General features: G+C 40.1%; 2 protein-coding genes, 1 long non-coding RNA gene and 1 other non-coding gene across 4 annotated transcripts; 1 reads left to right on the plus strand and 3 right to left on the minus strand.

Moving 5' to 3' along the window:
• Positions 1-1,414: 1,414 nt before the first annotated feature.
• Positions 1,415-80,317, plus strand: NAA25 (N-alpha-acetyltransferase 25, NatB auxiliary subunit). Its single transcript, XM_030292219.2, has 24 exons — positions 1,415-1,486; positions 14,718-14,803; positions 15,763-15,901; positions 19,188-19,306; positions 23,951-24,025; positions 25,268-25,375; positions 25,668-25,746; positions 29,563-29,674; positions 30,264-30,353; positions 31,560-31,729; positions 35,295-35,407; positions 42,914-43,121; positions 43,915-44,004; positions 49,363-49,543; positions 51,047-51,146; positions 56,356-56,507; positions 57,069-57,194; positions 60,717-60,960; positions 61,342-61,465; positions 62,158-62,223; positions 70,051-70,148; positions 71,227-71,337; positions 75,710-75,856; positions 79,268-80,317. Exons 1-24 carry the CDS (start codon positions 1,429-1,431, stop codon positions 79,388-79,390), a joined length of 2,919 nt encoding a protein of 972 aa, XP_030148079.1. The 5' UTR covers positions 1,415-1,428; the 3' UTR covers positions 79,391-80,317.
• On the minus strand, positions 41,727-60,232 carry LOC115498639. The gene is made up of 4 exons (XR_003963890.1): positions 59,907-60,232; positions 56,678-56,793; positions 45,602-45,686; positions 41,727-41,762 (listed from the first exon to the last, which is right to left on the minus strand). It is a non-coding gene; the product is annotated as an uncharacterized LOC115498639 (long non-coding RNA).
• LOC115498909 lies at positions 58,265-58,371 on the minus strand. Its single transcript, XR_003964016.1, has one exon. It is a non-coding gene; the product is annotated as a U6 spliceosomal RNA (small nuclear RNA).
• A 6,646-nt stretch (positions 80,318-86,963) lies between the features above and the next one.
• On the minus strand, positions 86,964-94,807 carry ERP29 (endoplasmic reticulum protein 29). Its single transcript, XM_030292228.1, has 3 exons — positions 94,536-94,807; positions 89,872-90,010; positions 86,964-87,794 (listed from the first exon to the last, which is right to left on the minus strand). The coding sequence occupies exons 1-3, from the start codon at positions 94,677-94,679 to the stop codon at positions 87,292-87,294; spliced, it is 786 nt and encodes a 261-aa protein (XP_030148088.1). The 5' UTR covers positions 94,680-94,807; the 3' UTR covers positions 86,964-87,291.
• Between the last annotated feature and the right edge of the window lie 16,489 nt (positions 94,808-111,296).

Here is a 111,296-nt window from a genome sequence, read left to right on the forward strand (position 1 = left end):
TATTTTTGAGAGAGAGAGAGAGAGAGAGAGAGAGAGAGAGAGAATGGGGAAGGGCCAGAAAGAAAGGGAGAAAATCCCAAGCAGGCTCTGCTCTGTCAATGCAGAGTTGGATGTGGGGCTCGAACCCATGGACCATGGGATCATGACCCCAGCTGAAATCAAGAGTTGGTTGCTCAAGGGGTGCCTGGGTCACTCAGTCAGTTAAGCGTCTGACTCTTGATTTCAGCTTGGGTCATGATCTCACAGACTGTGGGTTCCAGGCAGCATCAGGTTCTGTGCTGACAGTGTGGAACCTGCTTGAGTCTCTATGTCTCTCTGCCCCTCTCCTCTCTATCTCAAAATAAATAAATAAACTTAAAAAAAAAATTGGTCGCTCAACCAACTGAGCCACCGAGGAGACCCTCCCGCTCCCAGTCTTTGACAATTGTCACTTTTTCAGCTAGGCTTTCCCTGACCACATTATACACATAAAAAAAATTGTCTCCCACTTCCACTCCCCAGTCCCTGTTTTTTCTCAGACTCATTCATCACCACCTAATATACTATTTTATTTGTGACTCTTCCACTACAAGTAAAGCTCCATGAAATCTTTGTCTATTTACTGATGTAGCTTCCGTGCCTAAAACAGAAGGTGGCACATAATAGGCAGTCAGTAACTATGTATTGTATGATTTGAATTACTGTTTCCCTCCAGTTTTATTAAGGTGCAATTGACAAACCGATTGGTTTAGTATTAATCTAGGACGCTTCTTAGCTGGCTGAGCCCCAGGCGAGGGATGAAGGGATCTCGAACTTCTCAGGCAGATTTTTACTGTTGATAAGCCCCCTCCCTTTTTTTTTTTTTTTTTTTTTTTTAAATCAGCTCGGTGCCCTACGTGGGTCTTGAACTCCCAATCCCACCCCCTCGCCCCAGATCAAGAGTCGCATGCTCTACCGGACTGAGCCAGCCAGGCGCCCCTGATCACCCCCTTCCCCTACTGTCCCCTGGGTCACTCACCCAGAGGAGTTCCGGGTTCCCCAACAATTACTCAGACAAGTCTAACTGTTCCTCCTTCGGGTACAGAGGATAAATACGACAAGCAGGAGCGGTCGAGCCCCAACTTTGATCAACAGTTTTCCTCTCCTTTCCTCGCTACTCAGTACTTGACTCGGAAGGGATTTCAATACCAATAGCTGCTTCTTCCAGCCAGGTTGATTCCATCAGCACAATTGAGAGAAGTTTCCTATAAAAGACAGCACTGCGGTACCCACAGGGATCCGCGGGTGGGGGATAGGGGGTGGGGGTGGGGCTTCCCTTTCGGCGCAGGCGCCTTTTGTCGCAGCTCCGCGACTATCGCGATAGAAGAGCGAGATCGGCGCTGGCCCTTTAACAGCCCCTTCCCGGGGGCCTGCCCCACGCGTGCGCACTGCGGTTCTGCGCTTGTCATCATGGCGACGCGGGGCCATGTGCAGGACCCTAACGACAGGCGCCTCCGGCCCATTTACGGTGAGTGCCTGGGGCCAGCCCGGTAGTTGGCCGGACGCATCGAGGGCTGTTGAGGCCGGGGCAAAGGTCCAGGAGGGGCGCGGAGGGGGCGGGCGCGGAGCTGTAGGGCGCTGGGGACGGACCGCGCGGGCCTCTAGGCCGCAGCCACGGGCCTCGCGTAGGCGCCGGCCGGGCCTTCCTAAGCCGTACGGTGGCAGCGGCGTGGTCCAGACGGCGGCAGGTCAGCGGAGATGGCCCGGCATGCAGGCTCTGTGAGGGACTTACTCTCACAGAGACCTGCGCTGCCCGTAGGCTGCGTTGTGCCAAGGAAGACCCAAGATCTCAGGTGGATCCCGAGCCAGGTGGAAGCTGGCTCCGGCGTGAGGGTGCGACGTTCTGCTTGAGGGAAAATTCCTCACTAAAGACTTTTTACTTACGGGAAGCGGGCTTAGGGGGTTGTGACTAGCGGTGCTCGATGCACATGGAGAAACAGGTCCAACGAGGGGAAGGGGCTGGCGCAAGGTCACCCCGATCGAGCCTGGAGCAGGCCCGGCTTCGATGTTCCCTATCCAGAGCTCCTTGGTGGAGAAACAGCTGCTCTGGGCGCACGTGGGAGGCAGCGGCGGGGCTTAGGGAGGGGTCTTGGGCCCAAAATAACGGTGAGAAGACTGTGATAACTCATGTCAGAGGGGCATGCAGGGCTGCTGCAGGGCTTTTCCTTTCTGCAGCTTCTCTGGTTTTCTCTGCAGCTTGCCTTCTGCTTGCTAAGTGGTTCCCCCTCCATTAACGCTTACCTCAGCCCCGCAGGCTTGCAGACCTTGAAGTCATTCTGATACCCCGGTTGGGAAAAATCGACAGATTTGAGTCAGGGGAAATGCCTTTTCAGTAACCGAGTTGTTCTGTAATTGGACAGTGGCCCTTTTTGCAGCTCTTCTCATAGATGGCTGGTCTCAGTTAATGGTGAGGAAGGCTTCAAGGTCAGTGGTATTGCCAAACTAGACCTCGCGTCTATAGTGTAGATGTTAACTAAATGGAGGTTTCTCCCCATGGCTGAGATCATTCAAGGTTTTTCGGGGAGGGGGCAACTTTATTTCTGGCACAGTTGGTCCTGCTTTTATAATTTGTATGCTGCTTTACTCTCACATCTCATTTGCTTCTAGCAACAATCCTGTGAGATGGGAAATAATAGCTGATGTGTATAGACGGGTAATTATGTCATTCTCTGTCATTGGCCCTTCATATGGGTTATCTCATTTAATTTGTACACATTCTTATGAGGTGGGTAGTTTTTTCCAGTCCCACAATGCCCCTCCCCCCTTTTCCCCACAGATGAGGAAGATGGGGCATTGTTGATGTGTAATTATTTGCCTAAGGTTATTCAGGTCACATTTGATGGAGCTAGGATCTGAACTCCTGTGGGCTGTCCTAGGCTCACTCTCTTAACCACTGCTAGAAGGTACCTCACTTTGAGCTGAAGACACTGACTTGCCAAAAGTCACACAGGTGGCGAGTGGCAGAGATAGGACTCTGTTTGCAACAATTTCCCGTTGGTGCATGTTATCATACCCTCTGGTATATGTATATTCATTTAGAGGGCAGGGTTGAAATGAGGTGATTGAAGATAGGAACTGAGTCCAGGCAGGGCTCACAATTTCTGGCTTATTAAAACTCTATGCAGCAGCAGCTGCCTGTGGACTTTTTTTTTTTTTTTTAAGTTTATTTATTTATTTTTGAGAGAGGAGAGAGAGAATCCCAAGCAGGCTCTGGACCATTAGCACAGAGCCCGAAACGTAGGGCTCAGACTCAAATCATGAGATCATGACCTGAGCCGAAGTCAAGAGTTGGATGCTCAACCTGACTGAGCCACCCAGGCGCCCCAGACTTTTTTTTTTTTTTTTAAAGTTTTGTTTATTTATTTAAATAATCTCTACACCCATCATGGGGCTCAAATTCACAACCCCAAGATCAAGAATCACATGCTCTTCCTACTTAACTGTCAGCACCCTCCCCCCTCCCCACCTCCCACCTTTAAACTAAAAAAGATTCAGTACTTTTAAAAATAATTGGATTTCAAAAATTGTTGTTGAGGCCCAAAGAAAATGCTTTTGGTGTCCCATAAGTTATTTAGAAATAACAGTGTTTTGAACTACCCAGTAAGATAAACCATGTCCATTTCGCGTTGCTAACCATTAGGATATGTTAACCAGAAGTGACAGGTCATATTTTCCAAACTGAAGCTGGAATTATGTAGCTTTTGTTATAGTTACATGGGAGAGGATTAGAAGAAGCTTTCTTTAAGAATTCCAGAGCAGTTGGGGCGCCTGGGTGGCTCAATCGGTTGAGCGTCTGACTTTGGCTCAGGTCACGATCTCACTGTTTGTGAGTTCGAGCCCCACCATCGGGCTCTGTGCTGACAGCTCAGCCTGGAACCTGATTCTGTGTCTTCCCCTTTCTCTGCCCTTCCCCTGCTCGCATGCTCTCTCTCTCTCTCAAAAATAAACATTAAACAAAATTAAAAAAAAAAAAAAAGAATTCCAAAGCAATTAATATAAACTGGCAGGAATAGGAAAAGAGAGGTTACCAACTGTCCCTTGTCTTCAGCACTTTTGACTTTTGACTTCCAGACTTTGGACAGCCCCTGCTTTTGTGTTTAAATATATTAGTCCCTAACCACTCTTGTTCCTTGAATTCAGAGGTTTATTAGATGGTAAATGAAAAGCTTATGCTTGATAGGTAGTGTTTGTCCATCAGTCAGAAATTCAACAACTGTCAGGATTAATTGAGTGCTTATTTGTATGCTAACTGTCCTATTAGGTAGTAAGATTATTGTAATTATAGTGGTAAACTAAAGGTCAGAGATTAACTTGCTCAGAGTCGCAGTTATTAAGTTGCAGATCTGGGATTTGAACATAGGCATTGTCACTGAGAGCCCAGTTCTTCACTGAGTTCAGAATTAGCAGCATCACTATCTTTGTATAGCACTATTTATACTGCCAATGTTTTAGCATTTTACAACTGTTGGAAACTTGCCTGTGACCTCAGCTCTTGCTGAATACGGTTTAGGGTAAAAGTGGACAGGGCTGTATGGGTGATTAACTGTGAAATTGTGGTCAGTTGAGATGTGGGTTAAAATTATATTTTCAGTGTCTAGGTTTGGAATAAGTTTTCAGAAATTTCATTAGTTGAAACATCTTCAGAGTGCATCTCATTACTCATAAATTGGTAAGTTTAGGTATTGTATTTTTGGTGTTTGAAAACCACCCCTGACCTTACTAGAGCACCTATTTCATTCGTTTTTCTTTTGCTAAAATTACTCTCCTGTGCTGTGTGGTTTTTCACAGATTTTGTATTCTCATGTGACTTAGTGAGCCCCAGTGCTTTCTTGTACCATTATTATTAATTTTAAACTGTTTTTAGTGGTTAGGGGAACAAGTGGGGTGGAAGTGATGGTCATGTATGGCACGTCATAAATTTGTGTAGAAATCAGGAATTAAACTAGGTCAGCAATTGCAAAACAGGGAAGTTTCAAAGAAAAAAAGTTTCCCATATCCTTTGAATGCACATACACATTTATATTTACTTTCCGGGTGCAGTATCTTTTGTTCTAATCTGTCCTACTGGCTTCCAGTCTTGCTGTAGTCTGGATCAGGTATAATATACTTCCTAGCTGTGTTTCCTGAATGATAATCACTTCTTTGGTGAGTTACCATGTTTCCCTTTGGTGCCTGGCCAACTCCAGGTAATTATTCTGCTGTAGTTCATTAGTAAATGCTCCTGAGTCCTCAGTCGAATGTGGTATTTATTCTGAATCTTCTGTTGGGCATTGTTAGCTCGCGAGTTGTGTCCTGTTTTCCCCCAGGAATGGCAAGGCATCTTGGGGACTGAAGACCATCTTGCCTTTTTGTAGAAGAGTCACTTGGCACAACCTCTTTTCTTCTGTTTGGAAATTATTATGACCATTTAAAAAGCTCTGACTTAGATCTCTACATTCTAAAAGGATTTAATTTCATTTAATTTAATTAATTCATGGGGCGCCTGGGTGGCTCAGTCGGTTGGGCGTCTGATTTCGGCTCAGGTCATGATCTCGCGGTGTGTGAGTTCAAGCCCTGCGTCGGGCTCTGTGCTGACAGGTCAGAGCCTGGAGCCTGCTTTGGATTCTGTCTCCCATTCTCTCTGCCCCTCCCCCACTCATGCTCTGTCTCTCTCACTCTCAAAAATGAATAAATGTTAAAAAAAATTAAATATTAAAAAAATTTTAATTAATTCATTTTCTTAAATATTTATTTTTGAGAGAGAGAGAGTGAGAGTATGCGTGCAGGCAAGTGGGGGAGGGGCAGAGAGAGGGGGGAACAGAGGATCTGAAGTGGGCTCTGTGCTGACATGGGGCTCCAACTTGGGAATCTCGAGATTATGACCTGAGCTGAAGTCAGATGCTCAACTGACTGAGCCAGCCAGATGCCCCTCTAAAAGCATTTTAGACCTAAAGATTTTAATGCACAGGGGCTCTCAGGTGGCTCGGTTGGTTAAACAACTGATTCTTGATTTTGGCTATCAGCACAGAGCCCACTTGGGATTCTCTCTGCACCCCTCTCCTTTTCATGTGCTCTCTCTCTCTCAAAATAAACAAACATGAAAAAATTTTAATGCGCAGAAAATTCTTTTTTTTTTTTTTTTTTTTTTAGCATTTATGTATTTTTGAGAAGAGGTGGGAGAGGGGCAGAGAGAGAGACAGAGAGACACAGAATTGGAAGCAGGCTCCAGGCTCTGAGCTGTCCGCACAGAGACTGACATGGGGGCTCGAACCTGCGAACCATGAGATCATGACCTGAGCTGAAGTCAGACACTTAACTGATGAGCCACCCAGGCTCCCCTGCACAGAAAATTCTTAAAAGAATACATAGAGTAGAACATAGAGCATAGGGCAAGATTTATAGACTAATGCTTTTCATGTTATGCTCTTATGAACTATTTGGATTTTTTTTTTTTTTTTTTTTTTTACCATCACTTGCACAATTTTTGTTATTTAAAAAATTAGTTGAGGGGCGCCTGGGTGGCGCAGTCGGTTAAGCGTCCGACTTCAGCCAGGTCACGATCTCGCGGTCCGTGAGTTCGAGCCCCGCGTCAGGCTATGGGCTGATGGCTCGGAGCCTGGAGCCTGTTTCCGATTCTGTGTCTCCCTCTCTCTGTCCCTCCCCCGTTCATGCTCTGTCTCTCTCTGTCCCAAAAATAAATAAACGTTAAAAAAAAAAAAAAATTAAAAAAAAAAATTAGTTGAGGGGTGCCTGGGTGACTCAGTCGGTTAAGCATCTGACTCTGGATTTTGGTTCAGGTCTCATGGTTCATAGGTTTGAGCGCCACATCAGGCTCCATGTTAGTGGTGTGCAGCAAGATTTTGCAAAAACTTTGAATAGAATGAAGCCATCGCTAATACTTGGTTCTTTGAACTTCCTGTTGTGGTCACTTTGCATGCATATATCTCTCATTTCCCTGATACATTACCTCAATTTCTAGAAGATTGTCTTTTTCTCCGTGTCCCCCCCCCCCCCCCGCCCCATGCAGTTTGTTAATTTATGTATTCCTTTCTTCATTCAGCTTATTTATTGAGAGCCCAGTATGTGCTAGGCACAATGTAGATTCGGGGAGTGAGTGAGTACCAAATAGCACAGCATAGACATGGTTTCAGCTTTCAAGAAGCTTGTGGTTTCAACAGTTTTGTTTTTTTTTTCAACAGAGTTTTAAAAGATAATGTTACACATAATCAATACATTTGTGTTAAGGGCTTTGAAGGAACAATATAGGTTCCCATGAGTGCATACAAATGTGCATCTCAGCCGTTGGGGACAAGACAAGAACAGGTTCTCTGTGGAAGTGACATTTTAAGAAGAGTAGAGGTTAGTCAGGCAGTGAGTGTGTAAAAAGGAGCTTGTTCCACTTGAGGACCTAAGAAAAGGCTTGCATGGTCGCAGTGTAGAGATTGGTGAGATGAGGCTACATGGGTAGACAAACTCAGCATTGTAAGCTATTTTAAGAATTTTGAAGTTTGTGGTTCTCCTGGGTGGCTCAGTCGGTTAAGCATCTGACTTCAGGTCGTGATCTTGCGGTTTGGGAGTTTGAGCCCCGTGTTGAGCTCTGTGCTGACAGCTCAGAGCCTGAAGTCTGCTTCGGAATCTATGACTGCCCCTCTCTCTGCCCCTCTCCTGCTCATGCTCTGTCTCTCTGTCTCTCAAAAAATAAATAAGTGTTAAAAAATAAAAAAAAAGAATTTTGAAATTTGTTTTAAAGACAGAAGCACCAAAGAGATTAACCAGGAGAGTGGGGTGATCAGGCTTGCATTTTAAAAGGATAGTCCCCCCACCTTTTTTTAATTAGGTAGGGTCCACACCCAGCCTGAGACTTGAACTCATGACCCTGGGATCAAGAATCACATGCTCTACCAACTGAGCCAGGCAGATGCCCCTAAAAAGATTGGGAGAAATAGGCTAAAAGTGGGGGGGGGGGGGCAAATGTAGACTGTGAGGTAATCAGGAGCTATTATTCATTTTTATTTATTTTTTAAAATTTAAGTTTATTTTGAGAGAGAGAGAAAGCACGAGTCAGGGAGGGGCAGAGAGAGAGGGAGAGAGAATCCCAAGCAGGCCCCATGTTGTTAGTGCAGAGCCCGATGTGGGGCTCTAACTTCTGAGCTGTGAGATCATGACCTGAGCTGAAGTCAGACGCTTAACTGACTGAGCCACCCAGGCACCTGCATCGTTCATTTTTAAATTTAACCTTTCCTGCAGTCTTGCACTTAGTACATATTTAACAAAAGTTTGTTGACTCAAAGAATGTTTCACCTACAATTTGTACTCTTGGTAAAAGCAAGTCTTCTATCCTAAAACATTTAGGATTTTAAGCAAAGGACATTGTAATTAATTAATTATTTTATTAATGTTTATTTCTGAGAGAGAGAGAGAGAGAGAGAGAGACAGAGCATGAGTGGGGGAGGGGCAGAGAGAGAGGGAGAGAATCTGAAGCAGGCTCCAGGCTGTGAACCGTCAGCACAGAGCCTGATTCGGGGCTCAAACCCATGGACTGCGAGATCATGATCTGAGCTGAAGTTAGGCGCTTAACCAACTGAGCCACCCAGGTGCCCCCAAGGACATTGTAATTTAAAGGTGGGGCTATGTTTAGGTGCCTTGAGTGACTCAGTTGGTTATCCGACTCTTGGTTCTGGTTCAGGTCATGATCTGGTTCATGGGATCGAGGCCCACATTGGGCTCACGCTGACAGTGTGGAGCTTACTTGGGATTCTGTCTTACCTCTCTTACCTCTCCCCACTCGTGCTTGCACTTTCTCTCTCAAAATAAATAAACTGAAGAAAAAACGATGGAGTTATGTCGTATTCAGTCTTTTTTTCTAAATTGGAGCAATATCTTTGATAGTCTTTTTGATAGTCTCTTGCCAATGATTTGACTCATTGTTTCCCAAATTTGTTCCATTTTTCTACCCCATTTGATGATTCCAGCTCTATTATAGTATTATCTATACTATTACGTATTTAATAGTTTTTTCTAAGTTGATTTTTAACTTAAAGTTATTAAAAAAATTTTTTTAACATTTATTTATTTTTGAGAGACAGAGCAAGACAGAGCACAAGCAGAAGGACAGAGAGAGTGGGAGACAGAATGTGAAGCAGGCTCCAGGCTCTGAGCTGTCAGCACAGAGCCCGAGGCGGAGCTCAAACTCACAGACCTCTATCTAGATCATGACCTGAGCTGAAGTCAGAGGCTTAACTGACTGAGCCACCCAGGCGCCCCTAACTTAAAGTTATTTAAAAATAATGTATATCGTTATCCTTAATGGAGGACCTGTTGCTTGTGCTGAGAAAAAAAAGCCACAAAATAAGTAAGGTGAAAACAGTACAATGGTGTTGGAGTCTTTACTAGATTCTGATACTTTTGTGAAACTCTGAGTTTGAGGTCTTTCCTTCGTCATTAAAAAACATTAGAAAGTATTAAAGAAGTGGGGTTCTTGGCGGCCTCAGTTGGTGGAGATGTGACTCTTGATCTTAGGGTTGTGAGTTCAAGCCCCATATTAGGTGTAGAGGTTACTTGAAAATCTTAAAAAAAAATACTAAAGAAGTGACAGGCTAACACTGAACTGAGACGGTCTCCTTAATATAAGGGAAACATTGGAACAGGTCTGGTTTCTCACTGCGTCATCTAGTGCTGACTGCAAGGGCAGCTTAAAAAACGTGTCACTGAGGATGGCACCCATTCTTTGAAAACTTTGCTTTCATTTATGCATCATTATCTTATTGTTTCCTAGGCCTGATTTGTAAATGGCTGATTTTGGCTTAACTCTTATTATTTTTTAAAATTTTTATTATTTTTTAGTGCTTATTTACTTTTGAGAGAGACAGAGACAGAATGCGAGTGAGTTAGGGGCAGAGAGAGGGAGATACAGATCTGAAGCAGGATCCAGGCTCCGAGCTGTCAGCCCAGAGCCCGATGTGGGGCTCAAACCCATGAAATGTGAGATAACCTGAGCTGAAGTCGGCTGCTCAACCGACTGAGCCACCCAGGCGCCCCGGCTTAACTCCTATTATTATAGGAACAACACCAGTCCTCGAGGTCAAAAACCACAGTTACCCTTGAGTAAATTTTAAAACAACTTACTAAAAAGACAGACTTAGGATATCATATTTATTGGCGTGTTAGCTCCAAGGGCTAAATAATTTATATTCCAGAGTTAGTAATGTAGAATGAAAATAGACTTTTCCCACCTCACCATCCAGGAAGGGGGAGTCTGACAGCAGACTGGCTGAATGTAGAGGAGTGTCTTAGTTAAAACTTTTGGGTGCAAAGAGCAGAAGAAACTCATTGACACAAGCTCAAGGAAGAGGTTGCTATAAGTCCTGGTGGGATCTTAGAGTAGGAATGTAGTGTTCAGGGGCTGATGGAAACTGGAGAGCTGTCAGGATCTAAGGCTTTTTTTCCAGATATTCATCTTTATTTTTATCTGTGTATGTTTATTTTCAGCTTGGTTCTTCAGACTAGTTTTTTCCTCCTTACTCATCAGTTTACCCAGGGCCCAACATGTTGGCTTGGCCCACACCAAGATGTGACCTCTTCCTGCAAGCTTAAGTTAATCAGCACTGCCCTGCTCCCAATCTTTTGATAAAGTGACATTTTAAATTCTTTTATAAAAGTTATGTAAATGAAGAGGCAAGAGATAACTCCTTTTCTTCACTCTCCATCAACCACTTTGCATCCCCTAAGGCTCCTTCAAAATGGAAATTGTGACTGGTAATGTCAGACTCAGAATATTTATTGCCTTCCAAATGAGGTTTCTCTATAGCTTTCTGACTCTGGCTTTGTGACTCAGTGGTGCAGTTATAGATTACCAGGGAGAAACCTGAGTTACCCTTTGGTTAAATATCCACCTCATTTGGTGTAGTTATGAGCTCTAGATATGGTCATCTAATCATCGCCCTGCAGCAGAGGTAGTGGAAATCATTTCCAGAGAAGCGGGCATGGGCAGGTAGGGACTGAGGGAAAAGTTGAATACCCTTCTAGTCCCGAATTCTGGTCTCATCCATTTATGGGCCGATCCTCAGACCTGGGGTCTCATCAAGGATTTTTTATTTTTTAATATTTATTTATTTTTTGGACAGTGCAAGCAGGGGAGGGGCAGAGAGAGGGGGACAGAGGATCCGAAGTGGGCTCTGCCCTGACAGGCTGACAGCAGCGAGCCTGATACGGGGCTCGAAAACCTCTAGATCCTGACCTGAGCTGACGTTGGATGCTCAACCTACTGAGCACCCAGGTGCCCCTCATCAAGGACATTTAATTACTGTTGGAGAAGGCTTCAGGGCATGCCCTATGAACCTAGAGTCTTGCAGGAACGAGTCAGAAGTGATTTGGAACTGACTCAGAAAGAGATCAGCATCAAGTTTTTAGGAAGAGAAAGTGTCCTTTACTGAGCTGAAATGTCTCTTGTCAGGTATTCTGTGAGGACAAATGGTGGCATATTGGCTGAGCTATTTAAGAAAACTGGTGTTAGATATTTGGGTATTCAGGCCAAGATTGTATGCATTTATTTATTTATTTAGTTAGTTAGTTCTTTAGTCTCTCCATCTGAGTGTTTGATCAGAGGCCTGAAAGTTTTTGATCTTCCTTTCTAGATTCCCTGCAGAGTAAAGCTGCTTCTTCTTTTTTTAAGTGTATTTATTTTGAGAGGGAGAGAGCACACGATCAGGGGAGGGGCAGAGAGGAGGAGAGAGAGAATCCCAAGCAGCTATCAGCGTGGAGCCCATTGCGGGGTTCGAACTCACGAACTGTGAGATCATAACCTGAGCCGAAACCAAGAGTTGGACGCCCAACCAACTGAGCCACCCATGTGCCCCCAGAGTATAAAGCTTCTTAATTTTTTCACCTAAGCATTCTTTTTTTTTTTAAATTTTTTTTTTTCAACGTTTATTTATTTTTGGGACAGAGAGATACAGAGCATGAAGGGGGGAGGGGCAGAGAGAGAGGGAGACACAGCATTGGAAACAGGCTCCAGGCTCCGAGCCATCAGCCCAGAGCCTGATGCGGGGCTCGAACTCCCGGACCGCGAGATCGTGACCTGGCTGAAGTCGGACGCTTAACCGACTGCGCCACCCAGGCGCCCCATCACCTAAGCATTCTTGGTGCTCATCAGTGTTACATGGATTGAAGAAGGTCTGAAGAGAAGAAACTCGTGTTCATGTGACTGTTTTCAGTTTTAGTAAAGTATTCATTGGAGAAAAATTGAATTTATTAGGTAAAATGATAGTCTATTTCTGTTACTTGGGAAACTCTGGGCCACCAGGGCCATAGATTATTTTGAGTTGTTTATGCTTTCTTTGTCCCTATGCTGATTTGGGACCTTGATGGACAGAGAGGTACTATTAGAGGTAGTAGATTGCGAACTGGCCTCTGTTCAGTCATCTTTCTATATTTAGAATTGACAGCTACCACCCTGTTTCCCACTTGTAACACTTCTCACTTTCCTTTTATATACATATATACACACACACACGCGCACACATTTTATTAATATGCTATATTTGTTAGAGCAGTTTTAGGGTTGTAGAAAAATGAGTGAAAAAGTAGAGTTCCTATATATCCCCACACTCCCACCTCTACCCCCAGTTTCCCCTGTTGTTAATGTCTTGATTCAGTGTGGTACTTTGTTTCAGTTGCTGAGCCAATATGATAGTTTATTATTCTTTTTTAAAGTTTATTTATTCTGAGAGAGAAAGAGTGCAAGCAGGGAGGAGCAGAGAGACGGAGAGACAGAATTGCAAGCAGGCTCTGCCCTGTCAGTGCAGAGCCCAATGCAGGGCTCAAACTTAGGAACTGTGAGATCATGACCTGAGCTGAGATGAAGTGTCAGACGCTTAACTGACTGAACTATCCAGGTGCCCCAATATATTGGATAGTTTATTTTTAACTAATGTTTATGGTTTTCTAATTTACATTAGGGTTCATTCTTTGTGTCGTACCTTCTGTGGGTTTTGACGAAAGTATGATGACCTATATCCATCATTATGGTATCATATAGAATGGTTTCCCTGCCTTAAAAATCCCCTGTGCTCCACCCATTCATCTCTCCCCCAGCCTCTGGCAACCATTGATTGTTTCACTGTCTCTATAATTTTTGCCTTCTTTAGAATGCCTTATAGTTGGAATCATATAGTATGTAGCCTTGTCAGATTGGCTTCTTTTTTTTTTTAATTTTTTTTCAAGTTTTATTTATTTTTGAGAGAGAGAGGGAGACACAGAATCTGAAGCAGGCTCCAGGCTGTGAGCTGTCAGCACAGAGCCCGATGCAGGGCTTGAACTCACAGACTGTGAGACCATGACCTGAGCTGAAGTCAGACGCTTAACCAATGAAGCCACCCAGGCGCCCCTCAGATTGGCTTCTTTCACTTAGCAATATGCATTTTGAAGATCCTTCTTGTTTTTTTGTGCCTTGATAGCTCATTTCTTTTTTTTTTTTTTTTTCCAACGTTTATTTATTTTGGGGACAGAGAGAGACAGAGCATGAACGGGGGAGGGGCAGAGAGAGAGGGAGACACAGAATCGGAAACAGGCTCCAGGCTCTGAGCCATCAGCCCAGAGCCCGACGCGGGGCTCGAACTCACGGACCGCGAGATCGTGACCTGACTGAAGTCGGACGCTTAACTGACTGCGCCACCCAGGCGCCCCTATAGCTCATTTCTTTTTATTGCTGGATAATATTCCATTGTATGGATGTACCACATTTTGATTATCCGTTGGCCCATTGAAGGACATCTTGGCTGCTTCCAAGGCTTGGTAGTTATGAATAAAGCTGCCATAAACATTTGTGTGCAGGCTTTTGTGTGGAGGTAAGTTTTCAGCTTATTTGGGTAGAGACCAAGGAGCACGATTGCTGGATCTTAAGGCAGAGTGGTATGTTTAGTGTGTGAAGAACCTGGCAAACTGTTTTCAAGGTGTGTGTACCATTTACATTCCCAGTAGTACTGGGTGAGGGGCACTGATGCTCCATGTACTCACCAGCATTTGATCCATAATTTATTTTGAGTTATCTGTGCCTCATCTGCTCCTACCCTGATTTGGGACCTTGATGAGCAAAGAGGGACTTGGTGTAGTAGTAGTAGTAGGTTGTGAACTGGCTTGTGTTTAAGTCATCTTTCTGTATTTAGAATTGACAGCTACCTCCATTTCCCATTTATGACACTTCTTTTCTTTTCATTTTGTTTTATTTTTTTATATGTTTTTAAATGTTTATTTATTTTTGAGAGAGACAGAGAGAGACAGACAGACAGACACTCACATACCCACACAGATCTGAAGCAGGCTCCAGGCTCTGAGCTGTCAGCACAGAGCCAGACATGGGGCTTGAACTCCTGAGACGTGAGATAATGACCTGAGCCAAAGTCACATGCTAAACCAATTGAGCCATTCAGGCACCTCTCATTTTCTTTTAGATCTTAATCTTGAAATTAATCTTTGCTTTTGTTAGACTTTTGCATAATAATTGATTCCTATTTTTACTTAACTCAATTTTTATAACAGGTCTGAGAGATGACTATAGGAATATAAGATTGTATTCTGGATCATCCTAACCATTTAGAGTTAAAATTAGCACCATGATGTTTTTGATACTGAATTAAAATACCTTATGAAACATCTGATGACAGCCTATGCATTTTTCCTATCTTTTGAAGGAATATAATAACTATCGTAATTTGTTTTCGTAGATTATCTTGATAATGGTAATAATAAAATGGCAATTCAGCAAGCAGATAAATTGTTGAAGAAACATAAGGATCTTCATTGTGCTAAGGTAAATTCATTTGCCCTTGACTTACATATTTGGTAGATTATATATTGTAATCTTAAAAAGAAAAAGGTGTTTAATCCCTTTAGTGACTCTGTTCAGGGTTTGTCCCCACCCCCCACCCCCCAGGGTATTTTTTTTTTAAAGATTTTATTTTATTATTATTTTTTGTTTGTTTTTGAGAGACTGTGAGCAGGGGAGGGGCAGAGAGAGAGGCAGACAGAATCTAAAGCAGACTCTGTGCTGTCAGTGCAAAGCCCGATGTGGGGCTTGACCCCATGAATGGGGAGATCGTGACCTGAGCTGATGTTAATTAATTAATTTTTAAAAAAATGTTTCTTCAGTTTTGAGGGAGACAGAGGGAGGGAGGGAGAGAGGATGAGTGGGGGAAGGGCAGAGAGAAAGGGGGACAGAGGATCAGAAGCAAGCCAGCAAGTAGGCTCTGAGCTGACAGCAGTGAACCTGACGTGGGACTTGAACTCATGAACTGTGAGATCATGACCTGAGTGGAAGTTGGATGCTCAGCCGACTGAGCCACCCGCTGCCCCTCAAGATTTAATTTTTAAGTAATGTCTATACCTAACATGGGGCTTGAACTCACAGCCCTGAGGTCAAGAGTCATATGCTCTACTGACTAAGCCAGCTGGGCTCCCCTTGAAGACATTTGTTTTTCTGATTACTTACATGCCATAAATAGTATTTAATTACAAGCTAGCTGTTTATTTCTTTGGATATAGCTAACTTAATTGTACTATTTTGACAGACTTTTTTTTAAACAGTGTCGTTACATCTTAATATGAAACTAGGAAAGAATCTTGATTTGTTGATATTTTTGGTAAAATATGGTTTACTTGATTAGACCTAGGCATGCCTTACAACTTATGTTGTGTTTTTGAATTCACCTTGTTTTGTTCATATTTTCTTTTCTGTCCTTTTAAAATTAATTTGTCTTTCTTTTGTATCAGGTTTTAAAGGCAATTGGTTTACAGAGAACTGGAAAGCAAGAGGAAGCCTTCACCTTGGCACAGGAGGTGGCGGCCCTTGAACCCACAGATGACAACTCGCTGCAGGCACTGACTATTCTCTATCGGGAGATGCATCGACGTATGTTTCTCGTTTTCATTGTTTTATTACTTTCATTATTTTTTTAATGTCTTATTTATTTTGAGAGAGAGAGCAAGCTGGGGAGGGGCAGAGAAAGAAGGGGACAGAGGATCCAAAGTAGGCTCTGTGTTGACAGCAGCGAGCCCAATGTGGGGCTTAAACTCACGAACTGTGAGATCACAACCTGAGCCGAAGTTGGATGCTCAGCTGACTGAGCCACCCGAGTTCCCCTTCTTTTTCATTGTTTTTAAACCTGAGCTTAAGGTTTTGGTTACTTCTTAAATTTTTTTTAATGTTTATTTATTTTTGAGACCGAGAGAGAGAGAGAGAGAAAATGCACATGCGAGAGCTGGGGAGAGGCAGAGAGAGGGAGACACAGAATCTAAAGCAGTCTCTAGGCTCTGAGCTGTCAGCACAGATCCTGACTCGGGGTTCAAATCCAAGAGCTGTGAGATCATGACTTGAGCTGAAGTTAGATGGTTAACCGACTGAGCCATGAGGCACCCTGAGTTTTTGGTTATTTCTGATTGAGTTCTTTATTTTTCTGTTTTACTGATCACTCACGAGTTGAGTGGATGGCAATAGGTAAAATAATGCATTAACCATGATTTACAAAGACTGTAGGCAAAAAGGATATTTAATTTTATTTTTTTAAACATTTATTTATTTTTGAGAGAGAGCAAGGGGGGAGTGGGGCAGAGGATCCAAAGTGGGCTCCAAGCTGACAGCAGCAAGCCTGATGTGGGCTTGAACTCCTGAACCGTGAGATCATGACCTGAGCTGAAGTCTGATGCTCAACCAACTGGCCCACCCAGATGCCCTGGCAGAAAAGATATTTTGCATGTATTAGGATCCTTGAATCGGAATGAGGACTTGAGGTCAGTTTGTGGCATTTTGACTTATTAAATGGAAGAGTTACCCTTTTTTACTATTTGATATGGAAAATTTCAAACATAAATAAAACCAGAATAGCATAATAAGTCCCATTGTACTCCTTACCCACATTTAGCAGTCATTGTCACATGGCCAATTTTATCTATATCCCATCCCCCTCCCAGATTATTTGTAAGCCTATTCTAGATAGTCTACCATTTCACCTGTAAAGTTTCTCATTGTTGATTTCTCAGATCTTTTACTATGTAATAATACATATCTTCCATAATACATATTATAGAAGTACGTATTTTTGATGTGGAATAATGAACATTCATGGACCTACCAACCAGCTTAATAGTAAGATGCTTCCTGTGTGTTCTTCATCAGTCTTACTTCTTTTTTACCTTCCAAGATGTATTGGCTTTCCTGAATATATTTTATTGTCTTGCTTTTAAAAACATCTTTATCACATTTGTCTAAGTAATATTTTGTCAATTTCTTACTTTATTATTATTTATTATAACTTAGTTAATAAGTTACTTATTAATAGAAGTTATTATATTGATATAATTGTTAACGTAGTAATACCATATTAATTAGAACTTAATATAAATGTATTCATACTATGTATGTTCTGTGAGTTGCATGTTTCATCTAATATATACGTATTTTTACTTCATTCATTTTTACTATCACAAAACATTTTTCTCGGGGACTGCAGTCTAGAAGTAGAGATACTAAGTCCTAGGGTGTGTGTATGTTCAGCTTAAAGATGAAGAAAAATAACGTCACCTTGTTTTCCAAATTTACTCTCCTAATACCAGTGTATAAGAGTTCCAAGTTGTTCCACATCCTTGTTAACACTTGCTATTGTTAGACTTTAAAAGTTTTGCCATCAGGGGCACCTGGGCGGCTCAGTTGGTTGACCGTCCGACTTTGGCTCAGATCATGATCTCAAAGTTCACGAATTCAAGCCCCGCATCTCACTGTGTGCTGACAGCTTAGAGCCTGGAGCCTGCTTTGGATTCTGTGTCTGCCTCTCTCCCTCTCTGCCCCCATTGCCTTGTTAATGCTGTCTCTGTCTCTCTCTCTCTCAAAAGTAAACGTTAAAAAAAAAATTAAAAGTTTTGCCATCAAATCATCATGTTGTAGACCTTAAAATATAGTTTTTATTCATCAGTTACTCCTCAGTAAAGCTGGAAAAAATGAAATTTTTGCCAACCTAGTGGGCAGAAAATGTGACGTTTTAGTTTTGTTTTTCATTTTTATAAAAGATAAAACTTAAGAGTTGAGGTATTGTATTTGATTATAGGGATTATGTTGATTTAGAGATATGGATTCTCTCCCAGTGTTTTTAAAAAATCATTTATCTCACAAATATTGTTGAATTTTTTTTAATGTTTATTTGAGAGAGAGAGAGAGAGAGAGAGAGAGAGAGAGAGAGAGAATGAGCGGAGGAGGGGCAGAGAGAGAGGGAGACAAAATCTGAAGTAGGCTCCAGGCTCTGAGCTGTTAGCACAGAGCCTGATGCAGGGCTTGAACTCACAGACTGCGAGATCATGACCTGAGCCGAAGTCGGACGCTCAACCGACTGAGCCACCCAGGCATCCCTGGTTGAATGTTTTTCTATGAGAAGTATTATATCAGAAGCAAAGATTAAAGATGCTCTCTCTGCCCTTGTGTTACTCACAGTCTATAAGGGGAAATTCATGGGTGCCTGGCTGGCTCAGTTGGTACAGCATATGGCTCTTGATCTCAGGGTCATGAGTTCAAGCCCCATGTTGGGCATAGAGCTCAGTTAAAATAAAGGGAAATTGGTCAATAAACTGTATACTACATTGTATGTTAATAAATGTTATAAGAGACTTACTACAAAGATTTAAAGATGGCAGAGGGGAGCAGTAATCAAACTGAGTAGAGGAGCACGGATGGTGCTCAGGGAAGGATTACATTTGAACTTGCACAATTCCTTGTAGAGAGGATTACATTTGAGTTGGGTTTTGGATGATGTTCATTGAATAGAAAAGAGAGGAAAGGTGAATTCAGGCACAGGGAGCAGAGTAAAGGCATGGAGGTATGATAGAGCACAGGGAGTCTAGTGGAACTACAAATAGTTTGGTGTGGCTAGAACATAAAGTGCTGGGGGAAAGAATTAGGAAGGAGAGAGAGGCTAGATTGTGGAGGGTCTTGTATATTGTAAGTGTGTTAGGGGAGGCCTGAGCTATTCCGTGCTTCATTGAATAATGCCTAACCAAGAGAAGAGTAATGATCGGATGAGGCAAAACAAGTACTTTCTTCTTCCTTAATGGTAGGAGACATCGTATCCTCCAAAGGGGGGAGAAGTTAAATGCTGTTAAGATTTAAGATATTCTTCAATAATTAAAGACTATCTTATTTCTCTTTATTCTAGCGGAGTTAGTTACAAAACTTTATGAGGCAGCTGTGAAGAAAGTTCCCAATAGTGAGGAGTATCACTCTCACCTCTTCATGGCTTATGCCAGAGTGGGCGAATACAAGAAAATGCAACAGGTAACTTTATCCTGGGTTGTGGGATTTGCTATTAGAGACTAAAATTTCTTTAAATGTGATTTAGTTGTAGGAGTGTGTGGGTGCATGTGTGTGTTTGCATATGTGTGTAATACTGAATCTATGTATTTGTGTGTGGAGATCAGGCATGTGTTTTCTTTGTATGTTTTAAGGATGAACTGTTATTCAAGTTCTTTAAGCATTTTCTTAGGGGAAATCTGATTGTTCTTTTGTGGCCTGATAGCATTTTTTATTCTGGTACGTTGGCTTCAGATTGTCCCACTGCATGAAATTGCTGTTATATTTTCAGAAAATGGGCAGAAATCCCGGAATAAAAAATGAACAGACTATAGAAAGGCAAACTTTAATGTTTACATTTAGGGGCATCTGGCTGGCTCAGTCGGTAGAGCCTGTGACTCTTGATCTTTGGGTTGTGATTTTGAGCCCCATGTTCCTTATAGAGATTACTTAAAAATAAAATCTTAAAGAAAAAGAAAGTTTACATCTAATTTATAAATTTAATTTTCTTTGTAGCCTGCTGAAATTTTTAAATTCACCTGGGAAAAATCCCCACTGTTTGTAATAGTTGTCTTTTCTACAAAAGGCAGCTTATTTGCCACTTGATACATTTTAGATGTTCCTTGTAGACATATGAAGAAGCCTCATGTGGATACATTTGGACTAGTGGGTGGGTAAAGTCAGCATCCCAGAGGAATGAAACTGTTAAGCCCATAGACGGTTATGATGTCAAGCTAGTATTTATTTTAGAAATGTTTTGTTTGTGGGTACAATTTCTTCTGAAAACAAAGCTTTCTTACCTGGGTCTTTGTCTTACTCTTTACTTGAAGTATCAGACTATAACAATGGATGAGTTAGGGAGGGTGGAAGATCCTATATTAAAATAAATCCTTTCTCCATAAAATTAATCTTCGTATTTGCTTATATGCAAGTTTTTAAATTGGAAAAATTTTATTCCCCAGATACAATTCTTTGAAGAAGTTTTATTTACTGATGGAGTTTATTCTCAGGAAAAATATTCAGATATTGTAATTTTTCTTTTAATGTAAAGTGGGCATATATTTTAAAATTGGCAACTGACATACATATATATATACACACACACATGTACACATACGTATATATATGTATACACATATGTGTATATATGTATATGTACATAATATATATGTTTAGTATTTTTATTTCTAGGATTATGTTTAAAGTATATTAAATATTAATGGTAAAATGCAACATCCCACTCCTGTCAAATAGTACTGTATGTCTTTATTTGTTGACATAGAAAGATGTTCCTAATATATGTTAATGGGTAAAAAGTTGTAAAATGGCCTTCCCCTCTACTCCCTTCACATCTATGGTTCCTTAAAGGATATATCTGTAAGGTTATGTAACCAAAATGTTACCAGGCAGGATACAGGCCTATGGATACTTTTCTCTCTGTTAATTTCTTTCTTTTTTTTTTTTTAAGTTTTTATTATTCTGAGAGAGCGTGTGAGCAGGGGAGGGGCAGAGAGAGAGGGAGAGAGGGACTCCCAAGCAGGCTCTGCGCCATCCACACAGAGCCTGATGTGGGGCTCGAACTCAAGAACCGTGGGATCATGGCTTGAGCTGAAACCAAGAGCCAGACTCTCAACTGAGCCACTCAGGCGCCCCGCCCCCCCCCCCCCTTTAAAGTACATGTTAATTTTATGATACCACAATATGTTTTTGAAATACATATACACATACAAAAAAATAATAAAAGGCTAAGTTCATGCAACAACAATATTAAGGTAAATAATCTGCCACTTGAATGGATTTTGTTTTTTATAGTTTGACTTTACATGTGGCCAAAGATAGACATACTTCTGCATCTTGCTCTTTGGAGCCACTGCTTTGATGTGGCTTAACAGTTTTAGATCTTTAATATATTGTAGCTATAGCTTGTTTTTACATTATTCTAATATATTGGAAGAATGGAGCATTCTAGTGTTAAATGTTTTAAAATGAAATGTCTAATTTTACCTTTTTTGCTGCTTAAGGTAGTTATAATTTCTTAGTATACATGTAGGATTATATTGAAAATGGTATGTCAGTCTGGGATAATAAGTAGTTTACAAATTAAATGTCAAGTTTCATGAGGGTGAGAGTTTTTATTTTGTTCACTGCTGAATCCTCAGTGCCTAGAATAGCATCTGCACAATAAATTTTTTGTCAAAAAAAAACCAAATGATTAACCTGGTGGAGGTAGAAGGGAGGGAAGCTAAGGAATCAGAAAACTTAAGGACTTGTACTGACCCAAATGACATCCCTGGCAGGCAGTATTTAAAATCATCTTGGGGGGGCGCCTGGGTGGCGCAGTCGGTTGAGCGTCCGACTTCAGCCAGGTCACGATCTCGCGGTCCGTGAGTTCGAGCCCCGCGTCGGGCTCTGTGCTGACAGCCCGGAGCCTGGAGCCTGTTTCAGATTCTGTGTCTCCCTCTCTCTCTGCCCCTCCCCCGTTCATGCTCTCTCTCTCTCTCTCTCTCTGTCTCAAAAATAAATAAACGTTAAAAAAAAAATAAATAAAAAAATAAAATCATCTTGGGGGAGCCTGGGTGGTTCAGTTGATTAAGCATCTAACTCTGGATTTCAGCTCAGGTCACGATCTCTTGGTTCGTGAGTTCGAGCCCCGTATCGGGCTCTGTGCTGGTGGTATGGAGCCTTCTTGGGATTCTCTCTCTGCCCTTCTTGCTCACTCTCTCAAAATAAATAAACTTAAAAAAAAAATCATCTTGAATGAAGAGTTGCTAGATATTCATATGGTGATTGGACTTTCTTTTTCTGTAAATGACATTCCTATCCTTTTGTCTTTACTCTTTTTTCTCTTTTCTTTCACATTTCCATATTCTGAGTCACCAATTCATAGCCATGTTTTTTAAACTTGTCTATCGTCAAAAGTTTCCTGTATCAGCAGAATATAAGTGTCGGCAAGATAGTAGGTTATGGGCATGAAATTTTTTTCTTCTGTTTTGTGTTAAAAATTCATATTTTATATTCTACTTTTTATTTCTGCATGTCATTATAAAAATGTTTTCCTTCCCCAAATGATCAGGTAAAATAGATTTTCTAGCACTTTTCATTCAGTTCCTCCAGAGTTTGGTGTTAGTAGCTGAAACCTTAAGCTATCTTAGATTCTTCTAAACCTGTATGTCATATTGTTTCTACATCATCTTGACTCTTCCTCCACATTGTCTTTGAGGTCTCTTTTCTATTTGATGTACCTCATCCTGGTGTAGTTCCTCATTACCTCATCTCTTTCTATTTTCTTTCTTCATGGTCCAGTTAAAATATGTTCTTAGAAGAGTGTAGATGTGTACCTATTACTCTTTTACTCTGTAACAGCCTGATTTTTGAGTGCTTCACAATAAGGGTATCTCAGTTACTTTTCAGCCCCATTTCCCTACTAGTCCTCTTAATCCTTATTTTTAGCCAAATGTCCTATTTCTTCTTGTCAATATGTCTTTTTTTTCTTTAATATTTTTGTTCAGATTCATTTTACTCCTACTTAGAATTGATTCACTTACTTACCCACTCACCCCAAATGTTTGTATTTGTATATTTGTATCCTCACCTCCATCTTTGACTGTAGACATACTGTTTGACCTTCAAGGTTCATTTGGAAGAATGCTACTTTGAAGAAGGCTTTATCGATAAAGTTCCCTTCCCTACTTTCCCTTAAAGAAAGGAATAAACAACTTGCCTTTTTTTTTTGGAAATAAAAGATATGATGTTTTTGTTGTATAGGACATTTTTTTTTGCCAAGTGTATATTTTAGTCATTTAAATATTTGTCTTATCTCTGTCTCTAGCTTCTAAATGCATTTGGGACCAAGTCTCAATCTTTCTATCATTGGCAGGAATAGACATTTCCTTCCACTTAATAGAGTCTCCGTGTACTTTTTCAAGTGGGTTGAAGATAGGCAAAACATTAAAAAAACATAAAATAGTAACTGTAATAACTAGCTGACTGATTTATTGGCATTGATTACTAATTGGCTAATTATGGGAGGATTCTCAGTTATGCATGAGTAGATCTACTTTATTCCTTCTTGCCATGTCCCTGCTTTAAGTATTTCATATTATACATTTCACAATGAAAGAGTTCAGTTCTAGTTAATGGTATCTTGGGAGAACCTGATTATTTTCCTAACCTAAGAATTACTGTTTTTTGAATAATGTCAGAGAAAACTTTTCTAATTTTAAAATTTAAATATACTGTCTGGATTTTTAAATTTGTTTTACTATAACTGGTTAGTGCAGTGCCTTTAGTAAAGTTTATTGGTGTACATTCATAAGCCAAATTTTGTGTTTGTCAGTAGTCTACCGGAACCATATTGGATTGCTATATTTTCCAAAAATACTGGGCTTTAATTTGAAGAAATCTGGTTCAAAAGGTGAAATATTTCTGATGTTGTAAAATTTCACCTTTGTGATTACTTATATTGCTATCTACTAGAGAATATTCATCAAGTCACTAGGCATTTATAGTAACTGGGATATGTAGATGTGTTGCTATTCTCCTAGGAACTTCTTGCCACATATCTAGATCATTAATTGCCCTCTGTGTGACGTTTTCTAAATTAAGTATTTATGGCTCTCTGTCTTTCAGGCTGGCATGGCTCTATATAAGATTGTCCCCAAAAACCCTTACTACTTTTGGTCTGTGATGAGCTTAATTATGCAAGTGAGTATGGTATCCAGAATGGAATTGAGATTTGTTTTTATTTTTGTATATAGTTGTTGTCCTAATTTGTCTTCTGAACATCTTGGGTAATGTGTTATAGCATGTGTCAAATAGGGACTTTCCATATTCTCAGTTGACTTTTTGAGTTGGGGAGTTTCGGCATTTATTCCTCATGAGTTGGTATATTGGTTTATTTGTGTGGAGCACAGACTGTATTTCCCCTGAATCTTAGATCTATTACTGGGTTATTTGATCAAATATGAGACTCGAAATGTTTGATATTTTGACTTGAGGTTTGTCTTTAAAACAGTATTGTTTGTTAGTGTACAAGTTATTGAACTGGATGGCCTCGTTCTATCAATTCTGGTTTTTGAGTCTCAGTTTCCTCTTTTGCAGAAGGGAGATGCTCATCTCCCAGAGCTACTGTAAGGACTAAAAGGAGATAGGGTATAAGAGAAGATGGGGAGGAAGGAGTTAAAATGTAGCAGTTCAGAACAGAAAGGCTCTGGGTTCAGACAGGTCTGCATTCATATACTGGCTTCAGCATATGTCTTAGAGAGCCGTTGGGGAATCTCTTAGTTTATCTGTGAGATAAGCATAATAGCTACTTTGAGTACTGAGGTTTGAGCAGAATCTCAGGCAATGTTAAAATTGTTAATATGCATTGATTTTAATTGTCAATCTAAGATCATCTTCATTATCCAAGCTACTAAACTGTGTAAAATAGAAGGAATTGGAGTTTTCCCTTTAATATGTGAACATTTCAAAAAGACATCTGATAGGGGCACCTGGCCGGCTCAGTTGGTGGAGCATGCAATTCTTGTTGGGTGTAGAGATTACATAAATAAAATCTTTAAAAAAAAAAAAAAAAAAAAAAGACACTTGAAAGGCTTTTCCCTTCAAACAACTGATGATACCCCTTACATGTAATAAACAGTGTAGGCATACCTACTGCTTCTTAATATAGTTCTAGAAAAATGTATGAATAACCTATTTAAAAGTTAGGCCATATTGTGGAAACTCAGTATGTCAAAAATATATAGGATAATAAATCTTTATTAAAAGAAATCTCTTCTAAGGCAAACCACTCTGTAATGTATCTTCGTGGCAAGTTCAAATTAGGTCTGATATTGGACATAGTGGAGTGATAAATATGTGCTGGGGTCCCAGTAATGGTCTGCCTCGTAATATAAATAGTGCAAGCAGGAGAGAAATTAGAACATTTATTTTTTTCTCCTACAGTCTATATCGGCACAAGATGAAAACCTCTCAAAAACGATGTTTCTGCCCCTCGCTGAGAGAATGGTAGAAAAAATGGTGAAAGAGGACAAGATAGAAGCTGAAGCTGAAGTGAGTAGTGGAAGCCCTCCTTTTGTATTCCCAGGATTTGATATTGCTACTATGTGATGCTACAGTATTGTAAACTGCTGTCTTATTCCAGTTAGAGAGCTGGGCCTCACTCTTGCCTCTTGTGTAAAAGGAAGCTTTGGAAGCACCTAGCTTAGGTATCCGAACATTGTTACTGCTAATGTCATCTCATTTGAAGATAGTGTTCTTTTCTGTTAGGTAACTTTTGAAAGCATGCAAATGATTATATTGAGAAGTTTCAATGGCTGCATTTCTTGTTTGTTTTTTCTGTAAGGTTGAACTTTATTATATGATCCTGGAACGTTTGGGAAAGTACCAGGAAGCCTTAGATGTTATCAGAGGAAAATTAGGAGGTAATTTTTAAAGTTTTCTTTTTTTTCTTATTTAAACATGCAAAATACTTAATTGTGGAAAAATTTCTCCTTATACAGAAAAGTAAAGATATCAAGACATTAAAAAAAAAATCACGTGTGGTCATTTTATGTTCATATAGATTTTTCTGTATGTTGTACATTTGCTTTTTAAAAATATTTTTGAATTCGAAATAATTTAGGAATTAAGAAAATTGAAGATGTCAAAAAGAGTATGACCTCTAACCCTTTGCCCTCAAAGTTCTTTGCCAGTCATTTGTTCTGTATGTCCTTCTTTTTTTTTAATTAAAAAAATTTTTTAAATGTTTGGGGTGCCTGGGTGGCTCGGTCACTTAAGCCTCCGACTTCGGCTCAGGTCATGACCTCACAGTTCGTGGGTTCGAGCCCCGTGTCGGTCTCTGTGCTGATAGCTCGGAGCCTGGAGCCTGCTTTGGATTCTGTGTCTCCCTCTGTCTCTCTCTGCCCCTCCCCCACTCATGCTCGCTCACTCTCTCTGTCTCAAAAATAAATAAAAACATTAAAAATTTTAATTAAATTTTAAATTTTAATTGAAATATTAAATTTTAATTTTTTTAATGTTTTTATTTATTTTTGAGACAGAGACAGAGCATGAGTGGGGGAGGGGCAGAGAGAGAGAGGGAGACACAGAATCTGAAGCAGGCTCCAGGCTCCGAGCTGTCAGCACAGAGCCTGACGCGGAGCTCGAACCCACGAACTGTGAGGTCATGACCTGAGCTGAGGTCGGAGGCTTAAGTGACTGAGCCACCCAGGTGCCCCCTGTATATCTTTCTAAAGATGTACTTTCCCCTCCCCCCGACTCGCCCCAGTTTGTTCAAGTCACAAACGAGAACATACTGTACCTAAGCTAATAGAGTACTCTTACTGAGCTGGCACAATGTTTTTATTCAAAAACTTTTTTCTTTTCTTTTCTTTCCTTTTCTTTTTTAATATTTATTTATTTTGGGAGTGAGAGCATGAGTGGGGAAGGGGCAGAGAGAGAGGGAGAGAGAGAATCCCAAGCAGGCTGCACACTGTCAGCACAGAGCCCGGAGTCCAGAGTCTGACGTAGGGCTCAATTTCATGAACTGCGCCATCATGAACTGAGCTGAAATTGAGAGTCAGATGCTTAACTAACCAGGCCACCCAGGCACCCCTCTTTAATATTTTTAAATGTTAATACCTGTAGTCAGGATTTGTAACCGGGGTGCAAATTTTTTTTCTTTGTTTACCTGCCTGTCCTATCAAGGATTTGATTTTGTGACTTCTCTGTGTACTGTTATACCTATTTTAAAAAAACCTTTTTTTTAATGTTTATTTATTTTCAAGAGAGAGAGGGAAAGAGAGAGAGAGATAGAGACAGAGTGTGAGCAGGGGTGGGGCAGAGAGAGAGGGAGACACAGAATCCGAAGCAGGCTCCAGGCTCTGAGCTGTCAGCACAGAGCCCAGTGCAGGGCTCGAACTCACTAATGGTGAGATCATGACCTGAGCCGAAGTCGGAGGCTTAAGGAACTGAGCCACCCAATGCCCCACTGTACCATTTTTTTTTTTTTTAACTTAAGTGTGTCTTAGAGCTATACCTCACTACCTCACTCCCTTTAGTGACTGTCCAGTGTTCCATACTATAAATGTAGACAATTTACATAACCAGCCTTTGATGACTATTTGCAAAGAACACCTTGTTACAAACCAAATTACCCTACAAGAGGCTATGGTGTGCATTCCCACCTGCTGTATTTACTTTCATCATGTGGGAGGGTATGTTTCTTTGTATACTTAATAACCTGTATTTTTAAGCTGTTACTTCAAACGTTTTTTTTTTTTTTAAAGAAAGCTCTACGCCCAACATGCGGCTCGAACTCACGACCCTGATATCAAGAGTTGCATGCTCTACAGACTGAGCCAGCCATGCGCCCCTATTTCAGACTTGTTAATGTTTTTCATTGTGATAGATAAAACATATCATTTTTATTTAATTCTGAGGAAGGATAATTACTTTTTAATTTGTTTAAAAGCCATTGATATTTTCTTTGAACTGCTTTTCCTTATCGTTTTCCTATTTCTAAAAATGTTGTTAATCTTAATGATTTGCAAGAGCCCTTTGTGCGTTAAAGAAGTTAGCTTTCTTCCATTATTGTGAAAATACTTCTTCCCTTTTTGTTGGGAAACTGATTTGTATGAACCCCATAGATTGATCTAACCATTCCTCTTTTTGGGATGTTTGTGAAAGAGATTTAGGTTCCCAAACATTTAAATTCCTGGAAGTGCAGTGTTTTGACAAACCTGGTTTTTAGTTGTGCCTTTACAGTGATTGGGAGAAGCTAATTGTAAATGAGTAGCCTCAGGTCTCTTATTAGGAATAGTCATTAAAAAACCTTATTTTATACAGGTGTGTATATCCTTTACTAGCCTGTGTGGCCATAAAACTGTAACACTAACTGATAGTTAACTACCTGAATTATATAAAATGGAAGTTTTGTTGGTTTAAAAATTTTTTAATTTTTTTAATTTTTTTTAATGTGTATTTTTGAGAGAGAGAGAGAATGGGGGAGGGGCAGTGAGAGAGGGAGACACAGAATCCGAAGCAGGCTCAAGGCTCTGAGTCGTCAGCACAGAGCCCGACACAGGGCTCGAACTCACGAACCGTGAGATCATGACCTGAGCCAAAGTTGGACGCTTAACCAACTGAACCACCCAGATGCCCTACCAAAAAAATTTTTTTTCAATGAGAGAGTGGGAGAGGGGCAGAGAGAGAGAGGGTGGGGGGGAGGGACAAAGCATCTGAAGTGGGGTCTGGGCTGTCAGCAGGGCTTGAACTCACGAACCATGAGATAATGGCCTAAGCTGAAGTCGGGTGCTTATAACCGACTGAGCCATTCAGGTGCCCCTGTTGTTGTCTTAATGTTACTTATTCTCTAACTTCAGCCTCCTTGCAGATGGGTGTAAGTCAGCCTTTCTGGTTTTACCCAGCTGGATTATAATCATATGGTTGTTTTTTTTTGTTTGTTTGTTTGTTTTTTTTTTAAATTTTTTTTTCAACGTTTATTTATTTTTTGGGACAGAAAGAGACAGAGCATGAACGGGGGAGGGGCAGAGAGAGAGGGAGACACAGAATCGGAAACAGGCTCCAGGCTCTGAGCCATCAGCCCAGAGCCCGACGCGGGGCTCGAACTCACGGACCGCGAGATCGTGACCTGGCTGAAGTCGGACGCTTAACCGACTGCGCCACCCAGGCGCCCCAATCATATGGTTGTTAAAATGAAGATTCCCTGTAGGAAACTCATAATGTAATTATTGGTATATGTAATCTGCTGAGCTGCTCTAAAAGGTCAAGGCAAATTTAATTTGGTCAGAAATAATAGTTGTAGTTTTTCTGTTCCTAGCTCTATTTATTTTTGTATTTCTAATATCTTACCTTGCACATTCCATTCCAGTTCAAGCTCATTCGATGTTTGGGAACTATATGTATAGATGGGAAGCCTGTCTGTGGATCAGATATACTAGTCCCTAGATGCTTTTTCTGTTTTACAAGTTTATCCCATATATGAGGTCCTCACTTCAATACATTCGTGATCCTTGTATTTTATAGAAAAAGTGATAATAAAATGTTTAGTATCAGAAATGTACTTTTTTTCAGCAAAATAATCTTTAATAAGATAATAGTTTATATCTAACAGTGGTCCCATTTTCTCATAGAATGAATAAGAAAATGCAACATTTTTCTTCTTGTGTTTGGACTTTATTCTGATTTCTGAGCAGAAATGAACCCAGCTTACCAATTTTTATAACTTTTAATTGTAGAGAAGTTGACAAGTGAGATTCAGAGTCGGGAAAATAAATGCATGGCTATGTACAAGAAGCTGAGCAGGTGGCCAGAGTGTAATGCCCTTTCCAGGCGCCTCTTACTGAAAAAGTGAGTAGAGGCTTCTCTTTGGACTATGAGACTGTAGCAGGGCTCTCAGTTTGCACTACTGCTTTTCTTTCTTTCTTTCTTTTTTTTTTTTGGTTGTCTTTTATGTTGTCTGGGCATAAAGTGAAATCTTGTAGTAGTGTGTTTTAGGTATTTTTAAAAGTTTTTGATGAGCCTTCATCTTTCAGTAAAGAGGTATAATCGTACTTACACCACCAGGGTGCTGAGTATTAGGTCTTGAGAATGAATGCTGAAAATCATTAATTTGTTAAATTCAGTATTGGTCTAAAAGACACACCTTCCCCTCCCCACCACCCCATCCCACGGCCCTGTTTTGGGGAAGTGCTAATGTGGGTGTTTTAGGAGCATTTGTTTTCTGGATCTGGTCATTTCATTGAAGGAAATAACAGTTCCTTAAAAGTTTTTTACTTGGAAAAATGCCTCTGGGGTTGCCCTTTTAGGGAAACTTGGAAGGGTGGGCTTCTCCTTGTAAAGACTAAAATATAGAAAGTAAGTTGAGTATTATGGTTCTTAGGGCAGACTTGTCACAACTTGGGTTTAATCCTGTGTGCACCATTCAATCTGATTTTAGCTCAGATGACTGGCAGTTCTATCTGACTTATTTCGATTCTGTGTTTCGACTGATTGAAGAGGCCTGGACTCCTCCTGCTGAAGGTGAACAGTAAGTTGATTCCTGAATTCCAGTGGCACTTTTTAGCACATTGTAGCAAAAGGATTTCATTGGAAGCCTAATCGAATTCTCTTTTTCAGTCTCAATAGTGTATCCCTTTCAAAATAAGAGTTTTCATTTTTTTTATTGTAAAATAAATATGTTCATTGTAAAAATGTTAAACTAGTGCAGAAATATATGGTGTAGAAAGTGTTAGTTCCTGATTATCCTACCATCCCAGAAATAACATTTTTTTTTACCTTTTTCCACTTTTATTGAGTTATAATTGATCCAGAGAGCGATCTCTCTCTCTCTTTCTTTCTCTCTCTCTCTCTTCCTTTTTTTTTTTTTTGAAGTGAGCTCTCTGTTCAGTGTGGGGCTTGAACTCATGACCCCGACCCCAAGATCAAGAGTCGCATGCTCTGCTAATTGAGCCAGCCAGGTGCCCCCAGAGATAACTCTTGATGGCAGTTTAGGGTTTTTTCTTCTAGATTTATTTCTGTCCATATACTAACATAATTATTCCCCTTATTTAACATAAAAATGCAATCATATTAGTGGTTTGCAACTTGGTATTTTCTCCCTTAAAATATATCTTGGGCATTTTTCCATTTTTGGTACATAGAGATCTGTTTCATTCTTTTTTAGTGACTTAAGAGAACTCCCGTTTTAGAGATGTACTGTAGTTCATTTAACGTGTCTCCTGTGGATGGACTGATGGACACTTGGATTGTTGCTGATTTCCTTTTTTTTTTTTTTTTTGATATTACAGATAATACCATAATAAACATGAATGGAATCTTTTTGAAAAGTGAATACATAAGCAGGATTTAAGATGCTGATGAGCTTGTGCTTACTTTGTAATATTAACTAAATCATCTAAATTTTCTTAGCCTTCATTCAAGCAGTAAAGTAAAATTTACTTAGACTTTTTATTAGGTGATATTTGATATGTATAAAGTGATCCCTTCTCTTTTTAAGAAAGAGGTATAGGTAGTTAGTCACTGTGTAGTAATCAGATGACAAAATTGGGAGTAATCATATCCTATGTTACCTGTCAGAATGTGCGCCTAGTTCTCTTTTGCCCCCATGTTATTTTATAATTATCAGAATGCTTTTTATTTTTTAATTTGTTTTTTGAAATCAATTTGGCTTCACTTTAAGTTTTGGGACAGACAGTAGAGGCACAAAATACCTTTTTCATGTGTTTATACCTAGCTCTTTAGAAGGAGAAGTCCATTATTCTGCAGAAGAAGCTGTGAAATTTATAGAAGATCGGATAACAGAAGAATCTAAAAGTTCCCGCCATCTCCGAGGACCACATCTTGCTAAACTGGAACTGATTAGACGTTTAAGACGTCAAGGTTTTAATGATGAGTACAAACTAGGTAAGAAACCCTAATATTATTTGGGAACCCTGGAGACGATGCAGGGATGCCTTCCATACCCAAGTGCAGTATTCATTATGTGAGGTCTACAATGATGCCGTCATGTTTGGGAAGCAGACATCTTCATAACATGAAAATATTTACTAACAAATGGATTACTGATAAAATTAGCCCTCGATCACATCTTCAACTTGACTTAACATTAGCATCTCTCCCTATTCCACCAGAGTCTTTTTCAGGCATTCTTTTTGACCTGACATTAATGTCAAAATCAGTTTCAAGGGGCACCTGGGTGGCGCAGTCGGTTAAGCGTCCGACTTCAGCCAGGTCACGATCTCGCGGTCCATGAGTTCGAGCCCCGCGTCGGGCTCTGGGCTGATGGCTCAGAGCCTGGAGCCTGTTTCCGATTCTGTGTCTCCCTCTCTCTCTGTCCCTCCCCCGTTCATGCTCTGTCTCTCTCTGTCCCAAAAATAAATAAACGTTGAAAAAAAAATTTAAAAAAAAAAAAAAATCAGTTTCAAAGTAAAATAACCACTTTTGTAAAAGTTTCAAGATTTCATGAAGAGGATGGAAATTTTCTTGAAAATGTGCTCCAAGCGCTCAGAAAACCATTGACAAAACAACATCTGGTGGAGTTAGAGCAATTAACAGTTAAAGAGAAAATTTACAAGGACAATGACAAGATAGGAGAAAAAACATGATTTGGATAGTAAAGCATGAAGAAATGCCTTCAGGAAATTTGATGAAGTGCTTAGATGTTTATTTGAAAATGCCTTTTTTTAAAATGATTATTTATTTATTTTGAGAGAGAGCGCATTTGTGTGAGCATGAGGAGGGGCAAAGAGAGACAGGGAGAGAGAATCCCAAGCAGGCTCCGTGCTGTCACCGCAGAGCACATTGTGGGGCTCCATCTCATGAAACGTGAGATTGTGACCCAAGCCGAACCTGAGTTAGACACTTAACCAACTGAGTCACCTAGGCACCTGAAAATTTTCTTTTTTTTTTTTTTTTATTGAGAGAATGCACAAGTGGGGAAGGGACGGAGAGAGGGGGACAGAGGATCTGAAGCTGACAGCAGAGAGCTTGATGCAGGCCTCCAACTGATAAACTGTGAGGTCGTGACCTGCACCGAAGTTGGATGCTTAACCAACTGAGCCACCCAGGCACCCTTAAAATGGTTTTTTTTTTTTTAAGTGCTTATTTATTTTTGAGAGAGAGAGAGAGGGAACGCGTGTGCACGTGAGAGGGGGTGGGGCAGAGAGAGGGGGACACAGAATCCAAAGAAGGCTCCAGACTGTTAGCTGTCAGCACAGAACCCGATGTGGGGCTTGAACCCACGAACTGCGAGATCATGACCTGAACCAAAGTTGGACGCTTAACTGAGCCACCCAGGATCCCCGAGAAAGAGAATCTTAAGCAGGCTCCACATTCAGAGTGGAGCCTGACATAGGGCTTGATTCTGTGACCTTGGGATCATGACCTGAGCTGTAGTCTAGAATCAGACGCTCAACCGACTGAGCTACCCAGGTGCACCTCTCACAACCAGTTTTGAATTCCATGTTGACTTCTTTAGGTCTACTTAAGGAACCTTAGTCTCTGTTATTTCCAGAAATGCAAACGAAAATTTTCATGTGTCCCTCTGCAAAATGTTGAGATAGATTCCAAAGAATTGCTTTTTTTCCAAAGCTGGATAGAAAAGTTTGGATCTGCATTGACACTTGGCTGTATCTATCTCTTGTCTTTCTCTTCCCTCTCACCAGCCTTCATGTTAGAAATTTGTGACTTTTTAAAATTTACTTATTTATTTTTTGTGACAGAGAGAGAGTGAGAGTGAGAGTATGCACGTGCATGCGAGCCAGGGAGGAGCAGAGAGAGAGGGAGAGAGAATCCCAAGCAGGCTCCGTGTTGTCATTACAGAGTCTAATGTGGGGCTTGATTCCACAAACCATGAAATCATCATGACCTGAGCTGAAATCAGTTGGACACTCAACCAACTGAGCCACCCAGGTGCCCCAGAAATTTGTGACTTTGTCTAGTGTACCCAAAATTCTTTTTGAAGTAAACTCTACCTGCAACAGGGGACTTGAACTCATGACCCTGAGATCAGGAGTTGCATGCTGTACCGACTGAGCCAGCCAGGGGCTTCTGCACAAAATGTTTTTTACCCAGACAAGTGAGTGATTCTTAGTGACTTGGATTATAGTCCTATGAGAATCTGATGAAAGCCATGGACTTCTGTTCCCAGAATTGTGAATAGGAACCAAGACCTAAAATCTTACCGAAATTCCAGGTTAAAATTTTATGTTTCTTATTTTAATTTTTTAAAAAAATGTTTATTTTGAGAGAGAGAGAGAGAGAACGCTAGCAGGGAAGGGGCAGAGAAGGGGAGAGAGAGAATCCCAAGCAGGCTCTGCACTGTCAGCTCAGAGCCTGAATTGGGGCTTGATCTTACAACCCTGGGATCATGACCTGAACTGATATCAAGAGTCTGAAATCAAGAGTCAGATGGTTGGGGCACCTTGGCGGCTCAGTCCATTGAGTGACTTCGGCTCAGGTCATGAGATTGCAGTTTGTGAGTTCAAGCCCCACATCAGGCTTGCTGCTGTCAGCCTGTCAGCACAGAGCCTGCTTTGGATCCTCTGTCACCCTCTCTCTGCCCCTCCCCTGCTGGTGCTCTCCCAAAAATAAGTAAATATTAAAAAAAGAAAAAAAGTTGGATGCTGACTTAACCAACAGAGCCACCCAGGTGCCCGCAAAATCTCTGCTTCTTAAATCTAGTTCAGTTTGAGAGTATCTTACTATTATTATTATTATTATTATTATTATTATTATTTTAATGTTTATGTAGTTTTGAAACAGAGTGCCAGCAGGTAGGGAAAGAGAGGGGGGGAAGGAAGATCTGAAGCGGGCTCTGTACTGACAGCAGTGAGCCTGATGTGGGGCTTGAACTCAGAAACTGTGAGATCATGACTTGAGCTGAAGTCGGATGCTCAACTGATGGAGCCACCCAGGTGCCCCTATTATTTTGTTTTTAATGTGAGGAAAAATAAAAGGAACTGGTAGCTTTCTGCAGATCCAGGTTTAAATTTTCCATAGTGAATGATATTGTTGGAGTTACTGGCTTGTGACTCTCCCCATTTATTTTCTCTCCGTTGGTGTGCCTGTTAAACATTCCCTTCCACTTAGTTAACATTTATTTAATACTTGGTAAGTATTTCAGGAACTGTGGAAAGAAACGTGCTTGTTTAATGTTTGTTTATAAACTTGTCTTTATTTAAACTTTAATGAAAACTTTTTAGCTATTTAAACTTTAATTCAATGGAAAGCGTCATGTTTCCTACATGTAATAACATGTAAGCTGAGTTTGTAAGATTCAACTTCTTTTTAAAGTGTTTGTTGAGTTTTAAATGGGCAAGCCATCCTCCGGCCCTCACTGCCATTCTCATTCAAGCACTCAAGCAGAATTTTTATTTAATTGAAATAAATATTTTTCAAATCATACCTCTTAATATAAAAATTATTTCAGTCCTTGAGTTAATTTATTGATTTTTGTTTTCTCTCTTAGGTGATCCAGAAGAATTAATGTTCCAGTATTTTAAAAAGTTTGGGGATAAGCCTTGCTGTTTTACAGACCTCAAGGTGTTTGTTGACCTCTTGCCTGCTACGCAGTGTACAAAAGTAAGTATACTTCAGAATCCTGTTGGGTGCTTGTATTGAGGGTAACAAGGGTAACTGTATGTAAGTTGGTGGATGCTAGATATCAAGATAACTGCTCTAGCAAGCAGGGACTCTAGGTGCTATCAGATGAAGACATGATTTCTTGTTAAGCCACAAGGAAGATAATTGGATTGTCTTTTTTGTTTTGTAGTGTGTGTGTGTGTGTGTGTGTGTGTATGTGTGTTTTGAGATAATTGTAGATTTATACATAGTTGTAAGAAATAATACAGAGATCTCTTTATACTCCTTCCCATTTTGCCCCAGTGGTAACATCTTGCATAACTATAGTATAATAACTTAATTAGGAAATTGACATCGATACAATCCACTGACCTTTTTCAGATTTCACTGTTTGACATTTGTGTGTGTACGTGTGGTACCTTACATGTGTGTTTAGTGTGGTATGTAGTGCAGTGGATTCGGTGACCTCCACTAGAGTCAGGATACAGAACAGCTTCACCACCAGATTCAGTGGCTGCCTTTTTTACCTGCAAACTTTTTCCTGCAGCTCTCTCTCCTGCTTTCACCCCCTCCCCTAGCAAGCACAATAATGTCTTCTATTTCTGTAATTTTGTTATTTTGAGAATGTTATATAGCTGAATCTGAATCATATTATATGTAACATTTTCAGATTGGCCCTTTTTCCTCTCAGCATAATTCTCTGGAGATTCATCCATGTTACATGTATTACTAGTTCAGTCTTTTGTATTGCTGAATAGTGTTCTGTGTTATGGATGTGCCACCATTTCTTTAACCTGTTGAAGGACATACAGTTTCCTGTTTTTGGCTGTTACAAATAGAACTTCTGTGAACATTTGTGTGCAGGTTTTTTGTGTGAACTTAAGCCTTCATTTTTCTGAGGAAAATGACCAGTAGAGCAAGATAGCTGCATGTTTAGTCTTTTTTTTTTTTTTAAGATATGACCAAACTTTTTCATGGTGACTGTACCATTTTAAATTCCTGTTAGCAGTGTATGAGTGATTCAGTTTCTCTGCGTCCTCATCAGCACTTAGTGTTGTCATTATTTTTTTATTTTAGCCATTCTCATAGGTGTGTAGTGATATTTTATAATGGTTTTAATGTGTATTTTCCTAATGGTTAGTGATGTTTAACATCTTTTCATGTGCTTATTTGCCATCTTTATATTCTCATTGAGATGTGTTTTTCTATCTTTTGCTTGTTTTCTAGTTGGTTTTTGTGTTTTTACTGTTGAGTTTTGAGAGTTTAGCTATTCTAGATACAAGTCCTTTGTCAGATATGTGGTTTCACGTTTTCTCCCAGTCTGTAGCTTGTCTTTTCGTCCTTTAACAGGATCCTTTGAAGAGCAAAATTTTACATTTCGATGCATTTATTTTGGAATACTTTTCGATTTACAGAAAACTCATTTGGATAGTGCAGAAAATTACACTACACCCTTCACCTACCTTGTTAACATCTTAAATTACCATGGTACACTTGTCAACAACTAAGAAACTGACATTGGTACATTACTATAACCTCTAGATTTTATCTAGATTTCTGCAGTTTTCCCATTAATATCCTTTTTCTGTTCTGCGATCTAATCTAGAGTACCACACTGTGGTTAGTTGTCATATATTGGGAGTTTTTGATGTGAATGAACCAATGTAAGATTGTTACATAATGAGAGGGAGAACCTTGTCTTTAGACTCCTCATCCATGGCAACATTTATCCAGAGTATCCCTGGTAATGGGCAGCTGGAGCATTCTGTCAATTGGAAGAACAATGTATGTAGAGTAGGAGAGAGCACCACGTAAAGAAATACTGGCATGTATAAAGAAAGTCTGTGACTCTGGTCAGCTTTACTCATTAGTGCCTCTGTAATTAGTGAAGGTTGGAAGCCTTCCTATTGCAGGGGTGCCACCACCTGTTCTCTCAGAAAGCCTTCTGTCACCTCCCATAGTGGAGGTGACTAGACTATGTTTGGTGAGTCATGTCTTCAGTCCATCAGGTTTGATACTTGGCAGTCTTGAGGTGACACATCTAGGGCAGATGGAGCAGTGTTTTCCCAAACTGATAAGTAGCCAGTGGTCTGTATTTAGTTATGAAATGAGGCTCACCATTCTCTTTGATTTAGTAAAGCTATTCTTGGAGCACCATGTTACAGGGCTCAGGCCAAGCTTTAGAAGTTTCTGGATTAATTACAATTAATTACATTTACAATTGTAATTAATCCAGAAACTGGATCCTGGGTTGTAGGAGGACGTGAAAACGTATGAGAGAGAAATAGTTGAGTGGAAGAGAGAGGTTTGGTCTGATGAGGACAGAGTCCTTTTCTCATATTTGAAAAGCTCCCTTATAAAAAGCGGATGAGAATTGAAACCAGCAGGAAATTGTTACAGGGAACTTGGAATTTGGCCAGTGAAAAATAGATTTTTTTTTAATAGAATTCTCTAAAAATGTAGTGTGTGAGTTTCATGGTACTGCTGGGATTTAAGCAGAATCTAGAACCACATGGGAGAACCACATGGGACAGGCCTTCAGTTAATGTTTGTTGCATGTATTATATATAAGTGCTAAGATTTGGAACAATTGATCTTAGTGTCCTTCCCATCTTGTAAGTTGAAGCACCAAATGATGGGACTGCATTAGAGGTAACCTTAAATGGCTTTCAGCTGAGATTCATAAAGTTTTGCTAACATAAATCTAGTACAAGATCTACTCTGTTGGTTATGTTTGAAAATCTTAGGTCACCTCACGTGACCTCATATATTAATAATCTGTGGAGAGGAACCCTCTAGAAGTGCTGGGATACTGTCAGTGATAGGTAGTCTTTGTTCTGTGAGACAAAGGATGTGAAGCTGTTGCAATGAATTTGTAATCCCACTTAAATTTTTCATTGAGGGGTAATTTTGCTGCCAAAACTTTTTAAATGTAGGATGACTTCAATAGCTAAAAATCCTGCTACTCAGCAGTGTATTTGTCAGAGGATTGAACTGTTTGAGTAAAGTTCAGGCTGAGAACTGTAGTCCCAATTAATTAGGAGCCAAATGCTTTTAAAGTAGGCCATTGAATCCAGTTATCTTGAAGTGGCTCAACCAGGGTGATGTTTTTATCTTTTGTTTTCTTTGCCTTGGAATTTTAAGCTAAACATATGATTCCAGTTTTTAAAGAAGCTTTTTGTACAGTAGTAAAACTATACAGACTGAAATAAAGAATGAATGTATTCTTTTATGACAAAACCTATTTGGAAGATTCTTTAAGCATTCCCTAAAGAAGGCATTAATAGTAAACATCACTAATATATAAAATGGTTTACAACAGTGGAACAGCTGGCAGTAGAAGCTATACAGGCATTTAATCAAAAGCATGGAGACCAGTGCTTTAGTTTCTTTGTTGCAAATGATTACCTGATCATAATAATTAAATTTCATACAATTGGAGATAAATTGAAGCAAAATTGTTAAAGATGTGAAACTGCACAGCGTGGGGAGGGGGGTGGTTTATTTTACTTTAATTTTTATTTGTGTAAAAAATATTACATGTATAAAGTTAAAAAGCCAGGTAGTACTAGAAGGCTTTTGTTGAAAAACAGCAGTAGCTCTTTGCCACCTTCACCCTGGTTCTGGCGCTCTACAGGCAAATCACTCAACTCCTGTTTCTTCTGTTATTTACCTCCGTATTTCTAAGTTACAGACTTGTCCAGGTATTCGTTTATTTTTATAGTTATAGTCTTCATCTGTTGGAGCCCCACCACTGAAGATGATCATCTCATTTACAACATCTCCCTTCTCTTCTTACATACTTTCTCCCCAGTTTAGTTCAGTCATTATTCAGAATTTATATTTTTATGACCGAAGGCTGAGCCACTTTGTATACGGAGATTACCTTTCTCAAACAACTTTCTTTCTCGGAGTTAAGATTGTTTTGTTTGATTCACCCCAGTCAATTGGACAGAACCATACAAGTATAAAACTCTGTTAGTTTAATACATGAGGTGGTAATATGTTCTGTTCTCCCCCAAACCTCCTCCATCCCCTGCCCCTCACCTCAGAAATACTTTATTTTTTTATTTTACTATTTTTTTTAACATTTATTTATTTATTTATTTATTTATTTATTTTTTTCAACGTTTATTTATTTTTTGGGACAGAGAGAGACAGAGCATGAACGGGGGAGGGGCAGAGAGAGAGGGAGACACAGAATCGGAAACAGGCTCCAGGCTCTGAGCCATCAGCCCAGAGCCCGACGCGGGGCTCGAACTCACGGACCGCGAGATCGTGACCTGGCTGAAGTCGGACGTTTAACCGACTGCGCCACCCAGGCGCCCCTACATTTATTTATTTTTGAGAGACAGAGAGAGACGGAGTATGAGCAAGGGAGGGGCATAAAAAGAAGGAGACACAGAATCCGAAGCAGGCTCCAGGCTCTGAGCAAGCTGTCAGCACAGAGCCCGACACGGGGCTCAAACCCATGAACCATGAGATCATGACCTGAGCCAAAGTCAGACGCTTAATTGACTAAGCCACCCAGGCGCCCCTTGAAATTCTTAAAAAAAAATTTTTTTTCCTGTTTATTTATCTTTGTTTATTTTTTCATGTTTGTTTATTTTGAGAGAGAGAGAGAGAGAGACAGACAGACAGAGCACCAGCAGGGGAGGGACAGAGAGGGAGGGAGGGAGAGAATCCTAGGCATACTCCGTGCTGTCAGTGCAGAGCCTGACTCGGAGCTCGATCTCATGAACCATGAGATTGTGACCTGAGCTGAAATCAGCCAACTGAGACACCCAGGTGCCCCTAGAAATACTTTTCACGGAGCCTGTTTGCCATCATCTGTGTTTGGTGTCTCAAACATTTGGCAGGTGGCATTCTGGGATCTGGTTGGGAGCTGGGGGGTGGGGGCCGGGGTGCGTATCACCGAATAATGGAGTTTCACTTTGTCCTTGTTTCGTTTTTTTTCTTTTCCCTTTCCTTTCCTTTCCTAATATAGAGATTTTATCTTTTTATTTATTTAATTTTAATTCCAGTATAGTTTATATACAGTGTTAAATTAGTTTCAGGTGTACAATATAATGATTCATAAATTCTTTACATTAATCAGTGTTTATCATAAGTGTACTTGTTATCCCCTTCACCTGTTTCACTCATTCCCCCTACCCGCCTTCCCTCTGGGAACCATCAGTTCTCTATAGTTAAGACTGTTTTTTGGTTTGTCTCTTTTTTCTTCCCCTTTGTTCGTTTGTTTTGTTTCTTAAATTCCACATGAGTGAAATCAGGCAGTATTAGTCTTTCTCTGACTGACTTATTTCTCTTAGCATTGTACTCTCTGGCTCTATCCATGTAGTTGGAAATGGCAAGATTTCATTCTTTTTTGTGGCTCAGTAATCCATTGTGTGTCAATGGACACTTGGGGTGCTTCCATAATTTAGCTATTGTAAGTAATGCTGTAATAAACATAGTAGTGCATATATCCTTTTGAATTGGTGTTTTTGTATTTGGGTAGATACCCAGTAGTGCGACTCCTGGATCACATGATAGGTGAGGAGGTGGAGAATAAAGAACCCTTGTGCACTGTTGGTGGGAATGCAAGCTGGTGTAGCCACTGTGGAAAACTGTGTGGAGTTTCCTCAGACAATTAAAAATAGCACTTTATCCCCATTTCTAGCTATACCTGTTGTCTGTGAATCTATAGTGCCTCTGGTTCAGCTTCTCCTTGGGAGTATACCTACAGGCATCTGCTGGGTTTAGGAAGTCAGTCTGTGAGCTAGGGAGCAGTCAGACTTCTTAGATGGAATTTAATTGTTCTTCCATTTCAGTCCCACCAACACTTGGGCTTTCTGGGGCCCTGAATTTCTGCCTTGTAAGGTTCTGTGTCAGGAATAGACTTGCTGCCCCTTGTGTGTGTTAGATTTCTGCCCTGTGCGTCGGTTAGCACTTGACACCTGCCCTTCTGCTGCTTTTTATCTTTGAAATCCTGTTAGTGTTTGTTTGCTGTCTGCTTTTCACATGTTCGTGATCCTTGTGGTTTGATGTTTTGTTGTCACCTTAATAGGATTTTGGCAGTGAGTAGTAAGCCCATGTTTAATAACGTGTAATGGGAACGATACATGTTTTTTTAATTCCAAATTTAAAGATTCAAACACATTAAAATTTTTTTTTAACGTTTATTTTTTGAGAGGCAGAGAGACAGAGTGTGAGCAGGGGAGAGGCAGAGAGAGAGGGAGTCACAGAATGTGAAGCAGGCTCCAGGCTCTGAACTGGTAGCACAGAGTCCAACATGGGGCTCGAACTCACGAACCGTGAGATCATGACTTGAGCTGAAGTCCGATGCTTAACCAACTGAGCCACCCAGGTGTCCCTAGAATTAAAAACATTTTAATACAAGGTGTTACCATTGGGAGAAACTGGATGAGAAAGGTACATGGGATCTCTCTGTATTATTTCTTACAACTGCATGCGAATCCATAATTATGTCAAAATACAACAATTAAAAAGCAAGTTAAGGCCACTGATATGACATAACTATTCCTCTCAGTGTGTAACGTTTTCTTTAAGAATTTACTCGTATATCAATTTTGTTTTTGGTACTGTGCTCTTTACAGTTTCCTAATTAAACTTTTCATTGCCACACTATATAGTATGTTGATATGCTGTAATTTATGAAACCTTTTCGCAATTCTTTTTTTTAATGTTTATTTTTTATTTTTGAGAGAGCAAGAGAGAGTGAGCAGGGGAGGGGCAGAGAGAGAGGGGGACAGAGGATCTGAAGTGGACTCTGTGCTGACAACAGAGAGCCCGACGTGGGACTCGAACTGATGAACCATGAGATCACGACCTGAGCTGAGGTTGGACGCTCAACCGACTGAGCCAGCTGGGTGCCTCATTTTTGCAATTCTTTTAATCTTTTAGTTAGTATAGTACCTGGTATTGACCAATACTTGTGGCCAGCAGTGAACGAGTGTGCCATTTTTATTGGCATTTTACCAGCATTATGTGCTGTTAGAAATTTTTTTTTGTTTTAGGGGCACCTGGGTGGCTCAGTTGGTTAAGTGTCCGACTTTGGCTTGGGTCATGATCTCATGGTTTGTGGGTTTAAGCCCCGCATTGGGCTCTGTGCTGATAGCTTGGAGCCTGGAGCCTGCTTCAGATTCTGTGTCTCCTCTCTCTCTCTCACTCTCTCTCTCTCTCCCTCTCCCTCTCTCTCCCTCTCTCTCTCTCTCTCTCTCTCTCTCTCTCTCTCTCTGCCCCTCCCCACTAGAACTCTGTCTCTCTCTCTCTCTCTCTCTCTCTCTCTCTCTCAAAAATAAATAAACATTAAAAGAAAAAAAGAAATTTTTTTTGTTTAATTTTGGTAGATAGAAAATGATCTACTAAAGGGGTTTTAATTTGTACTTTTTCCTTGATGTCTTTTTCTAGACCATTTCAACATTTGTTAATGTTTAATTTGTTAATGCCTACCAGAGACTAGTTCTGTTTTGAGATCTGTGCTCCTTTTTTTCTACTTTGCAGTTTATTAATCAATTACTTGGAGTTGTTCCTTTGTCGACACCAACAGAGGATAAGTTGGCACTGCCTGCCGACATCAGAGCTCTGCAGCAACATTTATGTGTGGTGCAGCTGACGAGGTTACTTGGCTTGTACCACACTCTGGATAAAAATCAGAAACAGAGTGTGGTCAGAGAATTGATGTTAAGGTACCAGCATGGACTGGAATTTGGTGAGCAGCCTTTCAAAGTGTGCAGTTGTTCCCTGATTTGCTAAGTTTTAGAAGACCTTTTTTTTAATCACCTGGAGCACCTTGTTGTAATGAGTTTGGCAAGGAGGATATTTTGTCAGGTGGGAAGACTGTCCTAATGTAAAGCCTTTCTTAAGTTTGGAGTTTTAAGTGATTATAGTTGTCCATATTCTTCCTGATTGAGCTATCACATTGGGGCTCCTATGAATTACATGGAGTTTATGATAACTGTCACTTTTTCTGCTTTTATAGGCCTTAGTATTTTTAATACATAGACTGAAATTGCACTAAAGGAATGTTGTTAATTGTGAAGTAAAAATGTAGTTTAGAAATAGATGATCTTTAGATTGCTAGATACATGTGATAAAATATAAGTTATCTGACCAGATGACATCAGTATTTCTCTAACTGTATTCTAAATCATTAAGTGAAGTAATGAGCATACTATTACTTTAGTTTTACTGGCCCCTGGCTTCTGGTCTTTTCTTAACCTGAACCCTCCTTCCAAATCTTGCTTCTCTCCCTTTGGGGTCGTTTCAGATACCACCTTTGTTCTGGAACGCTTTCTTCTGGTCCAGCTGAGTGTGGCCTTACCTTATTTTGAATCTTTTGATTCATGGCTTATATTTTCTTCTGTTATTTATGCTAATCTTATTACTTTCATTTCCTCTCTTTATCTTACCTCTCCTGTCACTTTCCTGCTTTAAAAAACTCCTTTGGGGCAGTGATAGTTGCACAAATGTTAAAATACAAATATGGGATTTTTTCCCTACAGGGAAATCCTGTTTGAAAACCGAATTGCAGTTTTCAGACTATTACTGTCTCCTTGCTGTCCATGTGCTTATTGATATATGGAGAGAAACAGGTAAGGAACAGTGATTTCAATTTAACTTTATGCTTTGTTTTTATTGATTATAAATCCTGAGACTAATTATGTAATCCAAGAATTTGATTTATGCTTTTAGGTTTTTCTTCTTTGACGTTGTCCAGGGTGCTTCTAAAAGAACCCATCCCCAGATATCCCTCTCTCTCTAATCAGGATAATCTTTTAAATCAATGCATATATGTTCTTATTTTTATTATTTTATTTATTAAAATGTTTATTTTGAGAGAGACACAGCACGAGTGGGGGAGGGGCAGAGAGAGGGAAACCAGCAGAGAATCCCAAGCAGGCTCCATGCTGGTCCACGCAGGCTCCTGATGTGGGGCTCGAACTTAGGAAACGGTGAGATCATGTCCTGAGCCAAAATCAAGAGTCAGATGCTTAACCGACTGAACCTCCCAGTTGCCCGTTTTTATTTTAAAAATGTTTTAAATTGAAATATAATTGACACATTAATTTCAAGTGTACAACATAGTGATTCAATAATTTTGTATATCATGCTATAAATGTAGTTACTGTGTGTCCCCATACAGCACTATTACAGTACCATTGCCTGTATTTTCTATGCTGTGCCTTTCACCCCGTCCCTATTCATTCCAGGACAGGAAGCCTGTACCTCCCACTCCCTCTTTTTGCCATTCCCCCCGACAACCACCAGTTCTGTGTATTTATAGGTCTGTTTCTGCTTGGTTTGTTTTATGTTTTAGATTCCACATATAAGTGAAATCATATGGGATTTGTCTTCTCTGACTTATTTAGCATGATACACTCTAGGTCCATCCATGTTGTTGTGAAATGGCAAGATCTCATTCCTTTCTATGGCTGAATAATATTCGTGTGTGTGTGTGTGTGTGTGTGTGTACACACCACATCTTCTTTATCCATTCATCTATTGACGGACACTTGGTTTGCTTCCATACCTTGGCTGTTGTAAATAATGCTGCAGTAAACATGGGGGTGCATATATCCTTTTGAATTGGTGTTTTCATTTTCTTTTGGTAATACCCAGTAGTGGAATTACTGAATTGTGTGATATTTCTGATTATTTAAGGAACCTCCACACTGCTTTCCACAGTGGCTGCACCAACTTATATTCCCACCAACAGGGCACGAGGGGTCCTTTTTCTCCACATCCTTGCCAACACTTGTTATTTCTTGTCTGTCTTTTCTGTTTTTAAACATTTCTAAATATAGTGAATAATGACTGAAGTGCGTATTACAAAGTTACAGTAATTAAAATACAGAGAAACTGTTTCAGAGATAGATGTATAGGCCCATGGAATGGAATAGCCCTTCTTATTCACTTAAAAAATACATATGTAGGAGAATGCACCTTTTTTGGAATAGTTCTAATTAGCCTATTTAAGACAAAAATACAGTCCATGCTGAAGGAGGCGTCATGTATCATTGAGCATGAAAAAGATGATTCATTTTTTTTTAGGGCTCACTCCTGACATTTTCTTTTATGAGCAGTTTTTTTGGGGAAAAACTTAGGTACTTGTTGCATATTCACGAGAATAAACTGCACAAGAAACAAAAGGCCCAGGAGACAGGACTGTGCAATATAGGTAAAACTTACCCTGCCCTCGGGGGTCGTTTCATGGAGCACTTGATTTTGATTCCATCATCCTCCTGCTTAAAATCCTTCAGAGGTACCTGTTTTCCTGGGGATAAAGATCAACCTTTTTAGGGTAGTTTACAGTGCTCTTCACGATCTGGCCTCTGCCTTTATCTCCAAATTCTTAGGTTACTTACAGCCTGTATCTACTGTGTTTTGTTTGTTGGTTGGTTGGTTTGCTACTATTAGTGAACACTGTGGTGCCTCTCTTTGAAATAACTTTCTTACTCTCTTCATCTCACTTTTACTCAAACAGTGCCTCTGACAAGCCTGTCTTGATTTTACCCCCATACCCATTGCGGATTTTATGCCCCTTCTGAACTTTGTAGGACGTTGTGTGTGCCTCTGTGCTAGCACTTCTTGCACTTCTTGCACTTCTTGCACTGTATTGCAGCATTTTTATCAGACTTGTCATCCGAGGCTCAGAATTGTGAGTGTGCATAGGGATGTAATAAAACATCATTAATGAACTGACCACTCAGTAATTTGGTCCCTACTCAGATAAGATACCTTTCCCCACTTACCCCTAGCATCCATTCTTGCTCGTAAGAGACTGTGGCTTTGCTAATCTCTTGTTTCTTTGAGCAGCGTGTCTGCCCATATAATAATAGCTAACGTTTGTTGATCATCAGGTACTTGAAAGTGTCTTATATGAATTAGCTCATTTAAACCTCATAATAATACTGTTAAGATTGTTGCAGTTTTATAGATGAGGGAAAGACAGGGCAGAGAGAAAGAAGTTAGGCAAATTTTCCATAATCATACAGTGTAAATACATTGGAAAATTGCCAGTATAATAAAGATGCAAGGATTGTTGAAGGTGAAAATGATACTGAAGTGTTCCAATCAGAGGCATAGTCATTGTCTAACGTGGATCTGGCAGAGATTAGAAATCTATGGAAATTTGGTGAGGATGTTGAAAGAGACTGATTTGAATGTGAAAGATTAAGAAGAACACTTGAATACATTGACGCTGTCAAATATTTTGCAGAAAAGCATTTCTTTATGATTCAGCAAAAGTAAAATGTGGAGTTAAGCATGTCATTTTTTTCCCCTCCAGTTTTATTGATATGTGATTGGCATACTACTTTGTACTAGCTTAAGATATGTAATGTAATGATTTGATATGTCTACCATGAAATGATTATCACCGTAAATTTAGTGAACGTGGATCACCTCACAGTCACAGATTGTTTTTCTTTGGAATGAGAACTAATATCTTCTCACTTAGCAGCTTTCGAGTATACAGTACAGAATTGTTAACTATAGTCACCATGCTGTACGTTATTATATCCCAGAACGTAATATCATTTTGTTATGTTACAACATTTAGTTAGAAAAATTTTGTCCTGGAGTACCTGGCTGGCTCAGTCGGAAGAGCATGTGACTCTTGATCTCGGGGTCATGACTTCAAGCCCCACAATGGGTGAAAAGATTACTTTAAAAAAAAAAAAAAAGAAGGAAAAATTTTGCCTTAAAACTCATCAATCCTTGATGCTCTTTTGATTTGGTGAAGAATTTGCATAAAGCTATAATTACAGCCTAAATTTGGCAAATAAAGTAAAAAACGTCTTTATGACATTTGATTTAATAGATGAGAATTAAGCCTTTTTTCCCCTATTTAAAATTTTGTTTCCATCTTAAGGAGATCTTTTTTTAAATGTTTTGTTTTTGGTTTTGGTTTTTGAGAGAGTGCAAGTGGGGAAGGGGTAGCAAGAGAGGGGGACAGGGGATCCGAAGCGGGCTCCACATTGACCGGCTGACAGCAGTGAGCCTGAACATAGGAACGGCAAGATCATGACCTGGGTGGCTCAGTAGGTTAACCATCTGGTTCCGGCTCCGGTCATGATCTTGCGGTTCTTCAGTTCAAGCCCTGCATCGGGCTCTGTGATGACATCTCAGAACCTGGAGCCTACTTAAGATTCTGTGTCTCCCTCACACTCTGCCCCTTCTCTACTTGCGCACGCGCTCGCTCTCTCTCTCTCTCTCTCTCTCTCTCTCAAAAATAAATATTTAAAAATTTTTGAAAAAAAAAATGATCATGACCTGAGCCTAAGTTGGATGCTCAACCTACTGAGCTACCCAGGTACCCCAAGGAGATCTTTTTTTAAGTACTAGTTATCTTTGAATAACTGGAACTTCTTAAAATTATTTATTCCATTATAATTGTCCAGCCATCTCTTCTACTCACTTCTGAGCTTCTTGAGGGCAAGAACTATCTGTGACCCTTAAATTTAGTGTTGCTCCAGAGTTTAGGTCAGTGAGTGTTAAATTCAATAAAATTATGATTGTGAAGATCATGTAGGAACATCAGAAAACACTTTAAAAGCAAAGAGCAGAACAGAAAATTGGGTGCAGGTTGTGATTACTACCATGTAAAGTAATTCCAGCCCAGAGGCAGTACACTAAGATCATAATGGTAGTTTGCATAGATTATAGGTGTGTATAGTTTGGTTAGGATTATGCATGATATTTGTCTAAAGCTCCAATTGTCGATTATATCTTGTTTCTTCTCTCCTAAAAAAAAAGCCTATAGGATATAATTTTAAAAGCTCAATTCATGGAGCTTTTACTTTAAATTTTTTTTAAGTTTTATTTTTTTATTTTTATTTTAGAAAGAGCACGAGTGGGAGAGAGGGGCAACGGGGGGAGAGAGAGAGAGAGAGAGAGAGAAAGAAAGAGAGAGAACAAAAATCTTAAGTAGGCTTCACGCTCAGCGTAGAGCTGGATGCAGGGCTCAATCCCACAACGGAGCGTCAAGAGTCTGACGCTCAACCGACTGAGCCACCCAGGCACCCCAAGTTTTAGTTTCAGTTTAGGTTTTTGCTGACTATAAAAATAGCTTATACAAATTTTGGAGAACAGTTTATTTTAATCTTCCATTTCCAGCTTCCAAAAGGCACTCTGATATTTTGGCATATATCCTTCTCTCTCTGTGCATGTTTTACAGACTGAAGATCATTTCTTCACACTAATTTTAACTGTATGTGTTTTACTGAACGTTAATAAGTATTTATCCTTAATACTAAAAACTCTTCATTAATGTCACATGGCTGCATGGTGTTTTCCATGTGTGGGTTTTACTATAACTTATTTCCTCGTCCCCCCATTATTAGTACAGTGAATATTTTTGTATATAAATCTTTATTTCATATTTTCTTTGGTACACAAAACAGAAGTTACTTGGTCTTTAAGACTCTTGATGCTTGGAGCCTTTTGAAGGCCAAACCAAAAAAAAATGTGTCGTATTAGTCTGATTATTAGTGAACAGTTTTATTCAAGTATCACTTGACATTCAAATAGTAGAGTTACATATGGAAGAAAAATGATGTGTATTGAGAGCATCTGTCTGGAATCTTATAGAGAAAATCTTGTACCGAGAAGGTTGGTGGACTCTAGTTCTCCTTCAGAGTCTATCTCTTCTCAGCATCTAGGATTCTCTGAGATTCCGTAACTTTCTTCATAAGACCTTGCAGCTTAATGTTGGCATCACTTTTGTAGATGCATGATTAAGAACTGTGAGATAACTGTTGAGAGACTCTATTCAGGGAAATTCCTGATTTTGCTTATAGGTATGTATCTAAAATTTGTTCTCAGACACCTAAACTCATTCTTTAAATAGCTAGGGGAGGTGATACATCAGTAAGTTTTGTCTTTTGTTTGTGAGAAACCTCCCTTTGTTGTCAAGCACTGTGGATAATGCTGTTACATTTTGATTCTAGGTGATGAGACTGCTGTGTGGCAGGCCCTGACTTTGCTGGAAGAGGGATTAATCCACAGCCCTTCCAACGCTCAATTCAAATTGCTGCTTGTTCGAATCTACTGTGTACTGGGTGCATTTGAACCAGTGGTGGATCTGTACTCCAGCCTTGATGCTAAGCATATCCAGCATGACACCATTGGGTTGGTAGTATATACTCTGAATACCGAGCAGCCAGCTACACTACAGTGGGGTCCTTCTACATGGAACTTGGACTTTTAGAGTTTAGCAGCAGAGTTGTTTCTGTTATTAAGCTTTTTAGATTAAGTAATCCCCCATTATATGGCCTATTGCAAAGCAGAAAGATTTTTATATCTTCCAGCATTTTGTGGTAATTTTAAAATTTGCACAATTTAGAAAAGGCAAGAAAGTTTTCCCCAGAGATAGCAAACAACTATATACTTTGAACACTTTTTCTTAGCACACGTTGTCTTGAAGTCTTGACTTCTGCTTTGCATTTGAGATTTACACATGTACTTCATTTGTTGACCTCAGAGATTCTTTTTCTTTAATGAAGGGGTTTTTTTGTAAAAAAAAAAATTTTTTTTTTACATTTATTCATTTTTGAGAGACAGGCAGAGTGCAAGCGAGGGTGGGGCAGAGAAAGAGAGACACAGAATCTGAAGCAGGCTCCAGGCTCTGAGCTGTCAGTATGGAGCCTGACGCGGGGCTTGAACTCACAAACCGTGAGAGCACAACCTGAGCCGAAGTCGGACGCCCAACCTACTGAGCCACCCAGGCGCCTTGTTTTTTTGTTTGTTTGTTTGTTTTAATGTTTGTTTATTTTTTTTTTTATTTTTTTTTTTATGAAATTTATTGACAAATTGGTTTCATACAACACCCAGTGCTCATCCCAAAAGGTGCCCTCCTCAATACCCATCACCCACCCTCCCCTCCCTCCCACCCCCAATGTTTGTTTATTTTTGAGAGAAAGGGTAGACAGAGTGTAAATGGGGGAGAGGCAGAGAGAGGGAAACACAGAATCTGAAGCAGGCTCCAGGTTCTGAGCTATCAGCACAGAGCCTGATGCGGGGCTTGAACCCACGAACCATGATATCATGACCTGAGCCGTAGTCGGACCCTTAACCAACCGAGCCACCCAGGTGTCCCTCGGTATTTTTTTTTTAATGTTTATTTTTGAGAGACAGAAACAGAGCATGAGTTGGGGAGCGGCAGAGAGCAAGGGAGACCCAGAATCCAAAGCAGTCTCTAGGCTCTGAGCTGTCTGCATAGAACACAACATGGGGCTCAAACTCATGGACTGTGAGATGTGACCTGAGCCGAAGTCAGACACTTAACCAATAGAGCCACCCAGGTGCCCCTACCTTAGAGCTTCTTTGAATGTGTATTTTGATTATTCTTTGTGATGAATCAAGGGTATATTTTCTTTATCCCTTGTGTCCCATTAATCATCTGAGTATAAGAAAGCATGGCATAGAACTTTAGGTCTCCCACAAAACTGAATTGACTTTGCTCTTTAAAAAAAATGTTTTTTGATTCCATGAATTAGATAATCTGTGTGGCAGGATGTTTTAACTTTTCTGTGTGCCTAGCTATGTCTCTGCTATAGTAATTTGAAATACAGTGTTTGATACTAGAAGTGGGTAAGTATAACATGGTTTTTTTTTTCTTTCCTTCTGACCTAGCTATCTTTTGACCCGATATGCCGAGTCCCTAGGTCAGTATGCTGCTGCATCCCAATCCTGTAACTTCGCGCTCAGGTTTTTCCACTCCAACCAGAAAGATGTAAGTGAAAAATACTTTTTAAAAATATGACCTTGCCCGCTGAATGCACACGATTCAGAGAACATCTTCCCTCGTGTGGTGGGTACACATGTTGAAGTGTGCCATGCATACTTGCCAGTGCCCTTAGGCCATAGCATACTCGCCATGGCTGTTAGGTAGAGGTAAAGAGTTCTTTGTGGTTGCTAGAATGGGTGTGTTTAATAGAATCCATGCAAAGGTGCAGTTAAAACTAGGTGTTAACAGACTACAAAGTGGTATTCTTCCTAGATTTGTCTTTTAATTTCTCTCTTTTTTTTAACATTTATTTATTTATTTTGAGAGGGAGAGAGAGAGAATCCCAAGCAGACTCCGTGCTATCAGTGCAGCGCCCAACGTGGGGCCCGAACCCACGGACCTGTGAGATCGTGACCTGAGCTGAAATCAAGAGTCAGACACTCAGCCGACTGCACCACCCAGGGCGCCTGTCTTTTAATTCCTTTTAAAAAAAAAAAATTATTTCATGTATTTATTTTATTTTACTTTTTATTTTTTTAAAAGACTGCATCCTTTTTTTAAAAAGATTTTTTAAAATATTTACTTGAGAGAGAAAGAAAAAGAGCACGAGTGGGGGAGGGGCAGAGAGAGAGGGGGACAGAGGATCTGAAGCAGACTCTGTGCTGACAGCAGAGAGCCTGATGCAGGGCTCTAACTCGTGAACCATGAGATCATGACCTGAGCCAATGTTGGATGCTTAACCTACTGAGCCACCCAGACGCCCCTTATTATTTTATTTTTTGAAGTTTATTTATTTATTTTGAGAGACAGAGCGAGCAGGGGAGGGACTGAGAGAGAGAATCCCAAGCAGGCTCTATGCTCAGCGTGGAGCCTGATGCGGGGCTTGATCTTTCAACCGGGAGATCATGACTTGAACTGAAATCAAGAGTTGTATGCTTAACTGACTGAGTCACCCAAGCACCCTGTCTATGAAATTTTTTCTAAGGGTGTAAGACCTAGCCCATAAAGAGTTCATAGCCTGGGATGCCATAGAAGATTCTGCAGTAGCAGCTGCTCTCTGTTACCTTTATTTGTTTCTAAAGTTTATAACCACTGTGCCCTTTGCCAGTAGCCAGTGCACTTGTATTTTCTTAGAATTATGAAATTGACCAATTGAAGGACATTTCAAGAAACTTTTGTCAATAGTATGTTTTTAAAAGTAGCAATAAATAAGGTAGAGCTATGTGCCATAATGAAAGGATGGGATTTGCGCCATATTTTTCACTGCAAGCAGACTTGATCTCCACTTGTCAGTTAAGCAGAAGTTTTATATGGTTTCTAGTCAGTCAACCAGCTGCGCAAAACCACCCAGAACATAGGAGAAAGAAGGCACATCTTGAGGATGGTCATTGCCTGCTTTGTTCTCATGTGCTTCTAAGACTCATCATCTGGAATTTGGCCATGCCAGATATCTACCCATAGCTTTCTGTGTTCACGGTCTAAGAGCAACTAAGGAACTTGACCAGGAAGCCGTTTTTGGGGGTGGTTCTTGGCAAACAGTCATGAGGATTTTTTTAAGTAAAAAACCCTTTCATAACTGTAACAGCTTTGGCTAATCTATCTTCCATTGAATTCTTTAGCTTTATATTAAATAGAAGGCAGGGCAGAAGCATTTCTGAACAATGGAATATAGGTTTATTGTTGTCAGCTTGCAATAATTATGTCCTGACAAGCCTCAGGGCAAGGCCTAGAAGGCTGGTGTAGCAAGGGATGGTGAGCTGTGCATCATTTGGCTTTTAAGCTCTGTTCCCCTCCCCCAAATGGCATTTTTCCACCACAGTGATTGGTGGTATCTTTGTTCAGACTTCATTTTGTGTCACAGCTCCTAATCAGGAAGAGAGGGAAGTGTAGGCATCAGCATCTGAACGTGCTGCTTAGAAGGTGCTGGCCTGGCTTAGAGATCCGAGGGCATCTCTAGGACCTTGGGTTTCTAAAGTATCCTAGCACAAGTAGGCAGTTGAGTTATAAATCTCTGTTTGCACTGTGTATTGAAGTATCTGTGATTGCCCTTTCCCAGTTTTTAAGAAGTTGCATTAACTCAAAAAAAAAAAAAAAAAATCAAAAGGGTTTCTTAAATCTCATTAATCTGGCTGTCATTCCTTATTTCTAAGGAAGATTGACTGATGATGCCTTTTCAAAGTTTTGTTCTCAAATAGCTCTGAGGTGGCAATTGGGGGTAAAAAAGGGATTATTCCAAGCCTGGAGGCTGGTTTTACTCCAGTTTAATCATCCAGCATTCAAGAAGCACTATATGATTCATGATTTGGTCAATAATGTATGTTATTTTATACTAATGAAAATTAAGCTTTAGTTTCCCCCCCACAAATACTGTATCTAAAGAGTTGTTTTGAAAAGAAAACACCCACTCCAAAACAACAACTCAAGTTATTGTTATAGGAAGGGAGATATCCTTAGGAGTGATTGGAGAAGGGTATGTTGTTCTTAGTGACTTTTTTTTATCTTTGATGTTTTGCTGATGGTTGTGTGTGGCAGGAGTGACTAATTCATCTGAATATATGTGATGCTGAACCTGATCATTTTATTGATCTGGGACTAAGACTCTCTACTTGGAATTTATTTTTATTACTACTAAGAAGAAAGAACTTACTTAATCATACTAAAGTAGATAATCTTTGGGGGGTCCTAGAGGCGAAAGCAAAAACCAATACAGCAAGTAAAATGCACCTCAACCTTAATGCCTAGCCTGAGTCCCAAAATAGGGAAATGGAGACTGTGGTGTGGACTGTTTCCTATAGGACTTGGAGGGTAAGAAAGAGCATGATTGTAGTGTTGTGTTAAACCTAATAGTATTAGAAATATCTCTGGAAAGCTAAAGCTCTGTGTTCTGATTTTTATTCTTGGGAGTTTTTGAGATCCCCAGATGGTTTTTTCTTGGGTGACTGATGTGTTTCAATTCCCAGCTTGCTCTTGAAAGAACACATTTAATCCTTCAATGGAAAATCCAGCGTTCTGCTTTGTAAGGCTTTGTGCTATGAGGTTGAAAGTTAAATTGGGAAGGTCTACACAGGGATTTTCTTTCTGGAAAGGTCATCATTGTTGCTGTCATCTTACTTTGGAGTAGATTTTTACAATATGAGAATTAGAGTCAGATTTTCTTATCTCCAAAAGTTACTTACTTGTGTGTATTTAAAAATAATTTCCCTTGAAAAGTCTAACATAAGTATTCAAGAAGATGATTATTTAGGGTTTGATGTCCATCTATTTTGCTAATTTTTACAGTGACCAGGGTTCATTTCAGGAATCCATATGGGATATAACTAGCCTCATTGGTGCATAAATGAGTAGAAATAGGTACGGACAACATTCTCTGATAGTCAGAAGTTTTTCAAGTGCCTGTGGCTTCCGGTTTTGCCTGCAGTTCCAGTAGGGGTTGTTTTTTCCAATCATAGAACTTCCCCAGGCTCGGTCTTATTGGAAGATGCCCAGGTCCTTTGCTAGCTCTGCAGCGATACTTTGCTGCAGCATTAAAGGAGGACTGTCTTAAAAACAGAAGCCAGAGAACTACAGTTACTTTCTCAGTTTGTTAAAAGGACTACGTTTCCTTTTTGTTGCCCCTTATTTTTCTTTTTTAAAAGCTATTATCTTTTTTTCAGTAGTGGTAGTCCATGGACCACTCAAATTAAAACACCTCTGTACTTCGTAAACTTGGGTTCTTTTCTTTAATCAGCATATTTTGGAACTGTAATTGATAAATTTGATTGGAGTCCCCAGAGTCATATTTTTATCCCCATTAACTGCCGGATCATATGTTCCCAAGCAGCTGGTTTTTTCAAGCTGTAAATTCCTATTGCAAGGGCTTCTGGTAAACCTTGCTTTCTCCTAGCCATGAGGCCTTTGGATAGGCATTTGTGTTTAGAGCATCCTGGCCTCTTCTTGATGGGGCATATCACTGTCCTTTAATCAAGCTAGAAGGTACACTTGAGCTTTTTTGGATAGTCCTTCTTTAAACCTGCAGGATCACAAGTAATCTTTTTAATTTTCTTGTGTCCGTCCGTCTTTAATTTCTCCAGATACTGCAGGCAAACAGCTCGCCGAGGTGTCCCATGGGGTTTAAAAGCCGCATCGAATGCAGTTGAATTAGCGCCCGTGGCGCAATCCCGCGGCCTGAAATGAACCCTGCGAGGCTGTGTATCAGAGGGTATGTTGTTGAACTATTGGCCTATTTTCCTACTGGGCAAATTATTCAGTCATAATGGAGATGGGGGCAGAGCTGACTAAGGCTGTGTTTAAAAAGACTGGCTTTTCTAGAAAGGATCTTTGGGGCAGATATCTGCTTTGAGTGTAACATTTTCCATGGCCCAAAAGGGTGCCCTCCTGACTTGTCATCCTGATGGCATAGGCCCACACCCATGAAATGTTCTTTCCTGAGATTTTCTTCTGTTGTGCCAGAATTTCTGTTGAGAGTTCTTTTTCTTGCCTCTGTTCACAACATTTCATCTGTACATATGTATTAATTGAAAATTAAAGTGCACGTGGTGAGTGTTCCCTTCACTTACTTGTTCATGGAATTTTTCAGCATTGGTCTTACGTAGTTTGGATGGATAAGAAACCTGGTTCTTGCAGTCTTTCTGTCCTCATAATGGATTCTGATGAATTTTTATGGGTCCTTTTTTTGTTGTCTTCTATCCTGTTGTAATGCATATATGCCCTATGTTTGTGACATATAGTATTTAGAAATAAACAAAACCAGGGAGCAGCCTGTCTTTTCTGAAGGAGGGTGATTTTTATTTGGGTTGATTGTGGGTGGTTATATTATTCCCGGTGTTTTTGGAACTTTTGTATAAAACACAGTTTATCTTAGATGCAGAAAAACATGGAGTAATATCCCTTCCACAATGGCACTAACCAAATTTTTGACTGACGTGGCAACCTCCAGTCCTATTGAATTGAAAGACATAACTGCTAAGAGAAAGTCTCTGGTGGTAGCAGCAGCTGGGTATTATTACAAGTAGTAGTAGTAAAGAACACATATGATTCTGGTATAGGAAAGAAGAAAAATAATGTTTTTAATAGCTGATATTCTACTTGGTGACCTTTAGAGATTAGATTTCATATCTTAATTTTAGTCTGAGTGTTTTGTTTTGCATGACAAGGTTTGCCTTCCTTTGCCTGATATGTGAGATATTTATACTGAGGTGATATCTTTCCTTCCCAGACCTCAGAATATATTATTCAAGCTTACAAATATGGTGCATTTGAGAAGATCCCAGAGTTTATCGCTTTTAGGAACAGGCTGAATAATTCTCTTCATTTTGCACAAGTCCGTACTGAACGGATGTTGTTAGACCTTCTACTTGAAGCAAATATGTAAGTATTGCATAAGAGCTAAAAAGGAACTAAGGGATTAGATCAGATCCTAAGAACCATTGGCTAATGGGTGATATTGGTAGACCTAAGATAAGGAAAAATGGAAAGAAAAAAAGAGAGAGTGAGAGAGAAATTTGGTAGGGACAGAGAAGAAAGGGGAAATAACTCACTGCGTGGCATGGGTAATGATCGGGTGCTGCCGGCACCATTTCATGTTCTGTACAGAAGCCAGCCAGGTGGTGGTCCTCACCCTAGTCCATATAATTTTGAAAAAGTTCCCCTTCCCCTGTGAACATGAGATTTCAGGAATTAATGCTGATCCACTTTATTTTATTTGAGCTTCCAGACCCTTTCTCTTGCTGTGTAGCAGGCCAACATGGTATAGGTGGGCTTGGTTCTATGTCACCTTCTGTGAGCTTTTACCTCTTAATAGTAAATCCTTCTACCTCCCTCCCTTCCTGTTTCTTTTCCTTTCTTTCTAGTAAAACAAAGTTGTGGCTAATATGTTTTCATGGCTGGTTTACTATTGAAATAATACATAAATAAATTTCTATATCACAGATCAACCAGTTTAGCAGAAAGTATAAAATCAATGAATCTTCGGCCAGAAGAAGATGACATTCCATGGGAAGCCTTGCGAGACAACAGAGACTTAAATGTTTTCTTCAGCTGGGATCCAAAAGATAGGTAACTGGAATTTAACCCCAAGCATTTATTTTTGCAGAATTAGGATGAATCTAACAGTTAAAAAAAAAAAAAATCTTTTTTACACAAATATAATAACATGGTTATTATATGGATACGAAGATATAAGTAAGCCAAAGGAGGAAAATGAATCTCATTCCTATGTTGGATTATTGACTAATATAAAAATTAGATTTTCCTTCATAGCATACATAAAAACAGATTCCAGATGGATCAAAGGTCATGTGCTAAAACTCCTTAGAGAATCTATAAGAAAATATAAAAATATTTTTAAGTGGTTAGGGAAAGCCTTTCTTAGCATTACATCAAACCTGGAAACATAAAGGATTTGATCTCTGTAAATATTAGCCTTCTATATAGAAGTAAATTTGTTAACAAGTTCTAAAGGTATGTGGTAAATCGGTAAATTTCTTCATATATATTAATATCTTTCACATACAAGGAGAAATCTTTTTAAAGTTTGTTTTTTTTTTTTAATTTTTTTTGAGAGTGAAAGCCAGGGAGAGGGAGAGAGGGAGTGAATCTTAAGCAGGCTCCATATTGAGTGTGGAGCCTGACCTGGGGCTTGACCCCATGACTCTGGGATCATGACCTGAGCTGAAATCAAGAGTCAGGTGCTCAGGTGCCCCTGTCCAATAGTTAAAGATTTTTTTTTTTTTTTAATTTTTTTTTTTTTTTTCAACGTTTATTTATTTTTGGGACAGAGAGAGACAGAGCATGAACAGGGGAGGGGCAGAGAGAGAGGGAGACACAGAATCGGAAACAGGCTCCAGGCTCTGAGCCATCAGCCCAGAGCCCGACGCGGGGCTCGAACTCACAGACCGCGAGATCGTGACCTGGCTGAAGTCGGACGCTTAACCGACTGCGCCACCCAGGCGCCCCAAGATTTTTTTTTTTTAAATCACCGTACAGTGCATTTCATTGAACTTGTTAAGTCCAATTTGGGTTTTTTTAAAAATTAAATTAAATTTTATTATTTTTTTTAAATTTACATCCAGATTAGTTAGCATGTAGTGTAACAGTGATTTCAGGAGTAGATTCCTTAGTGCTCCTAAAGATACTGAAGCTTCATGAATTTGCGTGGCATCCTTGTGCAGGGGCCGTGCTAATCTTCTCTGCATCGTACCAATTTCAGTATATGTGCTGCCGAAGCGAGCACAAGTCCAATTTGTTTTTCAGTTATCTTCTTATTGATTTATTAAGAGTTCTCCCGGGGCACCTGGGTGACTCCGTCGGTTGAGGGTCCTACTCTTGATTTTGGCTCAGGTCATGATCCCTGGGTCATGGGGTTGAGCCCCATGTTGGGCTCCACACTGAATATGGAGCCTGCTTGGGATTCTCTCTCCTCTCCCCTTGCACGCTCTCTCTTTCTAAAATTAAAATTAAAAAAAAAAAAAACAACTATTGGACAAAGATAAAAAAGATTAATACTTGTGGTCAGCAAGGTTGTAGGGAAAATGGTTGTTGTACATTGTCATGATGGTAAAACTTTATATATAATCTTCCTATAGGGAATTTTAGTGATCTGTATTAAGATTGAAAATTCCAAATGTTCTGCAGGCTGCACAGATCCTGGGCTGAGACTTTATTAAGCAGATCTAATATTTTTTGATGCCCATGGGCCAGTGGCCCTGGGCTGATCTGTAGCTCCCAGCAGTCCTCAGCCTTCTCCTCTGGCTCTGATGCATCTAGGGACTCCGGCTGTGAGCTAGGGGAAAGATATGGGTCTTAGCATTGGGGGATGCTGCCTGCTCCTGTGCTGAAGGCAAGAATTGTGAACCAGAATCCTTGCAGGAACTATTTTTCACCCTCCCTGGTGGCCACTTTGTTCTCCCATTTCTGATTCCCTGGCTCCACTCTACCCCAAATTAGCCTTTTCTTTTGTTGTTTCCATATGACCTTTTTTATACTTGTTCAGGAAAAAAAAAAAAGATTGAAAATTCCATATCCCATTTAATTCAGATCTACTTCTAGGAAAGTACAACCTAAGGAAGTAAGTGCAAAAGCATGCAGAGTTATATATATGAGGTAGTTCTCTATACAGTTGACCCTTTAACAGTGAAGGGTTGGGGCACTGACCCCCTTACACAGTCAAAAATCCATGTTAACTTTTAACTCCCCAGAAACTTAACTACTAATAGCCTACTATTGACTGAAAGCCTTACCAATAACACAAACAATTGAGCAACACATATTTTGTATGTCATGTGTATCATATACTGTGTTTTTACAATAAAGTAAGCTAGAGAAAGAAAATATAAAGAAAATCATAAGGAGGAGAAAATACATTTACAGTAAAACGTATTTTTGCTAGGCTTCATAAGATTCCACTTTTGGTTGTCATCACAGCTAAGGTTTATTATAACAGAAGGATACATGACAGGATTAGCAAGGGAAAAAGACACAGAATCTGGAAAACTCCATGCACAGACTTCCAATGCTGTCTCTCTCCTGTGAGGAGACATATCAAGTGTGCTCCTTTCTTTAGCAGTGAAAAATGCAATGATGCATGTGCAGTGTTTCTGCTCAGAGAAGCCCATTTGAGATTTGGTGCCCAAGATTTTTACTAGCTGGTTATGTAGGCACCCTCTGTGTAGTACGTGCCAATATTCCAGACTCCCAGAAGGAAAGTAGGTGTTCACCATAGACCATATGGTTTGTACAAACAGTTTAGGCACAGTGAGCCGCTCTTACCATTTAGGGAATGGTTGGAGTGCCAAGTTCCTAGATACCAGCTACAGGTCAGCCTTGTAAGTTGGCCCTTCTAAAGACAATAACCTCAGGCTTGTTGTGTTAATTCTTTTCTGCAGAAAAGAAAGAAAAAGACACAGTTTGCAAAATAGTATAAATATTGTGAACCCATCTTATTTAAAATGTGTTAAATTATATAAATATTTTTAGTTGCAGTTGTATATGTAACATCTGTGTTGTAAGAGTCTGAAAGGATGCATACCAAGCTTTTTTTTTTTTTTAATATTTTTATTTATTTTTGAGGGAGTGCAAGCAGGGAGGGGCAGAGAGAGGGGAGGGTGGAAAGGGGGGTGAACAGAGGATCTGAAGCCTGTTCTGTGCTGACAGCACAGAGCCTGATGCAGGGCTGGAACTCACAAACCATGAGATCATGACCTGAACCAAAGTCAGATGCTTAACTGACTGAGCCACCCAGGTGACCCATACCAAGTTTGTTAATATTGCAGGTGTTTGGTTATCAGGGCACATTTCCCTTTTATTTTTCAGTTTTCTGTCATTTGAATTTCAAATATGTGATACATATTTTGTTGTTATTAGAAGTCTCCCTTAAGGGGAAAAAATGACCTGTTAGGTAGGTTACCGCTCCCATTTTATCAATACTGAAATGGAGACTTGGGTGATTTGGGTTTGTCTGAGATCATTCAGTTAGTAGACAAATGCTGGCAGCGTTCAAAGGCATTGTGATTGATGAATGTGAACTTTGAAAGATGGCAACACATTAAAATAGATGGGTTGGGGATATTTCTTTTTAAGGGATGTTTCTGAAGAACATAAGAAACTTTCCTTGGAGGAGGAGACCATGTGGTTAAGAATCCGTTCCTTAACATTGAGGCTGATCAGTGGACTTCCAAGTCTTAATCATCCTGTGGAGCCAAGGAACTCAGAAAAGACCACTGAAAATGGCGTGTCCTCCCGGATTGATATTTTTCGTTTACTCCTTCAACAGCTGGAGTTGGCTATGGAGACAGGAAAGCGATTTATTGAGAAAGAAATTCAGGTATCAACAGTATTTACCATCAAATCTACAATAATCTATGACTGTCTTTTTAATAAATAGGAATTTGGGTTGGGGGGATAGTAGAGAACAGTATTTTGTTCCAGTATTTATGACACTTGAATTGCAGAGGCTTCCTCACTGTCCAAACTGGATAATGAGGAAAAACAAAATAGCTTCATTTGTGGTGGTAAATTTGTAATAGCTATCAACAAATTAATGCAGAGCTTCTGTTTTCACTGTAATGACTTAGTGATTAGTTTGATGATAAGTGGTCTGCAACTTAATCACTGAGATAGACTTTAGTAGTTGTAGTCCCGTTTTCTTGTTTTATATAAATTTGGGTGGATTTAAAGGACATTACTTTCCCTCCCTTTTTTCCAGTATCCTTTCCTTGGTCCTGTACCCACCAGAATGGGTGGATTCTTCAGTTCTGGCTGTTCTCAGTGTCAGACCAGTTCTTTTTATCTTGTTAGTGATATTTATGAGCTGGACACCAGTGGTTTAGGTAAGTATACATTTTTGTGAGTATTTACTAGGTCTTTGCCATTGAAAACCTAGTAAATGTAACAAAATATTTATAACCTCACATATTTAGACAGATTGGGAGGAGGTAGAATCTATTCTGGAAATATCTGGTTTAATATCCAACAAGGTACATTCATAGGTAACAGAGTAATGTTTTAGAAATTTAAGTCCTTTTCCTCTTTCAAATCACTTGTTAGGTCCAAAAGTTGAAGAAATCCTTAATTTGTTGAAATATTGTTGGATTTCAGATTGAATTCTTTACTAAGCTTTGTGGAGAGAAGTTTTTTCCTTAACCCAGTGAGAATCACACATATTCCATAGATTCCCCTCTCCCCACCCCCCACCTCCCCGGCCAATTATAAATTTTGTAGATTCTGTCTCTAAGTATTTGAGAGTATTTGAAACACATAGATTTTAATTCTTCCTAGACAATTTGAGGTATTGCTCTTGATAGATAATTAATGCCTTCTATTTTTCCTTTTCTTCATCTTTTTCTTTGTCTCTCAGTAATAGAATTTGAGGCCTATGAGTCTTAAGAGAAAAGAAAATGTCCTTGCCCATGAGTTGCTTATAGGTGTTGATCTTGCTTTTTTCTTCCTAGCAAAATGAATTGAAAGTTTTTCTTTTTCTTTTTCTTTTTCTTTTTCTTTTTCTTTTTTCTTTTCTGTTTAGAGGATACAGTGGAGATCCAGGAGCGAGTAGAGAATAGTCTTAAGACTTTACTAGAACAATTAAAAGGTAAGCATTCTGATTGTGGATTTCCATGTTTTATCATGTTGTCTGACACTCATTTTTTAGTAGAAACTTGCAAGAGTTGCAGATAATAACTTGAAAATAATAATGCATATTTACGGTATTTTGAAAGACTTGTTTTTAATTTTAAAAAGTTTCGACTATAAAAGTAATAGATAACCTATTATGAAACAGTACACAAGTGGTCTTTCTCCCTTTCCCAGCCTCATTTCCCCAGAGAAGTAAGTACTATTACAAGGTAAGTAACCCTTTGGAGTTGATACTCCTAGCTAGATGCCCCCTAAACAGTCATCCATGTGTATGTGGAAATACATACTAGTGATTTTTATTTAACATATGAAAAGGTATAATACATGCTTTTCTGATTTTAATTTTCTGTTGTCTTGGACACTTAACCATGTCAGTTGCATATAATATTCCACAGTATTATATCAGTGTACTAAGTTTGAGTTATTTATAACTATTTTTTTTTAATGTTTATTTATTTTGAGAGAGAGAGCATGACCCAGGGAGGGGCAGGAAGAGAGGGAAAGAATCCCAAGCAGGCTCCACACTCAGTGTGGAGCCCAGTGCGGGGCTTGATCTCACAACCATGAGATCATGACCTGAGTCCAAATCGAGTTGGACGCTTAACTGACGGAGCCACCCAGGCGCCCCATATAACTGTATTTATAACAGTGCTGAAATGAACTTCTTGGGACATAAATGTTTGGGTACTTATTTGAGTATTTCTTTGGGATTAAATTCCTAGAAATGGAATTGTTGGTGAAAAGGATACATATATGCAACTAAAAAAATTTTTTTTATTTTTATTTTTTCAATATATGAAATTTATTGTCAAAATGGTTTCCATACAACACTGAGCGCTCATCCCAAAAGGTGCCCTCCTCAATAGCCATCACCCACCCTCCCCTCCCTCCCACCCCCCATCAACCCTCAGTTTGTTCTCAGTTTTTAAGAGTCTCTTATGCTTTGGCTCTCTCCCGCTCTAACCTCTTTTTTTTTTTTTCCTTCCCCTCCCCCATGGGTTTCTGTTAAGTTTCTCAGGATCCACATAAGAGTGAAAACATATGGTATCTGTCTTTCTCTGTATGGCTTATTTCACTTAGCATCACACTCTCCAGTTCCATCCAGGTTGCTACAAAGGGCCATATTTCATTCTTTCTCATTGCCACGTAGTACTCCATTGTGCATTTAAACCACAATTTCTTTATCCATTCACCAGTTGATGGACATTTAGGCTCTTTCCATAATTTGGCTATTGTTGAGAGTGCTGCTATAAACATTGGGGTACAAGTGCCCCTATGCATCAGTACTCCTGTATTCCTTGGGTAAATTCCTAGCAGTGCTACTGCTGGGTTCATAGGGTAGGTCTATTTTTAATTTTTTGAGGAACCTCCACACTGTTTTCCAGAGCGGCTGCACCAATTTGCATTCCCACCAACAGTGCAAGAGGGTTCCCGTTTTCTCCACATCCTCTCCAGCATCTATAGTCTCCTGATTTGTTCATTTTGGCCACTCTGACTGGCATGAGGTGATATCTGCATGTGGTTTTGATTTGCATTTCCCTGATGAGGAGCGACATTGAGCATCTTTTCATGTGCCTGTTGGCCATCTGGATGTCTTCTTTAGAGAAGTGTCTATTCATGTTTTCTGCCCATTTCTTCACTGGGTTATTTGTTTTTCGGGCGTGGAGTTTGGTGAGCTCTTTATAGATTTTTGGATACTAGCCCTTTGTCCGATATGTCATTTGCAAATATCTTTTCCCATTCCATTGGTTGCCTTTTAGTTTTGTTGATTGTTTCCTTTGCTGTGCAGAAGCTTTTTATCTTCATGAGGTCCCAGTAGTTCATTTTTGCTTTTAATTCCCTTGCCTTTGGGGATGTGTCGAGTAAGAGATTGCTACGGCTGAGGTCAGAGAGGTCTTTTCCTGCTTTCTCCTCTAGGGTTTTGATGGTTTCCTGTCTCACATTCAGGTCCTTTATCCATTTTGAGTTTATTTTTGTGAATGGTGTGAGAAAGTGTTCTAGTTTCAGCCTTCTGCATGTTGCTGTCCAGTTCTCCCACCACCATTTGTTAAAGAGACTGTCTTTTTAGCATTGGATATTCTTTCCGGCTTTGTCAAAGATTAGTTGGCCATACGTTTGTGGGTCTAGTTCTGGGGTTTCTATTCTATTCCATTGGTCTGTGTGTCTGTTTTTGTGCCAATACCATACTGTCTTGATGATTACAGTTTTGTAGTAGAGGCTAAAGTCTGGGATTGTGATGCCTCCTGCTTTGGTCTTTTTCAAAATTACTTTGGCTATTCGGGGCCTTTTGTGGTTCCATATGAATTTTAGGATTGCTTGTTCTAGCTTCGAGAAGACTGCTGGTGCAATTTTGATTGGGATTGCATTGAATGTGTAGATAGCTTTGGGTAGTATTGACATTTTAACAATATTTATTCTTCCAACCCATGAGCACGGAATGTTTTTCCATTTCTTTGTCTTCTTCAATTACCTTCATAAGCTTTCTATAGTTTTCGGCATACAGATCTTTTACATCTTTGGTTAGATTTATCCCTAGGTAGTTTATGCTTCTTGGTGCAATTGTGAATGGGATCAGTTTCTTTATTTGTCTTTCTGTTGCTTCATTATTAGTGTATAAGAATGCAACTGATTTCTGTACATTGATTTTGTATCCTGCAACTTTGCTAAATTCACGTATCAGTTCTAGCAGACTTTTGGTGGAGTCTATCTGATTTTCCATGTATAATACCATGTCATCTGCAAAAAGTGAAAGCTTAACTTCATCTTTGCCAATTTTGATGCCTTTGATTTCCTTTTGTTGTCTGATTGCTGATGCTAGCACTTCCAACACTATGTTAAACAACAGCGGTGAGAGTGGACATCCCTGTCGTGTTCCTGATCTCAGGGAAAAAGCTTTCAGTTTTTCCCCATTGAGGATGATGTTAGCTGTGGGCTTTTCATAAATGGCTTTTATGATGTTTAAGTATGTTCCTTCTATCCTGACTTTCTCGAGGGTTTTTATTAAGAAAGGATGCTGAATTTTGTCAAATGCTTTTTCTGCATCAATTGACAGGATCATATGGTTCTTATCTTTTCTTTTATTAATGTGATGTATCACGTTGATTGATTGCGAATGTTGAACCAGCCCTGCAGCCCAGGAATGAATCCCACTTGATCATGGTGAATAATTCTTTTTATATGCTGTTGAATTCGATTTGCTAGTATCTTATTGAGAATTTTTGCATCCATATTCATCAGGGATATTGGCCTGTAGTTCTCTTTTTTACTGGGTCTCTGTCTGGTTTAGGAATCAAAGTAATACTGGCTTCATAGAATGAGTCTGGAAGTTTTCCTTCCCTTTCTATTTTTTTTGGAATAGCTTGAGAAGGATAGGTATTATCTCTGTTTTAAACGTCTGGTAGAACTCCCCTGGGAAGCCATCTGGTCCTGGACTCTTATTTGTTGGGAGATTTTTGATAACCGATTCAATTTCCTTGCTGGTCTGTTCAAGCTTTCTATTTCCTCCTGATTGAGTTTTGGAAGTGTGTGGGTGTTGAGGAATTTGTCCATTTCTTCCAGGTTGTCCAGTTTGTTGGCATATAATTTTTCATAGTATTCCCTGATAATTGCTTGTATTTCTGAGGGATTGGTTGTAATAATTCCATTTTCATTCATGATTTTATCTGTTTGGGTCATCTCCCTTTTCTTTTTGAGAAGCCTGGCTAGAGGTTTATCATTTTTGTTTATTTTTTCAAAAAACCAACTCTTGGTTTCATTGATCTGCTCTACAGTTTTTTTAGATTCTATATTGTTTATTTCTGCTCTGATCTTTATTATTTCTCTTCTTCTGCTGGGTTTAGGCTGTCTTTGCTGTTCTGGTTCTATTTCCTTTAGGTGTGCTGTTAGATTTTATATTTGGGATTTTTCTTGTTTCTTGAGATAGGCCTGGATTGCAATGTATTTCCCTCTCAGGACTGCCTTCGCTGCATCCCAGAACATTTGGATCGTTGTATTTTCATTTTCGTTTGATTCCATATATTTTTAAATTTCTTCTCTAATTACCTGGTTGACCCATTCATTCTTTAGTAGGGTGTTTTTTAACCTCCATGCTTTTGGAGGTTTTCCAGACTTTTTCCTGTGGTTGATAGGAAGCTTCATAGCATTGTGGTCTGAAAGTATGCATGGTATGATCTCAATTCTTGTAAACTTATGAAGGGCTGTTTTGTGACCCTGTATGTAATCTATCTTGGAGAATGTTCCATGTGCACTCGAGAAGAAAGTATATTCTGTTGCTTTGGGATGCAGAGTTCTAAATATATCTGTCAAGTCCATCTGATCCATTGTATCATTCAGGGCCCTTGTTTCTTTATTGACCGTGTGTCTAGATGGTCTGTCCATTTCTGTAAATAGAGTGTTAAAGTCCCCTGCGATTACCACATTCTTATCAATAAGGTTGCTTATGTTTGTGAGCAATTGTCTTATATATTTGGGGGCTCCTATATTCGGCGCATAGACATTTATAATTGTTAGCTCTTCCTGATGGATAGACCCTGTAATTATTATATAATACCCTTCTCCATCTCTTATTACAGCCTTTAATTTAAAGTCTAGTTTGTCTGATATAAGTATGGCTACTCCAGCTTTCTTTTGACTTCCAGTAGCATGATAAATAGTTCTCCATCCCCTCACTTTCATCTGAAGGTGTCCTCAGGTCTAAAATGAGTCTCTTGTAGACAGCAAATAGATGGGTCTTGTTTTTTTTTATCCATTCTGATACCCTATGTCTTTTGGTTGGCACATTTAGTCCATTTACATTCAGTGTTATTATAGAAAGATATGGGTTTAGAGTCATTGTGATGTCTGTAGGTTTCATGCTTGTAGCAATGTCTCTGGTACTTTGTCTCACAGGATCCCCCTTGGGATCTCTTGTAGGGCTGGTTTAGTGGTGACGAATTCCTTCAGTTTTTGTTTGTTTGGGAACACCTTTATCTCTCCTTCTATTCTAAATGACAGACTTGCTGGCTAAAGGATTCTCAGCTGCATATTTTTTCTGTTCATCACATTGAAGATTTCCTGCCATTCCTTTCTGGCCTGCCAAGTTTCAGTAGAGAGATCCGTCACGAGTCTTATAGGTCTCCCTTTATATGTTAGAGCACGTTTATCCCTTTCAGATAGCTGCTTTCAGAATTTTCTCTTTATCCTTGTATTTTGCCAGTTTCACTATGATACGTTGTGCAGAAGATCGATTCAAGTTACCTCTGAAGGGAGTTCTCTCTGCCTCTTGGATTTCAAAGCCTTTTTCCTTCCCCAGATCAGGGAAGTTGTCAGCTATTATTTCTTCAAGTACACCTTCAGCACCTTTCCCTCTCTCTTCCTCCTCTGGAATACCAATTATGCATAGATTATTTTTCTTTTTCTTTTTTTTTTTTTAAACTTTTTTTAAACATTTATTTATTTTTGAGACAGAGAGAGAGTATGAACAGGGGAGGGGCAGAGAGAGAGGGAGACACAGAATCTGAAATGGGCTTCAGGCTCTGAGCTGTCAGCACAGAGCCCGACGTGGGGCTCGAACTCACGGACCGTGAGATCATGACCTGAGCTGAAGTCGGACGCTTAACCGACTGAGCCACCCAGGTGCCCGATTATTTTTCTTTAGTGCATCACTTAGTTCTCTAATTTTCCCCTCATACTCCTGGATTTTTTTATGTCTCTTTTTCTCAGCTTCCTCTTTTTCCATAATTTTACCTTCTAGTTCCCCTATTCTCTCCTCTGCCTCTTCAATCCGAGCCGTGGTTGTCTCCATTTTATTTTGCAGCCCATTTATAGCATTTTTTAGCTCCTCCTGGCTGTTCCTTAGTCCCTTGTTCTCTGTAGCAATAGATTCTCTGCTGTCCTCTATACTGTTTTCAAGCCCAGCGATTAATTTTATGACTATTATTCTAAATTCACTTTCTGTTACATTGTTTAAATCCTTTTTGATCAGTTCGTTAGCTGTTGTTATTTCCTGGAGATTCTTTTGAGGGGAATTCTTCCCTTTCGTCATTTTGGATAGTCCCTGGAGTGGTGGGACTGCAGGGCACTTCCCCTGTGCTGTCTTGAATAACTTGGGTTGGTGGGCGGGGCCGCAGTCAGACCTGATGTCTGCTCCCAGCCCACCGCTGGGGCCACAGTCAGACTGGTGTGTACCTTCTCTTCCCCTCTCCTAGGGGCGGGATTCACCATGGGGTGATGTGGCCCGTCTGGGCTACTTGCACACTGCCAGGCTTGTGGTGCTGGGGATCTGGCGTATTAGCTGGGGTGGATCGGCAAGGTGCACGGGGGCGGGAGGGGCAGGCTCAGCTTGCTTATCCTTTGGCGATCCGCTTCAGGAGGTGCCCTGCGGCACCGGGAGGGAGTCATACCCGCTGCCGCCGGCGGGGTGGATCCACAGGAGCACAGCATTGGGTGTTTGCGGGGTGCAAGCAAGTTCCCTGACAGGAACTGGTTCCCTTTGGGATTTTGGCTGGGGGATGGGCGAGGGAGATGGCGCTGGCAAGCGCCTTTGTTCCCCGCCAAGTTGAGCTCTGTCGTCCGGGGCTCAACAACTCTCCCTCCCGTTGTCCTCCAGCCCTCCCGCTCGCTCACTGTGAGAACACACTCCGTCCGGCCCCTCCGCTTTTGCCAGCCAGACTCGGGGCCTCTGCTTGGTTGGCGGGCTGCCCCTCCGCCCCGGCTCCCTCCCGCCAGTCCATGTAGCGCGCACTGCCTCGCCGCCCTTCCTACCCTCTTCCGTGGTCCTTTCGTCTGCGCTTGGCTCCAGAGAATCCGTTCTGCTAGTCTTCTGGCGGTTTTCTGGGTTATTTAGGCAGGTGTGGGTGGAATCTAAGTGATCAGCAGGATGCGGTGAGCCCAGCGTCCTCCTACGCCACCATCTTCTCCCCCTTTACTTTTTTTTAAAAACAAAAAGAGGAATCTCTTTTTGTTGTTAGTTTATTTTGAGAGAGAGGAGTGCATGTGCACAAGCGAGGGGAGGGGCAGAGAGAGAGGGAGAAAGAATCCCAAGCAGGTTCCCATGCTGTGAGTGTGAAGCCCGCCATGGGGCTGGAACCCATGAACTGTGAGATGATGACCTGAGCCGAAACCAGAAGTTGGAAGCTCAATGGGACTGAGCCAGCAAGGAGCCCCATGCATATATATGTATTTTAAATCTGAGGGTCTTTCTTTTCAAGAACCTAAGTGGTCTTTTATTTTATTGCCCAAATGCAGAATGATAATTAAAAGATCAAGATCCTGAGAATAAAATGTAGTATTTATTATGAAGGTGAATTTCTAACATGCACTTTGGTCTTTTGGTCCATAATGGCACACATTCTTCTATATCATTCACTTGGAGTCTTAATTTTATTGTGACAACGGTCTGTTTGTGGAAAGGCTAGCTGGTGTTTAGACTCTAGAACATATAGTTTATAAGGCCACTTTTTATATTTTGAAGACAACAGAGCAGTAGTTACATGGCTTTTTAAAGAGCTTAAAATAGGGGTGCTTTGCTGGCTCAGTTGGTAGAACATGCAACTCTTGATCTTGCGGTTGTGAGTTTGAGCCCCACCTTGGATATAGAGATTACTTAAAAATAAAATCATAAAAAAAAAAAAAAGCTTAAAATAGATATTCTTTGTTGTTTGGTTCACGTGGGGGAGAAAAGCTTCTGGATTAAGCTTTTATATTTACTATATTTGCTTATTCTTTCTTGGAGTGTATATTGTGTTTCTAAAAAATCGCACTGAAACAAAAGCTATATAAAACAATAAAATATTTTTGTTTTCAGATGTCTTCAGTAAATGTAAAGGTGACCTCTTAGAAGTTAAAGATGGTAACTTGAAAACGCATCCTGCTCTTTTAGAGAATCTAGTCTTCTTTGTTGAGGTATGTTTTGTTCCTTTCCAGAAAAACTTGATTTTCCTTAGAGTGAAGGATTAATTTTTAAAAAATGAACAGGTAAATAGGCACCTTATACCTGTAATTTAATATCTCGCCCCCACCTTTTGTTAACTGAAAAGCAGTTTAAATCATTTTTTTGAACGCGCTCCTTCCAAGCATACCAGGAAGGTTTTGTTGATAATGAATAAAACTTGTAATTTGCTTTACCAATGTTTAAAAAGTCCTCAGATTCACTCCAAATCTGTCTGTTCTCTGTTCGTTTTCTTTTTTGACTTAACTATTATGTACTTTAAGTTAATTCCACTAGCTTTTTAAATTTGTTGCTATTACCAATTACTAAGATTCTGCATTGTGAAGGGGAATCTGGGTGCTGATTTAGCAAAACTCTCGCCTCTTTTTTAACCAGAGAGAAGAGAAGGATTACAAACACGTATAATCCATTATCTTATTTTTGTCACGTTTATTTTCCTCCTCCTAGTCTGTTCTGGTAACTGGCACAGTGTAAGCGTATAAGCCTCTGAACAAATCAGTAATAACTGCATGTATATGTACATGCACACTCTGTAGCAGAGAAGAACATAGGTGTAAACACCTAAGTTACGACAAAGAAGAAATGTACTGACCAACTAGGGAGATTTCTGTTTATATTTAAGTTTAAGATTTGCAGGTGAGGTAATATCTTAATCGGGGAAGTGGGTGAGGAGAGGCATATTGTAAAGAACCTTTGGCTTCCATGCCTAGGAATTTGGACCTTTCACTTGAGTGAAAAAGATGTTAATAAATTGCTACAAATTTAAAAGGAAGCTGGATAGAGTAGAGGATGGGTTTAGAGCTGGGAGAGCTAGAAGGAAGGCTAAAGATTGAAGCAATCATAGTATTCTGAGCAGTATGCAGATGAAGGTCTTCTGGGTCTGTGTGGTGATTGTAGAAAAGAATCTGATCACTCTAATCTGTAATGAGCTAGAGGAAACCTTGAAGGGATTTGTACAGCACCGTTGGCAAGGATTATTTAATCCATAACTTTGAACTGTTATTGATGAATTTGCGGTTTTTCCTCTTTCAGACTATTTCTATTATCCTTTGGGTGTCCAGTTACTGTGAGAGTGTCTTACGACCATACAAATTAAATCTACAGAAAAAGAAAAAGAAGAAAAAAGAAACCAGCATCATCATGGTAATAACAAAAAACACAACAACTTGGCTGCGTGCAGCTTTTAATTTTCACTGTTTTCCTGCACATTGTAGGAGACCTTAGGATCCTGTGTACATTCATTTTCTCTGTCAAGCTTTTTTTTCTTTTTTTTAAATTACACACCTACAGAAAAGCTTAAAGACCAACACGATAACACTCAGATATCCTTACTTGACACTTGTTAACACCACGCCCAAAATATTTTCTGATTTTAATTATGATTTCTTTCTTGGCTTATTTATAACTTAGAAATGTCTTAATTTCCACATTTGCCACATCTCCTTTATCTTTCTCTCATTCTATCATCTGTCCCAACCTCTTGTTTGTTGAACCGTTTAAAAGAAAAGTACAGACTGTGATACAGTCTCCTACAGAATCACAGTACTGAAGAAATTTTCATACCTAAGACATTTAATACTGATGCAATCCTGTTATAATGTCTGTATTCAGATTTCCCCACTTACGCAATTGTGTTCTTTATTATAGTCCTTTTCAAAATACTGGGATCCTATTAAGTATCTGACATGGCTTTTAGTTACCATGTCTTTTTACCCTCCTTTCAACTTCCTTAGTCTTTTGTTTATCTTTATTGTTCAACAGTCTAGCTCAGTTTTTGGTAGAATGTCTTACAATCTGAATTTGGCTTATTGTTTCCTTGGGTTTAGGTTAAATATAGATGCTGTTTCCTTTTTAGCAAATTAAGTCAGGGGGCACTCATGTTGTTAAGTCCCATTATTGGTGATCTCAGATGAAATTATTTGATAAAGGAAGTGTCTATGGATTTCTTCATTGTAAAGGTGCCTTTCCCACCCTGTGATTAATAAGTCATCCGTGGGACAATACTTTGAGATCGTGAATATCCTATTACCTGCCAGCCTTTCATCTGCTGGTTTTAACATCTGTTAAGTCTAACTTGCATAATCATTTATTAAAGTTATGGTTCCACACTGGTGATTTTTAAAAATTCTGTCAATCCTTTTATCATGTATTGGTTGGCATTTTTGGTAGAGCTGTCCCACAGCCATTCATATATATATTTGTATGTATATTTTTAAGTATCACCATCTATTTGAATATCATTCTTTTTTGTTTGGTTTTTAAATATTTATTTTGAGGGAGAGAGGGGGAGAGAGAGAAAGAGAGCGAGAGAGCGTGAGCAGGCGTGGGAGCATACAGAAGCGGGGGAGGGGGAGAGAGAATCCTAGTCCAATGATGGGCTCGATCCTATGAACCATGAGATCATGATGTGAGCTGAAGTCAAGAGTCAGATGTTCAACGGACTGAGCCACCCAGGCACCCCTTGAGTATCATCCTTTAAAAAAATTTTTTTTAAATGTTTTTATTTGAGAGAGAGAGAGAGACAGAGAATGAGAATGAGTATGAGAATGAGTGGGGGAGGGGCAGAGAGAAAGGGGGACACAAAATCAGAAGCAGGCTCCAGGCTCTGAGCTGTCAGCACAGAGCCTGGGACTTGAACACACAGACCACGAGATCATGACCTGAGCCAAAGTCGAACACTCCACCAACTGAGCCACCCAGGTACCTATAAATAAATATTTTTTAAAAAAGAATATGTTCCAGTTAATATAGACAGTTGCAGTACTCTGCAGAAACACTGGAATTAAAAACTGAGATTATTAGTGTGATATAAATAAAGTTCATTTATTTCTCTTTCTATTCAGTTTTGTAGTGTCTTCCCATCTTGATTGATTTAGTTTTTGAGTGTGTAAAACATTAATATAAATTGTATCCTTTTCATAAGGAAAATTATTTAGGATTCATTCTGTGCAGGATATGCTATTTTATTAATGTTTGCATTTATCCTAGGTGGGAGATTTTTGTTCACTGTAGCAACATAGCAACCATTGTCATTTGAAAATGTTGATTTTTTTTTTTTAATGTTGATGGTTTTAGTAGTAATTTTGACTTCCTGCATAATTCAGTAACAATTCAGGAATTCTTTAGATTTGACACTGCTTTGCTGGATGTTTCAATTCATTCAGAAACAAAGGGTAGTTCTATTTGGAGCAGGATGTAATGAAGAAACCTGTCCTTTTTTTTTTCCAGTGTAATTTAACATATCATGAGTGTTAAGTTTGATGGCATAGAACAGAGTTGCTCTGTTACTTTCTCTTCTGATGAAAGCCTGTGCTCTTCAACTGTGTCAAATAGCTTTTTCGTATTTGGATTGGGATGGAGGGTGGGTTATAGTTATTGCTTTTCTAGTTTCTAAAAATGAGAATAGCTTTCGTATATTTCTGATCATCAAAGTAACCTAAAGGTGTGAATAAAATGAAGGCCACCCATATTCCCACCAACCAGTAATTGCCACTGCAAACAAACCAGAATTATGCTCTATGGGAGGTTCTGCAACTAGTCTGTTTGTGTTTGTTTTCATTTAACAGGTTATCTGAGCATCTCTTCAGGAGATATGTAGATGTATCTCATTACTTTAAATGGTTATATGATGAAACATTGGTATTCCCTGTTTTCTCATTTGCATTTAAAAAAAATTGAGTGGAGGGTTGGGGGGGTGGGGCAGTGCCTGACTGGCTCAGTTGGAGGAATGCATGACTCTTGATCTCAGGATTGTGAGTTCAAGCCCCACATTGGGTGTAGAGTTTACTTTAAAAAAAGAAAAAATGTTGAACCTGCAAGGAAAACTTCTTGAGTCAAAAGCTAGCCTTACTAATTGATTGGCCAGGTTTCTTGTGTTTGTCTGATTTTTGAATTTTGTCATATGTTTCTGGGATTTCTTTGATGTCTTTTCTGTTCATCTTTTTGCCCAGATTTCCTGTTGTGGTAGTAATATTTTTTCTCTTGATGTGTTTTGAGCTATTCAGGTCTTAATAATGTTACTCTATATCCTATATGATGCAAATTTTTCTTTTCATTTGTCTTTTGAGTAGTTTTTTTGGTCAACATAGTAATTATATATATATATATTTTTTTTTTTTTTAAATGTTTATATTTGAGAGAGAGAGAGAAGGAGAGAGAGACAGTGTGTGAGCAGGGGAGGGGCACAGAGAGAGAGAGACAGAGACAGGATCTGAAGCAGGCTCCAGGCTCTGAGGTGTTAGCACAAAGCTCCACACAGGCTGGAACTTCCAAGCTGTGAGATCATAACCTGAGCCAAAGTCAGATGCTTAACCCACTGAGCCACTCAGCACCCCTAAAAATATTTTTTTTAATAGTTCTTAGCTTGGTGTAATGTTTAGAAAGGCCTTTTCAGTTTATGATTACACAAACCATTACCTAAATTTTCTTCTGGTACTTTGGTGGATTTTTTAAAGTTAAGTTTAAATCTACCTGGAATTTATTTTGGTACTTAACTATTTATTTAATTCACTTAATTTATTTTTTAAAAGATGTTATTTTTAAGTAATCTTTATACCCAGTGTGGAGCTCAAACTTACAACCCTGAGATCAAGAGTCACATGCTCTACTAACTGAGCCAGCCAGGTACCCCTGTTTTGTTTTATTATTGATTTATTTTTATTTATTATTTATTATTATTTTATGTGGGTTTTTTTTCGTTGTTTTGAGAGTGAGAGCTCACACGTGTGTGCAAGTAGGGAAGCGGCAGAGAGAGAGAGAGAGAGAGAGATTGAGAATCCCAAGCAGGCTCCATCCTCAGCTTGGAGCCGTCATGTGGTGCTCAAACCCATGACTCTGGGATAATGACCTGGGCCAAAACCAAGAGCTGGCTGCTTAACTGACTGAGCCACCCAGGCATCCCTTAAATTCATTTAAATTCCCTTACATTCTTCAGTTTTATCTTAGGACCTGTTTCTTTTCACTTTTTTATCACCTTACTTATATATCCATACTATCTGGATTTCATGTAACTTTATGATCTACTCTAATATATATGAGAGCAAATTCTACATAACCATTCTTTTTCAGAATTTTCTTGGCTGTTGTCTCCCATTATGTTTTCTATTAGAACTTAGAAAACTCTTATTTCTGTTATATTTCTGTTGTTAACATTAGAGGAAATCTCAGTGACATATAGAGAAATGAAGTTTTGGTTTCTTTCATCTTCTTTAGTGTTCCAGAAGAGTACCAGCCTGAAATTGAGTAATAACCAACTAAGATATTTTCTGTTGGTTTTTCCATCTCTAGTTCCCCATTTAAAAAAATGCTTGTCATTGTTTCTGAATTAGCATTATTTGGTGCCAATTAAATTTACCTTGCTTTAGAGAGACTGTCTTAATATCCAAAACTGTATCCATCCCTGTTACTATTTATAGCATTAAGTAAAACTATAGCATGAAGTTAATATAGCTTATGTGATATGAGTGAAGGAAATATGTTTGATAATCTTTCATCTTTTAAAAAATCTTTTTTCCAGCCACCAATCTTTACCAGTTTCCAAGACTACGTTACTGGGCTTCAGACTTTAATTTCCAATGTTGTGGATCACATTAAAGGGCTTGAAACACATCTAATTGCACTTAAACTTGAAGAACTTATTTTAGAAGATACTTCTCTCTCGCTGGTAAGAGACTGTAGGCGATCAGCAATAATAATCTTAAAGATCACAAACTTGAAAGAATGTCACATTGCTTCATGTGGTTGGGCTTTGCTGGGTATCTTTGAGAATGTTAATAAGTAGATAAATACAGTTTTATTGAGCTCGCTGTTGTTGGGTAAATGCTCATAGAAATACAGTGATCGAAAAACCTGGCTTTAGAGAGATATATTCAAAAACTACTTTAAATTGGAGATCTGATATACGCACAGAAATGGAACGGGCCAGCAAGAGTCTCACTGGAGAGGGGACATTTAAGGATTAGTAAGTTTTCAGTAGGCAGACTGGAATGGATGAAAGGAATCTGAAACAGAAGGCACAGAGCAGAGGCAGAAAGGTAAATTGTGTGGGGCACCATGAGTCCGTTGGCAGAGCTAGAGCACATGGTATGTGGGAAGGACTGTCCGCTACAAAGATGACAGGCACAGTAGGCCACTGTTGATGGTTGTGTGGTTGTTGTTAAAGGATCTGTCTGCCCTCTGACATGAGGAATAAGATTGATCATTTTGAGTCTATTTTTTTTTAATTTTTTTTTTTTTTTTTTACTGTTTATTTATTTTTGAGACAGAGAAAGAGCATGAATGGGGGAGGGTCAGAGAGAGAGGGAGACACAGAATCTGAAACAGGCTCTGGACTCTGAGCTGTCAGCACAGAGCCCGACGTGGGGCTCGAACTCACGGACCGCGAGATCATGACCTGAGCTGAAGTCGGACGCTTAACCAACTGAGCCACCCAGGCGCCCCTCATTTTGAGTATTCTAAAGGTTATCTTTAACTTTGGGCTACTTTAGATTTGTCGAGCCTTGACTCTGTCCTCATCTTTTGACCTTGGGAAAGTCGCTTACCCTCTCTGGGCCTCAGTTTCTTTGTCTGTATAATGAAAATCATAATAGCTATTTTATAGGATTATAGTGAGCAAAATAATAATGGCCTTATATTGCCTATTTTTGTTGAAGTCATGATACATATACTGAGCAGTATCAGCCACCAAATATAGGATCCATATAGTGCTATTTATATTTTGGGTAAAAACAATTTTTTTTTTAATTCAGTTTCCACTAGGTTTACTTCTTTATTCTTTCTTTATTTTTTAATGTATTTATTTTTGAGAGAGAGAGAGACATAGAGTGTGATAAGGGGAGGGCCAGAGAGAGGGAGACAGAATCGGAAGCAGGCTCTGAGCTGTCAACACAGAGCCCACGTGGGGCTCGAACTCATGAACCGTAAGATCATGACCCGAGTCAAAGTTGGCCACTTAACAGACTGAGCCACTCAGGCTTTCCTCTTTCCTTCTTTTCTTTCTAAACTTGAAACAACTATCCATAAGGCCTCTGGACTACCATCTCCAGTCCTGGTTCTTTTCCTCTTCCGTAGGGGTATCCACTGAAACTGGTCTGTGCCTAGACCTTTTAATGTAACCTTAAAATGTATGCTAATAGCTGTTAGGTTTTTGAAAGTAAATGATACATTGTTTTATTCTGAAACTTGGCTTTTTTTTTTCCACTTAACCTTATATTCAAGAGATTTGTTAAGGCTAATGCATATACATCAGTTTTGTTCTTTTAAACAACTGTATGACATTCAAATATGAGTGGATCATAGCCATTGGATATTTTAGTTTTTTTGTTTTTTTGAGAGAGAGAGGGAGCACATGAGAGCAAGTAGGGGAGGGGCAGAGGAAGAGGGAGAATCTCAAGCAATCTCCACACCCAGCATGGGTCTTGATCTCACAACTGTGAGATCATGACCTGAGCCCAGATCAAGAGGTAGACACTTAGAACTGACTAAACCACCCAGGTGCCCCTTAGGTTGTTTATATATATTTACTTTTACTACAGTACTGAATGAAATGTATTTTATATACCTTCTCTTAGGCACATGTGTACTTCCAAGATAGATTAGGTCTCGAGTAGTAGTATTATTTCGCTATAAGGTATGCTTACCTGATTTCTTCAGGGTTTTGCAATACTGCCAATTTCATGTAAGCCTGATTAGTTCTTAGCCAGCCTCCTTTTTTCTCTGTTTGAACCTTCCATCCCTTTATTTTTTGTAAAATGTGCAGCAAGTATTTAACTCACATATTTGAGTAGGTCTCAGAAAGCTTTGTTCTTTTTTTTTTTTTTTTTTTTTTTTAAGCTGTTTGGTCTGTGGAACCAATGGACTTTGTCAATATAGAGGGAGACCTATCAATATTATCGCTAGAAAAGGTGGCAGAGGTCAATTTGATGCTTTTAAGAAGTGGGTATGATAGGGGCGCCTGGGTGGCGCAGTTGGTTAAGCGTCCGACTTCAGCCAGGTCACGATCTTGCGGTCTGTGAGTTCGAGCCCCGCGTCAGGCTCTGGGCTGATGGCTCAGAGCCTGGAGCCTGTTTCCGATTCTGTGTCTCTCTCTCTCTCTCTCTCTCTGCCCCTCCCCCGTTCATGCTCTGTTTCTCTCTGTCCCAAAAAATAAATAAACGTTGGGGGAAAAAAAAATTAAAAAAAAAAAAAAGTGGGTATGATAATGTCCAAATTAATAATAAATTTCCATTTTTGTTTTCTGATGAAATAATCAGAAATATTAATTTTTCCATTTTGTATAGCCCATAACAAAATATTAGTGATTTTATGTTCAAACTACTTAGTAATAAATTTTCTACCTTTTTTCTATATGAAAGATAATAATCAGAAATCTCAGTTTTTTCACTTTGTATAATTAAAACAGAGAATACTGATGGAAGAATTAAAAGAATAATAACGCTAGAGGCTCCTGGGTGGCTCAGTCAGTTAAGCATCTGACTTTGGCTTAGGTCATGATCTCACAGTTCATGAGTTAGAGCCCTATGTCAGGCTCTGTGCTGACACCTCAGATCCTACAGCCTGCTTCAGATTCTGCGTCTCCCTCTCTTTCTGCTCCTCCCTCACTCACACTCTGTTTCTCTCCTTCAAAAATAAACATTAAAAATTAAAAAAAAAAAGTAAAGCTAATAGCGTTAGTGAACAATCACATGGAAAAATGTACATCTCTGATGAGCTTTAGCCTTCTTTGCATTTTTTGAAACTGAAAATGATCCACTGTATTCTGATGAAGCTTGCCATGAGACCAAAGGTAATGGTAATTTTTTTTTTAATGTTTATTTATTTTTGAGAGAGAGTGCATAAGTGGCGGAGAGGCAGAGAGAGGGGCCAGAGGATCCGAAGTAGGCTCTGTGCTGATAGCAGTGAGCCCGATGCAGGGCTCAGACTTACAAACCGCGAGACCATGACCCGAGCAGAAGTCTGATGCTCTACCAGCAGAGCCATCCAGGAGCGCCATGGGTAGTTTTAACATCTGTGAGAGGAACTGTAATCTGGGAGAATGCTTTCAGAGCAAGACCACTAATTCTTGTCTCGTTTGTAGGAAGAGAGAAAATTTTCAAAGACTGTGCAAGGGAAGGTGCAGAGCAGTTATCTACACTCACTTCTGGAAATTGGTGAGCTGCTGAAGAAAAGACTGGAGACCACAAAGAAACTAAAAATTTAAGCAAGTGTGAACCACAGGCATCAATGACTCTGCAGCAGAAAATGACATCATCTTCCCAGGCAAAAGCGACATCTGGTTGACCATCATTTTAATCCAGAACTTCCTCATAAAATGCATGAAGGACTTTGATTGTGAATTAATTTTTTAGGTATTAAATGTATACAACTGATTAAATTATTGTATATAAACCGGAAGCAGGACCCTTATCTGGGTTTGACCACTTTTTATACATGTTCATATGCATATGGCAGCCACAAGAGAACCCCACTTTTCTTCTTTCCTTCCATCGCCAGAAACATCTGGTGGGGGGGGGGGTTGTCCTATAAAAGCAGCAATAGAAATTAAGCATAAAGCATTGACCTCAGAGCAGCTGAATGGCCCTACCATTATAGCAGTGGGTGTTTGGTCTGGTTCTTGAGCCTTAGGAAGCAGAAAGCAGTGGAGGGGGACCAAGGCTGGGAGCAGGCCCTCTTTCCTTTCCACATTAGTTTAGTTTTGAGGTTTCCTCAGCTGCTTTGCTCTCACAGAATCCAAAGCAGGTACCCGAAGGGCCTCAGATGAAATTTGGCATAGGCACCTGTCAGTGAAGGGTGCCCCTCAGAAGACCACAGGCACTCACTCAAGTGTTTGGCTTAATAGTCTAATAGCCAAGACATCCCCATCCTAGCTCCTGTGAGAGTTAAATCACAAATAGGCTTGTGTTAACTTACGGCTGTATGGAGGGGAAAGCAGTGCAGGCCACTTACGGGCCTGCTGAGTACTAGCTTGCTGTCTTTCATCCATCTTTGGGAAAGATGGGAATCACTGTTTCAGAGAAGAGAGGTGTACATAATTTATGCAGGCGAGTCTAATACCAGTGTCATTGGTTTTGTGAGATATATATATATGTATATGCTTTTACATATATATTTTCAAGCATATATATATATATATATACATATATGTATATATATATATGCTTGAAAATAAAGATTTAATACTTTAGTGTTTTTTAAGTGGGGAGTTTGGGGAGGAAGGAAGGAAGGAATGTATATTATGGACTTAATCTAGGTTTTAAGTTTTAGGCTGGCAAAAGAAATGTTATCCATTGGGTTTGACTTTCAGTCTGCTTTCTTCAAACTTGAGAATTGCACCAGGGTGGTGTTTACATTGTACACCTGGAGCTCCCCAAGACTGTAGCTTCAGAGGTCGGTCTGACAGAAAAGATAAACATTGCTCTTGAAAATGTTATACAGTTTATACAATTACTTTGATAAGTTTTTGTGTTTGAATCTGTGCTTCTGTTTTTGGTCTTTGTTACTCAAATACCATTAAGTTAATAATTCTGTAAGAGCAAAGACATGAGTTTGATGAGGAAATTCAAGCATCTGATGGAGGACTGATTGGTCTTGACGGCCTTACAGGTCATTTCCAATGCTTCTCCAGTGAAACGTGATACTTTTTTTCTTTTAAAAGCAACAAAAGAGAGCTCGGAAAATCTCTGTATGCAAAACAATTGTATTTTGTCCCCTCATCTTGACTTTCTTAGATTCACAATTTGATAGGATGATAAATAACTGTTTAAACTTCCAAGGAAATTTTTTAGAAAATTACAAAATTATCTGTTCAAAATAAGACTTGCTGGAAATCCTGGTCCATCAAGTAGTTTCAAGAGTTATTTTTTGATCTAAGTTGGTATCCACAGCCGTCATACCCATCCCAAAAGGAAGAACTGCCTTGAACAAGATGAACTGAAAGTTTTAATTGATTCCAAATCTAATTTAAGGACAACATATCATAATTTTGTAAAACTATTGCCTATTTAGATGGAACTTGGTGTGTGTATGGGGGTGGGGGATGTGTGTATGACATGTGTTCTTGAAATGATGCTTCTTTGAATATCCAAAAATACTGTACATAGAAATAGAAATGCTCTATGAAACAAGTCTATTAACTGACCATGGTCAATCTAGCATATGTGTGCTCAGTGAGCTGGCTTTGGTCCTCAGGGACAGTGCTTGACTCCAGTGGTCTACCTAACTAGTCTTTTGCCTAGGGGCACCTGGGACCTCTACTGGTTTTAGTGACAAATAGTGTTACGTCGAGGTTATGCTTCTTTTGTTACTTGCTGATTTTCCTACTAAATGTAGCATTTCAATTAGATCCAACCTCTTACATTTTGAGATAATTGTAAAAAGAATGAAATTATGCAGAAATGGCCAATATCTTTTATTGATCTGTTCTTTTGGAAACTGTTATGCACTATAAATTGTGTACAGTTAAAAAAAAAAATATATATATATATATATATATATTCTTACATGAGTAAAAAGCACCCTCTCCAGCAATTGTATGTCATTGGTATTTGAAGAGAATTCCCAAATAACCCATTGCTGCTGCTGCTGTTTTTGGTTTGTGTGGGTTTTTTTTTGTTGTTGTTGTGTTTTTGTGTGGTAAATTGATATTTAAAAAAAAGAAAAAACACGACTACTGTTTACAGACTGAAAAATTACTGCTTTTTATACTACTGAGATCCTAAGTTAAGACTCTCCAAAGCAAACATTTGGTTTAAATCATTTATCTGATGTGGATAAAACATAGAGAAATTTTTAGTGTCCTCCACATAATGGAAAATGTACAAATGCCTAGCTGTGTTGCCCATCAATTTTGTATATTTTCATAATTTTAATTGTTCAAAATTGCATTATATTTTGCAATCACTATGTTCAACCTGGATTTGTCTTTCATTTAAACTTTTAATATAAAAAGGGGTTTCAATGTATCTATGGCCTTGTTATTGAAACTCTTCCTACTTATTTGATGTCATTTATTAATATGGGAAGTATATATTCTTCCTTCTTCAGTACTACGTGAAGCATACATAGCAAATTAAACTAGATGGGTTAATTTATATAAACACTTCCATCTTAAGTTGCCTATCTGCCTGGGTCATTTCTGTTCAGATTCCTAGAAGCTACAACTTTTTTTTTTTTTTTTAAGATTTTAAGTAATCTCTATACCCAACGTGGGGCTTGAACTCACAATCCTGAAATCAAGAGTCACATGTTCCACTGACTTACAGGTGCCCTGAAGCCACAACCTTTTAAATGGTGTAATTCATCTCAGTTTTGTACTGAGAGTTACATTCCTCGGCAAAATTGTAATATTTGTGAATTTAAAATTTTTATTTCAAGGCTACTAGTCTTTTTGTTTAAAAATAGTACCTCATGCTAGCATTCATGAATTCAGCATATATGAATTGAATGCTTCTTTACAATGTGCCAGACTCCACTTTAGGCTGTGTTGATAGAATGGTAAATGATAGCATATGTCCCAGTTAGTGGCCAAGGTGGGGGAGAAGATAAGAAATATAAACCTTAGTTTGTAAGCCCTGTTTTAAGTAAGTCAGGGTATGTGATAACCTGAATCATGAGTAGAGCCCTCTGACCCAACTGATGAAGAGTCAGCCACCAAAAAGGGAACCCAAGTGGAGAGGCCCCATGGCAGGAACTACTGAGCATGTTTCAATGACTGGGGGGAAAAATGGGCTCAAGTGCTGGGTTTAAAGGAATGGAAAGGGGGAAGGAACTGAGATAGAAAATACAGTTGGGGGCAGGGGGATCCAGAGCAATCAGAACTTTTTAGTCAGGGGAAGGAATGAGATTTCTAAAGTTAGCGGGAAGTTACTAGATTTCAGGCAAACTGAGGACATGATTTATCCAAGCACTTGGGCCCACAGGCTGGGATTCAAAGTTGACACACACAATACAGTGGAAAGAGGAGCTCCTAGTTTCCTTTGTGTCCAGTAATATTAAATGCCCTTGTCTGGGCCCTGAGAAAAATGTTTTCGCCTGCTACTCCATCCCGATGCTGTTTGCCTTTTAACGAAAGGTGTGTAATTGGATATACCTCACTGCCACTTTCAACCTTACCTAAAAGGTGGGCTCAGGTTTATACTTTTTTCTCGTTCTTTTTTTTTTTTAGATGCTGTCACTGCCTCGATGCAGAGATGTATTTCATAATAATAACTGGAAGGTAAGCAACCATGAGCCAAATATTTATAAAAATTATTCGTGGTGGGAATGTAAGCTGGTGCAGCCACTCTGGAAAACAGTATGGAGGTTCCTCAAAAAACTAAAAATAGAACTACCCTACCACCCAGCAATTGCACTACTAGGTATTTATCCAAGGGATACAGGTATGCTGTTTCAGAGGGACATATGCACCCCCATGTTTACAGCAGCACTACCAACAATAGCCAAAGTATGGAAAGAGCCCAAATGTCCATCAATGGATGAATGGATAAATAAGATGTGGTATATATATACAATGGGGTATTACTCAGCAATCAAAAAGAATGGAATCTTGCCATTTGCAACTATGGGGATAGAACTAGAGGGTGTTATGCTAAGTGAAATTAGAGAAATACAAATATATGACTTCATTCATATGAGGACTTTAAGTAAAAACAGGGAGGGGGACAAAACAGAAGAGACTCAAATATGGAGAACAAACAGGGTTACTGGAGTGGTTGTGAGAGGGGGATGGACTAAATGGGTAAGGGGCACTAAGGAATCTACTGAAATAATTGTACTCTATGCTAACTGATTTGGATGTAAATTAAAAAATAAATTGAAAAAAATTATTTGTGGGATACTTATAGCAGTTTATGCTGTTAGAGCACAGAGCTTTCCTGCAACTTCCAGCTTCCATATATCCCAGTAAAAGTGGATTTCTCCACAATGTACTATTTCACATATGAGAAAAAAAGTTACCACAGAGAAGGCTACTACTACCTAAGACTACCTAGCAGGTTAGGGGGTGGGTAAAATTCAAACCCTTTCGTATATGTGCTGAAGTGAGCACAAGATTCAAATTCTTAAGCATTGATGAAATGAGGTGAAATCTAGACCACCCCCATCCCCAAGTCTTCTTAGTCTTGATGGCTAGGTTCAAATTCTCAGATTCTATCTTGGAACAATCAATCTTTCCAGACCAAGTCTGATGCCAACTTTTTTGGTGGCACAAATTACCAAGGACTATTTGAGATAACTTACAAGTTCCTCGGAACCAGGTTCTTATGTTGGATTCAAGGTCTCATTTGCTTAACCAACTTACCTGCAAATTCCCTTGATATTGTTATTTGTTTGATTCTGGGAAGCCAGTCCATAGCCTCCATTACAACCTGATTAGCAGCATTTGAGCCACAATATTATTTAATTAGAGGAAGAAAAGAGAAGGAATCCATTTGACCCAAGTGTCAGGGAAAATTTAACTTATGTGGCATATTCAAATCACTTCAGACTCAAAACTAGAAAAGGGCCCATCTTTATGTTTTAAAGTTTATTTTGAGAGCGCAAAAGAGGGAGGGTCAGAGAGAATCCCAAGCAGCTGACAGCATGGAGCCCGATATGGGGCATGAACCCACAACTGCAAGATAATGACCCAAGCCAAAATCAAGAGTTGGACACTAAACCGGAGCCACCCATCTTTAATGAAAAATGTTCGATACAGGCGCCTGGGTGGCTCATTCAGTTGAGTATCTGACTCTTGATTTCGGCTCAGGTCATGATCTCAGGGTTTGTGGGATTGAGCCCTGCATCGGGCTCTGTGCTGACAGTGTGGAGTCTGCTTGGGATTCTTTCTCCCTCTCTCTCAAATAAAAAACATTAAAAAAAATATTTGATACAAAAAACCTCTGATAGGATTACCTAGCCCTGCCCAATAGCTCATGTTTCTTCAACTCGAGACCCTAAGCTTATAATACTCAGTCTGGACCCATCCAATGAAGTACCCATTGATGTGCTGCCACCTTTCCTTTCACAACTGACAAGATGAGATCATATTCAGGGACCGTGGATGCATTTAGTTTTAGAGTTCTCTCTCTACCTGCCATTTGTTTTACTGTATTTCCCATAAGACCGTGAATACTTAGTTCTTTGGAAGTGAACCTGTTTTAGATGAGAAACAACTATAACAGCTAAAGCAAGTTTATCAGTGAGAAGCATCCAAAAAGATCTTCCGAAATTTTCAAGTAGAATGAAATAATAAGCAGGAGAAATATTGAAATTGTTGGGCCAAATATATACAGTTACATTCATTTGTTGAATGTTGAGAGCACCTGTGCTATAGGCAGGAGTTTAGGTCTGAACATCTTTTCCTTAGTTGGTTTTAGTTGTGAGCATAAGCTACCACAATTGTTTTTGTTAATCTGATTCAACACATGGATTTTCCTGTATTCTTTGTTTCTGATGACTTTCAATACCAACCTGGCTAAAAGGGAAGAACACAAGTTAAGGTTTTATTTGCTAACTCTGTTCATCTTAAATTTCTTTGTGTGGCTTCAATAATATTTTAGGGGCTGCACTTTAACATTTACAAATAGTTAAATATGAAAGTGGGGATGTTATCATGAAGCTTACCATTGCAGATGATTGCTTATCACTCCTGAGAACAGATCTGAGTCAGTTCCATGTGCTCCCACTCTGCTTTTTTAAAGCTGGTACTTACCAAGTAACTGACAGTGACAAAGTAGTTTAGATGGAAAACTGGAAAACACTCCCCTTTTTAAAAAAAAAAAAGGGGGGGGCACCTGGGTGGCTCAGTTGGTTAAGCGTCCGACATCGGCTCAGGTCATCATCTCGCGGTTTGTGAGTTCGAGCTCCCATCGGGCTCTGTGCTGACAGCTTGGAGCCTGGAGCCTGCTTCAGATTCTATGTCTCCCTCTCTCTCTGCCCCTCCCCTGCTCACGCTCTGTCTCTCAAAAATAAATAAATGTAAAAAAAAAATTTTTTTAAAAACTTTCAAATTAGAAATTATATCATTTAGCTATCTAAACCAATTCTTAAAAAACCCATACTGGGGTGCCTGGGTGGCTCAGCTGGTTATGTGTCCAATTCTTTTTTTAATGTTTATCATTTTGAGAGCAAGAAAGAGGGAGAATCCCAAGCAGGCTCCACACTGTCAGTGCAGAGCCCAACATGGGGCTTAATCTCACGAACCTTGAGATTGCGACCTGAGCCAAAATCAAGAGTTGAACACTTAACCAGCTGAGGCATCCAGGTACCCCAAGTGTACCACTCTTGATTCCAGCTCAAGTCATCTCATGGTGCAGATTGAGCCCCAAATCAGAGTCGGCACTGAGTATGAGGCCTACTTAAGATTCTCTCCCTCTGTCCCTCCCCTGCTTACACGTGTTCTCTTGCTCTCGCTCTCCCCCAAAAAACACACCAAAAAAAAACAAAAAAAACCCTACAACATCCAATTATATCAGTAAACCTAAGAATTTACTCTATGTTTTTCATGGAGTATAGAAAATTACTACACTGAACTTCATTAATGTTGCTATTTCCACTTTAAGGACCAGAAAAAGGACAACGCATTTTGCCACCCACAATTGGTGCACCTGAGTTTGAACGCCAGTGGAAAGTAATAAAGGTAGGCCTTGAGCCAGTTTCCACCGGTTTCCAGTGTTACCAGGATAGTCTGTTATCCTGGTAGAGTGGAGTCCATACCAGCTTAGATTAAAAAATAAATTCAAAGGAGAAAGCAGGTCACAGGCCAAAGTATAATTTGTGAAAGAAAACTGAATGGCTTTAGGTCCACTTAACCAAAACACAGAAACTTTAATTGGGTCAGAATTACACCTGTCAAGGACCTGGACCGTACACTCTTCTTTACAGCACCCATTCCTTCTGAGGGGTAATTTAATAAGCCTATCTGCTAAGTGTTCCAGGTGTACACAGACTGGCTGTAGGGATATCCCAAGCATGGTCACATCAGCATCAATGTCTGAGTATGCTCAGATTTCTGGCTTGGTGCCACTTTCCCCACCACTCTCTTATATCCCAGGACAGTCTCATGGCCAGCAAATAACTCCCCTCCCCACCCCCACCAAACCCTGGAAAACCTGGAGTGCCTTTTTACAGCTCCTCCTTTTCGGCCCCCTTCTTCTGGAAAGCAGTCAAGATGTTTAAGCTCTTCTGGAGCTCTTCCTTCTTCCCATCACTCATCTTGTTCTTCTCAATCAGCTTGGTGATCCGGCTCATTTCTGACACTGGAAAGTCCTCACCTTGGTCTAAGACTTTCCCCATGATCTTCAGATACTGCTCGGCCCACTTCTTCTCAGTCTCTTTCACATTTGCGAGATTGTCCTGTCCCTGCTTCAAGAGGGCCTGGCGGGCCTCCACACCTGAGGCCCTGATGAACTCCCCGGCAAGGGCATCATATACAGGCAGGCAACCAGGCATACCTAGGTAGACTCCTTGACCCTTTAGCCAGCGCTGGATAGCTCCAACCTTAACTGCCCCACTATACAGGACTGGGTTCTCAAAGTCCCCATCACGGAAGAGGTAGAAGACTGGGTAGTTCTCTTTGTCCAGCTTGTATTTCTCACTCAGCTCCATATTTAGCTTATCACCATAATCTGTGAACAGAAACCAGATATGAGGAGCAAGACCATGAGGAATACAGGGCAGGAAACTGCTATGAGGCCCATCTGAGTTGACAGCAAGAAGCATCCTGGTTGTGTTTAAATTCCTCCTTGGCTACTTCTAGCCATATGGCATTAATCAAGTCATTTAGCCTCTCTGAATTTCACTTTCCTCACCTGAAATATGGGAACCCTTCTGAATACTTATTCTATGCCCACTACGTGCCATGTCCTGTTCTAAGTGCTACAGATCTGGTTGTGGCTAAGAGTAACAAGCTCTGTGATCGCAAAGAGCTTATGTTCTCTTAAGAGTGAGAAGAGAGATGATAAATGTGATCAGGGCCATGATAAAATGGGATGATGTGAAAGTAGGTAAGAAGACCTACTTTGGGTGGTCTTGGAAGGCCTTTCTGTGGACATGATATGAGCTGAAGGACCAAAGTTTCAAGGAGGCAGACACATGATGATCCAGGAAAAACGTCTCAGGTAGGAAGTGCTGCAGCTGCAAAGCTCTGAGGCAGGAATGAGCTGGGTATACTGAAGGACTGCAAAGGCCATTCTGGCTGGAGCTTAGTCCAAAAGGGGAACGTGTAGTAGGTAACAGACAGAGTCCCCAACACATGAGAGGTTCTGGGAAGACCCAACGAAGGGAAATGTGCACTTAACCTGACAGAGTGTGCAATACGTGGTAGCTGTTAGTATTTGCTATGTCCTTCCTAACAGGCAGTGGCAGTCCCAAAGGCTGATGCCAAAAAGAAATGGTCAAGGCTGCTTATTACTGGGCAGTAGTATAGGAAGTGTAGGGTTCCAGTCCTTGTTCTATCACTTCAAACTCTACAGTCTTGAGCAAGGTACTCAAAGCATGAAGAATAGGAGTCACGGTACTTTTGTCATAGAGTTGTCACAAGGATAAGATACACATAAAACACTTAGTGGCCTGGCACACAGTAAATGTTTGATAAATGTCAGCTGCTATTCTTCTCTTGGTAAAAGCCCCAAAGGAGTGGAATTGCAGCTGAGTCAGAATTGACACTTGTTGGGATGAGCACTGGGTGTTGTATGGAAACCAATCTGACAGAAAAAAAAAGAAAAAAAAGAATTGACTGACTGCCCTGGAAAAGTGTGCTAACAATCTCTACCTAGGACCAGACTCTCAAGCTTATTAGGGAACAGAGGCATCCAACCTGGAAGGAAGTGGAGAGAGGGAAGAACCCTCCACACTTGGGAATAGATACTTAGGTGGAGTTCCTTGAGCTTCAGTTTTCCTCAAGTATAAAAACAGGAAATGTGTCTCATTTTTTAGGCAGGGTTCAAGTGAAGATTAAAAATGCACTGTCTGGGGGCGCTTGGGTGGCTTAGTCGGTTGGGCATCCGACTTCAGCTCAGGTCATGATCTCAAGGTTTGTGGGTTCAAGCCCCGTGTCAGCCTCTGTGCCGACAGCTTAGAGCCTGGAGCCCGCTTCGGATTCTGTGTCTCCTTCTCTTTCTGCCTCTACCCCACTTGCACACGCTCACTGTCTCAAAAATAAACATTAAAAAAATATATTTTTTTAATGCATTGTCTGTGCACACCTTTACAAACTGTAAACCACTACATGCTGGCAACTATTAGAGTAGTCACTGTGGTTGGGAGCTGTCCTTGATTTAGCGGTAGCTCTGATGGATTTCAGCTAAGGCCAAAACTCAATAGTTCGGATAAAAAAAGAACTGAAAAGAAGATGGAAGAAGTTACTATGCAGACCCTAGGAAGACTGGCACCCCCCTGACCACAGTCCCCTGCAAGGAGAACTCCAAGTTCTCAGATGCAATTTAATGTCAGTGTGGGGTGGAGGGTGAAGGATGAGGGATTCTCTAACCTTGGGCACCTGCAAGGATGAACTGAGGTTCTGTGGTATCAGAATCTGTTCAAGCTAAGCCTGCCATGGGTACCAGATTCTTGAGGGCCATGACCCCACTTACACTCATGTGTGGCTCAGACAGAAAAGTGTTAGATATTCCACCTACGTGGAGGGAAGTAATTCCCAGCTTCCTCCCCTTCTGCCCTCCACAGTCATGCTGAACTTGTCCATACCTGAGATCCCCACTTCCGCCACCAAGAGATCATCGCTGGAGGCCGAGTTTTCAGCCAGACGCTTGAACTCATCCTGCTTCTCACCATAGGGGTACTGGGTGTCGAACTTCACCAAGACGAACTTGCTTTTGGGAATGACCTGAGGGCATAGAGAGCTGAGCAAGTTCGGGATTCCAGGGACCTTTGGGGCTAATACCCTTTCTCAAGGGACCTCTGTTTAAGAAACAAAGTGGAAACCAAGCCTGCAAGGGAGACCAGGACTTGCACACTTATATTCATTCATTCATTCACCCACCCAATTGATTGATTTATTCACCCACCCATTGATTCATTTAACAATTTACTGGTTTTGGGTACCCCACTAGGTACTGGTTCACAGTAATCAAAGACATATACAACCCAGCTTAGAATAAACAAAGCTGTACAGGTGCCTGGGTGGCTCAGTCAGTTAAGTGTCTGACTCTTGATTTCCGTTCAGGTCATGATCTCACAGTCTGTGAGACTGAGCCCCACTTTGGGCTCTGCACTGTGGGATTCTCTCCCTTCCACCTCTCTCTGCCCCTCCCCCCTCAAAATAAATAAACATTAAAAAAAAGGAATAAACAAAGCTGTAGATGTATTAAGGCCTTCTCTTCCAGTGGCCTTTTTGGTAAGGTTAAGGAAACCCTTAGAAAACACTATGTGGTTCCCTGTCATGCCCATCATCCCAAACAGCCTTTTTCAGTAAACAATGAACCAGAAATCTGATAAAAACCAATAACCATCTGTAAAGGGCTTGGCACCACAGAGGTGCTTCAGCTAGGGAGCTCTGAGTCTGAACTCTGCAATGCCAGGGCTCACAGGAAGTTGCTGAGAGGCCAGGCTTAGGACAATGTCCCCTCCATAGATCACAGTTCCCTTTGGCTAGATCACCAGGTCCTAAACTGTCAGGGTCAAGATCTTTAATTGTGGTAAAATTCCCATCACACAAAACTCATCATTTTAAAGTGTACAATTTAGTGGGATTCAGTCCACTAACAACAGCGTGCTAGTATCTATTCCAGAACATTTTCATCACCTGAAAAGAATCACATACCCACACATTTGAAGCAGTCATTTCCCATCCCTCCTTCCCTCTAAGACACAGCAACCACTTATCTGCCTTTTTTCCTCTACGATGTCTACTCTGATGGAATCATACAACATGTAGTCTTGTGTGCCTGGCTTCTTTCACTCAGCATAATGTTTTCAAGGTTCATCCATGTTGTAGCATAGATTGCTATTTCATTCCTTTTGGTGGGCAAATAATATTCCATTGTATGGATGTGCCACATTTTATTTATTCATCAGGTGATGGACATTGGGTTGTTTCCACCTTTTGGCTATTTGTGAATAGTGGTGTTATAAACATTCATGTACAAATGTGTATTGAATGCCTGTTTTCATTTCTTTTGGGTATATACCTAGGAGTGGAAATGATGGTCATATATAGTAATTCTACATTTAAGTTTTAGAGGACTCCTCAAAATCTTTCTTTTGATGGTTTCTCCCAATGCACAGATTTTATCTAACAAACTGCCTTCTCCAACTTTTTTCTAATCAAAGTGATCAGTTCAGGTCTTTTTCATCACAGGCTATTGCTGTCATAATTAAGTCAAGCTGGCATCATTCCAAATTTTATTAGTTCTTATTCCTCTTTGTGTGTTGATATCCATTTGGTTTTAGCTTTTAAAAAATATTTAACACTGCCCAGGGACCCAAGGAAAGGAGGGAGAAGCTATTAGAACAGCTCACCTTTTAAGTGGTCACTGACCCCCAAAATGTGAGTTCTGAGGGCCTAAAAGCAGCGAAGCCTTAAAATATAAATCAGATCACATCCCTCTGGCCCAACTGGCCTTATTTCAGTTCAACACAACAAACTAATTCCCACTTAGGGCCTTTTTAGGTGCTGTCTCCGCTAGCTGGAATACCCTTTCCCCAATTCCTTCCAGGATGTCTATCATTCAAAGCTCAGTTCAGACGTCCCCCCTAATGGAGGGGCCTCCTCTGCTCATACCATCTAGTACTGCTTCATTTTCCCCATACTACCATGTTACCCTGCTCTTTCTTCACTGCATTAATCACCCTCTAAAATTCTTACCTGCATGTTTGTTGTCTGTTCTCTCCACTAGAATGTACATTTATGAGAATAAGGACCTTATCTGACTTGTTCTCTGTTATATCCCTAGTGCCCAAGAGTGCCTGGAATGTGGCAGATGCTCTGAAAATATCTGATAAATGAACACAACTAGAGAAGGCTACGGTAGCAGATGCTACATATGTCCGGGGGAAAAATATTTAAAAAGCATGGCACAGGATCCCTACCTTCAAGGGGCCTACATTTGTATTATGGAATAATATTAATAAGTGTACAGTGGTCTAACACTGAAACATAATTGAAAGGTCTTCATCTTTTACCATTTTTAGCCATAGGCACAATGGTTTTGAATGGCATACATTTGCACAGTGTATTTTTTTCCTTTTCATTAGTCATGCTGTATCTCTTAATTGCTTTAGAAATCTGTGTCCTTTCTTCATCCTTGAAGAACTGACTCCACCATACCCTATATTTAGGCAACTTGGTTCTTTAAGGTACAGAAGAATTCATCATTCATTCATTCATTCATTCATTGAATAAAAACGTACCAAGGGCCTATCATGTGATAGTGAACACAGCAGTAAAAAAAGCATGGAGGGTTTCTTATCTCTAATGATGGTGAAGGGCAAGAAACAAAAGAAGACACTGGAAACTGCTGAAAGACAAAGCACAGAACAAGGCCCTTGGATGTATTACCAGGAAGCACCTCTTCTGTTCAGTGATGGAAGAGAGATCTAGAAAGGGACTGGAGAACACATTTGTTCATTCATTCAACAATTATCTTCCATGTGACAGGTAACCTGCTAGGTTGTACAGATGATCCGTGAAAAAACAGACAATGCAGTTCTTCATAAACATATAACATTCTGGTGCAGGAGATGACAAAATAGCTAAGGGCGGGGGGGAATCAATGATGAGAGCTCTACAGAGAAATCAAACTAACGTGACTGGCACTTTGGATGGGGGAAGGGGAACTCAAGGCAGGACTCTGAGAAGGTAATATTTAACCTAAGCCTGAATGACAAGAAGCAACCAACCTTTCAAAGATTGGGCAAAGAATGTTCTAGTCAGAAGAAACTGCCAGGGCAAAGGGCCTACATCAGTAATGGGCTAGGAATATTCAAAGGACAGAAGGCATGTATGGCTGGAAGCAGAGGGGACAAAAAGGAGAATGGTTAGGAGATGAGAGTAGAGGCTAAAGACGGAGACCAGCCAGAAGACTTCTGTAATGACAGCTGAGACCAGGGTGGTAGCAATAAAGACGGAGAGGCACCGACAGATTAGGAAATACTGTTAACTTCACAGCGCAAAATTTCCCTCTGAGTCACACTTGGTCTGTGATATTATCCCATTCCCGCATTTGGGGAGTGGGGTATAACTTTGCCAATAAAGAACCCCAAAGCATGAGGTGCTGTGGGGTGTGCCTTACAATCAACCAGCCATACCTACACTTTTAAGTTCTTGAATAAGCCACAGGTGCCAAATCCAGGACAAGGAACTCTTTTGAGAATAGAAAGAGTTCAACCACTTGCGACAGATTTAGAACTCTACAAAAGTAGAAACCAAAAATGGTTTCCCTTCCCAGCAACGGGTACAAATTAAGAAAATAAAATGAATGGCTTCTCTCTCAATGCTTAGTATGCCCGTCTCGTAGGTGAAGTTGAAAGGTGCCAGTGTGTGAAGATGGGTGCAAGAGGGAGTTGGGAATACATTCAGCCTCCAACATCCATTTACCCAGGCTAATCCTTCCACATCTTGACCCTATTTTACTCACTATGTCCCCAGGCCCAAGATATTCCCTAGAGTTCCCTTATTCTTCTTTTTTCTTTAATTTTTAAAAATGTTTTATTTATCTTTGAGAGAGAGATAGAGTACGGGTGGGGAGGGGCAGAGAGGGAGAGAGGAGACACAGACCCTGAGGCAGGCTCCAGGCTCTGAGCTGGAAGCACGAGTGGGGCTGGAACTGGTGAACCATGGGATCATGACCTGAGCTTAACTGACTGAGCCACCCAGGCGGCCCCAGAGTTCCCTTATTCTTAACGCTTGCGCTCTTCAAGACACAGGACATCCGGACACTGTTTGCATACTGCAAAACAGGCTGCACGCCACACCAAGAGAGGAGGGGCACAGAAATGCCAGGTAACACGCGGAGTTTTCAACCACCCCCCCCCCCCCCCCCCGACAGCCCAGAGTCGGGTGGCGTCCGCCTCGCACCGCCCTCCCGGCCTCCCACTTGGGTCTCGAGGATTGGATCTCGCCCGGCACCGCCCTCTCCCCCTAGGTGAGGGGAAGGGGCAGCTTGTTCCCGTGACTGCATCTCCTCAGCTCTTTTGCAAAAGAGGAAGTACAAATACTGCAAAGGCAAGGGTGTGCGGGGACCCTGGACCCCATGGTCGTGATACGGCCCCGGCCCAAAGTCCACCATCCCTTTACGTTGGTGGATCGTCCCTACAGACCACCCTCCGCCAGCCCTGTCTCCTTCCCCACGGAGGTGCGCTCCATTAGTAGCTGAGGCTGCACCTGCGCGCGATTCCTCCGCCCCCGTTACCTTGTAGAAAGTGATTGTATCCAGGGGAAGGGCGCCCTTGGTGTGCAGGCCGCTACCGCCATGCGGGGCGGAGAGGAGCAGGAGGAACAGGAGAAGAGGAAACAGTGGGGAGAGAGAAGCGGCGCGGGGCAGGCCTGCAGCCATAACGCCGAATTCGGGCAGTAGGAGCTGGGAAGGCTGTAGTGGAGAAAACGCAGAGTCGGGAGTCACGTGACTTGCAGGGCCGGCTCGGAAGCGCGCACGTGGACAGCCCGAGAGGCTCCAGCCGGCCTAGGGTGAGAGGGAGGGGCCACGTGAGGGGCGGGGAGATGGGGGCTGCCGCGCGCGCGCGCGCGCACTCGGCGAAGCTCGAGCAGGCCGAGGGCGAGGGGGCGGGGCCGCGTGTGACTGGCCGAGGGGGCCGTGGAGAGCGTGGGTGGTGGAAAAAGAGTCTCCGCGCACGCGTACTCGGCGAGGCTCGCAGCCAGCCAGCCTTTTTCCCGTCGTCCTTGGCGTGAGGAGAGGCACGAAGCGCGTGGTTAGCGTCTTGCTGCTGCTCGTAGTTCTCTCTCTTTACTCTTCTTCGAAGATGAGGAGGCCGGCCATCGTTTCTTCCTGATTGTGGCGCGTTGGGCAGTCAGTTGGGACCCGCCAGTACTTTAGGTTGGTATGTCAGTTTGTGCTACCACCCTCAGGCGGTTGGTCATGCTCTGCCACCTCCCTCAACCAGGACCCGAGTAGGCCAAGCAGACGTGGCTGTGCGTCAGCATGGTCGTCGGAGCCACTCCTGAGCCCTGCCCAGGTGCCTACTCTGGTGACCGCCTGCCTCAGCGGCGAGGCCCAGGCTCCTATAAAAAAATAGGCTTTACTGAAAGTTGAGTACTGCCCAGATATGCATATCCCAGCCTCCTGAGAATTAAAAACAAACAAAAACAAGTCCTAATGATTCTATTCAATAGATACTTGTTCAGGGCATGGTTTACACCAGCTTCTGGTTTGGGTTGTGGGAATACAAAATAGAGATGAACGAGACAGCTCTGGTCTGAAGGAATTCACAGTATTCGGGAGGAGGAGACCGAGCAATAGTTACATAACCATTACCTTGTTCACTTAGTCCTGCATGGAATGTCGGGGTAAGTTGCAGACAGGAAATGACTTTTGAACTGGATCGTGAAAGAAGACTAGGCATTTACAAGGCAGACACCAAAGGATATTTCTAGAAAGAGGAAAAACATGAATCTGTAAAGGTAAACTGGCCAATGTTGCAAAGGGTCTCATCAAACTAAAGGGTTTGGTGCCACCGCAGGTGTTAACCAGGAGAGTGAAGTCAGATTTGCTGTCATTTAGGAGTGAAGGGAATGGGTGGGAAGGGAGAAGGTTGAAGGCAGAGAGACTAGTAAGGGTCATTTGCAATAGTGGAGGTGGGATAGGTTAAGGTTCAGAAATAGGACAAAATTAGAAGAAAAGTTGGAATTCACAAGACTTGGTGAACAAATGGATGTGAAATGAGAATAAATTACATAACGCGTTGTGAGGGACTTAGCACCATGTTAACCATTGTATATGTTCAATAAATGTATATGTATAAAATGGTCATCAAAAATCATAGGATCCAATCATGGGCAACCAGTTTGCATAGAAATTTTGAAAGAAAGTCGAATGTGTGTGTGGGGTGTTTGGGGGAGGTTCGGAAAAATTTTTTTTGAATTTGCCCTAGTAAGTTAAAATGAGCTACATAGGGGCACCTGGTGTCTCAGTTGGTTAAACGTTCGACTTCTTTTTCTTTAAGTTTATATTGAGAGAGGGAGAAAGTGTGAGTGGGGGAGGGGCAGAGAAAATCCCAAGCAGGCTCCACGCCATCAGGACAGAGCCCAGTGTGGGGCTAGAACTCAGGAACCATGATATTAACACCTAAGCCTAAAATGAGAGTCCGTGCTCAACCGACTGAGCCATCCAGGCACCCCAAGTATCTGACTCTTGATTTTGGCTCAGGTCATGATCTTATTTATGGTGATGAGATCGACCCCCATGGAACCTGCTTACGATTCTCTCTCTCCTTCTAACCTCAGTCCCCACCCCCCTTGCAAAAGGACATGTGTGCTTGCTCTCTTTCAAAAAAAAATGAACTACATAGACAAATGATTGAAGAGGAGGGGAAAATTATGAGCTGGTTAAAGAAGGCTTCATGTAGGAAGTGGAACCAGTTAAGCTGTGGAAGAAAGAACACTTTTTTTTTTTTTTTTAATTTTTTTTTTTCAACGTTTATTTATTTTTGGGACAGAGAGAGACAGAGCATGAACGGGGGAGGGGCAGAGAGAGAGGGAGACACAGAATCGGAAACAGGCTCCAGGCTCTGAGCCGTCAGCACAGAGCCCGACGCGGGGCTCGAACTCACGGACCGCGAGATCGTGACCTGGCTGAAGTCGGACGCTTAACCGACTGCGCCACCCAGGCGCCCCTAAGAGTTTATTTATTTTGAGAGAAAGAACAAGCGGGGGAGGGGCAGAGAGAGGGAGAGAGAATCCCAGGCAGGCCCCATGCTGAGCATGGAGCTTGATTCTGGGCTCAGTCTCACAATTGTGAGATCATGACCTGAGCTGAAATCAAGAGTTGGATGCTTAAACTGACTGAGCCACGCAGATACCTGGGAGGAAAGAACATTTCAGGTGGAGAACAAATGAAACAGAAGTGGGAACAATTCATGACAGTTTGGGGAGACTGAAAACCATCTTGGTTGGAGGGAGTTCTCAAAACACTACTTAGTAAGACAGTTTTAAGCCCCGGTAGGGGAGAGTCTTGCAAATCAAACTTAAGAATTTTCTGTTTTGTCCTGTACTCAATAAGGAGCTGTTAAGAGTTTTTTATAACCCTTTATAAGACATTTAGACTTTTTAAATTATTCACTTCTGAATATGTAAAAGCTTTGGGTACACCTAGTTAGTATGATTAATCAGGAATGACTTTATAGTCATAGTTTTGAAGTAGGTTTTGGAAAAAGTGACAGAAGAGGATTGGTTGGAGAGGGAAGTATCAGTCCTTTGCTATGAATTGTAATAATTCCGTGCAATGTAATAATTGTCTCAGTGCTTCCTTTTAGTAGTGCCCTGGTCCCAATTATTTTAAAATTTGATTATATTCTTAGCTTCAGGACCCTGACAACAAACTACACAAATAAGCCAGGTATAATTGTCCGTATTTGGGAAGTTATAAAATCCCACAGTTGAAACTGATGTGGAAAATCAAGAGGCTCACCCTGGGTATTGTATAGAGGTAGGGAGGAAGAAACAAGTCATGTTAAATGAGTGTGCCCTCATTAACTCATGTTAAGTGAGTGTCACGTGACTCAGTGTAGCACCTGGAGTAAGGAAAAAAGTACCATCTGCTAAAGGCAACTAATAAATATCAATCTTTTTTCTACATCATCAAGCCAGAGTCCCCAGTCTCATTGATTTCTTTGCTATTCCTTATATACACAAGGCATATTCCTGCCTCAGGGCCTTTGTACTAGCTTTCTCCCTTTAAAACACTTTTCTTTAAGATATTCACATGGCTGAGTCCTTAACTTCCCTAAGTCTTGGCTCAAACTTCCTAAGATCTACCCTGACCATTCTTTAAGAAATTGCTCCTTCCTCCTTTCTTTCCTCCTTTCCTCCTTGCTCCATGCTCCTCCTTGCTTTCTATCTCCCTTCTGTCTTTTTTCTCCATAGAACTTTTTAGCTTACTAATATACAATATAATTTGCTTATTTTTCTTATCTGCTTCCCATGAGGGCTGGATTTGTCTTTGTTTTTGACTGTTTAGGTTAGCTACTACAGCCCCCTGTCTGGCATAGGTGGGCGCTCAGTAAATAATTGTTCAGTGAATAAATCAATCAATGAGAGAGAAACTATTCCATGGTTATCTCTCAAAATTCCATTGGCCTTTACTACGTTCTTTCCTTAGACCTCATACTGTTCTTCAGAGATATGCCATTCCTTAGAGGTAATTGTTCTGCTCTTGTGAATTTTTGTTGGTGTTAACACTAGTTCCTTTGACATAGATGAACACTATAATTGTCTAGTGAACACAAAGCAGATTTCATCTGTTAAAAATTGTTATTGAAGGAATGATTTTCTTCAAGCCCTGTCCTCCTTTAAGAATTCTTTCAGTATTGGGGCACCTGGATGGCTCAGTTGGTTAAGCATCCAACTTCAGCTCAGGTCATGATCTCGTGGTCCATGAGTTCGAGCCCTGCATCAGGCTCTATGTGGACAGCTCAGAGCCTGGAGCCTGTTTCAGATTCTGTGTCTCTCTCTCTCTCTCTCTCTCTGCCCCTCCCCTGCTCACGCCCTGTCTCCCTGTCTCTGAGAAATGAATAAACCTTAAAAAAATTTTTTTTGATGGAAATGATGGAAGACTTCTTAAGAATGATCAGAAAAATTATGTATTCTGTCCTAGATTTTATCCAAGGTATAGAGAAGAGATAATCCACAAAGCAGGTTTGCAGGGGCAATATTAATAATTTTAAAAGTTGGTTCATTAGCATGGATAAGTCCCCCCCGTTTTACCCAACAGTTACACGTATAATACCCATTTACCCAGCTAAAGTCTGTAATAGTTTGTTTCTTTCAGGTTGCAAAGAGGAGGTGTGCCGAAATCTCCTTAGCCATTATGGACTTACTCTAACAATACACATGGAATTCAGGAAGATAGTTCATGGAACTATCTGAACAGGCATACAGTCCTTTAGATCACCAACATTAGAATGTAGAACAGCCTCAAGGAATTGAAACCTGGACACTTCCAATTGCTTGAGACACAATGGTAACTCCTGTTGTCCCAGGCATCTTGTGTTACTCTAGAATGGACCATCTTGCTACTCCTCTCTTCTCTGTGGGCATCTTACATTTGATAGGCTCAGCTTGTCACCATTCAATATGGAGCACCCCATTGGGCAGTTTCACACCACACCATTTCCTAGGCACCTGACTGGACTTCCCCTTGCTCAAGGACTAATCATTTGGGGCTAGAGTAGGGAATTCTGTGGCTCAGACATGGCATATATATGAAGACAGAACTGCTTGTACTCACATCATGAGATGAGGTCTGTGGGCATAGCAGGTGTCAAGGTCTGATGGAGTTTTCCACCAAACACCATCTCTCCTTCACCACATTTCCATAAACAATCGTTGGGTGGCAAATCAGTTACTCTTTTCGGTACATTGCTTCTTGTGTTTTTTTTTTTTTATTGTTTTTATTTTTTATTTTTTTTTAAATATGAAATTTGTTGTCAGATTGGTTTCCATACAACACCCAGTGCTCATCCCAACAGGTGCCCTCCTCAATACCCATCACCCACCCTACCCTCCCTCCCACCCCCCATCAACCCTCAATTTGTTCTCAGTTTTTAAGAGTCTCATGTTTTGGCTCCCTCCCTCTCTAACCTCTTTTTTTTTTTTTCTTCCCCTCCCCCGTGGTCTTCTGTTAAGTTTCTCAGGATCCACATAAGAGTGCAAACATATGGTATCTGTCCTTCTCTGTATGACATATTTCACTTAGCATAACACTTTCCAGTTCCATCCACGTTGCTACAAAAGGCCATATGTCATTCTTTCTCATTGCCACGTAGTATTCCATTGTGTATATAAACCACAATTTCTTTATCCATTCATCAGTAAAAAAAATTTTTTTTAAGAATTCTTTCAATATTTAGGAGCATCCAACTTTGGCTCAGGTCATGATCTCGTGGTTCATGAGTTTGAGCCCCGTGTTGGGCTCTGCGCTGGCAGTTGGAGCCTGCTTGGGATTCTCTCTGTCCCTCCCTCTCTGTACTTCCCCCTACTTGCACTGTCTCTCTCAAAATAATACATTTTTTAAAAATATGTTAAAAATATTTTTAAAAAGAATTATTTAAATATTAAAAAAAAGAATTCTTTCAGTATTAAACAACTGTTTACAGCTTTCATGTGCCATACACTCTTTTGAGGATAAGGGTTACACTGGTGAACAAGATAGATGTGCTCCCTGCAGACCTAGTTGGGGAGACCAACATTAAATAACCACACAAATAAATGTATAATTACAAATTGTGATAACTCTAGAAAGAAAAGTTGAGGGCCTAAGAGAATATATGATGGGGGATCAATTGGGATTGGAGTTCGTGGAAAACGTCTACAATCAAGTACATGTGAGCTAAGACCTAAAGGATGGAAAAAAAAAAACAAAAGATCTAAAGGATGGATAGGATTCAGCTGTCAAGGAACTTAAACTTGTGTGATAAGAAAGACCGTAAATAATTATGAATAAATATGAAACTGCAGATTGTGTGTTAGGAAACATTTTAGGAAAAGAAAACAGCATGTGCAAAGGTTCTAGGGTGAGAACTTACAATATTTGAGAACTAAAAGAATTCTACTCTGGAACCTATCCCATAGTAACAAAATCAGCAGAGAAGGAGGTGTTACATACAGAGGTTAGGAATGTTTATTGCAGCATTGTTTGCAGAAGCAAAGAAGAAGAAGAGGAGGAGAGGGAGGGGGAGGGGGGGAGGAAGAGGAGGAGGAGGAGGAAGAAGAAAACAACTGCATGTCTATGACAGGAAGTGTTGAATAAATGATTTTTTTTTTAATTTTTTTTTTCCCAACGTTTTTTATTTATTTTTGGGACAGAGAGAGACAGAGCATGAACGGGGGAGGGGCAGAGAGAGAGGGAGACACAGAATCGGAAACAGGCTCCAGGCTCCGAGCCATCAGCCCAGAGCCCGACGCGGGGCTCGAACTCACGGACCGCGAGATCGTGACCTGGCTGATGTCGGACGCTTAACTGACTGCGCCACCCAGGCGCCCCTAAATGATCTTTTTTAAGTAGGCTCCCTGCCCAACGTGGGGCCTGAACCCAAGACCCCAAGATCCAGAGTCGCATGCTCTACTGACTGAGTCAGCTAGGAGCCCCTGGGTAAATGATCTTATGTAGAATATTACACAGCTATCAGAATGAGTTAGAACTATTTCTTTGAGATACTAGATGAGAAAAGAAATGTATACAGAAATATATCATCCCATTTTTAAAACCCTACAACCATAACAACAGCCCTATACACATATATATATGTATACACACATGTATGTATGTATTTGGGTATGGTTTTGTTTCTTTTGTTTTTGCACAAAGTAATCTTATTTGCAGCAAATAAGGAGATCATGGAAATAGCTTTCAAAGCTGTGACTTCCTAAGGGTAAATGGGTACCTTTTTTTTTTTCTTTTCCTGATTTAGAAAGTATTTGCAATTTATTTTAATTTTATTTTTTATTTTTTAAAATTTACATCCAAATTAGTTAGCATATAGTGAAACAGTCATTTCAGGAGTAGATTCTTTAATGCCCCTTACCCATTTAGCCCATTCCCCCTCCCACAACCCCTCCAATAACCGTCAGTTTGTTCTCCATATTTGAGTCTCTTCTGTTTTGTCCCCCTCCCTGTTTTTATATTATTTTTGTTTCCCCTCCCTCATGTTCATCTGTTTTGTCTCTTAAAGTCCTCCTATGAATGAAGTCATATGATTTTTGTCTTTCTCTGACTAATTTCACTTAGCATAATACCCTCCAGTTCCAGTTACATAGTTGCAAATGGCAAGATTTCATTCTTTTTGAGAGCGGAGTAACACTCCATTGTGTGTGTGTGTGTGTGTCCCATCTTTATCCATTCATCCATCGATGGACATTTGGGCTCTTTCCATACTTTGGCTATTGTTGATAGTGTTACTGTAAACATGGGGGTGCATGCACACCTGTGTCTCATGGATAAATGCCTAGTAGTGCAATTGCTGGGTGGTAGGGTAGTTCTAGTTTTAGTTTTTTGAGGAACCTCCATACTGTTTTCCAGAGTGGCTGCACCAGTTTGCATTCCCATAAATGGGTACCTTTTGTTTAGGGTTAGGATGTATGTATGTATATTTTGTTTGGTTGGTTTTTTTGTTTATTATTTATTTATTTGGTTTTTATTTTTTTTAGTAATCTGTACACTCAACACGGGGCTTGAACTCATGAACCCAAGATCAAGAGCCACATACTCTTCCAACTGAGCCAGCCAGGCACCCCAGGATGAATAAATAGGGAAACCTTATAATTTGTAGAGGTGGGCATAAAATGGTGCATACACCTTAATGAAAAATGCCTGTACATATATTGTATGTTATGTAAATAAGGCTGAGGCACCTTTTTGGGCAGAGATTTTAATACTATAATGAGGTAAAGGCAAATGTGGGTCACTCCATAGTCCATCGGGTTTAGCTCAAATGATGTGGGGGTTTCGGACTGGTGAGAGGTCTTATCAGGGCAGTTGCTGTCACCTGAGGGGTGGTTTTGGATTTCATTTGCCTTTCCTTGGTGCATGCTTCCAGTGACCCAAAGAGCTGCTGCCTCCCTTTTCCCTGTGTGGAAATATTTTAACAAGTATAGTGAAAAATGTAGAGAAATATTTTAGGCTTTTAGCATTTGTCATAGTCCCAATGGAATGGAAAGAAAATAAGACAAAAGGAAAAAAATTACTATGGAATAATGTTCAGAAAAACATAGAATATAAAATACTAGCTGTAGAATTACTACTAATATGTAGAAATTGAATATAGGGACAAGGACTTAAAGGAGATTGTAGGAAACTTTATTTTGGATTTCTATTATTTTAATACTGTTTTTTTCAATGAAGTAACATTAAAAAAATCATAGAGATTTTAACATCCATGGATCACATCATTTCAAAAAAGATGTTTTGTTCTTTTGTCCCACTTTGAATTCATGCTATTTTGTTTTATGTACTCCTGTAAGCCACCTGAAATGTTCTCTGTGTCAAAGTGGGATATAAATAAGTAAATAAAGGTATCCTAGCTCTTGCCAGTTTCTTCCCCTTTTTAATCTTTCCCACACACTGCCAACATGTTATTACTTAACAATATTAGCATGTAAAATAGGAATGATAATAATAATACTTCATAGGATTAGGAGTGGATAAAATTAGTTAGTACATGTAAAGCATTTACAATGGTACCTGCTATAAGGTATATATTTACTTAAAGAGTAGCTACTAATAGTTATTATATCACATTTTTTTTCTTGGAAATTTGCTTGATCATGGAAGCTTATAGTGGCATTTCTGTAGGATAAAATCCAAATCCAAGAGCCTGCAAAATCTAGTTCTAAATCAGAGTCTAAATAAAAATGCCATTTATAATATCACATGTAGCTACTAAGCTCTTGAAATGTGGCTACTCTGAATTGAGATGTTGTTTTGAGAGTAAAATACACACTGAATTTCAAAGTACAAAGTTATGAATGTAAACTATCTCAGTGATTTTTTTATATGGATTGCAGGTCGAAATGGTGAAATTTGGATATTTAAGTTAAGTAAAATTTATTAAAATTAATTTCATCTCCTTTTGTTTTTTTAATGTGGTCTCTAGAAACTTTTAAATCACATATATGACTTATATTTTTACTAGATAGAACCACTCAAGATTTTTAAAGCAAAATGTTTTGCTACCTTTTCATCCTGATCTTTGTCCAATTGGTGTTTTAGATGCAAGGACAGTATACTTAAATTTATTTCTATTAACTTTTATTAAATAAAACTCATTATTTTAAAGTATTCAGATCTTATTAGATCTTAAATCTGTCATCTGTCTCTCACAACTTGAGTACATTCATTTAATAAATACTGAGTGCCTGTTGTAGGCACTCTTTTAGGTATGTGAGATATTGGGGTGAATGAGACAACATCAGTTGCCTGTGCCCAAAGACATAGTCTGCTAGGGTGAAACAGCACAAGTAAACAAGATATTGTGGAATTTGATAAATAATTACATCTCTGAGGTAATGACATTTAAGCCGATACTTGAAGGATGAGAAGGAGCCAGTCATGTGATTATCTAGGGGAAGAACATTTCAGACAGGGGGAATAGCTTTTACAAATGATCTGAATTGGAAAAGTACTAGACATATTGGATGGATACATGTGGCAAACCCTAAGATAGACTCCAATAGTCCCTGCCTTTTGGTATTCACACTCTCATCTAATCCTTTCTCTTGACTGTTGGCAAGATCTGTGGTCAGTAGACTATAGGAAAGGTGATGGAATGTCACTTCAGTGACTTCATTACAGAAAGTTCTGACTTCCATCTTGCTGGGAGGGCATCTTGCAGAAATCCACATGGCAAAGAACTGAGTGAAGCATTTAGCCAACAACAATTAGTTTGGAATTTAGGCCCTCAGACCACAACCCTCAAGAAACTGAATTAGACCAACTTTGTAAACTTGAAAACAGATCCTTCCCCATTTGAGCCTTCAGATGAGACCCAGCCCTGGTTGATATCTTGATTACAGCCTTGTGACAGATACTGAAACAGAGGACCCAACTAAGCTATACTTGGACTCCTGACCTACAGAAGCTATGAGATGATAAATGTGTGCTTTAAGCCACTAATTTTGTGGAAATTTGTTATGCAACAGTGAATAGCACACCCACACAACTTGATAAATATGCCCGCTATATTTCCTTTGAAGTTATTGATGAAAGTGTTTTACAGAACTGTGCCAAGTCAGAATGCTGATTCACTCCACTAGAAGTCTTTTTTTTTTTTTTTTAGAGAGAGAGAGCATGAATGGGGAAGGAGCAGAGAGGGGGAGGGGAGAGAGAGAATCCCAAGCAGACTCCGTGCTGTCAGCACACAGCCTGATGCAGGGCTCAATCTCTGGAACCTGAGCCAAAATCAAGAGTTGGACACTTAAACCAACTGACCACCCAAGAGCCCCAGAAGTCATTTCTAAGTTGATATTGATCAATTAGTTAACACTCCCTGAGGCTTATTTGTGCAACAAATGCCATTAATTATGCTTCCATTTTATCTATATTTCCTTATTTTTGTATCATGAAATTTTTTCATCAAAAGCTTTGTCAAAATCCCATATATACTATGGTAATTGTATCCAAAGGGGATAGGGTGAGTCTGGCATGATTTTTTTTATAAATCCATTCTGTTTTAGTGGTTACTTTTTAAAAAATTGTTTAAAAAGCACACATTTTGAATAGTTCATTCTAGAATCTTACTTGGGTTCAGTACTGAGATCTTTTTTTTTTTTTTTTTTAAGTTTATTTATTTTGAGGGAGAGAGCAAGCGAGCAGGGGAGGGGCAGAGACAGGGGGAGAGAGAATCCCAAACAGGCTCTGTGCTGTTAGAGCCTGATGTGGAGCTCGAGCTCATGAACTGTGAGATCATGACCTGAGCTGAAGCCAAGAGTCAGACACTTAACTAACGGAGTCACTCAGGCGCCCCAATGCTGAGATCTTTGACTTAGGGTTTGCAGATTCCACCATCCTTTCTCCTTGTAAAAATTAAAAATTGAGTTATCACCAGTTTTCTACAATTCCTAGCAATTTCCCCATTTTTACGCAAACTCAGATTTCATTCAGTGGTTTATTGGGTTAACCTGAAAGTTTCTTTATTCAAGGTTTATTTATTTTTGAGAGAGAGGGAGCACAAGTGGGGAAGGGGCAGAGGTGGGGGGGATAGAGGATCCAAAATAGGCTCTGCACTGACAGCAGCAAGCCTGATGTGGGGCTGGAACTCACAGACTGAAAGATTATGACCTGAGCCGAAGTTGGATACTCAACCGACTGAGCCACCCAGGCACCCCAGGGTTTTTGTTGTTGTTAATTTAAATTCAAGTTAGCTAGCATATAGTGTAGTATTGGTTTCAAGGGTAGAATTTAGTAATTCATCTTTTACGTATAATACCCAGTGCTTATCCCAACAAGTGCCCTCCTTAATGTCCAACACCCATTTAGCCCATCCCCCCCCCACCTCATCTCCAGCAATCCTGTTTGTTCTCTGTATTTAAGAATCTCTTATGGCTTGCCTCTGTCTCTGTTTTTTTATCGTACTTTATTTTTCTTTTCCTTTCTGTATGTGCATCTGTTTTGTTTCTTAAATTCCACATATGAGTGAAATCATATGATGCTTGTGTTTCTGTGACTTATCTCGTTTAGCATAATACACTCTAGTTCCCATCCATGTTGTTGCAAATGGCAAGATTTCATTCTTTTTGATTGCTGAATAATATTCCTTTGTGTTTATATAGCACATCTTCTTTATCCATTGATCAGTGGATGTTTGGGCTCTTTTCCATAATTGGGCTATTGTTGATTGTGCTGCTGTAAACATTAGGATGCATGTACCCGTTCGAATCAGCATTTTTGTATCCTTTGGGTAAATACTTAGTAGTGCAATTGCTGAGTTGTGGGGTAGTTCTATTTTTATTTGTTTTTTTGAGGAATCTTCATACTGTTTTCCAGAGTGGCTGCACCAGTTTGCATTCCCACCAACAGTGCAAAAGGGCTCCCCTTTCTCCACATCCTCACCAATATCTGTTGTTGCATGAGTTGTTAATTTTAGCTATTCTGACAGGTGTGAGGTGGTATCTCATTGTAGTTTTGATTTGTATTTCCCTGAAGATGAGTGACGTTGAGCATCTTTTCATGTGTGTGTTATCCATCTGGATGTCTTCTTTGGAAACATGTCTATTCATGTCTTCTGCTCATTTCTTCACAGGATTATTTGTTTTTTGGGTGTTGAGTTCGACAAATTCTTTATAAATTTTGGATACTAACACTTTATCCATTATGTCATTTGCAAATATCTTCTTTCATTCCATCTGTTGCCTTTTAGTTTTGTTGATTGTTTCCTTCATTGGGCAGAAGCTTTTTATCTTGATGAGGTCCCAGTAGTTCATTTTTGCTTTTGTTTCCCTTGTCTCAAGAGACACATCTAGGGGCGCCTGGGTGGCGCAGTTGGTTAAGCGTCCGACTTCAGCCAGGTCACGATCTCGCGGTCCGTGAGTTCGAGCCCCGCATCGGGCTCTGGGCTGATGGCTCAGAGCCTGGAGCCTGTTTCCGATTCTGTGTCTCCCTCTCTCTCTGCCCCTCCCCCGTTCATGCTCTGTCTCTCTCTGTCCCAAAAATAAATAAAAAACGTTGGAAAAAAAAAATTTTTAAAAAAAGAGACACATCTAGTAAGAAGTTTCTGTGGCCAGTTCAAAGCGGCTGCTGCCTGTTTTCTCCTCCAGGATTTTGATGGTTTCCTGTCTTATGTTTAGGTCTTTCATCAATTTTGAATTTATTTTTGTGTATGGTGTAAGAAAGTGGTCCAGTTCCATTCTTCTGCATGTCATTGGCCAGTTTTCCCAGCACCATTTGCTGAAGAGACTGCTTTTTTTTTCCATTTAACCAGCAAGTTTTATCAGAGTCCTGGAGTATAATTTGTTCAAACCAGGAGTGGTGGATTCATGTAGAGTAGTCAGGTGCTCTCTTAAAATCTTTATCGTCAGTTCCCTCTTACAATGTTTGTTTTACACTTTTTGTTCTAAATATTTTTCTTTTCAGTAGGAAAGACAGAAACATGTTATCCGTTAATCATTACACAATGAATTTCAGCAATGGGATATTTACCGTGTCCCTCTAAAATTCGCCTATTTACAATTCATCCTTTTAAAGTATACAATTCAGGGGTGTCTGGGTGGCTCAGTCAGTTGAGCATCCAACTCTTGATTTTGACTCAGGTCTTGATCTCACGGTTTGTGGGTTTGAACCCCATGTCAGGCTCTGCACTGTCAGTGCAGAGCCTTCTTGGGATTCTCTCTCTTCCTCTCTCTTTCTCTGCCCCACCCCCACTCATGTGCGCGTGCGTGCTCACACTCTCTCTCCCTCTCAAGATAAATAAACTTTAAAGTGTACAATTCACTGGGTTTTAGTATATTCATAAAGTGTGCAACCATCACCACTATCTTAATTTTAGAATATTTTTGTCACCCTAAAAAGTCTCGTGCCCATCAGCAGTTGCTTCCCATTTTCTCTCAAATTACCTTCTTAGCCCTAGGCAACTACTAATGTACTTTGTGTCTGTAAATTTGCTTATTTTGGACATTTCATATGAGTGGAATCATACAATTTGTGGTCTTTTGTGATTGGCTTCTTTCATTTAGCATAATGTTTTCAAGGTTCATCATGTTGTAGAATGCATCAGTACTTCTTTTAATTGCTGACTAACATTTCATTATATGGATATACTATATTTTATCCATTTACCAGTTGATGGAACATTTGTGTTGTTTCTACCTTTTGTCTTTTATGAATAACACTGTTATGAATATTTGTGTCCAAGTTTTTGTGTGGACATATGTTTAATTTCTCTTGGGTGTATACCTAGACGTAGAACTGAGTTTATACCTAGGAGCTGAGTAATATAGTATATGTTTAACCTTTTTTTTTTTTTTTTTAACGTTTATTTATTTTTGAGACAGAGAGAGACAGAGCATGAACGGGGGAGGGGCAGAGAGAGAGGGAGACACAGAATCGGAAGCAGGCTCCAGGCTCTGAGCCATCAGCCCAGAGCCCGACGCGGGGCTCGAACTCACGGACCGCAAGATCGTGACCTGGCTGAAGTCCGACGCTTAACCGACTGAGCCACCCAGGCGCCCCATATGTTTAACCTTTTGAGGAACAGCCAAAGTGGCTGCAGTACTTTACATTCTCTCCAGCAGTGTATAAGGGTTTCTCTTCCTCCACATTTTCATCAACATTTGCTATTCTCTATCTTTTTTATTATAGCTATCCTGGTAGGTGTGAAATAGCATCTCATTGTGATTTTTTTTTTTCAAGTAGGCTTCACTCCCTGCGTGGAGCCCAACAAAGACTTGAACTCATGACCCTGAGATCAAGACCTGAGCTGAGATCAGGAGTCAGACGTTTAACCAGCTGAGCCACCCAGGCACCCCAGCATCTCATTGTGATTTTTTTTTTACTTCTTTTTTTTTTTAAAGTTCTTTTTAATGTTTATTTATTTTTGAGAGAGAGAGAGAGACAGAATCTGAAGCAGGTTCCAGGCTCTGAGCTGTCAGCACAGAGTCTGATGTGGGGCTCAAACCCACGAACCATGAGATTGTGACCTGAGTCGAAGTCAGATGCTTACCGACTGAGCCACCCAGGTGCCTCTTAATTTGTATTTCCCTGATGGTTTATGGTGTTAATCATCTTTTCATGTGATTTTAGTCATTTTTTTATTTTGGGGGAGAAATGTCTATTTAAAACCTTTGCCCTTTTTTAAATTGGGTTGTATTTTTATTATTGAATTGTAGGAGTTGTTTTTTATATTCTCAGTGTAAGTCCCTTATCAGATACGTGCTTTATAAATATTTTTTTTTCCTGTGGATTGTCTTTTCACTTTCTTGATGGTATCCTTTGAAGCACAAACATTTTTAAACAATTTTAATAAAGACCAAAAGACCAATGTATTATTTCTTTTGTTCCTTATGCATTTGTAGTCATATCTAAGAAGCAATTGCCTAATAAAAGAGCTTCCTCAATGTCACAATAATTTTTTGAAATTATCTTTTCCTGCCTTCTTATTAACCAGGTCTCCGTTAGAATATTGTATGGGTTATGTGAGAACTATGAAGTCAGAATAACTGAATTTGAATATTGGTATTACCACATGATAACTTTGTAACCATTGGGAAGTGACTTTTTTTTTTTTTTTTTAGGAGATAAAAGTTCATTGAATACACTGCAAGGAAGTGGCAGGCAGGATAGCAAAGCACAGACTATTGTCAACCTTTTTTTTTTTAAGTTTATTTTGTTGGGGGGAGGGGTATAGAAAGAAGGAGAGACTGAATCACAAGCAGGGTCTGCACTGTCAGCGCAGAGCCGAATGTGGGGCTTGATCCCATGAAACTTGAGATGATGACCTAAGCCAAAATCAAGAGTCAGACACACAACTGACTGAGCCACCCAGGCACCCCCAAAGGGAAGTGACTTCTTTTAAGCCTCAGTTTCTTCATCTGAAAAATGGGAATATTACTCGGGTGCCTGGCTAGCTCATTTGGTAGAGCTTGTGAGTCTTGATCTTGCTGTTGTAAGTTCAAGCCCCACATTGGGAGTAGAGCCTACTAAAAAAAATTTTTTTCATGGGACTGTTACTTACCTCAAAGGTTGTGTTGAGGATTAAAATGCTTAGCATAGAGGGGCGCCTGGGTGGCTCAGTTAGTTAAATGTTCAATTTCGGCTCAAGTCATGATCTTACGGTTCGTGGGTTCAAGGCTCGCATCAGGCTCTCTGCTCTCAGTGCAAAGCCCGCTTTGAATCATCTGTCCTCCTCTCTTTCTGCCCCTCCCTCTCTCTCTCTCTCTCTAAAAAATAAACATTTGAAAAAAAAAATAAAATGCTTAGCATAGAGCCTTACCCATAGAAAGTACTTGATAATTGGTAGCTATTAATACTAGAAATCTTTAAATACAGTTTTTTAAACTATATTTAAAATAAAAATATTTTACTAGGTAAGTGTTTTTCTTGACTTTGTATCCACAGTAGTAACTTGCTCATGGTAGAGGTTTAATGAATATCTGTTAATTTGATTTATAAAATGTAGCAGCCCATTACATTAAGTGAGCTGTGATGTATTTTTTTAAAAAATGCTTATTTATTTTGAGAGAGAGAGTGCATGAAGGTGTGCACACGTGCAATCAGGGTAGGGGTAGAGAGAGAATCTGAAGCAGGCTCCGACACTGGGCTCAGTCCCATGAACTGTGAAATCATGACCTGAGCCAAAATCAAGAGTTGGAAGCTTAACTGACCGAGCCACCCAGGCTCCCTGAGCTGTGATATATTTGAACTTACTAAGAAACTAAGTAAAAAGAGAAAACTAAAAATAAGTACCACCCACTTCATTTGTGCGTGGATTAGCCCTTGCAGAAAAGGAAGATG

The sequence above is a fragment of the Lynx canadensis genome, chromosome D3 (assembly GCF_007474595.2).
Source record: "Lynx canadensis isolate LIC74 chromosome D3, mLynCan4.pri.v2, whole genome shotgun sequence".
Lineage (NCBI taxonomy): Eukaryota > Metazoa > Chordata > Mammalia > Carnivora > Felidae > Lynx > Lynx canadensis.

Coding starts and splice junctions, on each gene's coding strand:
- NAA25 (XM_030292219.2), top strand. CDS start 1,429: ATGGCGACGCGGGGCCATGTGCAGGACCCTAACGACAGGCGCCTCCGG. Junction 14,804..15,762: donor AGGATCTTCATTGTGCTAAG/GTAAATTCATTT, acceptor CTTTTGTATCAG/GTTTTAAAGGCAATTGGTTT. Junction 43,122..43,914: donor CCAGCATGGACTGGAATTTG/GTGAGCAGCCTT, acceptor TTTTCCCTACAG/GGAAATCCTGTTTGAAAACC.
- ERP29 (XM_030292228.1), bottom strand. CDS start 94,679: ATGGCTGCAGGCCTGCCCCGCGCCGCTTCTCTCTCCCCACTGTTTCCT. Junction 90,011..94,535: donor ATACAATCACTTTCTACAAG/GTAACGGGGGCG, acceptor CTATGCCCTCAG/GTCATTCCCAAAAGCAAGTT. Junction 87,795..89,871: donor GGCGGAAGTGGGGATCTCAG/GTATGGACAAGT, acceptor TTCTGTTCACAG/ATTATGGTGATAAGCTAAAT.